Source organism: Coregonus lavaretus (genome assembly GCF_964263955.1).
Source record: "Coregonus lavaretus genome assembly, chromosome: 30".
In the NCBI taxonomy this organism is placed as follows: Eukaryota; Metazoa; Chordata; class Actinopteri; order Salmoniformes; family Salmonidae; genus Coregonus; species Coregonus lavaretus.
In genome coordinates, this window is record NC_140017.1 from 4,372,905 (window position 1) to 4,517,083 (window position 144,179).

The window sequence follows — 144,179 nt, forward strand, 5'->3', positions numbered from 1 at the left end:
AATCCAATGAATAAAAATTACTGACCTTATTTTTGCAGCTCAATTTTGGTTGGATATCGTCACCGTTTCTGTCGTTTCCAGGTTGTCACCGGCCTGTATTTGAACCCCCAATTTCGGAGGGCAGGTCTTTGTCTATACGGATGTATCATCCGCCCGTGCATGGTTTTCAGTTTCACCCGGAACGACAGAGGACGGGTATTGATATCCGGCTCGAAGGACCAAGCTGTCACGAGAATTTTGTTCTCAATGGTTGAAGTCAACTACTTCTTAAATCTCGGAATAATTCCCAAAAGGTTGTAAATCTCTTCGTTTAAATAAATTAAACAAAGACTCAATCCTGCAATGGTCATCATATTTATTCATAGAGCGCTCTGAAACAAAATGGTCGTACAATATTTTTATACGCACACGTCAGAGGAAGAATCCCACCCCACTTTAGGCGGGCTGTAGTTTTCCACTGGAAAACTGCTCTCCTGACCATCAGGTCACACACACACACACGCACTCTTTAACAAGCCTAACGGTTTCTCTCCTCCCTAAATTGGGAGGCCTATTTCTTTATCTTGGTTTCTCAGTTGTCTGTAGACAGTTCTCCTTGTCCTTTGTTGTCTGGTCTAACTCCTACTCAAATTGCTAAATAGTAACACAATGTCATAATCTTTACTGGTCCTACGCACACATTATTATATTATAGTCTCAGGATTCTAACACATTTCATAAAGTGGAGTGTAATAATTAGTCATTACCAAATTATTCTATCAGGTAGTCATTCAAAAATCATGTTAAATAGTATTATTGCACACAGAGTGAGTCCATGCAATTTATTGTGACTTGTTAAGCACATTTTTAATCCTGAATTTATTTAGGCTTGCTATAAAAAAAAGAGGTTGAATACTTATTGACTCAAGACATTTCAGTTTTTCATTTTTAATTCATTTGTAAAACTTTTTTTTGAAAAACATCATTACACTTTGACATTGTGGTATTGTGTGTAGCCAGTGACAAAACATATCCGTTTTAAATTCAGACTGTAAACACAACAAAATGTGGAAAAAGTCAAGGGGTGTGAATACTGTTTCTAAATGAGCCTGAAAGTATATGTGGACTGGACAGTTTTCCCCTTCTCCTATGTCACCACAGTTGGAGAGTTGGTGGTAACTTTTCTCCATCTGCAAAGGGGGATAAACCGATTTTGGGTATAAGTCAACATAGCCAACTATAACATGGGATGTCAATGTACTGAACATTATTTGGCTGCAAGCACTCACCCTATTTCACATCCTCTATTTGGCTCGCTTTTGTGTCAGGAATTCTGAGTTAGTGTAAACTATGAAGTAAAAGAGAAAATTGTTTCTAAGATGTTTGTTGTCTAGTTACTGTTTAGATAACCCTTGTTTCCAATATTTATTAAGGTGCCACTTAAATTGCTTCATTACTGCCATGAATATTGCAGAAACACTAAAAAAGATTCTGATCTGTGGTCTAGTATTCTCAGTAGATCAGGTGATGCAACCGTGAGTAATGTGGTGAATGCCGCCATACAATGTAAGCGTAATGCAAGGAGGGTTACTAGTTACCCCAGCCTTCACTACCCACAGCAACTATGTGAGATAATTAAAAAGCAAACCTTTTGATGGAGTAAAATAAAATGGGTAGAGCGTAAAGAAAAACTCAAAAACCATGGCACAGTTTAGTCATGTTTCTTATAGCATGAATACAAAAAAGGTATTTTGTGCCAAGTTTGAGTACACTGAATTCAAAGTAATGCAAACTCTTGTCCATTTGTATATTGGTTAAGTGTTCATTTAAGACATCTCATTCATTGAAGACATCCTGAACCAACTGGTCAAATCCTCCACTGACACGGTCAGTAACCACAGTCAAAGCGAAAAAGCTGATAAGTGCTGACATTTCCATCATTTACCTGGATCCTGACAGATTGGGGTTGGGTGATCACGGGGTAAATTCGCATATATGCCTCCATCCATGTCTGTCGATAAGAAATAGGAAAACATTCCATGCATTGTGTTTGAAATTGAATAAAACCAATCCATGTAACAGCCCTGAATATAGGCATGGCATTTTCAAAAGTAGAGGAAAATCTTTGAAGGGAGGTCAAGCTTACCTTCTTCATCATCCATCATTGACGGAAACCCCCTGGAATAGACAACAATACATGCATTTTATAGGCCTATGAAAGCCACTGTTATTCAACAGAGAACAGATCAGTTCCTAAAATATTTGACATGTCGTTGTATCTTTCTTGGGTGAATATTAGTTTGGGTGAGCTGATGCCTGTATAATGTTCACCCTGTAGTTGAGGGCAGTGCACTGATGATTCCACGAAGTCCAGACACTGTGGGAAGAAGAGTGTGGGTTAGAACCCTTGCTCACCAGTTACGGAGATTAGTATCTAACAGTATTAGCAGCCTACTGGTACCTGTATTATGACACCATCAGAAGTAGTAGAAAAACATTAAACATTTTACTTACCCACACTGGATGGCACTACAGAACCTGTTCTTTCATTGGTGCTGAAAAAGCAAAAGCAAATCTGGTTTTGTTTGTAATTACAGTAATGCCATTCATCTAATCCCAACACTGATGAGAGCACAACACCAAATACATTAGGATGAGTATTCAAAGAAACAGACTCAACTGCCAGTGGCACCTCTCAATGACAATAATACATATTTAGGGATACATATTTTAAACAAATTTATCAGGCTCTCCTTTAAGTGCAGAATAGAATACCTAGCCTGGTCCATAGTGCATGTGCTCTGTAACCAACTTTTCTATTGTATCTATGTTTGTCATGCCAGACATTTGGCATGCGAACACAGAGGAGTTGGCTAAAGCACACACAGAGTGGACCACAAGGCTACAGAATACCTGCTACCGTTAATACACTTACCACATTTGTGGATCAAAGATTTTATTCTCTTCATGTATTGTGTCTATAACAAATACAAGAGGTGACAATGATTTTCACTGATGTTTACTGCGTCATCAATGTATTCTAATTTTGCACCAAATGACCTGCAACCAAAGAGAAAAAGGGCCCCTAAATGTTCACTGAACGGACCCAGTAAGAGCAAAACTTTTAGTCATGGTACTTACCATTTTTTCTTTTGCAGCAAAGACACAAGGCAATTGCAATCGTAAGAGACATCAGTGATGTAACGGTGAGAATGACCACTGGCTGGTTGGGGAGTTCAGGCAGGAAGGTAACTGGGACAGGTAACACAAACATGTTCAATCAAAAGGTAAATTACAGTGATTGCATCCTGGTATGAAACATTAAGCACATTTTCTGAAGGAATGGACTGGACTTACTCAACATGTACTTTGAAACACCAACAGATTGTAAACTAGATTGAAATGAAGAACTGGAAATGTGTGGTTTTCAGAAGTCTGGCAGAAACATCTAGCCGCAGCTGATATGTCTTTGGTTCAGAATCAAGTATTTTGAATTATAATTTTTTTTTTGGGGGGGGAGAAATGTAATTAATTAATACCGATTCCATAATTGTGGTGCACCAGATGTGCAACCTCTTCAATTAGTTACTAAAATGAATGTCAACTGTATGCAATTTGCAGATCATTGGAAAACAACCAGTACAGTTCCTACATGGTCCATGTTAATCCCTCATAAATCATAAGGTGTATATTGTCTAAACATGAGTCGGCTTCCCTGGCCCAGATCAACCCTAGTCCTGGGCTAAAAAAGACTGCTAAATAGAGAATTTCTATTGAAAGTGCTATATCCAGGATTATTTACTCTAAGTATGGGAAACCATGCATCAAAACCTTCGGGTTAAAATAAAGTGTTATGTGGTCAGATGGTCTTTCTTACCTCTGTTTGCGCTGGCTGCGTCTGGGTCCACCTCGGTATCCATGCCTGCCTGATCAAAGTGACAACCAAAGGAGCCGAACACACATCCTCTTTAAACACGGAACTCCACATTACATCCGCCGACCACTACACAGCAGTCTCTCTCAGGTACTTCATCAACTGTATGTGTACCTGCCTACTTTGATTACCAAAGGACCTGCAAGTTCATCACTGCACCAGTAGGCTATATAACTCTCCCTGCACTTCTATTCAAACACACTATTGTGGGGTTTACCTAGAGCAGGGTTGCCCAACCCTGTTCCTGGAGAGCTACCCTCCTGTAGGTTTTCGCTCCAACCCCAGGTGTTACTAACCTGATTTATCTTATCAACCTGCTAATTATTAGAATCAGGTGTGCTAGATTAGGGTTGGAGCAAAAACCTACAGGACGGTAGCTCTCCAGGACCTAGAGGTTGCAGTGCATCTCCACACATCTCATTAGAAGTGTAGTGTGGGATCTGCCTTTTATGACATTTTCAATTCCAGTCTGTCCACCATACCCTTTTTGTAGTTGTCCAGATGATTACCGGGTTGTGTTCAGCAGGACACGTTGTGCGACGTTCAGATGGAAATACAGCATGTAGAACAAACATTGCGTCGGTATTGCGCATACAAGTGTGTAGTTGGTAAGCGCTTCACATGGGGTAGGCCTATATTCACCATAGGTTTATTCAAAGGGTTGAAACTAGCAGAACATGATTGACTTCTCATGCAGAATATAAATGTCAAACATGTCAGCTGGTAGCTCAGCTGGTAGAGCACGCTGCTTGTAACGCCGTGCTCCACGGCGCTTGTAACGCCAAGGTAGTGGGTTCGATCCCCGGGACCACCCATACACAAAAAAAAATATGTATGCACGCATGACTGTAAGTTGCTTTGGATAAAAGCGTCTGCTAAATGGCATATTATATTATTATTATATATTATATGTCCATCTAACCTGGTCCCAGATTTGTTTGTGCTCATGCAACTGTCATTGGCATGACAATGAGTTAACATAATGGCACTCAGGCTAATTTCTGAAAATTTACACTAAGTAAGCATTAGGGATGCATCTTTCAGAACATTGTAGACAGGGAAAAATATATATACACTGCTCAAAACAATAAAGGGAACACTTAAACAACACAATGTAGCTCCAAGTCAATCACACTTCTGTGAAATCAAACTGTCCACTTAGGAAGCAACACTGATTGACAATACATTTCACATGCTGTTGTGCAAATGGAATAGACAACAGGTGGAAATTATAGGCAATTAGCAAGACACCCCCAATAAAGGACTGGTTTTGCAGGTGGTGACCACAGACCACTTCTCAGTTCCTATGCTTCCTGGCTGATGTTTTGGTCACTTTTGAATGCTGGCGGTGCTTTCACTCTAGTGGTAGCATGAGACGGAGTCTACAACCCACACAAGTGGCTCAGGTAGTGCAGCTCATCTAGGATGGCACATCAATGCGAGCTGTGGCAAGAAGGTTTGCTGTGTCTGTCAGCGTAGTGTCCAGAGCATGGAGGCACTACCAGGAGACAGGCCAGTACATCAGGAGACGTGGAGGAGGCCGTAGGAGGGTGTCGTGTATTGGGATTATGCCTTTGTTAAATGTTTTTCTTGAAGAAATGGAATGTTGTTTATGTTAGGTCAAATGTGGCGTTTGTGGGGTGACGCCCCAGGGGAGACTGGTGATTGGCCAGAAGAGGGAGCCACCCATCTTTTTGCATTGTTTATAAGTAGGGGCTAAACGAAGAAGAAGTCAGAACGGCCATTGCAATCTGGGACGCCGTTCTCCGGATGTCATGACATCTGTCACTTATGCTGAAGCTTGTGATATGAATAAACCTTATGATCCAAGTTCACTCGCTTTGAAGCCATGGCCAGACAAGGGTGAGTTTTTCTTACCGCTTTGGAGCTTGTTAGGTTGGATACTGCTTGTGTACACTGGAGAAATGTACCATACGACCGTGCCTCGTGTGGCGTTATTGCTGATAACTGGGGGTCTGGCTAATCATTATCAATTGTTGCACTGGTAGACAGGGCAAAAGGGGGGAGAGTAGGCTTGGAATGTTAGAGCAATCGATGGTAGAGATTAAGGCAGATATTGGCAGAATAAAGTCAGGAATACGTATGCAATTAGAGCATTGTGAATCTGTTAAATAATAATAATAATAATAATATGCCATTTAGCAGACGCTTTTATCCAAAGCGACTTACAGTCATGCGTGCATACATTTTTTTTGTGTATGGGTGGTCCCGGGGATCGAACCCACTACCTTGGCGTTACAAGCGCCGTGCTCTACCAGCTGAGCTACAGAGGACCACGAAGACCTCGAAAGACCTCGAAACGAGGCGACTCCTTAGGAGTGGGCCATAAATCCTTGCAACGCGCTAGGGTGGTGTCAGGTTGGTTCTAGGAACCATGAGGTGGATGGGTTATATTGTATGTTATGCTCATCTTATAGTCGACGGGTTATTTGTTTGGGGTAACCGCTCATATGATTATCCAGAACTTACGGCAGCATAAAGTTAGCAGGGGATAAATGGACAATGATTTAGGCACAATGCAGGTTACTTAGGGCGTGGTAGGCCGCAGTTAGCTAAAGGCTAAGGCTAATGCTAATGCTAAATGCTGGATTGTGTTTCATGCTACAGGGTACATAGCGGCTAATGCTAATGCTAATTGTGTTGTGTGCTACATACTAACGTGTCCTTAGAGGTCCTATTGCGATAGGATAAGCCTCTTAAAATATGTATGTGTGTGTAGAATTCAGAGTTCTACGCAAATGTGAGCTCTGTTATGTGTAATTGTGTGAGTATAAGGTATAAAATAGTGAAGCTGTAGCGTAATGCTATCGTTCTATTGTCTGGGAATCGTATCATTGAATGCATTTGCGCATGCGTTTAATTTTGCGACACTACACTACAGAAAGGGGGAGTTTATGGTACGAGATTAGGACACGTTTTGTTTTACGGCACTAAACTGCAACACGAGGGTATAGTAAAACTACAACACGGGATTGTGGGTAACGTGTCATAGTTCTGTGGGGCTGCGTGCTCAGGGGGAGACAGAGAAATAGCCACAAAGAGGAGATATTTGGACACAAATCTTCTAAATCGTTAAAGTGACTGTTGTTCGAACATGAAACTATTTGTTGAGATGTAGTGAATTTATAAATTAGATATATGAGGACGAATTATAATAAATTAAATTAAATGACGATTAAAATAAATAAAAATTAAATAAAAATGTTATTGATCTATTTAGTCCTGAGTTGATTCTTAGAGCGAATGTGAATGAAGGAATATTGAATATGGTTGAGAACTCAGTATTGCATTAACTACTAAAATATTTTCCTGTGTCTCTGTTCTTTTGTCATATGAGAGCAAAGGAGAGAGAGAGGAGGGGCTAACGTGTGCGTGACGTGACAAGGCGTGACGCGACAGAGGATCGAGTGAAGGGTTTGAGATTGGTCTGGTTACAAAATCTTCCCCTACAGGATATTTGATGTAATGACAATTTCACATAGGCTTGGCAAAGACTGATCATTCATTAAAAATTGCATTTTGGAGGCTATGTGCATCACTGGGGTTAATTACAGTTGTGTTGGGAATCGAGGACTGACATTATTCTGTAAATTTAAGATAATTAGGTGCTTATAGAGCAAGGGGTTATGGGAATTGTAGTGTTGTAGGGTTACAGGGTTTGTTTATGGGTATTGTAGTCTGAAGTTGACTACTTGCATTTGATGGGTTGTGGTAAGATAGCCACCACTAATTGATAAATTGGTAAGATAAGATACAGAAATTAAAATTGGTTTTAATTATTCATAATTTTTAATTGATTTTTTAATTGTTTTTTTATTTTAATTAGAAATGGTTTTTGAATAGAAATTTTAATTGAATTATTTCATAGTCATATTTTTATTGATTTATTTTAAAAAAAGAAGAAAAAAAGATTTTATTTTTATTTTTTTGGGGTTGTTAGGTTATATTAATAATTAAAGGGGGGAAGCCATAGGCTATATAGTCTAAAATAAAATAATTCACGATAAAGGAATATAAAAGGGTTGTTACAATGGGGAGAAAGGACAGCAAGGCTATGAAGGTGATTACACCGGTTGATATAGGGAAAAAATAGTAATCCTTTAACTAAAGTGGTGTTAGGTTATCCGGCAAATGAAATGAAAGTTGCCCTTCATTCTCAAACAAAAACTGATAAAAGATTCCAGCGATAAGATAAACAAAGGTATAGAGAAGGTGACAGGAAAACTAATGGCAGAAGTTAGTACACCTTTCTCACATACGGATTCAGCAGAAAGACACCCACCTTTACGAGAAGGAAGTAGAGCTTAGGGATGTTTATCCTCAGCTTTCAGGGATCATCCAGGAGGGTGATTGTTGCATCAGAGATGAAGATGAATAATAGATAGAGGACAAGCAGAAACGACAATGAAGATGAATCCAGAACTCCAGAAGGAAGAAAATGAGATGTCTGAAAGAGAAGAGTGAGGTTAAGGAAGATGGAACTTGAAGAAGATGATGAAGATAAAGATCAGAGTGATTGAGAAGAGATCATGGGTGGATATGACTCTGTGATCAGAAGGAAGTTGGCAAGAGAGGAAAGAAGGATACTAGAGATTTGATCTCTGATGGAAGTTGAAGGAAGAAGGATACAAGAGATTCGAGTTCAGATGAAGACAGCGATAAAGAGGAGACTAAAGGTGCTGTGTATTCAAAAGGAGTTTTTCCTACAAGGACTGGCACAGAAGAAATAGAAGAAGATGATGGAAGATGATATTTCGAGGACAGAACTTAGAATATAAGCTTTTGAAGAATCCTGATATGTCAACAGCAAGAACGAACAGGATCAAGAAACTCTCAGAAAACTCAATCATACAACTGGTGGAGAAGAGAAGCTTTGGTTATGAAGAATCAGAGTGAACCAAATCAACAATCACTGTTACAGCTTCAACTGAACAATATCAAATGCAATTGTACCAGCCAAGGGGGGTACCAGGTGTTCCATATCCACAGCCAGTTTCTGGACAGACAAAGAATTGGAGGAGAAGAGGACGAGAAGGCTTAGAAGGAGGAGGAAGATTTCAGCTACACTTCCAGCAATCTCCAGAAGACGGTTATAATTGTGGACAGATTGGTCACTTTACCTGTGACTGCAACCAGTCAGGAGGAAACAACAGAGAACATTTTTAAGGAAGATACAGGGGCCAGTCAAGATCACCTGTTCTCCAGGTGAATCCTAAGGATTCTAGAGTGCCTAGAAGATCCGAAAGGGGGGTGTCAGCTGATAGCATCGATTAGAGAAGAAGAGAAAATATCTAACAATTGAAGTAAAAACAGAGGACTATGAGAAGAATGGTGAATAGTGGAAAAACTTATGTGTTGAGCCTAAAGAGGTTAAACATCTCACTATGTAAAATTAACTAATTAGGATAGGGATTTGAGGTAGTAAAACAGTTAATTACTCTTAGGGAACCAATTGAGCTATGCTATAAAAAATCAAGGAGAAATTAAAATAGACATACTAATATTATAACATATACCTATTGCAGTGTTGGGAAGAGATGCATGGTGTAAATTGAACTGTACAATAGGATGTACACTAAACGGCTGTCTGGTAGAAGATGTAAAAAAAGTAGGGTTTTTGGGAATCATATTGGCTTAAAAAGATAATATCATAGGAAGGATGATAATCTATTAGACTGCCTATTAGACAATCTGTCTGGAAAATAAAGTTAAAAGGGGTGACTGTTATTCTGGGTTACATTCTTACACCAAGGGATTTCAGGCTAGGCTAAAAGGTGTTTAGTCGTTTGCCAAGTCTGTGTGTAAAGAAGTCAGAAGCAGGTGGGGACTTTCCCAATCACATATCCTAAAAATTGTGTGGTAAAGGGATTTTGTGAATAAATCAGTGGAAAAGGTTTTTAAAGGTTAGGAGAAAAGATTAGATTAAAATAAGTTAGGAGAACTAGGTTGAAGGAACTCTAAGACAGTAAGCTAAGTTTCAAAGTTAGTAGTAAGAGAGAGAGAACAGTGGTGAAGGACATTTTAGAGTTTAGTGGGAAGATATGGTAGGAGTTTAGATCTGTTAGAAGCATGAGAAAGTATGTGTTGCTGAATGATAAGAGAAGATTGAGGGTGATTGAGTATCTATATTTACACTTTAGAGTAGGGAGATCAAGGTAATTATAGGTGTATTTTTATAATCAAAAGTTTGAAAGTTAGGGTTTAGAGTAGGAAGAGAGAGTGAATGTAAGTTACATTTACGTCATTTGACACTAGTGGTGATAGATGGAAGTACAAGCAAAGAGTTCAAAGCTTTGGGGAAAATGGATGAAGTAACTAAGGACATTAACACTTCAGTCTATTAAAACAACAGTGAGAAGCAATTTAACTCTTTCAACATTGATAGTTATTAAAGCCATAAATATATCGCATTTGATTATAAGGGAGCCAATGGCTCCAGCACCAATTTTAGAGGAAAAATACTTATTAGGGTTAGGATGGGGACGTTCCTCCCACATGGAGAGATAATTATGGAGAAGAAGTATTGTTATCAGGACCAGATGTAGAAGCTGGTGTCCGCTAGTCAAAGGAGGTATAGTTTGTACAACAATATGAAGTGGAAGAGGGTTATGAGTGACTGTTCACTTATTTTGCGTAATGATAAGAGAAGATTAGGGAGAATATGTGTACTTATCTAGTGCAAGCATTAAAATTTGTTCCGGTTAAGAATTATTGGTTAAAAGGCTATGTAATTCATAAAGTAACGCTTATAATGGAAGAGTTGAGGTCTGTTGTAGCCTCCACAGTCATTGAGGGAGTTCAGGAGGAGTAGATTACAGTAGCCACTCCAACAGTAGATAATACACAGAGGATATCGGGAACTTTCGCACTAGAAGTAGTTAAGAGTGTTAATACATCAACTAAGTCAACTACTTTAATGGTAACTGTGGAAAGGGATTAATGATACGATGGCAATAGCAAATCTTAGGAAGTATGACACCGACAACAACTTTTCTGAAATTAAAGGGGGTAGCAAGAAGGACTCAGGGGTTTATGTTACGGATGGAGAGTGCTGTCAATGATAGTACGAATAGGGTTAAAATAGGAGAGCAGATAGTAGTAGAGAACAATATAGATTCATCTGAAATAGTGAAGGATACTATCATGGTGGTACAGGATGAGGTCTTTGATTTTAATGACAGACAAGGAGAGGTATCTGATCAGTACCGCTCGTTAGGGAAGAGATAAACTAAATGGAGTGGTTTGATTCTTCTGTTGTGAAAATTAGAGATAGATGGGCAGGTTCCAGCAGCTCATTCTGTAAGATCAGTGAGGAATCTTGAGGGTCCATGTCTGTTGAGAATTCCAGACAAACATGTTAGAGACGGTCGCTCGACCTCTATCAAGTATGTGTCAATCTTATGCTTTGTCATAGCTGTTGTATCAGCAACAACAATCAGTAACAGATAAAATAATGTCGTTGTCAAAACATTTGTTTAAGCCTAGGTTTAGGTGTTATTGGGTTAAGTGAATTAACTTGGGTGCATTTGTTAGATGGGAAGTAAAATCAGGTAACAGCAAACCCTGAAGCATTGGAGGTGTAACCATTGAGGGCTAAAAGTTGTTTTTGTTCTAATAAAACATATGATGGAAAGGGTATGTTTATGGGAATATCAGATTGTGATGATTATATGATGACTTTGGATAAGCACGAACATAAGGTTAGAGAGGACAAATATAATGTAACTTTTTATGTACCAGGTAGTAGGAACAGCAGGACTTTGATGGTTAAAAGATCAGCTTTTGCCTGTCAATGTAACTATTGGGAATTTTAGAGATATTTGGTGGGTTTGGGGTGATAAAGCGTATATATTCTTACCCTATGGATGGACAGGATGTTGTTACATGTCAACGTTGAAGCTTCCATATGAGGTTTCTACCATTAAAAGAGGGGTAGCACCGAACACAGATCAATCTGAAGCTAGGGTTGGAAATTGGATGGAAAGAGACATGGCTACATGTCATAGTCTTCAAGCCTATCATTGAAGGATGAATCTAAGGGAGAAGGGGGGACTTTTTCCATGGTATGGTGTAACATTTGGGAAGATCATATTGATAATATTAGTTATACTTTGAGTCCAGATAGTTCAGATATTATCACTAGGGTTATATATGCATTGAAGAATATAAGGGATGCATTTGGTAGATCTGAAGGAGCGGAAGTCAGCGAAGACTTGGTTGCAAGATCAGGTAGGCCCAGTAGGGGCAGTGATGGTTCAGATTTTAGTTGCAGCTTTGATAGCACTGTGTGTGATGTTTGTAATTTGTTACTGACCTTTGAGAAAGCTATGATATTGAGATAGGTTGGAGAGTGATGCCTGGAGACAACACTCAGATGCCGGTGTTGACTGTTCCTGATCTGGATGAAGATGGACAAGTAGAACTGAATAGATAAATATCCTTTTTGATTATTTGATCATTTAAAAAAAAAAAAAAAAAATCAATATTGGGGTGATTTTGGTATGATTTTATGAATCAAAGGGGGGAAGTGTATGAATGAATAATTATCCTAGTTCATTATTCTATCATTAATGTGATTCATGCATCATTTATATATCATTTTTATATTCTTAGTTGATATTGATGTTTAATTTGAAAGTGTTGTTTTGCAAAAGATACTGTTTGGTCTTTCCTTTTCTTCCAGAAGCATTTGGGGGACATGTGGAGATTGAAATACTCAAACAAGGACAATATGAAGGGACAATATGACTGGAGGAGATGAAACAAGGAGGGTGTGGCCGATTCCATCATCAACAATCCATTGGAAGTCGAGACTACGGGGAGATGAAGTGTAGTGGACTACATTCCAGTGTCTGCAATGAAATATAGACATATTTGATGTGTAATACATAATTGTGTCATATTCTTAGGTATTAATTTTTGTAGAATGATGTTTGATGTTATTGAATACATGTGGGGATCTTAGATGTTTTTGTTTATTTCGTGAATGCTTAGGGACAGGGAGTCTAGGCAGGGAGAGGTCCACTATAGGGTCCAATGGTTTGACCAGCCTTAGAGTGGATATTTTTTGGATAGGATTTTGTTTGCAGGGGCTTACATGTGTATTTAATTGCATCATAGTTTCAAATGCAGTTACATTGTTTATGAGTTTATCGGGAGTACCGAGGTGGTTGCCTGGGGCAGAGGGACCGTGAGAGAAATTTACTGTCTTGATTGATGGATGGATTTGGAACGAAGGTTACCGGACAGTTTTTCGCTCTTACACTCCATAAAGATTTGTTCATATTTCATAGTAATGTATTCACACTTCATAAACAGTTATTCATATTTCATAGAAAGGTATATACACTCTAGAGGAGAATGTTTTTGGTTTAATGTTAAAGATACTCAATAAGATAAATTGTCACTTGTCATAATCCTATTCTGTTTGTTTTCGAGACTGTTTAGTCTCGAAGGGGGGAAATGTCGTGTATTGGGATTATGCCTTTGTTAAATGTTTTTCTTGAAGAAATGGAATGTTGTTTATGTTAGGTCAAATGTGGCGTTTGTGGGGTGACGCCCCAGGGGAGACTGGTGATTGGCCAGAAGAGGGAGCCACCCATCTTTTTGCATTGTTTATAAGTAGGGGCTAAACGAAGAAGAAGTCAGAACGGCCATTGCAATCTGGGACGCCGTTCTCCGGATGTCATGACATCTGTCACTTATGCTGAAGCTTGTGATATGAATAAACCTTATGATCCAAGTTCAGTATGAGCAGACTCCTTTGTTCATCAGCAATAATTGCCAGCACTTACGCGATACGACAAGGGCAACAACCCAGCAGCAGGACTGCTACCTCCGCCTTTGTGCAAGGAGGAGCAGGAGGAGCACTGCCAGAGCCCTGCAAAATGACCTCCAGCAGGCCACAAATGTGCATGTGTCTGCTCAAACGGTCAGAAACAGACTCCATGAGGGTGGTATGAGGGCCCGACGTCCACAGGTGGGGGACGTTTGGCATTTGCCAAACCGTGCAGAACGTTTGGCATTTGCCAGAGAACACCAAGATTGGCAAATTCGCCACTGGCGCCCTGTGCTCTTCACAGATGAAAGCAGGTTCACACTGAGCACATGTGACAGACGTGACAGAGTCTGGAGACGTTCTGCTGCCTGCAACAGCCCTGGGTTCCTCCTAATGCAAGACAATGCTAGACCTCATGTGGCTGGAGTGTGTCAGCAGTTCCTGCAAGAGGAAGGCATTGATGCTATGGACTGGCCCGCCCGTTCCCCAGACCTGAATCCAATTGAGCACATCTGGGACATCATGTCTCGCTCCATCCACCAACGCCACGTTGCACCACAGACTGTCCAGGAGTTGGTGGATGCTTTAGTCCAGGTCTGGGAGGAGATCCCTCAGGAGACCATCGCCACCTCATCAGGAGCATGCCCAGGCGTTGTAGGGAGGTCATACAGGCACATGGAGGCCACACACACTACTGAGCCTCATTTTGACTTGTTTTAAGGACATTACATCAAAGTTGGATCAGCCTGTAGTGTGGTTTTCCACTTTAATTTTGAGGGTGACTCCAAATCCAGACCTCCATGGGTTGATTAATTTGATTTCCATTGATCATTTTTGTGTGATTTTGTTGTCAGCACATTCAACTATGTAAAGAAAAGTATTTAATAAGATTTCATTCATTCAGATCTAGGATGTGTTATTTTATTGTTTCCTTTATTTTTTTGAGCAGTATATATATATATATATATATAGTAAGACAAGGTAATTTTTTGATACTACCTTCTGGACATCCATGGGATCCTCTTTAGGCCAGCCATTCGTCAGAGGTTTGACAGAATATATTAATTCTTAACATGAGAATCTCAGGATGGTCCTCATTCAGACATTACCACGAACACAATTACATTATGCATGACAAGCCATGTGGGTTCTTGGACAGTCAGTTGACAATGATGAAATATGCTGTACTTGACACACAAATGTGTTTAGTGAATATTTATTGACAAATGTGGTCAACACAGTGGCCTAATACCTTGAACTTCCTTCTTTCACAAGATTGTTCCCCAACGGACTAAATGTGAAATTAATGTTCTTCATGCTAGAACATTTGATACGGGTACTTCCTTCAGAAAAAGAAATGTATACACTTTTCATGTAAGCAGTGACAGACAATTCAATTGTTTTATTTAAGATAGTTCAAAATACCAAAACCTGTTATATTTTCAGCCCTATCTACGCTCTGCCAAACAAATAGCCAATTTAAAACTAATATTGGGTGCTTCAATCAAAACAAAATAAAGCAAAAAGTCTTGCTCAGGGGCATATTCATTACACCGATTCTGTTGCAAAACATTTCTTAAACGGAAGCAAACAAAATGGGACCTACCTGAAATTTGTCCAATAGAAACAATCGTTTTGCGCCGTTTGGTTTTTAAACAGTTGTCATAATGAATACGCCCCCTGTTCTCAAAGTCCAACTAACCATAAATTCAGAACAAGGATTCTGTCTGGCATTCAGACACTCACACTGAAAAGGATCCAGTCCCTGCACCTCGAGCTACTGTATGGTGATAACAGGCCTCAAAATTGTATTCTACATATCCTCTGCATTATATTGTAATCCTGTGGGGAAAGTGTTGAGGATGAGGAACCTAGTTATTTCTAACGTGTGCAGAAAGACACTTGCGAACATAGAAAACTTTAAGGAATAATCAACAATAACTTAAATGGACTGAAACTGGATATGCATGCATGTTCTTTACAGTGTTCACTTTTTCAAAACAATGTCTGCCCCGTTCCATTAAATTAAAATATGTTTTTATTCCATGTTCACATTGCTTCATATGTGTTCTCGGAGAACTACTTCACTGCCTTGACTCATTCACCCATCCCATTTAAAACACATTCTTAATAAAAAATTAATGTAAGATTATACATTTTATTGCCATAAACAGTGTAGGAAAATGAACAAAAAATTGAATTAAAACAGCAGATCTTTCTATAGTACAGTAAGAACAAGGTATCACTTACTACATTTCATAACCAGTAAAATGTAAATAAAAATGGTTGCGCAACACAAATTCTCAAAAGCATCCTACACACCATCTACTGGTAGGCAGACTAGATTTAGACTAGTCTCCATAGGACAAATGAGAGCAGTTGATTTTTTTTTTTTCAGTTCAGTTTGTACATTTTGCAGTGTTTAGGTGATAAAATGCATATAACTATCAAGCTGGGGAAGTAGAAAGTTGCCAGACAAAGACCGTTGCAATAACCCATGTTTTTGATTTAATCTAGTGCGCGCTTCAGCCGCTCCTCTAAACAAACACTTTCGGCATTGCTCCATTATTGCAGGAAGCCATTTTGCCTGGATTGAACAGACTAAGATCAAAAATCTTTCAAAAATCAGGTTCCAGAATTACACATTGAGAGACAACAATAAGGATTCAGTTCTCTTGGCAATGTTATCATTTAATATTTAAGACAGTGGAAATTTGAAGCTGAAATGATATTCATTTCACAAATAAGAGCAGAAATTTAGGAGGAAAATATATAAAAGACACCAAAGGAACAGCCTTTTGACTGCTGTATGTCTAAAACTGCAAATCATTTGGTGAACACAAAGGATGCCTTGGGAAAGGTAAGAGAAAACTACACAGCAAAGTCCTTACCCAAAGGCAACAGAACCAAACTGAAGCCACTGTCCCGAGTTCCTTTTGATGTGTGTGGGGTATGGGTCAGGTTGACAGGCCTGGCCCCTGCCCCTCACAGCAGCCTTGGGTCCAACTGCTCTTTTACCAATTAGATGAAGGCCTGCTTTGTGTTAGCGAGCAGAAAGAGGAACCGAGCTCCTGACTCCCCAGCGAGCTTTCTTTGGGAGAAGTCTTTGAAAGATTTTTGGTAAACAAAGTCAGTAGATCCAGAGTAGACTTCCAGAATAATGCAGCCTCGTGGATATATCTATTCCTTTTCTGCCTCTTTTTCAAGCTTTGAGAATGGGAAACAAAAACAAAAACATTATGGTTAGACAGGTTCAATTCCGGAGGAAATGTTAAATCATGTAATAATAGGAGAAATTATAAAATAGTCTAAGAACTCCCACACTACAACTGGATAGTTAAGCAGATACAATGACCTTAAAATCTCCACTAATAAAAATAGTTTACTTTTTGCACTGTTCCCAAACTGAACAGACCATACGGCTGAACAATGCCAATTTACATTTGGAAGTCATATGGGCTAAACGGAAACAAAAGCAGCACATTTCTGACCAAGCTTTCTTGTTGGTGTGTGTGTGTGTATATATATATATATATATATATGTGTGTGGGGGAGGGGAGCAGATTATCTTAAGACAATGAAGGTGTCGTGTTGACCAACTGTGATAACAAAACCTTCATGACCCCCTACAGAAGCTCAGCCACAACTGCCATGAACCAAACCATCAGAGCAAACCGTTCTATTCTAACAATTCATGTTATATTGGTTTTATAAACGGGGGCAGAATTCTTGTAGGGATCAATGCCTACCCACATGGAAGCATAGCGACCACTTCAGAGTTGGGGTCGAGAGACACTTAAATTCCAACACACAGAGGGTCGAATATAGTTGTTAATTATACGACTATATCAACATTGAAAAGTTGGGTTACTTTTCAGCTCAATTGTATTAATATTTTACTGCAATCAACATGTGAATGGACCTTCTGCCAACAGAACTACAGACAAAGCAGGCACTAATCACAGGGAAGCAGAGGTGAACGTAAAAACCATGTTAACAGTTTGACATGCATTCACAAGCTGCTCTTTGGGTGTTGGTGTGCAGGTGTGTTGTATTCTTTTTCCAAGAGTGTGTGTGTGTGTTCTCGTCTTGTATTTAATCTGTCTCGATTAAATATTTCACTCAAACTGAACTCAGAGAATGAGGGTTTTGTTCAGTTCGTCATCTCCAAAAGAGAGGGATGCTAACAGGAGGCGTTAACGTATCCCATTGGCATGGTTTCATTTTTCGACACCGTCCCTGCCCTCCCAGACTGAGGCCTGGTCAACCTCTTAAGGTTTATCTTTGGGAATTACCTCCTCCCTGGGCTTGGCTCCACCAAATATGGCGGAGTTGGGGTTGGCGACTTGGTTTAGTGGGGCAGCCACCGTGCGTGGCTTCAGCTGAAGCCGTGGTCTCTGCGCCCTCTCCTCTGCGTAAAGAGAAGAGAAAAAAAGGACAAACATGATTAACTGGTCAAGTCAAATGTTATCAGGTCAAATAGGTGGTCACTTGGTTCAGGGTTTTTCGTTATATATTAAATGATAGGTCAATATTGACACCTTCACATTATCTTTACAAAAGCTATACTGTAACAATACACAAAGCCATCAGATATCCATCTAAACTGATCTGTTCTTCCATGACTAAACATTGCCTAGAGTGCTTTTTCCTCAAACGCGGACCTCGATGCAAGAAGTACTGCTGATTTTCGTATTCTCCTCTAATCAGGGACTAATTCAGGCGTGGGACACCAGCTGAGTGGAGTCTCTGACCAATCAGTGAAATCTATCAATCAATTAACCAACTATGGTGGAGAAAACAAAACCAGCATTACTTCAGACCTCCACACTTTAATGGGAGTACCTCTGATCTAGTGTTTTATATGAGATAAGAGAGATTGTGACACCGTCAGAGGGTTCTCTGAAGTCTTCCGCTCCGGCGCGCGGTGGTGGTCCGCCGTCCCTGTAGCGTCCCCCCATGCCTGCTCCTCCGCCGCCTCCCCGTCGGTCACCGCCGCGGCCGCCTCCTCGACCCCGTCCGAAGTCGTCGTCTCCTCTGTAGCCTACACGAGGAGATGCAGAGGGAAGAGACAGGTTACAGTCTTGGGTTCATTCAGGAGTGCAATGTTCTAGAACGTTCAGATAAAGTATTGTGTAGAACAGACATGATTCTCTCATGTGGAATAAAGATAAGAAATCTTGTCAGCTCTAAACACCACATTCCTATCAGTAACATTCTAAACATTGCAGATCTGACTAAATCTCTGTTCTTTCCCAGCACCTGGAGCAGCCCTGTAAGGTGACGAATGAATGAGGTGAACCTCCTGTATGAGTGATGACGGAGGGATAACAAACAAAATGCACCAAGGGACAGAAAAACCTGTGCAAATCGCAAAATAAAAATCTCTAGGAGAACCTATGAGAATTCCTATGGGGGGAGGAAATCACATACTGCTTGTATCACACTATTCTGCAGATTCACGCCTCAAATAAATGTGAGCAATTGCTTTGCTTCCTTAGCTTGGTGCTCACGCTACCAACTCCACTGTACTGCAATGCTTGGATCTTAAACTGCAGCGGTCAAACTGGGTATGCTCTAATGACCGGTTGGGAACCGGCTAAACCAGCGGAACGCTCATCCCACCTCCTTCGTAGTCGTCTCTGGAACCTCCTCTGGCACCACCACCTCGAGAGCCCCCTCGGCCTGCGGGGGACAGGGCTCAGTTTTAACAACAGGGGTGATTGGTGCTTAGGGCTGAGGCAGGGGTGAGGAACCCACTTGCTGGTTAGCCAAGGGCCTAGTGCTGGTTAGCCAAGGGCCTAGGTAAGTAGTACTACTTCTAGAGACAGCTAGTTGAAGTATTTGGTTGGGAAAGTAGAGACAAAGTAGAAAATATTTGGTTTAGCTGCTCAAAGTTTGTAGTAACAGATCAAGCACCATTTACTACAGAAAAGGAACCAGGAGAGAAAGGAGTAAGATGTTGAATGGATACATTATGAAAAGTGGCAGGTATTCTGAAATCCCAGTATGTAGTGAAATACACTGCTCAAAAAAAATTAAGGGAACACTAAAATAACACATCCTAGATCTGAATGAATGAAATAATCGTATTAAATACTTTTTCTTTACATAGTTGAATGTGCTGACAACAAAATCACACAAAAATTATCAATGGAAATCAAATTGATCAACCCATGGAGGTCTGGATTTGGAGTCACCCTCAAAATTAAAAGTGGAAAACCACACTACAGGCAGATCCAACTTTGATGTAATGTCCTTAAAACAAGTCAAAATGAGGCTCAGTAGTGTGTGTGGCCTCCACGTGCCTGTATGACCTCCCTACAACGCCTGGGCATGCTCCTGATGAGGTGGCGGATGGTCTCCTGAGGGATCTCCTCCCAGACCTGGACTAAAGCATCCGCCAACTCCTGGACAGTCTGTGGTGCAACGTGGCGTTGGTGGATGGAGCGAGACATGATGTCCCAGATGTGCTCAATTGGATTCAGGTATGGGGAACGGGCGGGCCAATCCATAGCATCAATGCCTTCCTCTTGCAGGAACTGCTGACACACTCCAGCCACATGAGGTCTAGCATTGTCTTGCATTAGGAGGAACCCAGGGCCAACCGCACCAGCATATGGTCTCACAAGGGGTCTGAGGATCTCATCTCGGTACCTAATGGCAGTCAGGCTAGCTCTGGCGAGCACATGGAGGGCTGTGCGGCCCCCCAAAGAAATGCCACCCCACACCATGACTGACCCACCGCCAAACCGGTCATGCTGGAGGATGTTGCAGGCAGCAGAACGTTCTCCATGGCGTCTCCAGACTCTGTCACGTCTGTCACGTGCTCAGTGTGAACCTGCTTTCATCTGTGAAGAGCACAGGGCGCCAGTGGCGAATTTGCCAATCTTGGTGTTCTCTGGCAAATGCCAAACGTTCTGCACGGTTTGGCAAATGCCAAACGTCCCCCACCTGTGGACGTCGGGCCCTCATACCACCCTCATGGAGTCTGTTTCTGACCATTTGAGCAGACACATGCACATTTGTGGCCTGCTGGAGGTAATTTTGCAGGGCTCTGGCAGTGCTCCTCCTGCTCCTCCTTGCACAAAGGCGGAGGTAGCAGTCCTGCTGCTGGGTTGTTGCCCTCCTACGGCCTCCTCCACGTCTCCTGATGTACTGGCCTGTCTCCTGGTAGCGCCTCCATGTTCTGGACACTACGCTGACAGACACAGCAAACCTTCTTGCCACAGCTCGCATTGATGTGCCATCCTGGATGAGCTGCACTACCTGAGCCACTTGCGTGGGTTGTAGACTCCGTCTCATGCTACCACTAGAGTGAAAGCACCGCCAGCATTCAAAAGTGACCAAAACATCAGCCAGGAAGCATAGGAACGGAGAAGTGGTCTGTGGTCACCACCTGCAAAACCAGTCCTTTATTGGGGGTGTCTTGCTAATTGCCTATAATTTCTACCTGTTGTCTATTCCATTTGCACAACAGCATGTGAAATGTATTGTCAATCAGTGTTGCTTCCTAAGTGGACAGTTTGATTTCACAGAAGTGTGATTGACTTGGAGTTACATTGTGTTGTTTAAGTGTTCCCTTAATTTTTTTGAGCAGTGTACAACAAGAATAAGGCCACAGAGGCAACAATTGTAGTGGTACTTGTGCAATGCACTCCTCTTATAAGGACTGATACTTTTGATTATAGCGGATTACATAATCCGTTGATCTATAAAAGGGAAGTACAAGCATCGTCACATTTTTATGACCACACAATAAATGATTGATTATTCCATTATTCTTATAAGTGGAATGTACTGTATGCTTAGATGGTAGCAAACTCAAACAGAACAGCAAAGCTTTTGACAATTGATAGATTTTAAGACAGCCTCGATTTGAGTATGAAGGTGAAAGATGATAGTCTCAGGTCAATGTTAAAGATGCGTAATTATTCAAATCTAGGCCAAGAGGTATTGCTACTTCATATTAATATTTACAATTAAGACAATCCACAAATCAATTTCTCGACTCATTAGAGAATGTAAAAGATCAACACTGAATCAGTTGATGTAAGTCATTGACATTTCTTTGTAGTTTTAATAATAAGTAAGAAATATACTAAGCAGTAGTCGTAAGAGGAACAAACAAGTTAGCACAAGGTACCTCCTCTGTCGTTCCCCCGGAAGCCGAATCCTCCGGCGCCCCTCTCTTGTTTTCGGCCCTCTGCTATGTCAACCCTGAGTGACCGGTCTCCAAGGAGCTAGAGAAGGGGGTGAGGGGCAAAAGTAAGCACTAGGAAAAAATGAAACAATGTGGTCCCCTTGTCTGATAATGCTTCCAACAGTGTTTGTCCTACAAATATATCACTGTTGGACCTGTCACTGTATTCAATTGTCCCTTTTATAAAATGACAGTCGGTTGTCACCACAAATTTTTTAAGCACTTTGGACTGCAATCGATTTTATGAAAGGTGATAAACAAACTACATTTATAATATCAGTGTTGGGGACAGTTTTATTTGTTTTATGCAAAAACAGCATAGATTTATTTGTTTGTCACGATACCCATATCACAATACTCCGATTTTCCATACGAAGCAGACTGAACTCTATGGTCCTTTAAAAGGTATACTCAGTGATGCAAGAATAAACAGGATCGGGCCGACTTCCAAAACAACAAGAACAACACCAGCGGCTGTTCTCCTCCGCAGTTGTCACGCAGCCATCACGTTGTATGAGAGTGAAGTGAACTCTTATGCACATGCGCAGATGCTCTGTGTGAATGCTCACAAGAGCAGCCCCTTGCATCAGCGTCACTCTACAATATATTTGGTTCACATTGCTGCTCGTGGCTACGTCATAACGCAGAGTCTCAGTTTAAGAACCTGTTTTATGTTAAATAGTGTGTGCTATAGCTTTAAAAAATAAAATAAAAATGTGACTGAGTAACATACAGCTGTTTGTTTCCATAATTTTGACACTAAACCACAGTATCCCTTTGTTTTACATTTATGAAGCAGATACAAATGAGGACCTGAGAACTAATTGCAGGTACTCACAGCACCATCATACGTCAAAGCTTCTTTAAGGGATTCCAAGTCATCAAACTCCACATAACAAAAACCTGAAAAGGAGAAAATGAATTTGGTTAAGAAAAAGAACAAAACTGTGTCGCTGTGGCTTGTGATGTTTGAGGTTATGCTATACTAAGACAATGGATGCTCGCTCACCTTTAAACTTGTCCGTTTCTTTGTCTCTGACTAGTCGAACACTCCTGACGTTGAGGTCTTTGAAAATGGTGTCTATGTCTCCTTGTACTGTGTTGAAGGGCAGGTTGCCCACGTAGGCTGTGTATGGGGGCTCTGTGGGTAGATCCTTCTGCTTGCGGGGTCCACCAGGTCCACTGCCACCTCTGGGTCTACCAGAAACGAACACCTCCATGAGAGAACAGACTACAACAGATAGCCACTCCCCGTACAGAACCCTGAGTTTTCCTGGTCAAGAATGACTCAGGACTACTGGTAGCAATGGCTGAGAGTCTGAGCAGGAGATTATGGTTGATAATTGGGACATTAACTGAGTCACAAGCAAAACCTGATGTCCCAGGAAAAACCGTGGGACAGAGATAGTGCAGTCATACTTTCAGCTGACTTTTGCTGAACCTTCAATAAATGATGTACACTTGGACAGATCCATTACCAATCAATAGACCAAAGATCTACAGCTCAGATCCCATAGGAAAATACATAATGTTGCACATACAATACAGGAAATCGGACTAGGCTGTCTGGAAACTGGAGAAAGAAAAATAATCTGTTCCATTTCAATGCCAACAGTGTTAGCAGCACACAGCAAAAGATGGCAGCCCTGTTGAGCTAAATACTGTTAAACAATAACAGAGATGCCATTTGTTTCATTTTTCTCAATGAACAGCAGAAGTTCCTGTACACTGAACTGCCATTTCGAAGGGTTAACTTGCAGTGACTGTGCTATGTATTTGATTTTCCCCTAATGAACTTAGATGAATGCACTGGATATAAGAGCGTCTGCTAAAATGATTTAAATGCAAAAAATGTATGCTCCTCATGAGGGGTTATGGGTCTTTGCCAAAACTGCAAGGAACCTATTCCCTTGCTGGTAACAGCACTCCAATCTGACGGGCGGAGAGAAATGCAGATGGGGTCCTGCATGCCTGCAGCATTCCTCGGGTGTCAAAGCAAACTGGGCGACCAGGCAGAACCAAGAGGTACAGCAACCTAGCTTTAGGCCCCAACAAGGGAAAGGGGATATCTATTCAGTTGCACAACTGAATGCATTCAACTGAAATTTGTCTTCCAAGGAAGGGAGGTTGGGCATATGGATCTTTCCCACAATTAGCAAGGAGAGCAATTGTAATATAACCAAGTTGGCTGTTGTGATCTTACATAGCATTTGATAAGACAAGGTGATCATCTGTAGTTATTTGGCCATGGTGTCAAATTAATTTATGACAGATAGCCCAATAGAATAGACTAGTTTAGGTATTTCATGATGAGGGGCTCCAACTCCTTTCCTGTGTGAATAAAGCGAAGCAAAATATGATTACAACAATTAATGTTATGACAGTCACTGACAAGGGGTGGCTCCCAGATCTTGGATATGATCATAGTTACGTTAATCCTATCCAAGGGAGCACATTTTAACTGTAGTTATGCCGTTAGATCGCTAGTTAAATGTATAGTGTTTTCGTTGATTAGGCTATTTTGATGTTCTGGCTAGTTAGCTACCTAACTAGGACTGAGTTTCAGAATACATTTCAGAATCGCCGCAACATCTTTAGCACGTAACGTTTACAATTTCCTGGTATTGATTGTCTGGCCTCAGTGGCAATGCACGGGTTAGCCCACGTTATGTTAGTTAAATGCATTGCAAACCTAGCTAACTACCTGAGCAAAGCGCAAATCAGCAATTATAGCTACTATAGTTAACGTTAGCTAACATTCTACAAATCATAAAAACATAGCTAGTTAGCTGACATGTGTGCATGCATCAAACTAGCTAGTAACGGATGCAGGGTGCACTGGGCCCAAACTAGACTAGCTAGCAGAGTTAGCATACTAGTTAGCTAGTCCTCCGCATAACTCTTCATGCAATTAGCACAAGCTAGTCTAGCTAGCTGTCTATCGTTACCACGAACAAGGCATCAAATGGCTTGTGCATTGAATAATGATTAATAGTTAACTAAACATGCCATGTATTGATAATGATTTTGGGGAATGGTGCGTGTTGACATCTCGAGCTGTTATTACCCGATTTGGCCAATCGACGCAGTACCCGACTTGCTAGCACAACATGCAGCCCATGTGGGCTGTTTTTTAACAAGATGCTGGCGCCAAGTGCCATGCTGGCAGTCTGTGAGAAAGATAAAATGACTTGCAATCATAACCATGTCATAATATGTATTGTCAAACCGACATGAATAAGTCGCTAACATTCTGTAATGGAAAATCTAACACGCACATCTGGAAGTAGTTAGCTATGGTCAATCCACGACTTTTCCCCGCCCTCAATACCGGCTTCCCATTCATCAAAAGCGGCCGTGAGAGGCTAACCACTGGCACTGTCTGGCCCGAGTTCTGAACCCAGGCCTGTCTTTCAGACGAATTTCGAACAAGTCCCTGCATAACCTGAGGCATTAGTGCGTTTTCTCGCATCACCATACAGTAATACTGATACATTCTATTCGTCCAGGTATTTTCTTACCCTCTGCCTCCACCAAAACTACCGTAAGCCCGATCCCGGTCATCGTAGTTATCGTAATCCGCCATTGCCGAGATTGCTGTCGGAGAAAGCAGTTTGGTGTCGAAGGACCTTCAATATAGGGGTAGCTCAATTTTAGTTGTCCTCTCAGTGCCTGAACCATAACGAACAGTTTTTGCACAGTCAGGTAGATACTATAGATTAGCTACCCTCAAATCCCCTAACTAAATTAATTATCAGTAAACTAACAAGATCCAACCCCAGTCTCATCTGGATATTGGTATTTATCCTGGCTGGGCAATTACAACAACTGTAAGAAAAAGGTGCAATTCATAAAGAAGTACAGTCCTTTAGCCAACACTATCTCCGTACTATTATCCACAGGAATAACAATGTAGCTCATTTCATCAAGTTGCCTACCTCCTCCACCCCAGCTGGAGTTACACCATGCCAACCTGGTCTCAGAGCATTTCGTATTATTATGTACATAAAGCCAAGACACTCCATTTAGTTTGATGATATGTTACGTTTCGTATGGTATGTATTAATTTGTGGATGTCCATCACCCATTTTGTATGATAGAATACGAATTGTAATTCGTAACATATTGTATGTTTTTCAAATTCTTAACATAGTGTACATTTGCAAATTCATAACATAGAATACGAATTGTAATTAGTAACATATGTTACGAATTTGTATATGTACACTATGTTAGGAATTTGAAAACGTACAATATGTTACGATTTTGCAGAATGTATGATCACCACATGACGAAAACGATGTGGACACCTGCTCGTCAAACATCTCATTCCAAAATTATGGCCATTAAAATGGAGTTGGTCCACCCTTTGCTGCTATAACAGCCTCCACTCTCCTGGACAGGCTTTCCACTAGATGTTGGAACATTGCTGCGGGGACTTGCTTCCATTCAGCCACAAGAGCATTAGAGGTCGGGCACTGATGTTGGGCGATTATAACTGGCTCCCAGTCGGCTTTCGCATTTCATCCCAAAGTTGTTCGATGGCAAGCAAGACAAAATTAAACAGGCCTATTTATATAATGAATATGAATTCGGAGGACAGAAATTATGAAATATTAAAGCATTAGACCTATCACTAAAAGCTTCAGTCATACAAAAGTTATACTTAAATCCGAACTGGTTCTCTAGCAAATTAGTAAGATTGTCTCACCCAATGTTCAATAATGGCCTTTTTCCCTTTATTCAGATTACAACCTCTCTCTTTCAGTTATTTGAAAAGGAAATCATCTCCCAAATATCACTATTTCTAAAACAAGCCATAGAAAGTTGGTTGCAATTTCAATTGAATCCTCCAGAAACGATAGTTACAAATAATGCAACAAATATTGTGGTTAAACTCAAAATCTTTAAAAAATGTATAATCTTCGTAAATGATATCATAGGTAGGACTGGTGGAGTTATGTCGCACATGCAGCTAACCAGAACATATGGAAATGTCTGCTCTACCCAAAATTACAACCAAATAATTGCAGCCTTACCGCAAAAATGGAAGAGGAAAGTGGAAGGGGGAGAAAGTAAGGAACTTGTCTGTCGGCCTTGCATTAAAGAACATAATTGGTTAAGGAAAACTGTGATAAATAAAAAAGTATATCAGTTTCATTTAAGGACCAAAGGATTGACAGCCGTCCCATATAGATTGCAAAATAGTTGGGAAGAGATTTTTGACGTACCGATCCCATGGCATAGTGTTTATGAACTGATACGCAAAACGACACCGGATTCAAAAATTACAATCTTTCAATTTAAATTATTATATAAAATTCTTGCTGCCAATAGAATGTTATTTACATGGGGGATACAATATTCCCAGCTCTGCAGATTTTGCTGCGAAGAGATAGAATCATTAGATCATTTGTTTTGGTACTGTCCATTTGTAGCTTGTTTTTGGACACAGGTCCAGGAATGGATAAAGGATTGCAATATTTACCTGGAGCTAACCTTGCAGATAGCATTACTGGGTGATTTGAAAAGTCATAGTCAATCGATCAATAATATAATAATACTTTTAGCAAAAATGTTTATTTTCAATTTACAATCTGTAGAAACAATGAGAATAGAAAGGTTCAGAATTTTTGTAAAACATCACAGTACAATTGAAAAATATATGGCAAATAGAAATCCTATATGGATGGTGTTAAGAGATAGATGGGTGGTGTTGAATGGAGTTGAAGGATGGGACTAATAACAACTAACAACAACTAATAACAAGATAACTAATAAAGTAAGCATACTGTGTCCATAATAAGTATATAGGTTGTAGGTTGGGAGCTTTTGTGAAAGAGCACAGATAGAAAGATATGGCATATAGAAGCAAACCGGATGGACATCATGAAAATGATCGGAGAGGTTGAGAGTAGAAGAAGTTCAGGAGAAAAAGCAAACAAAATAGAATTATTGTAAAATTGACTGTGTCCATAAAATGTATATAGTAAGTATAATCTGGAAGTAGAGGCCTAAGCATTGTTGTTCACTAGTTTACTCCAATTAGGGAAAGGGTGGTGGGGTTGGAAAGTAATAAAGGGGAATATATTTTTTTTAAAGGATATGTATGTGTATGTATGTATGTAAGTGTATGTATACATTTACATTGACATTTTAGTCATTTAGCAGACGCTCTTATCCAGAGCGACTTACAGGAGCAATTAGGGTTAAGTGCCTTGCTCAAGGGCACATCGACAGATTTTTCACCTAGTCACAGAGAACGCGTTTCCACTGCTCCAGAGTCCAATAGCGGCAAGCTTTACACCACTCCAGCCGACGCTTGGCATTGCGCATGGTGATCTTAGGCTTGTGTGCGGCTGCTCGGCCATGGAAACCCATTTCAGGAAGCGCTGGACTAACAGTTATTGTGCTGACGTTGCGTCCAGAGGCAGTTTGGAACTCGGTAGTGAGTGTTGCAACCGAGGACAGACAATTTTTACGTGCAACGCGCTTCAGTACTCGGCGGTCCTGTTCTGTGAGCTTGTGTGGCCTACCACTTTGCGCCGGAGCCGTTGTTGCTCCTAGACGTTTCCACTTCACAATAACAGTACTTACAGTTGACCGGGGCAGCTCTATTAGGACAGAAATTTGACGAACTGACTTGTTGGTGCCACGTTTTAAATTCACTGAGCTCTCTTCAGTAAAGCCATTCTACTGCAAATATTTGTCTATGGAGATTGCATGGCTGTGTGCTCGATTTTATACACCTGTCAGCAACGGGTGTGGCTGAAATAGCCGAATCCACTAATTTGAAGGGTGTCCACATACTTTTGTATATATAGTGTAGCTAGAACAACATCAACTAGCTAGCTATACTGAACAAAAATATAAACGCAACGTGCAAGAATTTATAGTGCATGTTACAAATTACAATTTGTACTATATGTTACAAATTTGCAAAATGTAAATTTTTTAAAACGTATGATATGTTACGAATTCTAGCTAGGAGGCTAGGTGGCTAACGTTAGCTAGCTGGCTAACGTTAGCTAGGCTAGGAGTTAGGGTTAAGGTTAAGGTTACGGTTAAGTTTAGGAGTTAGATCAAAGGGTTAAGGTTTATTTTATTCATATGCTACCAGCCTGAGGAGGGAAAAGGAGGGTCAGATCCGGTAGTTGGTGGGGAGTTTTAGATGTTAGGTTACATCATTGACCCTCCGGAGGACCTTGAAGGGCCCCACAAACCGGGGGCTCAGCTTCCGGCAGGGCAGTCGGAGCGGAAGATTCCTGGTGGAGAGTCAGACGCGATCGCCAGGATGGAACACGGGAGCCTCAATGCGGTGGCGGTCCACCTGATCCTTCTGATGGCGGACGGAGCGCTGGAGCCTCACGTGGGCGGCGTTCCACACCTCCTCTGCACGCGGGAACCACTCGTCCACTGCAGGGGCCTCGGTCTGGCTTGGAGTCCACTTCCCCTGCCTGTCCTGGCAGTGACTCCTTAGGAACCTCCCCTGCTCCTGGTTGGTCCTCTCCACCTGCCCGTTAGACTGAGGCCGGTACCCAGATGTGAGGCTGACCGTGGCCTCCAGCTTCTCCATAAAGGCTTTCCAGACCTGCGACGTGAATTGGGGACCATGGTCGGAAATGATGGCGGAAGACCTGCTGGAATAGTGCCTCAGTGACCTGGAGAGCGCTAGGTAGACCAGAGAGAGGGATAAAACGGCAGGATTTAGAGAATCTGTCAACAACAACCATAATAGTGGTAAAACCATCAGAAAGGGCGGGGATCAGTTACAGATTATATGGACAGATGTGACCAAGGCCGCTGAGGCACGGGAAGGAGAAGTAGTTTCCTTGCTGGAAATTCCCTGCGGCACCAGAGTCTACCACAGCTGTAGAGACAACACCTGAGGGACAGCCAGCCAGTGAAATGGGAACCAGAAAGGGTTTGGCGGAAAACAATGATAATAGAATACTCACGCCTACCTGGGGAATACTTATGCCTATCACGGGGCTGCCCCTCTGCTCTAGTGGACCCCTGGTTAGGATGCACCGGACAAGGCTGAAGCTGGAGCACCTCCTGGCCACAATAGGGACAGAGCACCAGCTGTCTCCGGCGACGCCGCTCTGCCGTGGAGAGGTGTGTGGCCTCTACCTGTACGGGTTCAGGCTCTGCCTCAGGACAGCCAAAGGAGGGAGGCGAGTGGCGAGGTGGGCACCGGCGCTCCCGAAGGAGGTTATCCAGATGAATGGCCATCGCGTCCAAGGATAGGTTGTCATCCCGACACACCAACACCGTCTGGACCTCTTCTCGCAGTCCTCTCCAGAATAGAGTGTGGCGCGCCGGCTCATTCCATCCACTGGAGACTGCCACAGTCCAAAAGGTGAGGGCGTACTCTGCAGCGGTCTGGGCACCCTGCTGGAGTTGGAAAAGTCACTCACCTCCCTCTCTGCACGGTTGAAGACCGCCCTGAACAAAGCCATGAACCTCTCATAGGTACCCAGCTCCTCCACTCCTCCCTCCCAGACGGCTGTAGCCCACTCCAACGCTCGCCCGGTCAGCAGGGAAATGACTGTGGCAACCTTGGACCTCTCGGTGGTGGGGGCTCCTGTCTGATAGGTGAAATAGAGGGAGCACTGGAGTAGGAAGCCACGGCATTTCGATGGGAGTACCGTCATACTTCTCCGGAAGGGACAGTCGGGCATCGCTGACCTGGGCGGACAGCTGGGTAGGCTGTGGGACAACCTGTGGTAGGAGGCCCTCAGTTACGGGTATGGAGAGCCTCGCTGGTGGTGTCAAGGCAGTGGAGAACGCAGAGGACCTCCTCCATGGCCATACCCAGTTGCGCCAGCTAGTCATGGTGTTGGTGGAGTAGATGACCCTGTTCCTTGACTGTCTGGAAAATTGTGTTATCATCTGAGGTAGTATTCTGTAGCGTATATGCTGGGAGTCAGGAAACAGGTGCAGAAGATGAGTTTAATAATGGAACGATACAGATGAACAAACATGAGAAGCGTACAGAACGTGAGAGAAAACAATGATACCTAATGACTGATGTCTACTGATGGCTAAATAAAGGGGGAGTAATGACGGAGAAAATGATGACCAGGTTTGCGTAATGATGGGGAGCAGGTGTGCATAATCATAGTTGCCAGGGCCGGTGCTTAGTAGACCGGCTACATCGAGCGCCGGAGGGAGGGAGCTGGAGTAGGCATGACAGGAACCACCAAGACGCTTCCTAGAGCTGGCCGCCCGGCCAAACTGAGCAATCGGGGGAGAAGGGTCTTGGTCAGGGATGTGACCGAGAACCCAATGGTCACAACTGACAGAGCTCCATCTTTGGAGATAGGACAACCTTCCAGAACAACAACCATCTCTGCAGCACTCCACCAATCAGGCCTTTATGGTAGAGTGGCCAGACGGAAGCCACTCCTCAGTAAAAGGCACATGACAGCCCGCTTGGAGTTTGCCAAAAGGCACCTAAAGGACTCTCAGACCATGAGAAACAAGATTCTCTGGTCTGATGAAACTAAGATTGAACTCTTTGGCCTGAATGCCAAGCGTCACGTCTGGAGGACATTTGGCACCATCCCTATGGTGAAACATGGTGGTGGCAGCATCATGCTGTGGGGATGTTTTTCAGCGGCAGGGACTGAGAGACTAGTCAGAATCGAGGGAAAGATGAATGGAGCAAAGTACAGAGAGATCCTTGATGAAAACCTGCTCCAGCACTCAGGACCTCAGACTGGGGCGAAGGTTCACCTTCCAACAGGACAACGACCCTAAGCACACAGACAAGACAACGCAGGAGTGGCTTCAGGACAAGTCTCTGAATGGCCTTGAGTGGCCCAGCCAGAGTCCGGACTTGAACCCGATCGAACATCTCTTGAGAGACCTGAAAATAGCTGTGCAGCGACGCTCCCCATCCAACCTGACAGAGCTTGAGAGGATCTGTAGAGAAGAATGGGAGAAACTCCCCAAATACAGGTGTGCCAAGCTTGTAGCGTCATACCCAAGAAGACTTGAGGCTGTAATCGCTGCCAAAGGTGCTTCAACAAAGTACTGAGTACAGGGTCTGAATACTTATGTAAACGTAATATTTCATTTTTGTATTATTAATACATTTGCTAAAATTTCTAAAAACCTGTTTTTGCTTTGTCATTATGGGGTATTGTGTGTAGATTGATGAGGGGAAAAACTATTTAATAAATTTTGGTATAAGGCTGTAACGTAACAAAATGTGGAAAAAGTAAAGGGGTCTGAATACTCTCAGAATGCACGGCTAAGGGCTGTTCTTAAGCATGACGCAACGCGAAGTGCCTGGATACAGCCATTAGCCGTGGTATATTGGCCTTATACCACAAATCCCAGGGGTGCCTTATTGCTATTATAAACTGGTTACCAACGTAACAGTAAAAAGTAATGTTTTGTCATACCCGTGGTATATGATCTGATATACCACGGCTTTCAGCCAATCAGCATTCAGGGCTTAATTTTTATAATTGTAATTTATAATTGTAAATAAATTGCCTTTGCTCATGTGCATAACTATGGATAAATCCGACAGGAGAGTTTGAGTGATGAAAGTTGGATAGAGGATCTCGAAATCTCTGAGCAAGAAACACTTGGACGAACATAAAACAACGAATGTTAGGCAATTGTCCTGTTATTATGTGCCAGAACTACAAATCGTTATAAATGGCCCATTTGCGAGATTGACTTGTCATTTCAATAGGCATAGGCTACAGACTAAAATCTGGGTTTATGATTGTAATTCAATTTTGCCATGGTTTGCTTCAATAAAGGCTGGTAGCCTATATCCCCGATAGGCCTACATCTAATTTCAGACAGTCTACAGTAGCCTAGACAAGATGTAGGCAAGTGTAAACTGAACGATTTAGCATCTTGCTTAGATCAAATTAACAGACTAATTTATTCAACATGAATAGCGAGGCGATTTCGAGGTAAGAAATGCTTGTGTTTCCCATTAGCCTGCTGGAATAGGATGAGGTCATGATTTCAATCATTGAATTAAATATGAATAATATGTATATGAACTGAACATGCTTGTCTACAACAGCCAGTGTTTATTTTTTAGAATTTGTTTTAACTGTAGCCTAATCTGACTACTGTTACTGTCAATCTAATGCGTTCTAACAACTGATCGGCAATTACGATAGAGCTTTGATCATTTCCAATTTAATTAACTAAACATGTCCATTAATAATTGCATAATCACACAGGGCTACAACAACAATAAACTGAAGTTATAGGCTATTTATTAAATTGGTTTGCCAGCTCCAGGTAGGCTACACAAGTGGAACAAATTGATTTGCAATGACTCCAGTGATATCGTCATTTCAACATATTTATTGTATCAAGTGGTAGCCTACAATGGCATATACAGTGGGGAAAAAAAGTATTTAGTCAGCCACCAATTGTGCAAGTTCTCCCACTTAAAAAGATGAGAGAGGCCTGTAACTTTCATCATAGGTACACGTCAACTATGACAGACAAAATGAGAAAGAAAATCCAGAAAATCACATTGTAGGATTTTTAATGAATTTATTTGCAAATTATGGTGGAAAATAAGTATTTGGTCAATAACAAAAGTTTCTCAATACTTTGTTATATACCCTTTGTTGGCAATGACACAGGTCAAACGTTTTCTGTAAGTCTTCACAAGGTTTTCACACACTGTTGCTGGTATTTTGGCCCATTCCTCCATGCAGAACATGGACTTTCAACTCCCTCCAAAGATTTTCTATGGGGTTGAGATCTGGAGACTGGCTAGGCCACTCCAGGACCTTGAAATGCTTCTTACGAAGCCACTCCTTCATTGCCTGGGCGGTGTGTTTGGGATCATTGTCATGCTGAAAGACCCAGCCACGTTTCATCTTCAATGCCCTTGCTGATGGAAGGAGATTTTCACTCAAAATCTCACGATACATGGCCCCATTCATTCTTTCCTTTACACGGATCAGTCGTCCTGGTCCCTTTGCAGAAAAACAGCCCCAAAGCATGATGTTTCCACCCCATGCTTCACAGTAGGTATGGTGTTCTTTGGATGCAACTCAGCATTCTTTGTCCTCCAAACATGACGAGTTGAGTTTTTACCAAAAAGTTCTATTTTGGTTTCATCTGACCATATGACATTCTCCCAATCCTCTTCTGGATCATGCAAATGCACTCTAGCAAACTTCAGACGGGCCTGGACATGTACTGGCTTAAGCAGGGGGACACGTCTCGCACTGCAGGATTTGAGTCCCTGGCGGCGTAGTGTGTTACTAATAATAATAATAATAATATGCCATTTAGCAGACGCTTTTATCCAAAGCGACTTACAGTCATTACTGATGGTAGGCTTTGTTACTTTGGTCCCAGCTCTCTGCAGGTCATTCACTAGGTCCCCCCGTGTGGTTCTGGGATTTTTGCTCACCGTTCTTGTGATCATTTTGACCCCACGGGGTGAGATCTTGCGTGGAGCCCCAGATCGAGGGAGATTATCAGTGGTCTTGTATGTCTTCCATTTCCTAATAATTGCTCCCACAGTTGATTTCTTCAAACCAAGCTGCTTACCTATTGCAGATTCAGTCTTCCCAGCCTGGTGCAGGTCTACAATTTTGTTTATGGTGTCCTTTGACAGCTCTTTGGTCTTGGCCATAGTGGAGTTTGGAGTGTGACTGTTTGAGGTTGTGGACAGGTGTCTTTTATACTGATAACAAGTTCAAACAGGTGCAATTAATTCAGGTAACGAGTGGAGGACAGAGGAGCCTCTTAAAGAAGAAGTTACAGGTCTGTGAGAGCCAGAAATCTTGCTTGTTTGTAGGTGACCAAATACTTATTTTCCACCATAATTTGCAAATAAATTCATTAAAAATCCTACAATGTGATTCTCAGGATTTTTTTTTCTCAATTTGTCTGTCATAGTTGACGTGTACCTATGATGAAAATTACAGGCCTCTCTCATCTTTTTAAGTGGGAGAACTTGCACAATTGGTGGCTGACTAAATACTTTTTTCCCCCACTGTACATGGAACAAAAATATAAACGCAACATTTAGTGATGGTCTCATGTTTCCATACGCTCAAAAAACGTATTTCCCTCAAATTTTGTGCACAAATCTGTTTACATCCCTGTTAGTGAGCATTTCTCCTTTGCCAAGATAATCCATCCACCTGACAGGTGTGGCATATCAAGAAGCTGATTAAACAGAATGATCATTACACAGATGCACTTTGTGCTGTGGAAAATAAAAGGACACTTTAAAATGTGCAGTTTTGTCACACGACAATTCTCTGGGTAGGTGTGTCTCAAGTTATGAGGGAGTGTGCAATTGGCATTCTGACTGCAGGAAAGCACAGCTAATCATTCGGATTGGCTGGGCCTGGCTCCCCAGTCGGTGGGCCTATGCCCTCTAAGGCCCACTCATGGCTGCACCCCTGCCCAGTCATGTGAAATCCATAGATTAGGGCCTAATACATTTATTTAAATTGACTGATTTCCTTATATGAACTGTAAAATCTTTGAAATTGTTGCATGTTGCGTTCATATTTTTGTTCAGTATACATTAAAAGCTACTTGATGGCCAACAGAGGCAAATGTATCATTCTCCACATTTAGCCTAATATCAGTTTCATTGAGGACTTTTCCACATAAAAATAACCACGTGATATGATGTTTTTTATGCTGTAATGGTGTCATGTCATAGTATTGTGAGGACAGAGGTAGAGTTACGAGATAATTGGTTTGGGGCCATGAAGTCTACATTCCTTATGTCAAAGTAGATTAGTGATGTTTAGGGTAGTATGATTGATGGACGGAATGTAATGACCTGTGGCAAAGGGTAATAATAACAGAGAAAGGGAGTGCCATGATGGTTTCCAGATGTATGTGAAAGGAAGGAGACCAAGGGTATATAATGGAGAGTGAATCTTTGTTCGATAGTTGGAAACAGCAAACGGCAAATTTTCTGTCCATTGTTGTCTCTAACCCGGTACCGATTAATAAAACATTTACATGAACTCCTCATCAAAAGTGTCTAAGTACATCCTTACATTCGTAATCACTTGATACCCCAGAAACTCATCATAACAGATTGGCGTCTTCACGAACAGGATGCAGTTCACAGCCAGACTAACAGGTAAGCAGACTTTCATTTTTTTTATTATGTCAAATTCTGCTTATCTGTGGTAAGGCTTAGCTGTAACGGACCTTTAAAATTCAATATTTTTAAAGGGGGACGATGAGTGGTATTGAGTTATTTAGTGGGATGTAAGGAGGAATATATAATTTGACTATTACATGGTGCTATGATTCAAATTAGGGTGTGGTCGAAGTAAGGAGTAAATGCAACAGAATAGTGAGAGATAAGGCGCAGGGCACCTTTAATGATGATTCATTATGAAGAGAGATTAGGTGCAGAGCACCTATAATATGATATTAAAAGATGATATTATAAAGAGAGTGGATGATTCCATTAATGTAAAACAGTACATTATAAAATGAATGGGCTCAGGTAAACCCTTGATGTTAGAGACATCATAAAGAGAGTGGGCGGAAGACACCCCTAATGTACGGTACATTATAAAGGTTTTTAGGTTATGGACCTTTGACGTAATAAATCGTCATAAAATGAAGCTTGTAATACTCAAAATGACCAGGAGATGGAGCCAATGACATGTAACATATTGAATCATAGCACCAAAACGACAAAATAGGAACTACATTTTAATACAGCATGGGTATTTAATGTAAAGTGTTACTAATAAATGCATGAACTAATAGTGATTAATGACCAGCTTAGTAGAGCGATATCTGGAAAAACAGTCACCATTAAAAGTAAAGCAGAGCTTCATTTAACTTGAAGAGAGAGACAGGAAGTGATGAAATTATTAGAGGCAAATCCGCAGTTAGAATAAGTATTTTGTAAAAGTAAAGTAAAGTTAAGTAATTGAATGGGACAAAATGGGCTATATTATGAACAAAGAGCAGAAGGTAATTTGAATCAGAAGGGGCAAAATTAGTTTTAAAAAATTGGTATAATAATTTGATATAAGTTTGGATAAGAAGTTACGATACATAACTTAATTAATTCATAGAATAATCAAGGAGTGGTATGGAGATTGATGTTATTTTAGAGAGCAATTTTGGATATATTTTCTGTACAGGCAGGGCAGTGTCCCGGAAATTACAGTCTATTTTTTGGTTCCGTTGGGGAAATGTTTGAAGAGATTTGTGTCGATTAAGAATGGTTATAAACACTACGAAGTGATTATTTGATGTGAGTATATAGAACTTTCTAACGTTCTATAAGGAGTTGTGACGATTTGGAAATGGTAATGACAAAATCATTATTAGTGCCATGTCTGTATTAAACTTGCTCACCCAAATGTAGACGTATGTAATGGGTGGGAAAGTAATTAATATGGGTTCTAAGTTTGTACCGTTGTTGGATCATGTGATAAGGTTTAATGAATAATCGGACCATAAGTAATGTGGTTGTAGACGTAATGTATAATATTGTACAAAGCCAATTTAGGGTTTCCATCAAAATAAAACTCATTATGGAGCGAATATGATGTAATAAAGGAATTTCATTATGTCACAAGGGAAACATAATCTGTTTTATTAAAATCGCCAGATCTATTTCCAAATCAATGAATGTGGATTTGACTCGTTGACTGCTAATTTATTCATTTTGAGCACGTGTGAGATCTTTGCAAAGAAACACTTGAAATATCTTTTTTAAGGCTATTTCCTTGTAATTGTGTCGTTATTATGTACCAGAGGTTAAGACTACAAACCATTGTAGTTGGGCTATTTGGGGGACTTATTGTCTTTTCAAAAGGCATCGGTTGCATGTTACTGACTAAAATCTGTATTTATGAGTGTAATTCATATGATTGTATGTGTTGCTTGAATAGATACTACAACGTATTTGGTTTGGTCTTACTTGTAGCCTACGTAGAAAGGATAGTTACCTACATCTGCTATATTCTGAGTGTTGTTTTAAGATGAGCTGTGGCTATAATCTTAGTTGATTGCAGGGGAAATAGGATATAGTTTACAACGCATGGAGAAGTGAATGTCTTATATCGTAATAGATAAACTGAACCAAACATGACGTTACTACGGCAATTTAGGATGTTTAATGTTGTTACGTTAGTTTTTAAACCCTATGATAGAGGTAAATGCAGAACGCTGTTTGAAAATGTGTTATTTGGTCTGCTAGTAAACATTTTTAGAATTTCAATGTTTTTGTCTGCGGGTATTAATCATTGGGGCTCGCTGAAACGTGAGAAAGCTGTAAGGGACATTATGGGTTAAATTAGGAGTACAGGGATCTGTGGTTGCTGTGGAGAAGGAAGTCATAGGGGATTGAATGTTATCGATGTGAAATGGCTAGCTAGTTAGCGGTGAGAGCTAGTGTGGTTTTCATTTGATGACGTCACTTGCTCTATGAATTGGAAGTAGTTGCTTTGCAAGAATCGCAGATTTTGTGGAGTGACTGGTAATGGTGTTTCGATGGTAAATGTTGTCGATATGTGTAGAGGGTCCTTGGTTCGAGCTCAGGAAGGGACAGAAAGCAAATCTTTTACATTGATGCTATGGACCTAGATTACTAGATGAATTGATAAGATTACGTGAAAGGAATTGTCTTACCAGCACATAGCGAATAGTATAACATAGTAATTAAAGTTGAGCGTTCAGCTATAACTATAACTTTACAATAATTTGTCATTTGTTGAGGTAACGTTATATGGAAAGTTAGCGATAGAGAATAATATATATTGTAGAGGGTTTACAAAGTAAGTAAGTTCATTGGGTGATGAGACATGTTGAATTAATGTTGAATTGAATTGTTTGAAGAAGGTTAAGTAGGTTTATTGGGATGATATGAAGAACATGTCTAGATAGTTGAATATGGAACGTTATTGGATTATTGGTAATTATTATTATTACATTATATAGTTTGTTTAAACAACATTGACTTATGCAGACAGTTCATTCAACAACAAAAAAAGATAATCTGTTTATGGTACGTTGAACAATGGGATATCGTTTTTAATATTAGGATGATGGATTAAATAAACATTTTTTGTGAGTTATGAAGTTATTAAACAATAGGTGTATATTTTATGACATCAATACAACAGGTTGCAAGGATTAAATTAATAGAAAGGGGTTATAGGTTTATATTAGAAGGTGTGGTGTACTTCAGGAAATGTGTTATTATCTAGTGTCTTCTAAGTGAGTTTTTTTTCCAGGATTGATGGAAGTCTCCTATAGTATTATGTTAGGGGTAAAGTAGGAGATAACGTATCAAACAATTTTTAAATCGATGCTGGGTCAGAGGAGTACGTGATTGTATTGGATAATGTATGACATTTTACATTTAGAGGGAAGTTAGGAACAATAAAAGGGGAAACTGTCACGTCTGTTGTATAAAGGATTGGACCAAGGTGCAGCGTGGTATGCGTACATAGTCGTTTATTCTAATAAACACCGACAAAATAACAAAATCCAACAGAACGTAAAGTTCAAGAGGCTAAACATAAAACAAGCCAAACAAAACAGAAACAGAATCAGAAACAAGATCCCACAACATAGGTAGGCAAAATGGCTACCTAGGTATGATCCCCAATCAGAGACAACGATCGACAGCTGCCTCTGATTAGGAACCACACCCGGCCAACATAGAAATATATAACATAGAATGTCAACATTCACACCCTGACCAAACTAACTAGAGAATAACAGGGTTCTCAAGGTCAGGGCGTGACAGTAACCCCCCCCCCCCCCCCCCAAATGCGCGGACTCCGGCCGCAAAAACCTGACTCAATAGGGGAGGGTCCGGGTGGGCATCCTGCCTCGGTGGCTGCTCCTTTGCACACCCGGTCCGGTCTGGACCCCGGCGTGATGCTTCCCCTCTCAGTCCTCCCACGATGCACCAAGCCCTGTCTGGACCCTGGTGTGGAAGCCCTCGACCCTGGAGAGGCGTTGACGTCTGGTTCCGGCTCGGCAGTCCTCCCGCGATGCACCAAGTCCTGTCTGGACCCTGGTGTGGGAGGCCCCGATCCTGGAGAGGGATTGACGTCTGGTTCCGGCTCGGACCCCGGTGGAGCAGATGGCTCCGGCATGGAGGAAGAGTAGACGACCGGACCCGGACAAGGCACCGGTGGAGCCGGACTGCTCTGGCTCCGGACTGGAGTTTACAATGATTCTTTTAAATTGATTACCCTTCAGACTTCATCCTCTGTAATTCTCACAATGATTATTCAACCCCTAAATCTGCTCCTTTTGATCCCATATCAAATTATCTATTATCGTTTACTGTATCAACAACCTAGGAAATATCAGTTTCTGTCACGCCCTGACCTTGAGAACCCTGTTATTCTCTAGTTAGTTTGGTCAGGGTGTGAATGTTGACATTCTATGTTATATATTTCTATAATATATATAATAAATTATCAACCCTGCAAGCAATTCAAGACAATATTATTATGGTGGGGGATTATAATACTGTTTTAAATAGCTCAATGGACCGTAAAGGAAATCACACCACAAACAATCACCCACATGCCCTTAAGGAAATCGTGAATGTCATGGATACATTAGAACCAGTAGATATATGGAGGCTTAAATATCCTGATCTAGTGAGATATACATGGCGGAGACTCAATCAAACTAGTCGTCTTGACTTCTTTCTTATCTCATTCTCGTTGGCACCAAAAGTTTAAAAAGTGTTGATAGGGGACAGAATGCGGTCGGACCATCATACCATCATACCACCATTGTTCTCCCGAGTGGCGCAGTGTTCTAAGGCACTGCATCGCAGTGCTAGCTGTGCCACTAGCGATCCTGGTTCGAATCCAGGCTCTGTCGTAGCCGGCCGCGACCGGGAGACCCATGGGGCGGCGCACAATTGGCCCAGCGTCGTCCAGGGTAGGGGAGGGAATGGCCGGCAGGGATGTAGCTCAGTTGGTAGAGCATGGCATTTGCAACGCCAGGGTTGTGGGTTCGATTCCAGTATAAAAATAAAAATTTATGCACTCACTAACTGTAAGTCGCTCTGGATAAGAGCGTCTGCTAAATGACTAAAATGTAAAAATGTAAAATAATTGGCATATACATTACTCTTACTGAATTTCCATGTGGGCGAGGATATTGGAAATTTAATCAAAGCCTATTGGATGATAATTAATTTTTAACTAGGACAAAGGAATTTATAACTGACTTTTTCCGACATAACATAGGAACAGCAAATCCCCTTATTGTATGGGACACCTTTAAATGTGCCTTTAGAGGCCATGCAATTCAGTACTCATCTCGAAAACAAAAGCAATTTAGGTCAAAATAGATTATACTAACAAAGGAAATAGAAAGTCTAACAGAACAGATAGATGGCAATAAAAACTGTAACATAGAGGCTCAGAATAAATTAGAGGAAAAATAAAAAGAAATTGAGAAACTTATTCAAGAAAGATCAAGTGTAATATATTATAAAAAATAAAGCAAACTGGATGGAATATGGGGAAAATGCACCCAGTTCTTTTTTAATCTTCAACATAGGAATGCTACCAAAAATAATTTTATGAAACTGGTTACTATTGACGGAGTAACCCATGATTCACCAAATGACATGAGATTTTTTTTCTATTGATATTGTAAAATTAACAGCCATACAGAAAGACTCATGTGAAGGTGAAATTACAGAGGAGGAACTTCTGAATGCAATTAAAGACTTTATGTCCGGGAAAACTCCAGGGTTGGATGGCATACCAGTCGAGGTATACCAAACCTTTTTTGATATACTAAGAGGACCGTTATTAGCATGTTTTAACCACTCCTATGTAAATGGTAGATTATCTGACACTCAAGAAGAAAGTCTGATCTCATTATTGATAATTTAATCAGATTGAAATAGCGACTGGGGATGAAAAAGCGTGAACAGGCTGGTTCTACTGTTTTCTACTGAAACAGGATACAAGTGGAAAATATAAAGATCCAGTCCATTAAAAAAATTGGAGGCCCCTTACACTTCAGTGTTGTGATGCAATGATTCTAGCTAAATGTATAGCGCATAGAATTAAAAAGGTATTGTCGGATATTATTCATTCTAATCAGACTGGTTTTTTACATGGAAGATACATTGGAGATAATATAAGGCAAGTATTGGAAACAATATAACACTATGGAAAATCTGGGAAACCAGGCCTGCTATTCATTGCAGACCACGAAAAGGCATTTGATAAAGTACGACTGGGGTTTATATATAAATGCCTGGAGCATTTAGATTTTGGAGAATCTCTTATAAAATGGGTCAAAATCATGTATAGTAACCCTGGGTGTAAAATAGTAAATAATGGCTATTTCTCCGAAAGTTTTAAACTGTCAAGAGGAGTGAAACAAGGTTGTCCACTATCGGCATATCTATTTATTGTGGCCATCGAGATGTTAGCTATTAAAATCAGATCCAACAATAATATCAGGGGATTAGAAATCCAGGGCTTAAAAACAAATGTGTCATTGTATGCTGATGATTCATGTTTTCTTTTAAATCCACAAGTAGAATCCCTCCACAGCCTCATAGAGGATCTAGATACATTTTCTAACCTCTCTGGATTACAACCAAATTATGACAAATGTACTATATTACGTATTGGATCACTAAAAAATACTATTTTAACATTACCATGTAGTTTACCAATAAAATGGTCTGATGGTGATGTGGATATACTCGGAATGCATATCCCAAAGGAAATACATTATCTCACTTCAATACATTTTTATAGAAAGTTAGCAAAAATAGATAAGATCTTGCTACCATGGAAAGGTAAATACCTGTCTCTTTAGTATTATCCCAGTTTACCTATTTGCTTATGGCCTTGCCTACGCCTAGCGAACAGTTTTTTAAATTATGTGAGAAAAAAATATTCCATTTTATTTGGAACGGCAAGCCAGACAAAATTAAACGGTCCTATTTATATAATGAATATGAATTCGGAGGAAATAAATTATTAAATATTAAAGCATTAGACCTATCACTAAAAGCTTCAGTCATACAAAAGTTATACTTAAATCCGAACTGGTTCTCTAGCAAATTAGGAAGATTTTCTCACCCAATGTTCAGAAAGGGCTTTTTCCCCTTTATTCAGATTACAACAACTCATTTGCAGTTATTTGAAAAGGAAATCATCTCCCAAATATCACTATTTCTAAAACAAGCCACAGAAAGTTGGTTGCAATTTCAATTTAATCCTCCAGAAACGACAGAACAAATAATGCAACAAATATTGTGGTTAAATTCAAATATACTAATTGACAAAAAAAAATAAAAAATTGACAAAATGTTTAAAAAAGGTATAATCTTCGTAAATGATATCATCGGTAGGACTGGTGGAGTTATGTCGCACATGCAGCTAACAAAAACATATGGAAATGTCTGCTCTACCCAAAATTACAACCAAATAATTGCAGCCTTACCGCAAAAGTGGAAGAGGAAAGTGGAAGGGGGAGAAAGTAAGGAACTTGTCTGTCGGCCTTGCATTAAAGAACAAAATTGGTCAAGGAAAACTGTGATAAATAAAAAAGTATATCAGTTTCACTTGAGGACCAAAGGATTGACAGCCGTCCCATATAGATTGCAAAATAGTTGGGAAGAGATCTTTGACGTACCGATCCCATGGCATAGTGTTTATGAACTGACACGCAAAACGACACCGGATTCAAAAATTTGAATCTTTCAATTTAAATTATTATATAAAATTCTTGCTACCAATAGAATGTTATTAATATGGGGGATACAATCTTCCCAGCTCTGCAGATTTTGCTGTGAAGAGACAGAATCATTAGATCATTTGTTTTGGTTCTGTCCATTTGTAGCATGTTTTTGGACACAGGTCCAGGAATGGCTAAAGGATATTTACCTGGAGCTAACCTTGCAGATAGCATTACTGGGTGATCTGAAAAGTCATAGTCAATCAATCAATAATATAATAATACTTTTAGCAAATATGTTTATTTTTAATTCACAATCTGTAGAAGCAATGAGAATAGAAAGGTTCAGAACTTTTGTAAAACATCACAGTACGGTTGAAATATATATGGCACATAGAAATCCTATATGGATGGTGTTAAGAGATAGATGGGAGGTATTGAATAGAGTTGAAGGATGGGACTAATAACAAATAACAACAAATAATAACAAAGATAGCTAATAATGTAAGCATACTGTGTCCATAATAAGTATATAGGTTGTATGTTGGGAGCTTTTGGGAAAGAGCACAGTTAGAAAGATATGGCATATAGAAGCAAACCGGATGGGCATCATGAAAATGATCGGAGAGGTTGAGTGTAGAAGAAGTTCAGGAGCAAAAAAAAAAATGTGTGTATATATATATATATATATATATATATATATATATATATATATATATATATATATATATATATATATATATATATATATTATAATTATTGTAAAATTAACTTTGTCCATAAGGTGTAGATAGTAAGTATAGACCGGAAGTAGAGGCCTGGGCATTGTTGTTCACTAATTTACTCCAAGTAGGGAAAGGATGACGGGGTTGAAAAGTAATAAAGGGGAGTATATATATAAAAAAAACATGGGGGATTGGAAGTGATGCAGACAATTACATTGATAGAAGATACAATATATCTGCAATATTAAGCTGATCCACCCCCCCCCCCAAAAAAATAAATAAAATAAAAATAAAAATAAAAAATTAATAAAAAACAAAACAAAAATAACAACTAACAACAAATAATAACAAGATAACTAATAATGTAAGCATACTGTGTCCATAATAAGTATATAGGTTATAGGTTGGGAGCTTTTGTGAAAGAGCACAGTTAGAAAGATATGGCATATAGAAGCAAACCAGATGGAAATCATGAAAATGATCGGAGAGGTTGAGAGTAGAGGAAGATCAGGAGAAAAAACAAACAAAATATAATTATTGTAAAATTGACTGTGTCCATAAAATGTAGATAGTAGGTATAAGCTGGAAGTAGAGGCCTAAGCATTGTTGTTCACTAGTTTACTCCAAGTAGGGAAAGGGTGGTGGGGTTGGAAAGTAATAAAGGGGAATATATATATATATTTTAAGGATATGTATGTGTATGTATATACGTATGTGTGTATGTATGTGTGTGTATGTGTGTATATGTGTATATATATGTGTATATATATATATATATATATATGTATATGTATGTGTATGTATATGTATGTATATACAGTGGGGAAAAAAAGTATTTAGTCAGCCACCAATTGTGCAAGTTCTCCCACTTAAAAAGATGAGAGAGGCCTGTAATTTTCATCATAGGTACACGTCAACTATGACAGACAAATTGAGAATTTTTTTCTCCAGAAAATCACATTGTAGGATTTTTAATGAATTTATTTGCAAATTATGGTGGAAAATAAGTATTTGGTCACCTACAAGAAAGATTTCTGGCTCTCACAGACCTGTAACTTCTTCTTTAAGAGGCTCCTCTGTCCTCCACTCGTTACCTGTATTAATGGCACCTGTTTGAACTTGTTATCAGTATAAAAGACACCTGTCCACAACCTCAAACAGTCACACTCCAAACTCCACTATGGCCAAGACCAAAGAGCTGTCAAAGGACACCAGAAACAAAATTGTAGACCTGCACCAGGCTGGAAGACTGAATCTGCAATAGGTAAGCAGCTTGGTTTGAAGAAATCAACTGTGGGAGCAATTATTAGGAAATGGAAGACATACAAGACCACTGATAATCTCCCTCGATCTGGGGCTCCACGCAAGACCTCACCCCGTGGGGTCAAAATGATCACAAGAACGGTGAGCAAAAATCCCAGAACCACACGGGGGGACCTAGTGAATGACCTGCAGAGAGCTGGGACCAAAGTAACAAAGCCTACCATCAGTAACACACTACGCCGCCAGGGACTCAAATCCTGCAGTGCCAGACGTGTCTCCCTGCTTAAGCCAGTACATGTCCAGGCCCGTCTGAAGTTTGCTAGAGTGCATTTGGATGATCCAGAAGAGGATTGGGAGAATGTCATATGGTCAGATGAAACCAAAATATAACTTTTTGGTAAAAAATCAACTCGTCGTGTTTGGAGGACAAAGAATGCTGAGTTGCATCCAAAGAACACCATACCTACTGTGAAGCATGGGGGTGGAAACATCATGCTTTGGGGCTGTTTTTCTGCAAAGGGACCAGGACGACTGATCCGTGTAAAGGAAAGAATGAATGGGGCCATGTATCGTGAGATTTTGAGTGAAAACCTCCTTCCATCAGCAAGGGCATTGAAGATGAAACGTGGCTGGGTCTTTCAGCATGACAATGAAGCAACGGGCAACGAAGGAGTGGCTTCGTAAAAAGATTTCAAGGTCCTGGAGTGGCCTAGCCAGTCTCCAGATCTCAGCCCCATAGAACATCTTTGGAGGGAGTTGAAAGTCCGTGTTGCCCAGCGACAGCCCCAAAACATCACTGCTCTAGAGGAGATCTGCATGGAGGAATGGGCCAAAATACCAGCAACAGTGTGTGAAAACCTTGTGAAGACTTACAGAAAACATTTGACCTGTGTCATTGCCAACAAAGGGTATATAACAAAGTATTGAGAAACTTTTGTTATTGACCAAATACTTATTTTCCACCATAATTTGCAAATAAATTCATTAAAAATCCTACAATGTGATTTTCTGGATTTTTTTTTCTCATTTTGTCTGTCATAGTTGACGTGTACCTATGATGGAAATTACAGGCCTCTCTCATCTTTTTAAGTGGGAGAACTTGCACAATTGGTGGCTGACTAAATACTTTTTTTCCCCACTGTATGTATGTACAGTGGGGAGAACAAGTATTTGATACACTGCCGATTTTGCAGGTTTTCCTACTTACAAAGCATGTAGAGGTCTGTAATTTTGATCACTTCAACTGTGAGAGACAGAATCTAAAACAAAAATCCAGAAAATCACATTGTATGATTTTTAAGTAATTAATTTGCATTCTATTGCATGACATAAGTATTTGATCACCTACCAACCAGTAAGAATTCCAGCTCTCACAGACCCATTAGTTTTTCTTTAAGAAGCCCTCCTGTTCTCCACTCAATACCTGTATTAACTGCACCTGTTTGAACTCGTTAACTGTATAAAAGACACCTGTCCACACACTCAATCAAACAGACTCCAACCTCTCCACAATGGCCAAGACCAGAGAGCTGTGTAAGGACATCAGGGATAAAATTGTAGACCTGCACAAGGCTGGGATGGGCTACAGGACAATAGGCAAGCAGCTTGGTGAGAAGGCAACAACTGTTGGCGCAATTATTAGAAAATGGAAAAAGTTCAAGATGACGGTCAATCACCCTCGGTCTGGGGCTCCATGCAAGATCTCACCTCGTGGGGCATCAATGATCATGAGGAAGGTGAGGGATCAGCCCAGAACTACACGGCAGGACCTGGTCAATAACCTGAAGAGAGCTGGGACCACAGTCTCAAAGAAAACCATTAGTAACACGCTACACCGTCATGGATTAAAATCCTGCAGCGCACGCAAGGTCCCCCTGCTCAAGCCAGCGCATGTCCAGGCCCATCTGAAGTTTGCCAATGACCATCTGGATGATCCAGAGGAGGAATGGGAGAAGGTCATGTGGTCTGATGAGACAAAAATAGAGCTTTTTGGTCTAAACTCCACTCGCCGTGTTTGGAGGAAGAAGAAGGATGCGTACAACCCCAAGAACACCATCCCAACCGTGAAGCATGGAGGTGGAAACATCATTCTTTGGGGATGCTTTTCTGCAAAGGGGACAGGACTACTGCACCGTATTGAGGGGAGGATGGATGGGGCCATGTATCGCGAGATCTTGGCCAACAATCTCCTACCCTCAGTAAGAGCATTGAAGATGGGTCGTGGCTGGTCTTCCAGCATGACAACGACCCGAAACACACAGCCAGGGCAACTAAGGAGTGGCTCCGTAAGACACATCTAAAGGTCCTGGAGTGGCCTAGCCAGTCTCCAGACCTGAACCCATTAGACAATCTTTGGAGGGAGCTGAAAGTACGTATTGCCCAGCGACAGCCCCGAAACCTGAAGGATCTGGAGAAGGTCTGTATGGAGGAGTGGGCCAAAATCCCTGCTGCAGTGTGTGCAAACCTGGTCAAGACCTACAGGAAACGTATGATCACTGTAATTGCAAACAAAGGTTTCTGTACCAAATATTAAGTTCTGCTTTTCTGATGTATCAAATACTTATGTCATGCAATAAAATGCAAATTAATTACTTAAAAATCATACAATGTGATTTTCTGGATTTTTGTTTTAGATTCCGTCTCTCACAGTTGAAGTGTACCTATGATCAAAATTACACACCTCTACATGCTTTGTAAGTAGGAAAACCTGCAAAATCGGCAGTGTATCAAATACTTGTTCTCCCCACTGTATATATACAAATATACGTTTTTTTGTTGTTGCTTTTAATTCAGTTGCATAAGAGGCAATTCTACTGACCAAAAACAAAGCGAATGGAGACGGCAAAGCTGTGGTTGGCTAGCTAGCTAGATCATTGAGGCTGGGCTTGTGGTGCACCTCATATACCGGGGATTTCTATATCTTTGATATAAGACAATATGGGAGAGGTTTCATCTGTTAGAATTTATAGGTATATAGCTATGATTTAATTAAACTTCAGCTATAAATTCCCAAAGTTTCCATACAGTTAATTACCATAGTATACTTGACAGCTGTGTGTCAGCTTTGGAGGATCAGTCAAAAGCGAACGGGGGAAACCTGCACATTGGTAGAATTGTATTCCCTATATGAAAACAATCTACATTGACTTGTGGTAGAGATTTACACAATGCAACCTTTGTTCATACTACAGGAAGAAAGTGCCAAATACAAGTGCAACAGCTAAACTGACAGTATGCAGGTTTTTACCTTTTTGATTGAGTAACCCTGAAGTACTTTTATAAAACAGTAAGCTACGCACAATTTTCAATTACAGTTTATTTGTTCTATCAATATATATCCATTTACATTTAAATACATATAATGGCCACTTTGCACATATCTTGGTCTTTTGATTAAACATAATACACGAGATCCAAAATCATTTACTTCTTTCATGAAACAGCCACTGTTGTACATAGATGTCAGTAGGATGGATTATGTGACCCCAACTCTGAGCACTAGACTCGATTCAACATTATTCAATTCAAGAAAGGTTATTTATCTCTGATGGGCAGTTACTTTGGGGGCACGTGAGTCAGCAACATAACAAATGACATACCACACACAGCGACGTGGACTCGAATGTGCACACTTTAATGAACACCCACTGTGACGTATAGCCCCGCCCACCAGGCCAAATGCAGTGTAAGAGAGTCCCGGCTGCAAAGAGCTGTCCCATATCCACTTGTCACAGAGTGTAGGATAAATGATGACAACTAAACCAACCTCAGACTCTCTAATATAAAGGATGCTACACATTGGTAGTGGAACAGGTGTGTTCCCCAATGTGAAGACATTCAAGTGCTAGGTAAGCGCTACGTAAATGCAGTCCATCAATTGTAAAGGTAGTAGCACTGAAAACTCTCCCTGGTTGCGAAGTAGCTCTTGATAGCGTTGATCATGTCAATGGAAGTCTGGGTTTCAAGGCTTCTTGCTGTGGAGACGAAACAGTCATAATTAGGCATATTTTATTGCATAAGTATGGTGGTTGGATGAATGGATGGATAGATGCCCATATGGAAAGGATTTATACAATTACCTATTTTATAAGTCAAATCTTATATGATTAGGATCTACTTCTTATTTAAAAAAAACATGCACAGATGTGGTCAAATATTTTGGGACCATTGTACTTTACTATAGAGTGCAATGGAGCAGAATGTTCAGTTTTTTCTTTTCAAAACTCTCTGAAGGCTGTTTTTACCTATAGGCACCTGCAACTTACCACAGGTGAGATAAATTATACAATAAATGAGAATCATTGCCCCCAATCAAATTAATTTGAATTTGAAACAAGGCAACAGTAAACATGTCATATGTCGATTTCATCGTAGGGGACAATAATTTAGTCTAGGCCGTTTTCTGAATTTGAAGTGAAAAATCTAAATTTCAGTTTAGATTTTTTTGTGTGTGTCCTGTGCAGTTTTAAATCAAACAAATATACCTGTAAATACCAAAAGGTTTTCAATTTCAACTTATTTTAGAAGAAATAGTAAATCATGCAAGGGTGCCAATATATTTGAACACATCTATATTTATGATTTTTATATCATTCCTGTGGTTCTCACATATGTGAAAACATATCAATAAAACATATGGTTATTGTATTATGCCTGCGTATGATTGTGGCCTACTTCATATACCACTTATATGTTACCTACAGTTGCGGCCAAATATATTGGCACCCTTTCACCTTTCTTAAATAATTCCCTATTTCTTCTAAAATAAGTTGAAATTGAAAAAAAACTTTTGGTCTCCACACCTTGTTACTGGATCATTTCACTCCAAAACACCTTGATAATCTGATGATTTCATGATGTCTTGCACACATTCAAGGCTCTCAGTACTGAGACAGCAAAGCAACCCCACAGCATTATTGAACCCTCCCTATAAGTGATTGTAGGGAAGGTGCTCTTTTCTTTGAATGCTTCATTTGGTTGTTGGTGAACATAGGAAGACTCCACTGCTGAAGGAGGCACAAGAAAGCCTGAATGAACTTCTCAAAAACCCACTTAAACAAGCCTAAATCCTGGGGAAAATGTTCTGTGGACCAGTTCAACAAAATTAGAGCTCTTTGGCGATACTTTACTGAAGAGAAAATGAAGTGTTCAATGAAAAAAACACCCACTCTACAATCAAAGATGGGGGAGGTTTGATAATGCTGTGGGGTTGCTTTGCTGCCTCTGGTAAAGGGGGCATTGAATGTGCACAAGGCATCATGAAATCAACGTATTATCAGGTGTTTTAAATAATAAATAAAAATAGTAGTCCAATTTGTAGTCCAATGTTCAAGCCAGTGTCTCCATTAAAGGTTGTGGGTCTTCCAGCTGGAGAACGACCCCAAACACACATCAAAAAGCACCCAGCAATGGTTAAGAAGCGATGCTGGACTGTTCTGGAGTGGACAGCGAAGAGTCCAGATCTGAATCACATCCATAACCTATGGCGAGATCTAAACAGCAGTTGGTGGAGGGCACCAATGTTCCCTCTAATGTTTTTCGGCACTGAGCAAAATTCAGGTCTGCTGAGCGCAAACTTAAACTTTGTGAAAAAACTTCCAGCGCGCATTTACTGTGAACACTGAGGCTATACCCGCTTTAAGTTACAGTTTTAACAGTGGCCAGGTAGGCTACTGTGGCTATTTGATAATAATGTAGGCATACCAGAGTGGCCTACCATAAAAAAAACAATGGAGAAAATGCATCCCATAACATTTTAACATGGAAATAGCTGTTCTATCATTCAGCCTACAGTAGCAGCCAATGTGTGGTGTTCAATGTAGGCCTACATTCCATGACACGTTTGAAAAAAACATGCAGGGCTTGACATTAACCTGTTTATCCACTTGTCCATCAGACAAGGAGGTGACTGAAAATGCTGTTGTGTTGTTTGATGCAAGAAACCACTTTACAAAATAAAATGCATTATTATTCTCATACCATTTTTACAGAGAATCAGACAAATTATGCTACCCTCTGCCTATTGGCTACTTAGCTTATTCAAGCCTGTCTCAAAATACAACACTGCCCCTTTAAGGCAAAAAAAAGCTCTTTACCTGACTCACTTTTCAAAGATGTCTATAAAAATGTACACATTTTGTGCTCTTGTAAGAAGCAATCACTCCCCTATTGCTGACTACCAATGATCTATAACTGGGCTAATAACTCACTAACTAGCAAAGGATATGAACAACATGTGCACACGTGGCTACATGCAGCTCTCGCTTTGATCTCAAAAGAAGCGCATCTACTCACGACCGCTAATGCTGTGAACACAGTCCAGTTCAAAGTACTGACCAAGGCCCTTCTCCCTCGATTGCTCAGTTTGGCCCGGCACCCAGCTCTAGGAAGAGTCTTGGTGGTTACAAACTTCTTCCATTTAAGATGGAGGCCACTGTGTTCTTGGGGACCTTCAATGCTGCAGACATTTTTTAATACCCTTCTCCAGATCTGTGTCTCGACACAATCCTGTATCGGAGCTCCACAGACAATTCCTTGAACCTCATGGCTTGGTTTTTGCTCTGACATGCACTGTCAACTGTGGGACCTTATATAGACAGGTGTGTGCCTTTCCAAATCATGTCCAATCAATTGAATTTACCACAGGTGGACTCCAATCAAGTTGTAGAAACATCTCAAGGATGATCAATGGAAACAGGATGTACCTGTGCTCAATTTCGAGTCTCATAGCAAAGGGTCTGTAAATAAGGTATTTCTGTTTTTAGTTTTAAATAAATTTGCAAAATTTTACTAAACATATTGTTGCTTAGTCATTATGGGGTATTGTGTATAGATTGATGAGGAATTGTTTTTATTTAATAAATTCCAGAATAAGGCTGTAACGTAACAAAATGTGGAAAAAGTCAAGGGCTCTGAGTACTTTCCGAATGCACTGTATTGCGTTGATTCGATCACAATTGCCACAGTAAAGGGAAACGTTGACAGTGTTAACTGGGAAAACTCTAGAGCAGTGGTCACCAACCTTTTCTGAGTGAAGATCACTTTCTGAGTCAAAATGCAAGCCGAGATCTACCGGTCAGATTTTTTATTTTAATGATTTAAAAAAACGTAAGCCTATGCAACATTAACCAATTAAAAACAGTACTGTCGAAATGTTGTATTTGTATTTATCATATATCCCCATTAGCTGCTGCCAAGGCAGCAACTACTCTTCCTGGGGTCCAGCAAAATTAAGGTAGTTATACATTTTAAAAAACCTGACAATATATTCATAACAGATTTCACAGCACACTAACTCAGGCCCCTACTCCACCACCACATATCTACCACACAAAATCCATGTGTACGTGTGTGTATAGAGCGTATGTTATCATGTGTGTGCATGCATGTCTGTGCCTATGTTTGTAATGCTTCACATTCCCCGGTGTTCCATAAGGCGTATTTTTATCTTTTAAAAAAAAAATCTGATTCTACTGCTTGCATCAGTTACCTGATGTGGAATAGAGTTCCATGTAGTCATGGCTCTTTGTAGTACTATGCGCCTCCCATAGTCTGTTCTGGACTTGGGGACTGTGAAGAGACCTCTGGTGGCATGTCTTGTGGGGTATGCATGGGTGTCTGAGCTGTGTGCCAGTCGTTCAAACAGACAGCTCGGTGCTTTCAACATGTCAACACCTCTCACAGAAATGAGGTTTGTGCAGTAAGCTATAGGCCCAATACATTATCACTGCATATTGGCTTTGCTTGAATTGCCCTGCCAAACAGCAGCTTTTTGCTGTATTCGTTGACAGTCTCTCTCTAGTCATGGTTTTAAATGTTTTTAAATCTCACAGTATCCATTTTGTTGTAGCTTTATTTTATGCCTGCTACTTTACTGCTGACACGGTAATCTGAGCCATCTGATTGGCCAGCGGTAGGCCTATTGTGCACTTGATTTGCTCTCCGGGCCCCCCGGGAAGGCAGAGTTTGTACCTTCAGACACATGAAATGGTACAAAATGGCAACAGTTCGCCTACCCGGCGCGCAGGGCAGCTGAATTGTGTGCACCTACCGCCAACAGCCCGAGACGAATAAAAATGTATAGGAACACAAGGCTTTATCGTTGGTTTTTTTACAGACATTTTTGGCGATTGACTAGGAAAGCCTTGGAGATCGACCAGTCGATAGTGATCGACCGGTTGGTGACCACTGCTCTAGAAAGTTGAGTGAAATTCAATCTCCCGCTTCTCTCCATGGGCTGATATTTCTTCTCTGCAGCAGTCCCAGGGAGCTGTGCAGCAGTCTCGGGCTACTGAGCGCCCGCACACGCACGCAGCTTAGAGGGAACATTGGAGGGCACCCCTAAAATATTTAAGAATTAGAGCAGTTTGGCCTCCCGAGTGGCGCAGCGGTCTAAGGCAGTGTTGCGGCGTCACTACAGCCTGGGGTTCGATCCCAGGCTGTGTCACAACCGGCTGTGACCGGGAGTCCCATATGGCGGCGCACAATTGGCCCAGCGTCGTCCGGGTTAGGGGAGGGTTTGGCCTGGGGGGCTTTACTTGGATCATCGCGCTCTTGCGACTCCTTGTGGTGGGCCAGGCGCCTGCAGGCTGACTTTGGACGTCAGTAGAACGGTGTTTCCTCCGACACATTGGTGCAGCTGGCTTCCGGGTTAAGCGAGCAGGTGTTAAGAAGCGCGGCTTGGTGGGTCATGTTTCGGAGGACGCATGACTACCTTCACCTCTCCCGAGCCCGTTGGGGAGTTGCAGCGATGAGACAAGATCGTAATGACAAGATTGGGGAAAAAAAGTGGGTAAAAAAACAAAAAAAGTGCTGAAAAGTGGGCCAAATTGTCAGTAGAATGGTGCAACATGCTCATTGATGGCTACAAGAAGCATTTGTCTGCAGTTATCTTGGCCAAAGGCTGTGCAACCAAGTACTAGTTCCGGGGTGCCAATAATTTTGTCCATGCCATTTGTCTTTATTTTCTAAATTAAAATTGTAAACTTAAGTTTACAAAAATAAAATTGGTTCTTCTATAATGAAAATCCAATAACAAGGTGTGGTGACCCAATTTTCAACTTATTTTAGAAGAAATATGGAATTGATGTTATCCGGATATGATTCATATAGATCCTTTTCCAAATGGGTGGATAAGGTAGAGAGACAAACATTTGGTTGTTTTACCCAGTCAGTTTATACCAGGTCTTTAGGCTGTATGAGTGTATCTTGTACTTACTTGGCCAGCATCTTCTCAATGAACTTCTTGATCCAGGGAGCGCTGATGTCCAAACAAATCTCCTTACTGCTCCCCTTCAGAGTGGCTCTGCAAGACAGGCACACAGCACAGTCAGAAACAGAACTAACATTACCACAACCTGGAACTAACATTGTCACAACCTAGAGCTAAATCAGCTTTTGTAAATGAAATAGGAGGTAGTAAGCAAGGACTCACATAGAATAATTTAAGATAAATATCTGAATGTGAACATCGTATAATAACCATATTTTAGAGTCAGTGTTAGTGTTATAACTCAACTAACTAATAATCATTTAAGATAGTCAACATTACATGTTAGCCATACTTTAGTCAGCACTAACTTAATTAAATAAGATTAATATAAAATGGCCATAGCCGACATCAACATGATTTAAAAGCCATATCAATATCAACTTATATACCATTGGAGTCAACATTAGGAACACCTTCCTAATATTGAGTTGTGCATTCCACAGGTATGCTGGCCCATGTCGACTCCAATGCTTCCCACAGTTGTGTCAAGTTGGCTGAATGTCCTTTGGGTGGTGGACCATTGTTGATACACACGGGAAACTGTTGAGCGTGAAAAACCCAGCAGCGTTGCAGTTCTTGACACAAACCGGTGCACCTGGCACCTACTACCATACCCCGTATAAAAGGCACTTCAATCTTTTGTCTTGCCCATTCACCCTCTGAATGGAACACATACACAATCCATGTCTCAATTGTATCAAGGCTTCAAAATCCTTATTTAACCCATGGCCTACAATGGTCGCACCCCTGTGGAAATCTAATTAACATAATAAAATATCCCCATCAAAATCCATCTGTTTAGACGAGAGATATGTGTTTTTTTTGCATGGGCTGCGTCTCAATCCACCGCATCCGCCGATCACGCCCTTCCCTATCTGTGGTGAAAGGTGGCAGAGTTAGAGAGGTGTTTGTCAGAACATGAGACATCGCGATAATCGGTCTTCTCACAAAAACGTCTAACGGTTTGGCCTACAAACTATTATGACCCCTCTATTGAAAGCTGAGACTCTCACGAATATGATGGTTTTACTCTAGGACGCCCACAAGCCTCAAGTTTTGCTCTAGGACGCCCACAAGTCTGAAGTCGGTACAGCCTCTTCTGCCAACTTCTGTCTGTAGCGTCCGTACGGTTTGGACTACACACTAATATGAGCCCTCTGTGGAAAGGTGAGACTCTCATGAATAAGCTGGTTTTCTCCACAAGCCTCACAAGACTCATCTGAAGGTCCCTGTTACCAGTTTAAATGGAAGTATATATGGAGATAATTTATTGCCTAAAATAAGGGGATGAATAAATGTGAAAAAAGAGTTTCCTGATCTTTCTTATATCTTTTAGATATAGGACAGACACTTCAGAACAAACTTCCTTTTGATTTTCTTTTGGACTATATGTTGTTCCATGTAGTGAATCTGTTACTCAATGTGTTTCTGTTGGCTAATAACAGAAATGCCAAATTCAATGTTTCATCCAATATTTTGTTAAAATATTTTTTTAAGGGGTCTTAAAAGGGTTAACCTGTCTCCTCCCCTTTATCTACACTGATTGAAGTGGATTTAACAAGTGACATCAATAAGGGATCATAGCTTTCACCTGGATTCACCTGGCCAGTCTATGTCATGGAAAGAACAAGTGTTTTTAATGTTTTGTATGCTCAGTGTATAATAGTCATATTTTACGGTCAGCGTGTTAGCTAGTGAGATGGGTCGGTAGTCTGAACTCACATGATCTCAGTGTCTTTGCAGTGCGAGCTGGGAGGGAATATCCCCACCTTCTCGATGAGTTTACCAATCCGACGTCCCTCCGTCTGGATACAGCGACAACGTGAGTCTGACCCCAAGTTGCCTAGGCTCATCCCTGTAAAAGGTCAGAGGTCAGTTTTAGACTACATTATATTGGGTATGGGGGGTGGAAGTCACAAAAATGTTAATGAAAGAAGCAAGCTTTTATTTGTTAAAGACTCCAGCCACCCAAGCCATAGACTGTTCTCTCTGCTTTCGCACGGCAAGCGGTACCAGAGCAACAAGTCTGACAACAAAATGGCTTCACAGACTATCTGCATTTACCCTTCTATTACATGTATTTTTATTTTTGCACTGACCGTATGCACACACTCAGTTACTGACACTCCAACACACACTCACACACACACTTCATTTGCTCACACGCACATAACACGTACACAGATTCATACTGACTCTACACACATGCACACACACTCACATACAGTACAATCATTATATACGCTGCTGCTACTCTGTTTATCATATATCCTGATGCCTAGTCACCTTACCCCTATACATACTGTATCTAACCCTCCCACTCCAGTGTCCATGCACATTCTAAATATGTTATTGGCACTGACTCTGGAACTGACCTTGTATATAGCTTACTTACTTTCTTGTGTTCTTCTGATTTCTGTTTCTCTTGTGTTTTTGTTCTACTTGACTTTGTTATAGTACTACAGATACTGATGGCTGCGTTGTTGAGAAAGAGCAAGAATGGCATTTCCCTTTTCTTGTGCACGTGACATAAAACATTTGAAACTTGAAAAGCCTTCAAATCAAACTACACACTGTAGTCCAGTCCCTTTAATGAACAAATTAATCTTTCAAATAAAACCATTAACAGTTAGATCATATGACCATGATTCAACTCATGAAAAGCAGTCGAATGAAATGCACACCTCTCATGTAATGTAATTGGAGTGTAAGTCTAATCAAAGGTAATACTGTCTGTTTATTCAGCTCTTTAAGCTTTGATTCAAGCGATGTCTGTTTCATTCGAATGGTGGGACTTTCATTTTAAAGCTGTCGCTCCCCTATAACATGTCAATCATATTGCTCCGCCAATGATGTCACAGTCTAGGGGTGCATTCTTTTTAGTTTAGCTTGCCCGGTGCCCTGGGCTGCTAAATATACTGAATTCAATTATCAGAAGTTTTACACTTTTTTGTCTTTGCCACATGAGTTTTGTTGTCGTTTTGTTTTCAAATAGCCAAATAGCCAGTATCGCCATAGGTTCTGAGTGGTGCATTCAGAGTTCCCCACCGGTCCCCTACATTTGAAATCGAGTGCTAACTCTGCCCACCTGGCAAGGACTGGGCATCCCAGCTTGCAAAACGACTGCGCCGATGCATGGGCTGGGCAATTGGATTGACAGGTTAGGAAGCGACAGCTTTCAAAGGATCGTCCCACCATTCAAATGAAACAGACAAGGCTTGAATCAAATCCTAAAGAGCTGAATAAACAGTCAGAGTATTACCTTTGATTTGAATTACACTTCAATTACATAACATGCATTTCATTCGACTGTTAGGCTTTTCATTATTTAAATCGTGATTATATGATATCTGATGCATGTTTGAAAGGTGAGCGTTACTCATTCAAGAGACTGGAATACACTTAGGAATTTGATCTAATGCTTGTTTGTTTCATTCTTTGCTTGTTACTGTAATTCAAAAACAATTGTGAGTTACAACACTCATAATTGGGAGCCATGATCGGCTTGATAGAAATTAGAGTTACATTTAAATAGGCAGATGTAGTTGTTTCTCATATACTCACATACTGTACTGTCAGAAATACAAATTATCTCTAAAATGTATTTATTTACTTATTATTGCTATTGTCTACCCTTGACTCTTACACTGAGGATGATGCATTTAAGTCCCGATGCCCCTTAAATGCAGAGATGTATTTCCCATGTTGCATCCTGGGAGAAACCATACGCGTGCCCCGCTATTGCACTGGAGAACTTTGAGTGTTTTTACATTCGACATAAGAGAAACCGCACGCTTGCATTTGCATGTCTGGATTGTGCTTTCGGTATTTACCCATGTCTCTGGACTGTACGCACTGGACTGTATACAATATGGTTCTAGTACTGTCTGTGAATCCAAATGTTGTAAAAATCCGATCTAGACTTGCCATAATTTTGCTGCTGATACTGTCAGGAAATGTGCAATCTAACCCAGGTCCTTAAATTTCAACCCAATTTGAATTAAAAAGTCAGAATGGTCTGAAGTTCTGCACATACATGTAAGAAGTCTTCTTCCGAAACTTGATTTTGTGAATATTAGGATAAAAAATGTAGACCTACTGTATATGTATGTATGCTTTCTGAAACCTGACTCAAAAAAATCTATCACTGATAAAGACATTGGCATTGATGGTTACAATGTTTTTCAGTCAGATCGCAAATCTAAGGGTGGTGGTGTTGCTATATACATAAAAGGCATATTTTCAGCGACCATTCTGACTTCTGTTACAAACCCAAGCAATTTGAATATCTGGCTTTGAATATAAATCTCTGCGCATCCTTAAATCTTGTTTTATCCTGTTGTTGTAGACGGGGATCTGCTATTGCTGGCTCTCTGGATTGTATTTTTGAATTATTATCACAGAATGTCATATCTGAATTTGTGCTTATGGGTGACCTGAACCTAGACTGGTTGACATCCAACTCTGATCAACTCAAGAATCTATGTAATACCTATGATCTTACTCAGATTGTTAACAATGTAACCAGGTTGAATGCAAAGTGTCCTCTAAAACGTTTTTCACGCTCAAGTTTCCCATGTGTATAAAGATTGGTCCACCACCCAAAAGATATCCAGCAAACTTGACACAACTGTAAGAAGCATTGGAGTCAACATGGGCCAGCATCCCTGTGGAACACTTTCGACACCTTGTAGAGTCCATGCCCCAACGAATTGAGGCTGTTCTGAGAGCAAAAGGGGGTGCAACTCAATATTAGGAAGGTGTTCCTAATGTTTTGTACACTCATGTAAGTACACATGAATTAGAGTGCCATTCACGGATAGGTAATTAGAGCCTATTGAGACTCCAACCTTTGTAATCTTGGACACCCAGCTTATCTTACCAAGAGATTACAACCTTGTGACAGTTATTACTAAATCTGATGCAGCTGAGACGAAACAAAACACTAAATTGGCGAATTTAGTGGAAACTTACCCATTAGTAATAAGCATGTTAACAAGCATTTGTTGTAACACCTCTGTAATTAGACTGCAATTACCACCAGTTACATGTTGTTATTACAGTGTAACTATGAGTTATTACAATGAACTACAATACTTGTTACAGTGTAATTACACATTTAATTACACTGTAATATAATAAGGACCCCTTAAAATGAAGTGTTACCATTTGTTCTTAATTGACTAGCCTAGTTAACGGTTAAATAAACAAAAATGTATAATAAGTACATTATATATTGATAACTTGACTTATTGTCCATAGGGTGTCAATGCATTGAGTCAGAGTGATAACAGAGTAGGTCATAATATACTCACCCTCAGTGATGGTCAGGAGGGCCAGGAGTACAACGACAGAGCTGGCTGACATTCTGATGCTCATCTTCATCTTAGCGACAAACTGGAGTTCCAGTAACTAGACAATAAGGTAGTATGATTCTAAGACAAGCTGGAGTTACGGTAACTATGGTCCTGCTGGAAGCCTAAGCTCGAATAACAAAATAAACCATGTTAATAGTTTATTAGATATTAATCTGTTTATCGTTGTGAGATTGCTGGTCCTGAGTTAAGTACTTAATTGTTGTATTAAAACCACGTTTAGATAAAGTTTCCTATTGCTGATCCCCTGTCATGCAATTTGATCCACTGTGTGCATGTATTCTATATGTCAACTTGCTGGTTTTAAATGTTTTATGATTTAGTATGATTTAGTCTCATTATCTGTCTCTCTCTCTCTCTCTCTGTGTGGAGAGGCACCAGTCCTTTATATACAGACAGTGAGTCACTAGTCAGATCAGGGTTGGTTTTGACATAGTGGGAATCACCATTGTGGGAATCAACTCTTATTTAAACCAGTTGTCCGATTATGTAAACAAAGTAATACCACAGAAATGTCTTGGCCTTTAGAGTCTATGGCCTTTAGAGATTTAATCAGACTGGCTGAACGCCAAGAAAACCAAACCACGCAATCTGGGAAAGTTGTAGATGCCCTGGGGGGGGGGGGTTTATTTTGTTTATTTTGTTGTTCGAGCTTAGGCTTCCAGCAGGACCATAGTTACCGTAACTCCAGCTTGTCTTAGAATCATACTGGTTCAGGGATCACTTTTACAGCCCACTGAACTGCATTTCTCTTGCAAAATGCACTAACACTATTAACATTTAAAATACTTTTTTTTTAAATAACTATCAAACCAGTATAATTTGTCATCTAATGAGATTTTTTTTGCAAAATGAACTAACACCGTCTCAACTTAAAATACATGTTACAAAAGCCGCAAACTCAATAAATAAGTATCCTTAGTCATAAAATGAGATCATCTCACCATTGATTACATAATGTCTCAACAAATATTAACTATAACCATCAAAATAACCAGCAAATACTACGAGATGGTAATCAAACATTTGGTAACACTTTATTTGATAAAAAGTGAGCTGTATTCTTGCTCTCTTAATTGGGATGAAATAATGAAATAGGAAGAATTTCACGAAAGGTGTAAAAAACTAAATGAGATACTGTTTAGAATTGCAAAGTGTTCCATCCTGTATATTGTAATGCTGAAATTGTTAACAATACAGTAGGCTAAACATAAATCAAATCCATCAAAAGTACTCAGAACCAAGCAAGTAGTTCAGGTACTACAAACCAAATATGTTACTGTGAGGTAGTTAGGCCTACTGTATATGCTGTAAAGCTAAACTTGCCTGACAAAGCCCTCCTACGTAAAATATGATTGGGCCTCTGCAAAAGCAACATGGAATACAGTCATAGTGAAAGTAATTCCAGTTACTGTACTGTAAAACAGAGTGACTGAAATAGCAGTTCAATTCCATTCTCTGGGGGACCATGAAAGAGACCAACTGTTGAAATTAAAACTAGCTTTTCAGTTGCTTTTGATACCACTTTGTCTGCACAAGAATGTATACACTTACAATATTCACACTTACAATATTCACACTTACAATATTCACACTTAAGACACAAATGAGTTAGAAAGTGAAGTTAGAAATGACCTTTTAGCCTAAAACCTTAAACGTATTCTGATACTGATAACCAGCTGTTTCATGTGGGCTAGTCTGAAGCCTTTGCAGTGCGTTCATAGTGATAAGCTTGCTGTGTGTGTCAAAAATGGGTGGGTGTATCACGTACAGCATTTTAGCTAATTAGCAACTTTTCAACTACTTGCTACTTTTAGGCTACTTTGCAACTACTTAGGATGTTAGCTAACCGTTCCTCTAACCCTAACCCTTTAACCTAACTCCTAAAATTAACCCTAACCTTAACCCCTAACCCTAATCCCTAGCCTAGTTAACGTTACTGAGCTAGCTAACGTGAGCCATCTAGATACAAATTGTAATTCGTAACATATCATACGAAATACTCTGGGTCTTCCATTCCTGTGGCGGTCCTCATGAGAGCCAGTTTAATCATAGCGCTTGATGGTTTTTGCGACTGCACTTGAAGAAACTTTCAAAGTTCTGACTGACCTTCATGTCTTAACATTTACATTTACATTTACGTCATTTAGCAGACGCTCTTATCTTAAAGTAATGATGGACTGTCGTTTCTCTTTGCTTATTTGAGATGTTCTTGCCATAATATGGACTAGGTCTTTTACCAAATAGGGCTATCCTCTGTATACCCCCCATACCTTGTCACAACACAACTAATTGTCTCAAACACATTAAGAAGGAATGAAATTCCACAAATTAACTTTTAAGAAGGCACACCTGTTAATTGAAATGCGTTCCAGGTGACTACCTCATGAAGCTGGTTGACAGAATGCCAAGAGTGTGCAAAGCTGTCATCAAGGCAAAGGGTGGCTATTTGAAGAATCTCAAATTTGTTTAACACTTTTTTGGTTACTGTATGATTCCATATGTGTTATTTCATAGTTTTGATGTCTTCACTATTATTCTACAATGTAAAAAATTGTAAAAAATAAAGAAAAACCCTTGAATGAGTAGGTGTGTCCAAACTTTTGACTGGTACTGTATACTCCAGCATTTCGGATTTGAGATTAAATGTTTCATATGAGGCGACAGTACAGAATGTCACCTTTTATTTGAAGGTATTTTTGTACATATCTGTTTCACGTTTAGAAATTAAAGCACTTTATGTATTTAGTCCCCCCCCCCCCCCATTTGAAGGTGTCATAAGTATTTGGAAAATTCAGTTATAGTGTATTAAAGTAGTCAAAAGTTTAGTATTTGGTCCCATATTCCTAGGAAGCAATGACTACATCAAGCTTGTGACTCTACAAAGTTGTTGGATGCATTTGCAGTTTGTTTTGGTTGTGTTTCGGATTATGTTTTGCCCAATAGAAATGAATGGTAAATAATGTATTGTGTCATTTTGGAGTCATTTAATTTTTTGGGTTGGTTGGGGGCCCCCTTATTTTGCTTATGCCTAGAAACGGCACTGGTGGCAGACATAGGGAAGTGAAGTTGCTATAAATTACACAGAGGCTGATCAATAACGGGCAGAGTTAATTTACTGTATAGATGTGGGGGAGGGAGAATTACCCTTCTAAGAACGAGGAAGTGAATGTATATTTCATTAACAATAATAGGTGAATGATTCATATACAATTTCCCTCCCTATCTCTCTTTTTCACACACCTACTCATTCCTCAGAAGGCTGCCAGAGAGGTGTCACTGTCACACTCTGGTTCTAGGACTTTTTGTGTTTAGTCAGGGTGTGTAGATTTCCGTGTGTTGTGTACTGTGGGTAGTGTCTAGGTGTTCGCGTTCTATGTTTGGTCAGTGACTCCCAATCGGAGGTAACGAGTGTCAGCTGTCGGCTCGTTATCTCTGATTGGGAGCCATATTTAAATGTCTGTGTTCACCTTGTGGTTGTGGGTTTTTGTTCTTTATTCAGTCGGTGTAACTGAGGACGTCACGGATCGTGTTTTGTTTTGTCGTGTGTTTCAAAATTAAAATCATCATGTTCACTCCCAACGCTGCGCTTTGGTCATACTTCATTGGCGATCGTGACAGAAAAACCCACCACAACGAGACCAAGCAGCAGTGTGATAACGGGTGGTGGAGCCAGAAGAGCGAAGGTTGGGAGAGGACTATGGAGGCCTGGTCCACCGAGAGGAGAGACCCCCAGAAAATTTTTAGGGGGGGGGCTCACGACGTCGGGGCAGAAGGTGTACGGCCCGGAGGAGTGCAAGAGGTTGGCAGATATGGCCGCCAGTTTAAGGGGGCCACTGGTTACGAAGGGGATGGAAAGTGTGGAGGCACGGCGAGAGGTACTGGGGGGTGTTTCCAGTCCGGTCCGGCCCGTTCCTGATCCCCGTGTAGGGCCAGGGGTGTGTGTCCCCAGTGCGGTTCTGCCTGTCCCTGCTCAACGCACCGAGCCTACGGGGTGCGTCGTCAGCCCTGTCCAGCCAGAGCCGTCCGCCAGACAGGATCAGCCAGAGCCTTCCGCCAGCCATGAGCAGCCAGATCCTTCCGCCAGCCATGAGCAGCCAGATCCGTCAGCCAGCCATGAGCAGCCAGATCCGTCAGCCATCCATGAGCAGCCAGATCCGTCAGCCAGCCATGAGCAGCCAGATCCGTCAGCCAGCCATGAGCCGTCCAGCCAGGATCCGCCAGAGCCGTCCAGCCAGGATCCGCCAGAGCCGTCCAGCCAGGATCCGCCAGAGCCGTCCAGCCGGGATCCGCCAGAGCCGTCCAGCCGGGATCCGCCAGAGCCTTCCAGCCGGGATCCGCCAGAGCCTTCCAGCCGGGATCCGCCAGAGCCGTCCAGCCGGGATCCGCCAGAGCCGTCCAGCCGGGATCCGCCAGAGCCGTCCAGCCGGGATCCGCCAGAGCCGTCCAGCCGGGATCCGCCAGAGCCGTCCAGCCGGGATCCGCCAGAGCCGTCCAGCCGGGATCCGCCAGAGCCGTCCAGCCAGGATCCACGCACCAAGCCAGGGGCGCGTGTCGTCAGTCCGGTTCCGGCCAGCGGGGCTAGGCAGGACCAGGGGTACTTTGGGGGGTTGGAGAGGAAGTGGGGAGGAAGCCCGGAGCCGGAGCCGCCGCCGAGGAGGAATGCCCACCCAGCCCTCCCCTGTTTGCTTGTAGTTAGGCGCGGTCGCAGTCCGCACCTTTGGGGGGGGGTACTGTCACACTCTGGTTCTAGGACTTTTTGTGTTTAGTCAGGGTGTGTAGATTTCCGTGTGTTGTGTACTGTGGGTAGTGTCTAGGTGTTCGCGTTCTATGTTTGGTCAGTGACTCCCAATCGGAGGTAACGAGTGTCAGCTGTCGGCTCGTTATCTCTGATTGGGAGCCATATTTAAATGTCTGTGTTCACCTTGTGGTTGTGGGTTTTTGTTCTTTATTCAGTCGGTGTAACTGAGGACGTCACGGATCGTGTTTTGTTTTGTCGTGTGTTTCAAAATTAAAATCATCATGTTCACTCCCAACGCTGCGCTTTGGTCATACTTCATTGGCGATCGTGACAGTCACACTAGTAGACAATGTAGATCACTCACGTTTACTCATATCCTTCAGACAGCCTGGGTGCCAACAACATGTTGTTCTCACACTGTTTGGTTAAAGCCACAATCTGTAATTAAACAGCAGTACCTATTACAGATTGTACCTTTAATGAATGGGTCTTTGAAAGACCTCTACCTCTCCTCCACTGTTACAACAGAAGAGTGTTTTTTTGGGGGGGGCGGGGTGGGAAGATTAGCGTTAATATTAAGGGGTAGAGCTTTAATATTGCAATTATCAATGTAATTGTCTGCATCATTTCCAATCCCCCATATATTTTCTTACTTATTTTTTAAATATATTTTACTACTTTATTATTTTCCCCTACCACCCCTCCCCTAATTGGAGTGAACTAAAGGACAACAATACTTAGGCTTCTACTTCCATCTTATACATACTATATAAATTTTACGGACACGGTACATTTTACATTAGTTATCAATTGTATTTTATTTTAGTCCCACCCTTCAGCTACCCTCAACCCCTCCCATCTACCTCTGAAAACCATCCAGTTTTGATTTCTACTTGCATATATTTTTCAACTGTGCTGTGATGTTTCGCAAAAGTTCCGAACCTTTCTATTCTCATAGTTTCTACAGATTGAAAATGAAAGATGCCTTTTTTAAATTTAGAGTATTATTACATTATTGATCGATTGACTATGGCTTTTTAAGTCACCCAGCAGTGCTATTTCCAGTTAGCTTTAGGTAAATGTTGTGATTTTACGATTTCCTGAACCTGTGACCAAAACGAGTGATCTAATTAAATCTGCATAGCTGGGATGGTTGTATCCCCCATATACATAACATTATATTGGTTGCAAGAATTTTGTATATTTTTTTCAGTTGAAAATCTCTACATTTTGAATCGGTGTTGTTTTGTATATCAGTTCATAGACCATGTGCCATGGAATCGGTACATCGAACATTTCTTCACAACTATTTTGCAACCTGTATGGCGCAGCTGTACCATTTTTGGTCCTTAAATTGAACTGGTACTACTTTGACTGGTACTGTGTGTGTATATATATATATATATATATATATATACACTGCTCAAAAAAATAAAGGGACCACTAAAATATTGCACATCCTAGATCTGAATGAATGAAATAATCTTATTAAATACTTTTTTCTTTACATAGTTGAATGTGCTGACAACAAAATCACACAAAAATGATCAATGGAAATCAAATTTATCAACCCATGGAAGTCTGGATTTGGAGTCACCCTCAAAATTAAAGTGGAAAACCACACTACAGGCTGATCCAACTTTGATGTAATGTCCTTAAAACAAGTCAAAATGAGGCTCAGTAGTGTGTGTGGCCTCCACGTGCCTGTATGACCTCCCTACAACGCCTGGGCATGCTCCTGATGAGGTGGACTAAAGCATCCGCCAACTCCTGGACAGTCTGTGGTGCAACGTGGCGTTGGTGGATGGAGCGAGACATGATGTCCCAGATGTGCTCAATTGGATTCAGGTCTGGGGAACGGGCGGGCCAGTCCATAGCATCAATGCCTTCCTCTTGCAGGAACTGCTGACACACTCCAGCCACATGAGGTCTAGCATTGTCTTGCATTAGGAGGAACCCAGGGCCAACCGCACCAGCATATGGTCTCACAAGGGGTCTGAAGATCTCATCTCGGTACCTAATGGCAGTCAGGCTACCTCTTGCGAGCACATGGAGGCCTGTGCGGCCCCCCAAAGAAATGCCACCCCACACCATGACTGACCCACCACCAAACCGGTTGTTGCAGGCAGCAGAACGTTCTCCACGGCGTCTCCAGACTCTGTCACGTCTGTCACATGTGCTCAGTGTGAACCTGCTTTCATCTGTGAAGAGCACAGGGCGCCAGTGGCGAATTTGCCAATCTTGGTGTTCTCTGGCAAATGCCAAACGTCCTGCACGGTGTTGGGCTGTAAGCACAACCCCCACCTGTGGACGTCGGGCCCTCATACCACCCTCATGGAGTCTGTTTCTGACCGTTTGAGCAGACACATGCACATTTGTGGCCTGCTGGAGGTCATTTTGCAGGGCTCTGGCAGTGCTCCTCCTGCTCCTCCTTGCACAAAGGTGGAGCTATAATTTCCACCTGTTGTCTATTCCATTTGCACAACAGCATGTGAAATGTATTGTCAATCAGTGTTGCTTCCTAAGTGGACAGTTTGATTTCACAGAAGTGTGACTGACTTGGAGTTACATTGTGTTGTTTAAGTGTTCCCTTTATTTTTTGAGCAGTGTATATTTCTTGGGCCAAGAAACACGAGCAATGGACATTAGACCGGTGGAATCTGTCCTTTGGTCTGATGAGTCCAAATTTGAGATATTTGGTTCCAACCGCCGTGTCTAAGGTTTTGAGGCTGACGTTTGGCAACTCGAACCTTCAGCTCCCTCCACAGATTTTCTATGGGATTAAGGTCTGGAAATTGGCTAGACCACTCCAGGACCTTAATGTGCTTCTTCTTGAGCCAATCCTTTGTTGCCTTGGCCGTGTGTTTTGGGTCATTGTCATGCTGGAATACCCATCCACGACCCATTTTCAATGCCCTGGCTGAGGGAAGGAGGTTCTCACCCAAGATTTGACGGTACATGGCCCCGTCCACCGTCCCTTTGATGCGGTGAAGTTGTCCTGTCCCCTTAGCAGAAAAACACCCCCAAAGCATAATGTTTCCACCTCCATGTTTGACGGTGGGGATGGTGTTCTTGGGGTCATAGGCAGCATTCCTCCTCCTCCAAACACGGCGAGTTGAGTTGATGCCAAAGAGCTCCATTTTGGTCTCATCTGACCACAACACTTTCACCCAGTTCTCCTCTGAATCATTCAGATGTTCATTGGCAAACTTCAGACGGGCATGTATATGTGCTTTCTTGAGCAGGGGGACCTTGCGGGCGCTGCAGGATTTCAGTCCTTCACAGCGTAGTGTGTTACCAATTGTTTTCTTGGTGACTATGGTCCCAGCTGCCTTGAGATCATTGACAAGATCCTCCCGTGTAGTTCTGGGATGATTCCCCACCGTTCTCATGATCATTGCAACTCCACGAGGTGAGATCTTGCATGGAGACCCAGGCCGAGGGAGATTGACAGTTATTTTGTGTATCTTCCAGTTGCGAATAATCGCACCAACTGTTGTCACCTTCTCACCAAGCTGCTTGGCGATGGTCTTGTAGCCCATTCCAGCCTTGTGTAGGTCTACAATCTTGTCCCTGACATCCTTGGAGAGCTCTTTGGTCTTGGCCATGGTGGAGAGTTTGGAATCTGATTGATTGATTGCGTCTGTGGACAGGTGTCTTTTATACAGGTAACAAACTGAGATTAGGAGCACTCCCTTTAAGAGTGTTCTCCTAATCTCAGCTTGTTACCTGTATAAAAGACACCTGGGAGCCAGAAATCTTTCTGATTGAGAGGGGGTCAAATACTTATTTCCCTCATTAAAATGCAAATTAATTTATAACATTTTTTACATGCGTTTTTCTGCATTTTTTTGTTGTTATTCTGTCTCTCACGGTTCAAATAAACCTACCATTAAAATTATAGACTGATCATTTCTTTGTCAGTGGGCAAACGTACAAAATCAGCAGGGGATCAAATACTTTTTTCCCTCACTGTATATACATACATATATATATATATATATATATATATATATATATATATATATATATATATATATATATATATATACACACACAAAAGTAAGTGGACACCCCTTCAAATTAGTGGATTCGGCTAGTTCAGCCACACCGTTGTTGACAGGTGTATAAAATCGAGCACTCAGCCATGCAATCTCCATAGACAAACATTGGCAGTAGAATGGTCTTACTGAAGAGCACAGTGACTTTCAACGTGGCACCTTCATAGGATGACACCTTTCCAACAAGTCAGTTCGTCAAATTTATGCCCTGCTAGAGCTGCCCCAGTCAACTGTAAGTGCTGGTATTTTGAAGTGGAAACGTCTAGGAGCAACAACGGCTCAGCCGCGAAGTGGTAGGCCACACAAGCTCACAGAACGGGATCACCGAGTGCTGAAGCGCATAGCACATAAAAATTGTTTGTCCTCGGTAGCAACACTACCAAGTTCCAAATGGCCTCTGGAAGCAACGTCAGCACAAGACCTGTTCGTCAGGAGCTTCATGAAATGGGTTTCCATGGCCGAGCAGCTGCACACAAGCCAAAGCTTGCTGCCATCGGAGCAGTGGAAATGCATTCATCAGGAGCTTCATGAATCTGGGTTTGGTGGATGCCAGGAAAACGATACTTGCCCCAATGCATAGTGCCAACTTTAACACATTCTGGACATAACTTTGTAAGGACTGTGTTTGTACAAAATGTTTCTGTGAAAAAAACAGTGTGGCCAGCTCAAATGCTGATCGTTGCGTCAATCGAAACTGGACGTTCTAAATAAGCGTTCTAATCATACCAGTTTGTGCGTACGCTGCAGGGACCACTGTAGAATGATCACACCCGTTTGTTGGTACCCGTGAAAAGGTTAAAACCGTATTATAATCTCCCACCATAACAATAGAGTCGAGTATTGCTTGTAAACGCGATCAATTATTACATATATTTTTGAAGAAGCGTGGATTACCATTTGGACGGTATAGATTAATGAGCCAAATCTGTTTATGATCCAATAGCATATTTAAAAGGATCCACCTTCCTTTCGGATCTGTTTGGACAGTTCGAAATTATTGTTAATAATATCATCACCCCTTTTGAATTTCTTTGCCCATGGGAGAAGTATATTCCAGTCCTTTTCCCACACAACCTCATCTAAAGATGTTAGAACTAGACTTTTAGGATCCTAGGGCCTTTGAGAGTTTGGGACACATCCCTTGAAAAGAACACAAAGTGCCACCTACAGAACATAACCAGATTAGCAGCCAACAGCATTTCTAACACTTTCGCCCAGGTTGTACTGTATATAGTTAGATATGGCTTGTTGGATGTTTAGCCTTTTGAACTTCACGTTCTGTTGGAATTTGTTATTTTGTTGGTGTTTATATAATTAACGACTATGTACGCATACCACGCTGCACCTTGGTCCAATCCTTTATACAACGAACGTGACAGAAGATCCCACCACCAACGGACCAAGCAGCGTGAACAGGAAGAGCAGACAACATGGACATGGGAGGATATTTTGGACGGTAAGGGATCCTGGACTTGGGAAGAGATCCAGGCAGGTATGGATCGCCTTCCTTGGGAGCAGACGGAGACAGCGAGGGAGAAAAAACGGCGACTCAAAAGGTCCCGATCACTAAGGAAGCCAGAGAGGTAGCCCCAATAATTTTTTTTGGGGGGGGCACACAGTGGGCGAAGCAGCAGGAGGCCCTGAAAGACCTGCAGCTCAGCACTCTGAGAGAGGAGACCACCACCTTAAGAGGGCTGATAGAGAAGAGGGAGCAGGAGCTCTCCCTTCAGAAGGAGGCACTGCAGGAGGCCCACAGGGAGAAGGAATTAGTGGATGCACGGAGAGAGGAGCTGGCTAGGCAACAGGAGGAGCTGAGAGAGGAATTAACCCTAGAGAAAAGGAGAACGCAGTCCTTAGAGCAGAGGCTGGCGGAGCCAGGTTTCAGAGTAGAGCCAACTCCCTGCACTCCTGTTAAGGAGCGTGGGACCATACAGGCACCCTGTTATGCTGTGATACGCACTGTATCTCCAGTGCGCATTCACAGCCCGGTGCGCTTGGTGCCCGCGTCCCGCTCTTGCCGTGCTAAAATGAGCATTCAGCCAGGACGGGTTGTTCCTGCTCCTCGCACCAAACCAGTGGTACGTGTCTCCAGCCTGGAAAGGCCCGTGCCTGCTCCTCGCACCAAACCAGTGGTGCGTGTCTCCAGCCCGGTGCGCCCCATTCCTGCTCCTCGCACCAAACCAGTGTTGCGTGTCTCCAGTCCTGTACGCCCCGTTCCTGCTCCCCGCACCAAACCAGTGGTGCGTGTCTCCAGTCCTGTACGGCCCGTACCTGCTCCTCGCACCAAACCAGTGGTGCATGTCGCCAGCCCGGTGCGCCCTGTACCTGCTCCTCGCACCAAACCAGTGGTGCGTGTCCCCAGCCCGGTATGGTCCAGTCCAGGGTCAGAGCAGTCCGCTCCACTGGTGCCTAGTCCAGCTCCGGTCAGCTGCTCCACTCCAGTGCCAGAGCAGTCCGCTCCACCGGTGCCTAGTCCAGCTCCGGTCAGCTGCTCCACTCCAGTGCCAGAGCAGTCCACTCCACCGGTGCCTAGTCTAGCTCCGGTCAGCTGCTCCAGTCCAATGCCAGAGCAGTCCACTCCACCGGTGCCTAGTCCAGCCCCGGTCAGCTGCTCCAGTCCAGAGCCAGAGCAGTCCGCTCCACCGGGATCCAGTTCAGCTCCAGTCAACGGCTCCACTCCAGTGCCAAAGCAGTCCGCTCCACCGGTGCTGAGTCCGGGTCCGGTCGTCTACTCTCCCACACCAGGGTCCAGACAGGACTTGGTGCATCGCGGGAGGACTGCAGAGCCAGAACCAGACGTCAACCCCTCTCCAGGGTCGGGGCCTCCCACACCAGGGTCCAGACAGGGCTTGGTGCATCGTGGGAGGACTGAGAGGGGAAGCATTGCGTCGGGGTCCAGACCGGACCAGGTGTGCAACGGGGAACCAGAAAAGGAGAGGACAGTAAGGTTGACGTCGCGCCCGGAGCCGGAGCCGCCACTGAGGCTAAATGCCCACCCGGACCCTCCCCTAATGAGTCAGTTTTGCGGCCGGAGTCCGCACCTTTGGGGTGGGGTACTGTCACGCCCTGACATAGAGATATCTAGTTGGTTTGGTCAGGGTGTGAATATCTATGTGTAGATCTATGTTATCTATGTCTATGTTGGCCGGGTGTGGTTCCCAATCAGAGGCAACTGTCGATCGTTGTCTCTGATTGGGGATCACACTTAGGTAGCCATTTTGCCTACCTATGTTGTGGGATCTTGTTTCAGTTTGGCTTGTTGGATGTTTTGCCTTTTGAACTTCACGTTCTGTTGGATTTTGTTATTTTGTCAGTGTTTATATCATAAACGACTATGTACGCATATCACGCTGCACCTTGGTCCAATCCTTTATACAACGAACGTGACAAGTTCAAGTACGCCCAATTTGTTATTTATCGATTTTAGCAGTTCGGTTTCTACGTTTACCGCACCGGGTGATGAAAAGCATAGGTCATCCGGGTCTGTTGAGTCTTATAGGTTTCTTTTGGAGTTTGGTTTTCCATGCTTTCCATGGTTACTCTCCGACATGATTTGGCGTTGACTGTGTTGGTAGTATTTGTCAACAAAATAATTCCATGCTTTCCATGGTTACTCTCTAGTTGTCAATAAAAAGCTGTCATCAAGGCAAAGGTTGGCTATTTGAAGAATCTCAAAAAACACTTTTTTGGTTACTACATGATTCCATATGTGTTATTTCATAGTTTTGATGTCTTCAGTATTATTCTAAAATGTAAAAATAAAGAAAAACCCTTGAATGAGTAGGTGTGTCCAAACTATTGACTGGTAGCGTATATTTTTTTGGGGGGTAACTTTGCTCCATCTTTAATAGAATATGTTGGTTTGACCACAAGGAAATCAGTGTCTTTGTCTCCTCTATGGACTAGACATTTTCAATATTGATGATAAAACGATGATCTTGTGTGCAAATAGCAAGCGTGAATGCAAAGATTTTGGTATTCCTCTCTAGTGAATATTTGTTTATAAATGTTGATGGATACATCCTTTGACCTCTAACACTGCAATGCTCAGAGGGGGATAAGCGAAGGCAGGTTAGCGTTTTACGTCATGAATCTTGTTCTGGTGGCATCTCTGCAGTGGTCACTAAATGGCACAGCCACAAAGTCATAAAAAAGTTTTAACTTCATCCTAACCTTAACCCTAACCACATTGGTAACCCTAATGCCTAACCCTTACCTTCAATTTTGACTTTGAAGATGGCCTATCTCAGGGGAAATCGGTCAGTTCTGCCTCAAGGACAAGACTCATGACATTAAACGTCAACCTGCGAATCGAAGTGTTGTACACTACCGACGGAGATAACGTGGAGGTTGAAAGGTCCGATTTGAATTGAGATTTGCGTCTTTACACTACTGAAATATGTGTATGCCAAAACTCTTGAGTAAAAAGCCCCTTAATCAACATACAGTTCAACGGAACCTGCCGAAACAAAGTTTACACAGTCTTTGTTTACATACTATTTACATACTATTACAAACAAATGTTTTATTCTGAAAATTATAAGCATATTCCTAGTAGTACTGTAGTTGTCTGAAATGCTTATAACCATAAAAAGAAAGGAAAATAGTTTCTGGACCAGCTTGAACATGATGCAGCAACTTCTGGGGAAAAGTGTCAGAACTACAGACTGTAGCCTTTATTGTCATGTAGACACGCAAGGAGTGGAAGTGGTCATCCAAAACATTGGTACTTTCCTCTCAGGGTTGGTTTCACAGACACAAATTAAACCTACTCCTGGACTAAATAGCATTTTCAATGGAGATACTTCACTGAAAGCGCTTTTTAGTCCAGAACTTGGCTTAATGTGTCTGGGAAACTGTCCCCTGGAGTATCAGCCTTCAATTCGTGTTTGAGTTGAGGCTTTAGGGTGCATTCACACGGTGTTAAAGGATGGAGTTCAATGGGGAACGTGTGTCTGAGTGGCGGAGGGTTAAAGCACATCAGTTGCATGAAGTTGCACTAAACAACAGACTACCAACACTGATGATGATGGTGATAATGATGGTGGTGGTGATGATGATGATCGTGATCATATGTCCTGCCAGTCATGTCATACTCCACGACACTCCCACATTTCCACAGCTCACTAACAGCATCACAATAAAACACACAGAGGCGTTTGTTGAAGTAAATACTTCCTTTCCCTCACACTATTGGTTCCTCAATGTTGTCCAATCCCGCCTCCTCCACTGTCCACTTCCCCCCCTTTTGCCCGTCGTACATACCCATCTCACAAATTCAACGCAGGCCCTGGTGTGGTATCAACTTTGTGACATCATGATTTTGCCCCATATTAGAACATCCGATGAGGGAAGAACCTGAAACACACATTTTCTATTGACGTTTTTCCTGATCATATGACCTTGCCAGCAAAAAACTCTGCTATCAGTTACTGACTATAACCAGAGTTTTCCCAGTAAGATCACTTTAAGCTCAGGAAAAACTCCTGTCCCTACTTATAGCACATGCATTGCAGCACAATCTGTGATCTATACAAAATCACCCATCAATCTTATTACAATTACTATTTTCAAAAATGACACACTTCCTCTCAAAGATCGGGGCTGCATGGCCATACATGGTGTTGGTTCATGTTGAAGTTTCTAAATGTGGTTTTGGGAACCCTCTTTTCCCGCAACACATCCAAAGCAAGTGTTTTTTCCCTACCGTTTTTAATGCTGTATTGTGAGAGCACTAGTGAGTAAGATTTCCAAAGTAAATCAAATCAAATTTTATTGGTCACATACACGTGTTTAGCAGATGTTATTGTGGGTGTAGTAATATCTAACAAGTAATATCTAACAATTTCACAACATTCAGGGCTGGAATGTGTGGAAGTGGTTTCAGTATAAATCTGGAGTAAACATACTTAATATGATCTAAGAGAATAAACAGACATTGAGTTGAGTAAGCAATAAAGAGCTGTGTACTAACATTTTACATTTTAGACATTTAGCAGACGCTCTTATCCAGAGCGACTTACAGTTAGTGAGTGCATAACATTTTTTTTCATACTGGCCTCCCGTGGGAATCGAGTTTCCTGCCTCACTCAACCTGTCAGTCAGCCAAATCCCAGTTTTCGCATTCCTCCATGTCACAATGACTTACAGTGGGGGAAAAAAGTATTTAGTCAGCCACCAATTGTGCAAGTTCTCCCACTTAAAAAGATGAGAGAGGCCTGTAATTTTCATCATAGGTACACGTCAACTATGACAGACAAATTGAGGAAATAAAATCCAGAAAATCACATTGTAGGATTTTTTATGAATTTATTTGCAAATTATGGTGGAAAATAAGTATTTGGTCACCTACAAACAAGCAAGATTTCTGGCTCTCACAGACCTGTAACTTCTTCTTTAAGAGGCTGCTCTGTCCTCCACTCGTTACCTGTATTAATGGCACCTGTTTGAACTTGTTATCAGTATAAAAGACACCTGTCCACAACCTCAAACAGTCACACTCCAAACTCCACTATGGCCAAGACCAAAGAGCTGTCAAAGGACACCAGAAACAAAATTGTAGACCTGCACCAGGCTGGGAAGACTGAATCTGCAATAGGTAAGCAGCTTGGTTTGAAGAAATCAACTGTGGGAGCAATTATTAGGAAATGGAAGACATACAAGACCACTGATAATCTCCCTCGATCTGGGGCTCCACCCAAGATCTCACCCCGTGGGGTCAAAATGATCACAAGAACGGTGAGCAAAAATTCCAGAACCACACGGGGGGACCTAGTAAATGACCTGCAGAGAGCTGGGACCAAAGTAACAAAGCCTACCATCAGTAACACACTACGCCGCCAGGGACTCAAATCCTGCAGTGCCACACGTGTCCCCCTGCTTAAGCCAGTACATGTCCAGGCCCGTCTGAAGTTTGCTAGAGTGCATTTGGATGATCCAGAAGAGGATTGGGAGAATGTCATATGGTCAGATGAAACCAAAATATAACGTTTTGGTAAAAACACAACTCGTCGTGTTTGGAGGACAAAGAATGCTGAGTTACATCCAAAGAACACCATACCTACTGTGAAGCATGGGGGTGGAAACATCATGCTTTGGGGCTGTTTTTCTGCAAAGGGACCAGGACGACTGATCCGTGTAAAGGAAAGAACGAATAGGGCCATGTATCGTGAGATTTTGAGTGAAAACCTCCTTCCATCAGCAAGGGCATTGAAGATTAAACGTGGCTGGGTCTTTCAGCATGACAATGATCCCAAACACACCGCCCGGGCAACGAAGGAGTGGCTTCGTAAGAAGCATTTCAAGGTCCTGGAGTGGCCTAGCCAGTCTCCAGATCTCAACCCCATAGAAAATCTTTGGAGGGAGTTGAAAGTCCGTGTTGCCCAGCGACAGCCCCAAAACATCACTGCTCTAGAGGAGATCTGCATGGAGGAATGGGCCAAAATACCAGCAACAGTGTGTGAAAACCTTGTGAAGACTTACAGAAAACGTTTGACCTGTGTCATTGCCAACAAAGGGTATATAACAAAGTATTGAGAAACTTTTGTTATTGACCAAATACTTATTTTCCACCATAATTTGCAAATCAATTCATTACAAATCCTACAATGTGATTTTCTTGATTTTTTTTTCTCATTTTGTCTGTCATAGTTGACGTGTACCTATAATGAAAATTACAGGCCTCTCTCATCTTTTTAAGTGGGAGAACATGCACAATTGGTGGCTGAATAAATACTTTTTTCCCCCACTGTACTTCCCGAACTCATCTTTAAAACGTCTCTCTCCTCACAGCAGCAGATTCAAACTTACCACAGACAGAGAAAGAAAGAAAGAAAGAAAGAGAACTCACAAACAGACTGACAAAGAGAGACAGATATAACGATACAATACTTCACTAAACTTGCTACCAACGAGATAACACCATTAGACTATATTAGAGGATTAATGTCATACTGTATCTCCAAGATGAAGATTTGAATGTCAGCCAGCCTCGCTGTGCTCTTGGCCTTCCTGGCCATCACTGAGGGTGAGTTTCTATTATTATCTACATCACTCTGACTCAATGCATTGATACCTATGGACATGAATATAATGGTTACGAGCAGTAGGATTACTATTTACCTTTTCTATACTGTACTGTATCTTATTATATACTGTATACAAATCAATCTGTCTATCTGCATCTCTCTCTCTAACTAATCAAGTGTTTGTCATCACGGTGGATGTCACCTGTGTATTCTTTCTACCCCTGACTGATAACCTCTTACCTCTAACAAGGATGAGTCTGAGAGGCGTGGGGGTTGACCTACGATGTCGCTGCATGCAGTGCGAGTTGGGTGGGAACATCTTCACCTTTTTGATTAGTTTACCGATCCGACAGCTCTCCGTCTGGATGAGACACTAAGATCATGTGAGTCCTGCTGCTTTCTAATTATAGTCCTATTACAAAGGCAAACACAGACTAAAATATGGCTATTATATGAAGTTGACATTAAATATGGTTACTATAAAACTTTAAAATAATTTAACTTAAATGAATCAGTCCTACTCCCTGACTACCATCCCATTTCACTAGCTATTGTTGACTCTAAAATGTAGTTATTACCAGGTTTCATGATTTTCTGACTGTGCTGTGTGTCTGTCCTGCAGAGCCACTAGAAAGGGGAGTGGTAAGGAGATTTGTCTGAGGTACATTGAGAAGATGCCGGAAAAGTAAGTACAAGATAAATTCATACAGCCCAAGGATGTAAAGCGACCAGATTGAAAAAACACAGATAGGATGACTATAATAAACAGAGAGTTTAATTGTACAGAATTATGGATATTTACCTGTCATAAATACAGCAGAGTGTGACTTAGCTTCTCCTGAGATAAATATGGCTAAAATTCAAGTTCAATTTTCCTTAATCTTTTATTATCCTAAGCTTGGGGGATTTTCCTGTCTAGCTTTACAAAAAGGTCTAAATCCAATTCACATTGTCAATTCTATTGTAGTAATATCATCTATTATTTTCATCAACAGCAATAAATGAAGGGGGAAATCATGACATGAGTACTCTGGGATACTGAACTGTTACAAGATACAAACCATTTTCTTTCCAGGTTGAAAAACAATACTTGATTTAAAATGGGATGTAGAACTAAAATTAGACTTTTTCAAAATGAAGAGACAGTTTCTTATACAGTGGCTTGTGAAAGTATTCACCCCCCTTGGCATTTTTCCTATTTTGTTTTCCTTACAACCTGGAATTAAAATGGATTTTGGGGGGTTTGTGTCATTTGATTTACCCAACATGCCTACCACTTTGGAGATGCAAAATAATTTTTTGGGTGAAACAAACAAGAAATAAGACCAAAAAAAAGAAAACTTGAGCGTGCATAACTATTCCCCCCCACCAAAGTCAATACTTTGTAGAGCCACCATTTTGCAGCAATTACAGCTGCAAGTCTCTTGGGTTATGTCTCTATAAGCTTGGCACATCTAGCCACTGGAATTTTTGCCCATTCTTCAAGGCAAAACTGCTCCAGCTCCTTCAAGTTGGATGTGTTCCGCTGGTGTACAGCAATATAAATTGGATTGAGGTCTGGGCTTTGACTAGGCCATTCCAATACATTTAAATGTTTCCCCTTAAACCACTCAAGTGTTGCTTTAGCAGTATGCTTAGGGTCATTGTCCTGCTGGAAGGTGAACCTCCGTCCCAGTCTCAAATCTCTGGAAGACTGAAACAGGTTTCCCTCAAGAATTTCCCTGTATTTAGTGCCATCCACCATTCCTTCAATTCTGACCAGTTTCCCAGTCCCTGCAGATGAAAAACATCACCACAGCATGATGCTGCCACCACCATGCTTCACCATAGGGATGGTGCCAGGTTTCCTCCAGACGTGATGCTTGGCATTCAGGCCAAAAAGTTCAATCTTGGTTTCATCAGACCAGAGAACCTTGTTTCTCATGGTCTGAGAGTCCTTTAGGTGCCTTTTGGCAAACTCCAAGCGGGCTGTCATGTGCCTTTTACTGAGGAGTTGCTTCCGTCTGGTCACTCTACCATAAAGACCTGATTGGTGGAGTGCTGCAGAGATGGTTGTCCTTCTGGAAGGTTCTCCCATCTCCACAGAGGAACTCTGGAGCTCTGTCAGAGAGACCATCGGGTTCTTGGTCATCTCTCTGCTCAATTTGGCCGGGCGGCCAGCTCTGGGAAGAGTCTAGGTGGTTCCAAACTTCTTCCATTTAAGAATGATAGAGGCCACTGTGTTCTTGGGGACTTTCAATGCAGCAGAAATGTTTTGGTACCCTTCCCCAGATCTGTGCCTTGACACAATCCTGTCTTGGAACTCTACTGACAATTCCTTCGACCTCATGGCTTGGTTTTTGTTCTGACATGCACTGTCAACTGTGGGACCTTATACAGACATGTGTGTGCCTTTCCAAATCATGTTCAATCAATTGAATTTACCACAGGTGTACTCCAATCAAGTTGTAGAAACATCTCAAGGATGAAAATGGAAAGTCTCATAGCAAAGGGTCTGAATACTTATGTAAATAAGGTTTTCTTTTTTAATAAATTTGCTAAAATTTCTAAAAACCTGTTTTCGCTTTGTAATTATGGGGTATTGTGTGAAGATTGATGAGGAAAAATGTATTTAATCAATTTTAGACTAAGGCTGTAACGTAACAAATTGTGGAAAAAGGGAAGTGGTCTGAATACTTTCCGAATGCACTGTATGTACTAAGCTAATATTTTCTTTATATTTATTAAGTTAGTTTTTCTGTCACTGTTATAATCTTATTATGAGATGTACATGCATTACTGTTGTAATGGAATTATTTCCTAATGAATGTCACATCCTTCTTGACCCTCAAATTAATGTTTTTATGCAAACCTCAGTATGTTTATTTATTTATTTATTTAATTGCCTATTTATTCATATTCAACTGTTTTATCATGTTGAAACTTATAATCTAATTCTATGACAACCTCAAAATAAATGTGTGGGGAAAAAAACACTGAAATCTGTCTCTCTATTTCCCTCCCTCTCTAAACCTCATTAACTTGTGTACAACTACTAAAATCTGATTCACAACCTGTGGAACCTACATCTTTGCGCAACATGGGCCTCGGAGGCCCATAACATGATGTATATATATTCTGTATAACAAATGTGTATACAAATGCTGACCAAAAGTTTAAATGAGATCAATTTGACTCATTTTATTAAACAGCACACTTTTTTTCTTCATATTTTTCATCATATAAAAGCGTTTGAAAATATGTTAACCTCTTAAGGATCAGACCCTTTTTTTAAATTTTCGCCTAAAATTACATACCCAAATCTAACCACCTGTAGCTCAGGACCTGAAGCAAGGATATGCATATTCTTGATACCATTTGAAAGGAAACACTTTGAAGTGGAAATGTGAAATTAATGTAGGAGAATATAACACATTAGATCTGGTAAACAATAATACAAACCAAAAAAACATGCGTTTTTTTGTGGTTTTTTTTCATAATCTTTGAAATGCAAGAGAAAGGCCACAATATAATATTGCAGTTTAGACGCAATTTAGATTTTGGCCACTAGATTTCAGCAGTGTGTGTGCAAAGTTTCAGATTGATCCATTGAAGCACTGCAATACTAGACTATTTTGTATCAAGTCTGCCCAAATGTGCCAAATTGATACATAGGACACATGTACATATTACCTCAATTTCCTCGACTAACCGGTGCCCCTGCACATTGACTCTGTACCGGTACCCCCTGTATATAGCCTCCCTACTGATATTATATTTTACTGCTGCTCTTGAATTATTTGCTATTTCTTATTTTTTACTTATCTGTTTTTTACTTAACACTTTTTATTTTTTAAATAAAAAACTGCATTGTTGGTTAAGGGCTTGTAAGTAAGCATTTCACTGTAATGTCTACACCTGTTGTATTCTGTGCATGTGACAAATAACATTTTATTTTATTTAGAAGAAAATTGCTTAAGCCTGGCCAAACATGATTCTCATTGTCTAAATTTGCAACACAACTGCCTTGTATAACACTTTTTCACTCAATTCAGTGTAAACACCTAACTGGGTCATTCCATGAAGAGAGTACATTATGGGTAGTGTAACTTGGTAAAAACAACAAGAAAAACAATGTAATTTCACCTATTCTTAACATTCTGTCATAAAGAGCACATGTTCAACTTAATAAAAAACATGTTGTCCCAACTTAAAAATAAAAATAAGACTATAGTAGGTGACAATAAAGTGCCATTAACAGTTCATCTTAACCTTTTCACACGTACCAACACACGGGTGTGATCATTCTACAGTGGTCCCTGCAGCATACGATCAAACCGGTGTGATAAAAACACTTATTTAGAACGTCCAGTTTATTAGTTGTTATTGACTATTGACTATTTACTAGTATATTAATTGTCCAAACGCAAGACCGCTTTCCCACTCTATATTGCTATAGAATTTTCAGAAATCCCTTACTATGAATTTATGAAAACGTGAAATTGACCATATCTCAGTGCTTGCTTGTCAGAAATAAATAATTAAGTGTCATATTGTTCCTGGGGGTGTATTTGAACAGATTTGAATAAGATTTATTGTTGCTAAAAGGCTGTCAGTTCCACGTTAAACTTAAACCCCAAAAAAATGTCTGCATTTTTATCAATTCCTGCACTAATTTGGGATCATTTACACACTGCCACATAGGGCTGCACAATATTGGCAAAAAATCTTGACCTTATTTTTAACCAAATGTTGCAATTTCGATTTGACTCGCGATTTAGATCACAACACTTGGGTGAACAGTTGGAATCATGGAAATAGAATGATTATTATAATTCTTTAGTTAGAATATAAGTTAGTTAGAATGTCTCTCATTATGACTAAACCATGCTGTTAAGGCAAAATACAATTTGCTCTTAACGACTTTTATAGCTACGTATAAAACAGAATCTGGCTGTAAAACGCCGCTAGCTAGCTAACCAACTCTAATTTATCAGTTGTAGCCAAACTAGCTAGCTTGACACTCACTCAGTAGCGTTAGCTTACTTTGTTATTTGTGTGTGTTTTTAATGGTGTGTGTGCTGCACAGCAGCAAATAATCTATTTTATCAAAAATTACCAATGTCGAATATAAAAAAAAGTGACATACTGTATCATATTGATACATATATGCACTACACATTATTGTTTGGGGGGTGCTAATGTGAAACGTTGAACACTTGTCGTACTGAACGCACCCCAGGCAAATGCAATAGAGCAATGCGCCGTGGCATTGATCAATCAATTGTGTGTTAGATACCACCCACATACGTTTGCTTGACACCCACTCATTATCATATTGGTGGAAGAATACAGAAATAAATAAATTAAGAAATAATAAAACTGAATGAAAGTGGGATTCATTATTTGTTATAATTATGTATCTATTTATGTGTGCATGCATGCATTCATCCATTTATTTAGGTCTGCATTTATTTATTCATGTATTTATCTATTCACGTGTGCTTTCTTTCTTTCTTTATTTCTAATTATGGCAGTTTTGGTCCTCCATAAATCTTGGACCCCAATATAGATTTGTCTTGCTCTTGGATATAGTAACTTGAAATTAAATGTACACTACATTTCATATACTGACTAGGAGGGTTCCATGTAATAATGTGCTGCATGTATGGTTAGTTTCTATATTGACAAAAAATTACGAGTAATTAATACAACAGGGCTAAGGAGCTCTGATAAGGGAACATGGGCACACATAGTCCAACTGTACTTCACCTGGAAGAGCAACTATAATAGCTATCAAGAGCATACAGAAATCATAGTTTATATGCCTTTTGGTTCACGATACTGTATCTTACACGGACCCCAAACTGGCCGCGTTGGTTGTGCAAGCGTTGCAAAATAATTTAACTAGTACATGTTAATCAGCATTGCTGAGCAGATGCTTGAAGCTTCGGTTTACATTGCAAACTGCACGAAGCCAAACTCCATAGGATAGGGTTACGTCTGGCGGCCAGTTTGGGTTCCGTATTATGGGCAATCTGATTAGTTAGGTAATTCTGCCATCCTGTGGTATGTTGTGGTACATGCATGGGTGTCCTACACATCACTGAGCGATCATTGAGTTTGATGATTGTACAAAGTGGGACCAACTACAGATGTCTTATCCTAATTTGAACACTCTGTTGTTGCAGGGAATATCCCTGTGCTGCAGGAAAATCAAATGAGCCTTGTGATTTACATAAATTCACTGAAAACCCAGAATTATCTTTCTTTCTAAAGCACCAGACAGAAAACATATCCTACTACTTGTCCTCTGTAGCTCAATTGGTAGAGCACGGCGCTTGTAATGCCAGGGTAGTGAGTTCGATCCCCAGGACCACCCATATGTGAAAATGTATGCACGCATGACTGTAAGTCGCTTTGGATAAAAGCGTCTGCAAAATGGCATATTATTTACTGTCGGTCCTACTACTGCAACAATCAAATGTAAAAAAATGTATCTGAAATGCAGCCATACACATCAACAACCGTCATTTTATATAGCTTAACAACACAAGATAGATATTTGTCTGGACTACGACATACTGTACAAGTGAATCCAAAATCCAGCCGTAGCCTACACCTAAACTATAGCCTACTGTAGTCTATCAAAACAAATTTCCCATTAGAAATTATTACATTTTTTGAGAATAATCAAATCCCCGATACCTGATTATTTTACTCCTGCGACGAGACTGGTCAAATTAAGATCTGACATCTGTATCATTGTCAGTATTCAGTCATACTGTACTACTATTCCCTGCCATAAAGACTTTACCATCTGTACTGTTATCTGTCCCGTGCTACTTTGAACCCATACAATCATCTATCAAAAGACCCCAAACAGAATCGTATGTTTGTACTTCAATTTGCTTTTCTGTTATAGTTCTCTTTGCCCAACCGAATTAGAATCAAGCAGACACAGGTAGCGCCCTGTTTAGACAGTGGTTGTATTATATTTACTGATGAATAACAAGGACCCCATTGGGGCATAAAAAAACGGAGATATTGTTCACCCTTTGAATTACTACTAATGAGCGAGGTAGATAGACATCATCTTCCTGTTGAAAAAAACCGCCTGCTCACATCAATGAGAATTTGAAGCCCTGAGAGAAAGACAAGTGCAAGCATGCTTCAAGGGTACTGAAAAAAAAAGAATGAATTGAAATGGTTGACATTTAATGAACTTCAAAATATAAAACCATGAGGGTGGTTACTGTATCATTGTTTAGATGTCATCATCAGAGAAATGTGTGCCTGTCAGGTTGAGTTTGTTCTGGATGTTATTTGTCTGGCATTTTGATCTGGCATGTTTGTGGTTGAGTGTGTGAAACCTATAAACCACCCCTGGTACCCAATAGAATTATGTGGGGATAAAAATAGACTAATCAAGACAAGCCATGTGAAAAATATTGCAACTTTATTCATTTCATTCATCTACAATGTCAGTACGTAACAGTATTCACTTTACAGAAAATATAAATTAGCTATGAATTGAATCTCAACACTTGAAAATAAAACATTATTAAAATACAGCTTTAGTTTGATGCAAGAATCAACCTATAGACTGAGTGTACAAAACATTATGAACACCTGCTCTTTCCATGACATAGACTGACCAGGTGAATCCAGGTGAAAGCTATGATCCCTTATTTGATGTCACTTGTTATATCCAATTCAAGCAGTATAGATGAAGGGGAAGAGACAGGTTAAATAAGGATTTTTAAGCTTTGAGACAATTAAGACATGGATTGTGTATGTATGCCATTCAGAGTGTGAATGGGCAAGACAAAAAATGTAAGTGCCTTTGAATGGGGTATGGTAGTAGGTGCCAGGCACACCGGCTTGTGTCAAGAACTGCAATGCTGCTAGGTTTTTCACGCTCAACAGCTTCCTGTGTGTATCAAGAATGGTCCATCACCCAAAGGACATCCAGCCAAGTTGACACAACTGTGGGAAGCATTGGAGTCAACATGGGCCAGCATCCCTGTGGAACGCTTTCGACACCTTGTAGAGTCCATGGCCCGACGAATTGAGGCTGTTCTGAGGGCAAAAGGGGAGAGGTGCAACTCAATATTAGGAAGGTGTTCTTAATGTTTTGTACACTCAGTGTATACTTCTAGTGATAAAGAGGATTCAAAGGAGGAAAGACTAAACTATAGGCAAAACAAACCAATGGACAAAGAGAATGTGGTAATGCCCCACATTCTTGATAAAAAGCTTTTCCAATGAGTTCAGAACGTCAGAGTGAGGTTTGCCTAAACATTACAAACTTTAAAATACTCTGTATCCCCAGCAAGCTTAATTAACATATTTAATAATAATATTCTATGTACTAAAAACTATTATGTTCAATAATACTGCCATTAAAACATATCTTTGAAATAATGTAACATGCAACATTTCCTCTACAGTGTTTTATTATAGTTTCAACCTCTGTGTGTGAAATATTGAAATCTGAAACACAAAATAAAGTAATGACAAAAACATACCAATCTACAATAGCATATTCTCATGTTTAACAAAAGTTTTGCATTGACATTTGCAGTATCAAATTATGTAAAGTATTTAAAGTCATTTTAAAGTTTAAACAAATCTTCATACTATGTAGGCCAAGACTTTTCTGAAAATGTACATGATTCTTGATGTGAAGTAATTATGGAATTGAATAATGGATTGATAATCAATATTGAAGTGCAATTGATCAATGACAGGTTCTCAATTAAATCAACGTCATTAGTTCCAATGTGCAGCTGGTTCCATATGTTTTAATGATATTGGATGTTGTGTTGTAACCATGACTACGTCCTGCTGAGTGCTTGTCTGTCGGGGTTGGGGTCAATTCGAATTGAAGTCAGTCAATTCGGGAAATAAACAGAAATTCAAATGTAATAATAAATTGACCGACTTCAATTCGAAATGACCCCAAACTGGTTGTCTGTAGATCCTTACAGATTATGAGAATATAATCTTAGGTAGTCAAAGGCAGTATGAAATAGTCTGATGTTTAATAAAAAATATATACAAGTATATTTTTCAGGAATTACAAGTAAACCACAAAAGAGATTGAGCAGTTGAATTCGTTTCAAGCAGTTCTGCTGTCATATTATGCAACCTGTTCATCGTTTTAATGCCTGGTTCACAACTTAAAGGGATAGTTCACCCTAATGACATATTGGATTTGTGCCACAAATGCTAGAAAGTTAGCATTTGGAGACAGCGGCCAGGTAAACAAAACCAAAGCATGGATTGCTGTCTTAACTTGTCCATAGACTACTTACAGGGTAGGAAAACCAATGTAATTTTGTAATTTGGGTTAACTATCCCTTTAATGCATTCACTTTGCTTTTCATTCCAATACTCTTGAGGTTTACACATGTGGCCAGTGCATGTTCCTCTCACTATGGTAAACCAATAAAATCCATCTATATGGACACGCTGCCATGAGGTCATATCATTTCATTTTCACAGGGAGCAGAACAATTACAAGAGAAGAAGCTCAGGGCTCTATTTTCGGCAGGAGCTACAGAGGCATAAGTGCCAAACGCACAATTTCAGCAAGTAAAAACTGGCACTCTGGCGTTTTCCACCCCATGCGCCAGGTTCAGCAATTTACCAGTCTAATATCAGCTCGTTTGCGCTGTGACAATATTTGAGGTGTGCCCTTGAAAACAAGCACAAAAGTGACAATTTCATTTCGGGAGGTTTAATACCATCGAAAAACAGGTCATAGCGGTAACGTAGTTGGTAATGGCATGGATTTTGTGAGCGGAAACGCAACCTATCCAGCCGTGACACACAGTGCCCTTATCCTCATGGAACAAAAGATGAGATGTGCTTTTTGTGCAGGTAATTGTATTAATAAAAATAAAAAAAAACATGTATATATTTTTTTCATTTGATTAAAAATCGTGCATATAGTCTCCCCTCAGTGAAGGATGTTTTTTTGTCCTGCCCAATGCGTTCGCCAAGTAGCTAAGCCTATCAATAAAGGGTTTGGCTCGTGAGACTGCTTTGAAATCCATCTTAAATCATCAAAGCTCTATTAAAAATTCAAGTTTGGGAGCTGCAAAACAGTGGGCAGACTTCCCCTTTTTACCTATGTATTGTGCAGGCCTACATTATTTTAACCAGCTCCCGTTTTGGATGTGCGTAAAACCCCTCCATGTAGGCTACATGTGTCCATATGCCCATCATGAAAGGAGAGATGAGATGATGCTGGTGACCCTTTAGAACTTATTTTCCTTTAACAATTGCTTGTTTTCCGTTTTATACAGTATGATTAAAAACCAAGCCCTCCTGTAGGCTACCATTTTCAACTTCATATTAATCATCTCCAGCACCACCCCAACATCAACATATGTGAAAATGGTGCGTTTCTATGTTTTTTGGTTAAAAAAAGATAGAGGAAGATAAGCGTTTCCAATGACATCATCGGTGTGCATCATGTGATTTTGTCCAATTGTGAGTAGGCATTGCCTACTAATTGGTTAATGATAACATTGGAAACACTTATCTTTATATTTTTTTTACTACAAAACATAGAAACGCACCATTTTCACATACTGTATGTTGATGTTGGGATGGTGCTGGAGTTGATGAATATAAAGTTGGAAAAAAATTGAAATGTCCCTTTAACCTAGGCCTATAAAGCTATAACGAAGGCTGGTTCAACAGCAATCCGTAGTATCTTTTTTATCCTGTCGATTTTATTATATCATGCTATTTAGAAATATAGTTGATAAAAAAAACAGATTGCTTGTTTTGACGTTTAATTTAATTAAAAAACTAACTCATTAGAATTATTCATTGACCTGGCTTTATGATGAGAAGGTTCAGCTTGCATGCAATGAAATGTAGGAGCCGTCTGCTTTTTCTGGAGAAAAGTGAATGCGATATGTAAGATGGTTCCATTATGTTTATAAAACATATTTGGAAGCAGTATAACGGTGAGTGGACATTACCTTTATATTGGATCTTTGTCCAGCTTCTGTGCCTTAATATTATATGCACACGGGGAGCAATTATGGTGCCTAACTGTATTTGGACATAGCCTACTTAAAACAATATGTTTTGTTTTGAATATAATTATTCACTCTCTTTTTAGGCCTTATCAATAGTGAATGTAATCTTGCTTACTGACAATGTCTGGCATGTCCATGGCTCAGCCATAATTACATTTACATTAGGCGTAGCCCCTATATCAGTGTGAATGCTATGTTTAACAATATATTTCCATATTGAAGCAATGCAATTACTTAGAGCAATATGGACTGCAAACATGTTCAACGTATTTAGCAAAGATGGGATAGGCCTACATTTAGTTATTTTGTTTCTGTAGGCTATTTAACAAACGGACTAACATTTACATTTGCGTTGATGACAACTTAAAACATAAAATACCATAAATACACAACTTGAAGCAACCACATGTTTAGCCATGGACCATGTTCTGATTGGCCAGTGAGGGCTCAAGCCTCCAACTTATTTATTCATAAAAATCCATCCCTTTAACGCCCCTGCCAGCTACTGCGCCCATAATTTCTGCAGTGAAAATAGCACAAATATTTCTGACACACCCCTGGACCTAGCGCTACCACCAGCACTAAGACTTACCCTTGCATTAAGTTTGTTGAAATAGAGCCCCCAGTCACTTACAGAAATCTGGGAGCACTATATCCCTTTGGTATGGTTGACAGATAAAACAAGCCACAACCTAGGCTGCCATGTCTCTTATGATTTGATTGTGTGACAGAAGATTAACTAGTGTAAAATGCTCTTCACTCTCAATTCTCTTTTACATGACTGACTGTGAGTGATTAAAAGAGTATTGTATCTATCCTCCATGCCATGCAAACTAAGCTGTGTTGGTAATGCTTGAGATAATGTAATGCTTAACTTGGTGTTCTCGTTACGTGCTCAGATCTCAGGTTAGGATTCTGGCCTGTAATACTAAGCCAGCCACAGTCACATCAGAATTAATATCACCCATATATCTTCCTGCAACTATTGAAGCCCTATAATCACAACCAGAGGCCTCTTACAAAGGGTGCTAACGTGGTACTTTATTTCTTTCAAAAACCCCATGCCACTCGTAGAACGTGCTTCATTTGATTAATTTGTTTGTTCAAGCACAGATGTTACTCTCTTGCGCCTGAGAGGCTGGGTTGTCGAGCGCCACATGCCACATCCGCTTTCGGGGAAACTCACCCCAGATAAACTACAGTATATATCGGTACTGTACAGTCTCTCACATGCTTGGAATGTACGTGATTGCTTTATCCCATATTAGCAACAAGCAATATTGTACCCTTCCCTTTATTTACCAAGGGTCCTGGATTAGAGCCCCATTTGATCTGGCAGTCCTATATAATAAACACACATTGGAGGAAACCAGCTCCTGTTTAAGTGTGGCCCTGCCTTCCCATTGTCCTTCCACCAAGCTATTTCATTTAATTGGTTTCACACAGTGGTCATACAAACCAGTCTGGAAACTACAGACTAGACAAGAGCCTATCAACAACAAACTCTTACATTACTTACAGTTGGTTCTCTTGCACAAAGAAATACTGCGATTACATCTAGATTCCTACTGTGACAGGAGCCTTGCCTTCAATACGCCAATGGTTTTGGTTTTTAAACAAGAATGTTCTTGTAATATTGGGAATCATCTATGGCCTTAGGCACTGAGCTCCTCTCTGCCATATTTGTCCGTCTAAACAAAGTAGATTCATACTGCATGCACAGTTTCACACAACAGGCGTCTATATTCTGTAGTCTTTGGCCAAAAGTTTGGTGTGCATGGTGTATTTCTGGGCCACTGCCTGGAGGTTTCTAGAAGCGGTATTCCAGCTTGCAATCGATCTGGGCCTTCTTCCTCCTACCCCCACTCCCCAGTCTACCTCTCTGCACTGATCTTATAGCGCAGCACAAAGTACGCAAGGAGGCGGAGGGTCACAAAGAACATGCCGAGCACTATGAAGTCAAGGTAAAGTTTGGCATCTTCCACGTCAAGCTCTTTCAAGATGGCCTCCGACTTCTGGAAGTGGCATGTTTCATCCATGTCGCAGTGGAGGTCCTCCCGGTCCAGCCCATAGATGGAGAGGATGACACCTTCAAAGCCATACCTACAAAATAATAAGAACTGCTTTATGGTGCTGCTAAAGAGGATGAACAGTAGGGGAGAGCGGGGTAAGTTGAGCCATTTATTACATTCAGCATCCCTACATCAATGGAAATATATAATTCTTTCTAAGAAAGATATCTACATATATTTCAGGATGTTGTGTGTCCCTGTAAATAATCAGAATTCATGTAAACATAACAGTTTTGAAAACATTGTTTGTCCAGAAAAATGTGGTCTCTTGGCACAACTCACCCCGGGTACGGGGTATGTTGAACATAGGGTCAGGGTAAGTTGAGCCACCTTGTGGTAAGTGGGTGATGGTGTCCTGTGACAGTGGGTGCTGGTAGGTCAAAGTTGAATTCATGGAATGGGGGTGTGGTTTATTGTATATCTTAAATGTATGCCTACATTCAGATATAGATCTCTCTGTTCCATTCTATACCCTTCCATTTCTTAACCAGTTGTCTGAGACAGGGATGTTGTGTCGATGTGCCAATTCGTAGGCAAGTTCTCTGCATTTGAGGCTATTAAGCCCATGAAACTGGTCCATGAGATTCTTGATACGTTTAGCAAGCTCAGACTCCATGCAATCAGATAAGACCTTCTGTGCCTCTGCTCCTCTATCATAGCCTCTCTTTCGCACAGATGCATGTTCATTTTATTTTCTGTCAATGTACCTCTTCAGTGTCATTCAGTCAATTTTTTCATCCCTTGCTGCTGCTCAAATGGACTTCTTCACTTCTCTCACTTCCTTGGCTGCTCTCTCAAGAACCTCAACGGGGACAAGACCCCTGCTTATTTTACATTTGTATACACGGGCATGATGATGTCTGCTCTGTAACAATACAAATCTTGAATTCATATGCATGACACATTGCAAAAATACTATGCATATTATGCATAAAACTGATTTTTTTAATATAATGATTTGTATGGGGTATGGTGGCCATTGGCTCAATGTACCCCATGGCTATTGGCTCAACCTACCCCAAGGCAAACATTTGGACTATATTAGCCCACACAGTTACAAGGATGCACTTTCATGCTAGGTTTAGGACCTCATATTGTAGCTTATAGAGACCCCAGCTGATGTATAAAACCATCTTAAAACTATCTAATTTGGTTTAGATACAAACAATACATTCATTTGACTATGTGAAAATCGTTATTTTGGACCTAACTTGCTTACCACTTATTCCATATGGTTTCTTCTTTCACAGACTCCATGAAATGATGACCTATTCCTAAATATTTGGTCACATTATTAATTTTGTGTATGGTTTCCTAGAAACAAGGGGTGGCTCAATTAACCCTTTGGCTCAACATACCCCACTTTCCCCTACTGTTCAAGTGCCAAACACATGGTACTTTCTCAGTATTAGGGGCAGGTCACATGGTCAGGTAAAAGTCAGGGCCCTTGTAAGTCTGAAAAGTATCTGAAAAACGAGTTACCTGACATATGAAATGTATGACATCCACTGAAGATACCACGGAATTGTGTCAAAACTGACAAAGAAGCCAGAGAAAAGCAGTACGGGTATGGCAGTCACCGGACCTACAAACGTGGCAACCTGAGATATGGACAAGCGCAAAATCAGAGGTAGGACATGACTCACTTAACCATGTTACATGTACATACTGCATTTAATCATCTGCTTAGAATAAAATTGGGTACCACTCTGAGAAACATATAATTATATGCATATACTATAGGTTGGTACTGTGTAAATACAATGTGGTTGGTGTGATTGTGCCAGGAAATATAGTTTAAAATATATAAATATTTGTTTAATTAATTTTAAAAAGTTGTATTTACAGATACAAATCAGAAATGTAGATGGGGGGACAGGTGAGAGGGATACAGCAGAGAGAGTGAGTGGTGGAACAGGGGATCGAAACACTGCCTCCAGGGGCATACAGTATGTGGTACGGGGGCGGCACTACGCTTAGACCAGCCCCACGCTTAGACCAGCCCCACGCTTAGACCAGCCCCACGCTTAGACCAGCCCCATGCTTAGACCAGCCCCACGCTTAGACCAGCCCCAAGGACAAACTATATTTTTTATGAGCAAATAATATCAATACACAGACAGAATTTGCTAATAATATCAATCCTCAGCCTGAATGGTCACAATAGAGTTTCATTTACAAATCTCAAGCTGCAAACAACAGGCGTAGCAGTTGTTATCGTGTGTTAGTATTGAGAGAATGGAGGACGTACCTGTAGCGAGGTGGAAGCCGCTCCTATCAGCAGGCCCAGAGACTGGGCCACAAGAGAGGTGAGGACTCCCAGGGCCAAGAAAAGGATGAAACGCACAGCGTCAGGCGGCTGGGACGTCATCCAATAGACGATGCTGCAGTAGGCGACTGGGAACACTATCTGTGAAGCAAAATAAGAAAAATAGTTGATTGTTAATTTGTGGACACAGAAATTGTCCTGTCAGCTTTTTTCTCTCGACCCCCAACGCACGCACAGTTGCACACACGCCCAACCACACATTGACAGATTGGAAGGTCAGTGTCAGTGCAGCACCCCAAGGGTCGTGTAGGGGGTTAAGTCCCTTGCTGAAGGGCACAACAGCATGAGAAGCTGTTGTTATCAAGGATTGTGATACGGCCACCTCATATTCCTCATGTTCAGCCAACAGTACCTCACCGTGGAAAACACATTGAGTATCATTGAAACATCAAACTAAAACACTTTTATTCATGTGGAAAATCAAAGTCGAGCTGTATGCGCTTTGAAATAATAATTTTGAATTGTTGAAAAAAGCCTAATTAGATGTGAGTAATTCAATACAATAATTGAAAACATGCAGTAAACCTTTCTGTCAGTTTTAATTTAGAGCACAAGGGGATGTCTGGTGAAGCGTAAAGCCTCCTTATGTAATGTTATTGTGGGATTTGTCTAAATCTGACAAACAGAATGGCTTTTTGACCTTGATGCTAAAGCCCCATAACAGGTTTCTTCAGTTACAATACCGTTGCTCTTTTCAGGGAATGATAGAATCGACATGTTTTTATAATTTTTTTGCATTTTGATGAAATACCAACTTACAGATTTTCTGGGACACAACACACTACTAAAAATGACCCTCCAGAGTTCTATGTGACATTGTAATTACCTGGAAGGGGAGGTCCGCCATAGTCTTGGCCAGATAGTAAGCCTTCAGGCTGTACCAGTAGTTCAAGTGCTCTCTTAGGAACACTCCCATCTCCAAAGGGACTGCATTAGAGAGATGGAGAAAACAGGGTCATAGTAATCTCATTTAGGTAATCAGAAAACAACGCCAAGATAAATCTCAGCACAGTCTACTCCTAACATACTGTATGCAATAGCTTACGACTGTTGTGAATTCATGCACTAAATCAATGCATGCAGATGTCTGTCAGTAAGAAGAGCTGAGAATACTCACACGTCAGAACAGTAGGCATGAGAGCAGCAAACATGAGGAAGAGCATGGAGAAGAAGAGGAAGCCGGAGTTGCTGAGCACTTTCTTGGCGTCGTTGCCGATGCCCAGGTAGAGCAGGCCAATCAGAATCCCAATCCCAATGTGAGAGATGATTCTTAGGTGAGTCAGCACCTGTAGGGCCAGAACAGGAGGAGAAAAAACATTTTGTTTATATATTTTCCTATCCATTGTGTTTCTGCATCTGCATTGCTTGCTCTTTGGGGTTTTATGCTGGGTATCTGCAAAGTCCTTTGTGACAACTGCTGATGTAAAAAGGGCTAGATAAAATAAATTTGATTGAATATGATTGAGAGGAAGAGGAAGGAGGAGGGTGGAGAAGAGGAGATGAGAAGGGAAAATGTAGTGGTTGTGAGAGTATGGTATGAATAGATGTATTTTTTGTTTGTGTTATGACGTTCTCATCACAATTTGTTGAATTTCGTTTTTTCCTCTGTTATTCTTTTCATATGCTTTTCAATTTTATTAAAGTGTTTGGGGTTCATTATGCAACATTTTGTTATTTTAAAGGGGGCTGGAAGCTGTTGCAGTACAAAAACAAACCAGTAGGTGACAGTATGTCTTACCGTATCTCTAATGATGCATTGAAACGTCCTTTTGAACAGGATGCAGAACTGAGTCAGACAACTGGCAGAGAAACTGTGGCAGCCCTCACCGGAAGAGGAGTCCTGAGAGGATTTTGAGAGAGAGAGAGAGTGAGAGAGAGAGAGAGCGAGAGAGCGAGAGAGAGAGAGAGAAAGAGAGAGAGAAAGAAAAAACCGTGACTGAACAACCTGAAGTGCTAATGCCTCTCAACCGCTCTTTCCTGAAACATTTCAATGAAATGCTTTGACTCTGAAAATGTCACTTCAGTGAGATTCTTCATTTCAACCCATTGAGAGCTGTAGTAATACACTAATCCCCCTTTTACCTCCTCAGAAGATTTGTGCCACAGGAAAGGGTTGAGGGGTCCATCGTTCATGTCTGTCTTGTAGACCTGCTCACATTTCCCCTCCTGCACGGCCTTCACCAGATGAGCCGTCTGATCTCCGTACTCCCCAGACGCCACCTCCATCACTGGGATAAAATGGAGAGAGAGGTACGCATGTCACAGAAACCCCAGTGAATACTGCATGAGGAACCATCTTTAAAGTTATTCTGAGATAATTCATTTTCGGTTGAACTAATAGATAGAATAGTTTCTAGAACGCTTTATACCAAAGTATGTTAAAATAACTTTCTGGGACAGTTATTCTAAGAAAATAAGACAGATTCCTGAATACACTGATATGCATGTGTAAATAAGGTGATTATAACAATGATGACAACACATTTGACTTGTTTCTCATTAAACTGGTAAGAGTTTCTCACCAAAGTCTGCAGGGTTGTGATACGTTGGGCAGTTGAGCCCCAGCTCTCTAAGGTAGGGGACCAGGTTAGGCACTTTCCCTCTGTAGATACACTGACCCTGGCTAAGGACATACAGCTAGGGAGGGAAACACAGGGGCACGAAGCAATCAGAATACAGTACATTCATTTAGCAGACCATTCATTTAGTATTGCGCCACATGTCTAGCTAGCTCCATACAGTTTCTCATTTCCAACTGTGATCCTGTGGTATCATTGTGCCTTTCATAGATTCCCATGCAGGATGGCTAGCCTGAATCCCAGATCTGTTTATGTTGTCACGCCAATGACGTAGGAGTTGGTAAGACAACACAAACAGATCTGGGACTCAGGCTAGCAGTAGGCCCGGTTGGAGGCTGACCTTGTTGAAGAGCTCAAAGAGCTTGGCGCTGGGCTGGTGGATGGTGCAGATGACGGTGCGGCCACCATGCGCCAGGGCCTTCAGCAGAGACAACACCTGGAAGCAGGAGGAACTGTCCAGGCCACTGCAAAACAGAATATAGAGGCGAGGGTTAGCGTATAGGGGACAATGTCAAAGCAAAGAATAGATTGGCTTTTGCACACGTAAAGTAACATCTTAGATCATCAATTCGGAGGAGAAGCAAACAAGTGAAGTGAACTGGTAGAAGGACTCCAGCACATTCCATGAACTTGCACTATTTGGCACATGTTTATGACAAAGCAACAAACAATGAGTTGGTACGAATTCTGTACAGTCCTTTCCATGGCCAGTGTTTGGTTACCCCTCATCTTCTTCTCTACATCTGTTTCAAGCCTGCAATCAACAAGTGCTCAGAGTGGGAACGAAGGGGGCTTTTCACAATGACTAACGTTAGCTACTTAAGTTAACATGATGTTTTCTGCACACCTTCACACATGTTCTTGTATGTGATCTAATGGTCCTATCACTGGACACTGATATGAATCATGTCAGTAATTTTGAGCAGGTGAGAAGATTCTTTGGATTGGGAGTGTGTATCACAGTTCAGTTAAGCAGTCGGAGGTGGCTGAGAGAGAGGGTAAAGAGGCAGATGAAGTGTCAGTCTTAGAAGGCATCAGAGGATTGGGCATCAGGAGTAAATCCCCTTAAGAGACTGCACGTTGCTGCTCTCAGAAACTATGACATCATTCCAGTTTCAGACCAGGGTCAATTCGAATTTGAAGTCAGTCAATTCAGGAAGAAATTTGAACACTTAAATAAACCGTTTCTCCTTTTTGATTTATTGAGAAGTCATTGAAAATAAAATAAAATATTTTCCCAAATATTGAATTAGAATTTCAGTTTACTTCATGAATTCAAATTGACCCCAACCCTGTTTCAGACACATCCCTATCTCAATAGCAGCGTACAATGGACCCTAAAAATGACATTGAGTCTTAAACAACAAGAGCACTTCAGAACGTTTATGGTAAGGTTACCAAATGTGGTAGCTCTACAGTCCTCTACTGTTTATTGATTTTATTTGTCAGGGACTTTCCATCTGCCCTATCTCAGTCCCATATGTTGTCAGATTGACTTTTGAAGATACCGTTTCAGATGCTTGGAATATTTACAGTGCCTATAGAAAGTCTACAACCACCTTGGATTTTTTAAATTGTATTGTGTTACAAAGTGGGAATCAAATGGATTTAACCCCCTAATGTCAATGCCTGCGCCCCACCGAAACCTAATTAGCATAATAAAAAGATCCCTATAAAAATCTGTCAGTTTAAGCTAAAGTTCGCTATTTTTCCATTGGATGCGTCTCAATCCACCGCATCTGCCAATGTCACACTTCTGTATCTGCGGTGAAAGGTAACAGAGCAGTGTTTCTCAGACCATGAGACGATTTTACCATGTCAATCTTGATGGGGCAAAAAAAAATGTTTTGTTACAACTGGCTATCAGCAGAGCCTTGTCTGGCAGCGAAACAGTTCATTCAGCCTCATTTACTGCCTTTTAAAAAAACATAGCTGATAGGGCTGACTTGCTTAAACAAATTTGGTTTCTACTGACAATTGACATGTTCAAACTATGGCATAAGGGGACGACGAGCGGATAAGAGGCAATCCGTAATTTTGATTAAGACATTAATGAGCGAGGTAGGACAGACGTAGTCAATATAACTATTTGTTCAGCACTTTTGAGATGCACAGTGACAGATTTCAGAACATGGGCCGTTCTTACAGTATTCTCCCTGTACACCAAGTCAGAACCATAGCTTCTACCCCCAAGCCATAAGACTGCTGAACAAGCCATAAGACTGCTGAACAATTAATCAAAGGCCACCAGTTTTTACACTGCTGCTACCCACTGTCTATTATCTAAAGTTGAAGTCGGGTGTTTACATAGCCAAATACATTTAAACTCAGTTTTTCACAATTCCTGACATTTAATCCTAGTAAAAATTCCCTGTTTTAGGACAGTTAGGATCACCACTTTAATTTAAAAATGTGAAATGTCAGAATAATAGTAGAGAGAATGATTTATTTCAGCTTTTATTTCATTCATCACATTCCCAGTGGGTCAGAAGTTTACATACACTCAATTAGTATTTGGTAGCATTGCCTTTAAATTGTTTAACTTGGGTCAAATGTTTCGGGTAGCCTTCCACAAGCTTCCCACAATAAGTTGGGTGAATTTTGGACCTTTCCTCCTGACAGAGCTGGTGTAATTGAGTCAGGTTTGTAGGCCTCCTTGCTCACACACGCTTGTTCAGTTCTGCCCACAAATGTTCTATAGGATTGAGGTAAGGGCTTTGTGGTGGCCACTCCAATACCTTGGCTTTGTTGTCCTTAAGCCATTTTGCCACAACTTTGGAAGAATGCTTGGGGTCATTGTCCATTTGGAAGACCCATTTGCGACCAAGCTTTAACTTCCTGACTGATGTCTTGAGATGTTGCTTCAATATATCCACATAATTTTCCTTCCTCATGATGCCATCTATTTTGTGAAGTGCACCAGTCCCTCCTGCAGCAAAGCACCCCCACAGCATGATGCTGCCACCCCGTGCTTCACGGTTGGGATGGTGTTCTTCGGCTTGCAAGACACCCCCTTTTTCTTCCAAACATAACGATGGTCATTGTCTGTAAACAATTGTTGGAAAAATTACTTGTGTCATGCACAAAGTAGATGTCCTAACCGACTTGACAAAACTAGTTTGTTAAAAAGAAATGTGTGGAGTGGCTACAAAACTAGTTTTAATGACTCCAACCTAAGTGTATGTAAACTTCCGACTTCAACTGTATATATATAGTCACTTTACCCCTATCTACATGTACAAATTACCTCGACTAACCTGTACCCCCGCACATTGACTCGGTACCGGTACCCCCTGTATATAGCCTCGTTATTGTTATTGTGTAACTTTTTATTATTTTTTACTTTAGTTAATTTGGTCAACTCTTTCTTGAACTGCATTGTTGGTTAAAGGCTTGTAAGTAAGCATGTCACGGTAAGGTCTACACCTGTTGTATTTGGCGCATGTGACAATTAAAGTTTGATTTGATTTGATAGGATAAATAAAGGGGGCATATAAGCAGACAATGAAAGCTCTTTTTTATCCCCCCCCCCCAAAAAAATATATTTTTTTTTATTATTAATTTTTTTAGGAGGTAGATCAGCTTTAATATTGCAGATAGATTATAACTTCCATCAATGTATAATTGTCTGCATCACTTCCATTTACATTTTACATTTTAGTCATTTAGCAGACGCTCTTATCCAGAGCGACTTACAGTTAGTGAATACATATTTTTTTTTATACTGGCCCCCCGTGGGAATCGAACCCACAACCCTGGCATTGCAAACGCCATGCTCTATCAACTGAGCTACATCCCTGCCGGCCATTCCCTCCCCTACCCTGGACAACGCTGGGCCAATTGTGCGTCGCCCATGAGTCTCCCGGTCGCGGCCGGCTGCGACAGAGCCTGGATTCGAACCAGGATCTCTAGTGGCACAGTTAGCACTGCGATGCAGTGCCTTAGACCACTGCGCCACTCAGGAGCACTTCCAATCCCCCATGTTTTTTTCCCACAGATATATATGTAAATATACACATTTACCTACATACATACAAATACATATACACACACATATCCTTTTTTAAATATATTTTCCTTTATTACTTTCCAACACCACCTCCCCTCCCCTAATTGGAGTAAACTAGTGAACAACAACGCTTAGGCCTCTACTTCCAGCTTATACATACTATATAAATTTTATGGACAGAGTCAATTTTACAATAATTATATTTTGTTTGTTTTACTCAACCTCTCTGAACATTTTCATGATGTCCACCGGGTTTGCTTCTATATGCCATATCTTTCAAACTGTGCTCTTTCACAAAAGCTCTCAACCTATAACCTATATACTTATTATGGACACAGTATGTTTTACATTAGTTATTTTGTTGTTATTAGTTATTAGTCCCAACCTTCAGCTCCATTCAACCCCTCCCATCTATCTCTTAACACTATCCATATTGGATTTCTATTTGCCATATATTTTTCAACTGTACTGTGATGTTTCACAAAAGTTCTGAACCCTTCTATTCTCATTGTTTCTACAGATTGTACATTGAAAATAAACATTTTTGCTAAAAGTATTATATTATTGATCGATTGACTATGACTTTTCAGATCACCCGGTTGTGCTATCTGCAGGGTTAGCTCCAGGTAAATATTGCAATCCTTCAGCTCTTCTTGGACCTGTGACCAAAGACAAGCTACAAATGGACAGTACCAAAATAATTTTTTTTTTTTTTTTTTTTTTTTCACCTTTATTTAACCAGGTAAGCCAGTTGAGAACAGGTTCTCATTTACAACTGCGACCTGGCCAAGACAAAGCAAAGTAGTGCAACAAAAACAACACAGAGTTACATATGGGGTAAAAAAAACATAAAGTCAGAAATACAACAGAAAATATATATACAGTGTGTGCAAATGTAGCAAGTTATGGAGGTAAGGCAATAAATAGGCTATAGTGCAGAATAATTACAATAGTATTAACACTGGAATGCTAGATGTGCAAGAGATTATGTGCAAATAGAGATACTGGGGTGCAAAAGAGCAAATTAAATAACAATATAGGGATGAGGTTGTTGGGTGGGCTAATTTCAGATGGGCTGTGTACAGGTGCAGTGATCGGTAAGGTGCTCTGACAACTGATGCTTAAAGTTATTGAGGGAGATAAGAGTCTCCAGCTTCAGAGATTTTTGCAATTCGTTCCAGTCATTGGCAGCAGAGAACTGGAAGGAATGGCGGCCAAAGGAGGTGTTGGCTTTGGGAATGACCAGTGAGATATACCTGCTGGAGCGCAGACTACGGGTGGGTGCTGCTATGGTGACCAATGAGCTAAGATAAGGCGGGGATTTGCCTAGCAGTGATTTATAGATGGCCTGGAGCCAGTGGGTTTGACGACGAACATGTAGTGAGGACCAGCCAACAAGAGCGTACAGGTCACAGTGGTGGGTAGTGTATGGGGCTTTGGAGACAAAACGGATGGCACTGTGATAGACTACATCCAATTTGCTGAGTAGAGTGTTGGAGGCTATTTTATAAATGACATCGCCGAAGTCAAGGATCGGTAGGATAGTCAGTTTTACGAGGGCATGTTTGGCAGCATGAGTGAAGGAGGCTTTGTTGCGAAATAGGAAGCCGATTCTAGATTTAACTTTGGATTGGAGATTCTTTATGTGAGTCTGGAAGTTGAGTTTACAGTCTAACCAGACACCTAGATATTTGTAGTTGTCCACATACTCTAGGTCAGACCCGTCGAGAGTGGTGATTCTAGTCGGGTGGGCGGGTGCTAGCAGCGTTCGATTGAAAAGCATGCATTTAGTTTTACTAGTGTTTAAGAGCAGTTGAAGGCTACTGAAGGATTGTTGTATGGCATTGAAGCTCGTTTGGAGGTTTGTTAACACAGTGTCCAATGAAGGGCCAGATGTATACAAAATGGTGTCGTCTGCGTAGAGGTGGATCTGAGAGTCACCAGCAGCAAGAGCGACATCATTGATATACACGGAGAAAAGTGTCGGCCCAAGAATTGAACCCTGTGGCACCCCCATAGAGACTGCCATAGGTCCAGACAACAGGCCCTCCGATTTGACACACTGAACTCTATCTGAGAAGTAGTTGGTGAACCAGGCGAGGCAGTCATTTGAGAAACCAAGGCTATTTAGTCTGCCAATAAGAATGCGGTGGTTGACAGAGTCGAAAGCCTTGGCCAGGTCGATGAAGACGGCTGCACAGTACTGTCTATTATCAATCGCGGTTATAATATCGTTTAGGACCTTGAGCGTGGCTGAAGTGCACCCGTGACCAGCTCGGAAACCGGATTGCATAGCGGAGAAGGTACGGTGGTATTCGAAATGGTCGATGATCTGTTTATTAACTTGGCTTTCGAATACTTTCGAAAGGCAGGGCAGGATGGATATAGGTCTGTAGCAGTTTGGATCTAGAGTGTCACCCCCTTTGAAGAGGGGGATGACCGCGGCAGCTTTCCAATCTCTGGGGATCTCAGACGTTATGAAAGAGAGGTTGAACAGACTAGTAATAGGGGTTGCGACAATTTCGGCGGCTAGTTTTAGGAAGAAAGGGTCCAGATTGTCTAGCCCAGCTGATTTGTAGGGGTCCAGATTTTGCAGCGCTTTCAAAACATCAGCTGTCTGAATTTGTGTGAAGGAGAAGCGGGGGGGGCATGCGCAAGTTGCAGCAGAGGGTGCAGAGTTGGTGGCCGGGTTAGTGGTAGCCAGATGGAAAGCATGGCCAGCTGTAGCAAAATGCTTGTTGAAATTCTCGATTATTGTAGATTTATCGGTGGTGATAGTGTTTCCTAGCCTCAGTGCAGTGGGCAGCTGGGAGGAAGTGCTCTTATTCTCCATGGACTTTACAGTGTCCCAAAACTTTTTGGAGTTAGTGCTACAGGATGCACATTTCTGTTTGAAAAAGTTAGCCTTTGCTTTCCTGACTGCTTGTGTATATTGGTTCCTAACTTCCCTGAAAAGTTGCATATCGCGGGGGCTATTTGATGCTAATGCTGTACGCCACAGGATGTTTTTGTGCTGGTCAAGGGCAGTCAAGTCTGAGGAGAACCAGGGGCTATATCGGTTCTTAGTTCTGTATTTTTTGAATGGGGCATGTTTATTTAAGATTGAGAGGAAATTACTTTTAAGGAACAACCAGGCATCCTCTACTGACGGAATGAGATCTATATCCATCCAAGATACCTGGGCCAGGTCAATTAGGAAGGCCTCCTCGCTAAAGTGTTTTAGGGAGCGTTTGACAGTGATGAGGGGTGGTTGTTTGACCGCGGACCCGTTACGGACGCAGGCAATAAGGCAGTGATCGCTGAGATCCTGGTTGAAGACAGCTGAGGTGTATTTAGAGGGTATGTTAGTCAGGATGATATCTATGAGGGTACCCATGTTTAAGGATTTAGGGTTGTATCTGGTAGGTTCGTTGATAATTTGCGTGAGGTTGAGGGCATCTAGCTTGGATTGTAGGATGGCTGGGGTATTAAGCATATCCCAATTTAGGTCACCAAGCAGTACAAACTCAGAGGATAAATGGGGGGCAATCAATTCACATATGGTGTCCAGGGCACAGCTGGGGGCTGAGGGGGGTCTGTAGCAAGCGGCAACAGTGAGAGACTTATTTCTGGAAAGGTGGATTTTTAGAAGTAGAAGCTCAAACTGTTTGGGCACAGACCTGGATAGTATGATAGAGCTCTGCAGGCTATCTCTACAGTAGATTGCAACTCCACCCCCTTTGGCAGTTCTATCTAGACGGAAAATGTTATAGTTGGGGATGGAAATTTCAGAATTTTTGGTGGCCTTCCTGAGCCAGGATTCAGACACTGCTAGAACATCTGGGTTGGCAGAGTGTGCTAACGCAGTGAATAACTCAAACTTAGGAAGTAGACTTCTGATATTTATGTGCAAGAAACCAAGACTTTTGCGATTACAGAAGTCAACAAATGATAGCTCCTGGGGAGTAGGAGTGATACTGGGGGCTACAGGGCCTGGGTTAGCCTCTACATCACCAGAGGAACAGAGGAGGACTAGAATAAGGATACGGCTAAAGGCTTTAAGAACTGGTCTTCTAGTGCGTTGGGTACATAGAATAAAGGGGGCAGATTTCCGGGTGTTATAGAAAAGATTCAGGGCATTATGTACAGACAAGGATATGGAAGGATATGAGTAAAGTGGAGGTAAACCTAAGCGTTGGGTAACACTGAAAGAGATAGTATCTCTAGAGGCATCAATTGAATCGGTCTCTGAGTATATGGGTGGAGGGACAAAGGAGCTAACTAAGGCAGGTTTAGCTAGGCTGGGGGGTCTACAGTGATATAGTACAATTAGAAATAACCGAAACAACAATAAACTAACCATGTTTGGGCTGAGGCTAAACATAAACAGGATGTAGTACCGTAAAAAGGAACAGTCCAGCAGATATCAGCTGTATAGCTGAGTTATCATAAGGTCCGGTGGTGAAGTGCTAGTGAGTAAGAGGCCACGGCTAGCGTGTGCTACGTCCGTTTTGTTGTAGCCAGCTGGTAGCGAAGAATCCGGTCCAGTGATTCCGGCGGAAAAAACTGATATGTTCTGGGTCGATAACGCGCAGTGCTGACTGGCCGAATATCCGGTGATCAAAGTCCAGTGATTAAAATTAATCCCGCGGGAAAAAAAATCAAATGTTCTGGGTGAAACACTGCTAGCTGTGGCTAATAGCAAGTAGCTAGTCCAGTAGCTAGTTCAGTTTAGTGAGTAAGCGTGTGCTAACGGGCCAGGGCTAGCAGATGGATGGAATCTTCGTGGTTACGTCGTAACCACATCAGACGATTTCGTCGGCAGACCAGTCGTGTAGGATCGGCGGGGCTCCGTGTCAATACTATGTGGTCCCGTCCGGTTGATAGAGAGGTAGATAGCCGGGAGATGGGCCTAGCTCAGGTTGATTAGCCAGACCACAGCGTCCATTTTGTTGTAGCCAGCTGGTAGCAATGAATCCGGAGTTAAAGTTCCAGTGAATCAGTGATTCCGCGGAAAAACTGATATGTTCTGGGTCGATAACGCGCTGTGCAGACTGGCCGAATATCCGGTGATCAATGTCCAGTGATTAAAATTAATCCCGCGGAAAAAAATCCAATGTTCTGGGTGAGAACACCGCTAGCTGTGGCTAATAGCAAATAGCAAGTAGCTAGTTAGCTGGCTAGCTAGTTTCAACTGGAGATTCTAGATTCTAGATAAAGGTAAGTCAATAATAGAATCCGTTCCACATTGAGTGAGGCGGGTTGCAGGAAAGTATATCTTGTAGAAGGATGAAAAGTCTGATAGGGAAATATGTACGAAAAATGTACGAAAATAGGGTATTTACAGGCTATTTACAGACAGACGATAAAAACACAACTGCACTACTTCGCCATCTTGGAATATAGATGATGGAATATATAAATGATCTAATGATTCTGTCTCTTTGCAGAAATATCTGCAGAGCTGGGAAGATTGTATCCCCCATATAAATAACATTCTATTGGTAGCAAGAATTTGGTATAATAATTTAAATTGAAAAATTCAAAGTTTTGAATCCGGCGTCGTTTTGCGTATCAGTTCATAAACCATTTGCCATGGAATCGGTACGTAAAAAAATCTCTTCCCAACTATTTTGCAATCTATTTGACGGCTGTCAATCCTTTGGTCCTTAAATGAAACTGGAATAATTTTTTATTTATCACAATTTTCTTTAAACCAATTATGGTCTTTAATGCAATACCGACAGACAAGTTCCTTACTTTTTCCCCCTTCCACTTTCCTCTTCCATTTTCGCGGTAATGCTGCAATTATTTGGTTGTAATTTTGTGTAGAGCAGACATTTTGTCACGCTCGTTGATAGACGGATCAGACCAAGGTGCAGCGTGGTATGCGTACATATTCCTTTATTAACTGAATACAGATCAAAACAACAAAATACAAACAAACGTGAAGTTCAACAGGCTACACAAGCCAAAACAGAAACAAGATCCCACCACTAAGGTAGGCAAAATGGCTGCCTAAGTATGATCCCCAATCAGAGACAATGATAGACAGCTGCCTCTGATTGGGAACCACACCCAGCCAACATAGAAATAGAACATCTACAGTGGGGAGAACAAGTATTTGAAATCACATTGTATGATTTTTAAGTAATTAATTTGCATTTTATTGCATTTTATTGCATGACATAAGTATTTGATACATCAGAAAAGCAGAACTTAATATTTGGTACAGAAACCTTTGTTTGCAATTACAGAGATCATACGTTTCCTGTAGGTCTTGACCAGGTTTGCACACACTGCAGCAGGGATTTTGGCCCACTCCTCCATACAGACCTTCTCCAGATCCTTCAGGTTTCGGGGCTGTCGCTGGGCAATACGGACTTTCAGCTCCCTCCAAAGATTTTCTATTGGGTTCAGGTCTGGAGACTGGCTAGGCCACTCCAGGACCTTGAGATGCTTCTTACGGAGCCACTCCTTAGTTGCCCTGGCTGTGTGTTTCAGGTTGTTGTCATGCTGGAAGACCCAGCCACGACCCATCTTCAATGCTCTTACTGAGGGAAGGAGGTTGTTGGCCAAGATCTCGCGATACATGGCCCCATCCATCCTCCCCTCAATACGGTGCAGTCGTCCTGTCCCCTTTGCAGAAAAGCATCCCCAAAGAATGATGTTTCCACCTCCATGCTTCATGGTTGGGATGGTGTTCTTGGGGTTGTACTCATCCTTCTTCTTCCTCCAAACACGGCGAGTGGAGTTTAGGCCAAAAAGCTCTATTTTTGTCTCATCAGACCACATGACCTTCTCCCATTCCTCCTCTGGATCATCCAGATGGTCATTGGCAAACTTCAGACGGGCCTGGACATGCGCTGGCTTGAGCAGGGGGACCTTGCGTGCACTGCAGGATTTTAATCCATGACGGCGTAGTGTGTTACTAATGGTTTTCTTTGAGACTGTGGTACCAGCTCTCTTCAGGTCATTGACCAGGTCCTGCCGTGTAGTTCTGGGCTGATCCCTCACCTTCCTCATGATTATTGATGCCCCACGAGGTGAGATCTTGCATGGAGCCCCAGACCGAGGGTGATTGACCGTCATCTTGAACTTCTTCCATTTTCTAATAATTGCGCCAACAGTTGTTGCCTTCTCACCAAGCTGCTTGCCTATTGTCCTGTAGCCCATCCCAGCCTTGTGCAGGTCTACAATTTTATCGCTGATGTCCTTACACAGCTCTCTGGTCTTGGCCATTGTGGAGAGGTTGGAGTCTGTTTGATTGAGTGTGTGGACAGGTGTCTTTTATACAGGTAACGAGTTCAAACAGGTGCAGTTAATACAGGTAATAAGTGGAGAACAGGAGGGCTTCTTAAAGAACAACTAACAGGTATGTGACAGCCGGAATTCTTACTGGTTGGTAGGTGATCAAATACTTATGTCATGCAATAAAATGCAAATTAATTACTTAAAAATCATACGATGTGATTTTCTGGATTCCGTCTCTCACAGTTGAAGTGTACCTATGATAAAAATTACAGACCTCTACATGCTTTGTAAGTAGGAACACCTGCAAAATCGGCAGTGTATCAAATACTTGTTCTCCCCACTGTAGAATTCACACCCTGACCAAACCAACTACAGAAAAACAGGGCTTTCAAGGTCAGGGCGTGACAGTACACCCCCCCCAAAGGTGCGTACTCTGGCCGCAACAACCTGACTCATTAGGGGAGGGTCCGGGTGGGCATCTAGCCTCGGTGGCGGCTCCGGCTTCGGGCGCGACGTCGGTATTAACCTCTTCTCCCTTCCTGCCTCCCCGTTGCACACACGGTCCGGTCTGGACCCCGGTGCGATGCTTCCCCTCGCAGTCCTCCCACGATGCACCAAGCCCTGTCTGGACCCTGGTGTGGGAGCCCTCGACCCTGGAGAGGGGTTAACGTCTGGTTCCGGCCCGGCAGTCCTCCCGCGATGCATCAAGCCCTGTCTGGACCCTGATGTGGGAGACCCCGACCCTGGAGAGGGGTTGACGGCTGGTTCCGGCTCGGCAGTCCTCCCGCGATGCACCAAGCCCTGTCTGGACCCTGGTGTGGGAGGCCCCGACCCTGGAGAGGGGTTGACGGCTGGTTCTGGCTCGGCAGTCCTCCCGCGATGCACCAAGCCCTGTCTGGACCCTGGTGTGGGAGGCCCCGACCCTGGAGAGGGGTTGACGTCTGGCTCCGGCTCGGACCCCGGTGGAGCGGATGTTTCCGGCATGGGGGAAGAGCAGATAACCGGAGCTGGACTAGACACCGGTGGAGCGGACTGCTCCAGCACAGGAGTGGAGCAGATAACCGGAGCTGGACTTGGCACCGGTGGAGCGGACTGCTCCAGCACTGGAGTGGAGCAGCTAACCGGAGCTGGAAGAGACACCGGTGGAGCGGACTGCTCCAGCACAGGAGTGGAGCAGATAACCGGAGCTGGACTTGGCACCGGTGGAGCGGACTGCTCCAGCACTGGAGTGGAGCAGCTAACCGGAGCTGGACTAAGCACCGGTGGAGCGGACTGCTCTGGCACCGGAGTGGAGCAGAGGACCCTCGCTGGAGGTCGGGTGCGTGACGCTGGAACGGGCCGACAGGAGACACGCACCACTGGTCTGATGTGAGGAGTAGGCACGGGCCTTACCGGACTGGAAACACGCACCACTGGTCTGGTGCGAGGAGCAGGCACGGGCCGTACCGGACTGGAGACACGCACTACTGGTCTGGTGCGAGGAGCAGGAACGGGCCGTACTGGACTGGAGACACGCACCACTGGTCTGGTGCGAGGAGCAGGCACGGGCCTTACCGGACTGGAAACACGCACCACTGGTCTGGTGCGAGGAGCAGGCACGGGCCGTACCGTACTGGGGACACACACCACTGGTCTGGTGCGAGGAGCAGGCACGGGCCTTACCGGACTGGAAACACGCACCACTGGTTTGGTGTGAGGAGCAGGCACGGGCTTTACCGGGCTGGGGACACACACCACTGGTCTGGTGCGAGGAGCAGGCACGGGCCTTACCGGACTGGAGACACACACGCACCACTGGTTTGGTGCGAGGAGCAGGCACAACCCGTCCTGGCTGGACGCTCACTTTAGCCCGGCAAGTGCGGGGCGCAGGCACCAAGCGCACCGGGCTGTGAATGCACACTGGAGACACAGTGCGTATCACAGCATAACAGGGTGCCTGAACGGTCCCACGCTCCTTACAGCGAATGCAGGGAGTTGGCTCTACTCTGAAACCTGACTCCACCTGCCTCTGCTCTAAGGACTGAGCTCTCTGCTGCTGGTGGGTTAACTCCTCTCTCAGCTCCTCCTGTTGCCTGGCTAGCTCCTCTCTCAGTGCATCTACTGACTCCTTCTCCCTGTGGGCCTCCTGCAGTGCCTCCCTCTGAAGGGAGATCTCCTGCTCCCTCTCAGCTATCAGCCCACGTAAGGTGGTGGTCTCCTCTCTCAGAATGATGAGCTGCAGGTCTTGGAGGGCCTCTATCATAGCGGCCTCCTCCTCCACAGTCAGCCCTTTCAGGGCCTCCTGCTGCTTCGCCAACCACCTCGTGTGCCCCCCCCAAAAAAATGTCTTGGGGCTGCTTCTCGGGCTTCCTTCGCGGTCTTGAACTACGATGTCGCCATAGATCCTTTCCTGCCTGGGCTTCTTCCTTCACCCAGGGTCCCTTACCGGCCAATATCTCCTCCCATGTCCAGAATGTCTTCCCCACCTGTGTCCAGCATGCCTGCTCCTCCTGGCCACGCTGCTTGGTCCGTTGGTGGTGGGATCTTCTGTCACGCTCGTTGATAGACGGATCAGACCAAGGTGCAGCGTGGTATGCGTACATATTCCTTTATTAACTGAATAGAGAACTTTTAATCGATTTTCCTTGAAGATTGGGTACAGAACTTTGCGCCGTTCTGCAATCTCCCTCGGGAACTGATCATTCATGCCTATTTTCGTGCCAGCAAGTCTTTTACCTAGGCTTTTAACCATTACTTTATCCTTAAAGAAAGCAAATTTGGCAACGATTGTCGCTCATATCTCTGTCTTCTTTGTCCGAAACAGTGTACACATTCGAGATGGATTTTATCAACACCAACGAGTGGGATTTGAAGAGCTGTAAGAAAGAAGTCCTTCACTATTTTTTCGGGAACCTCTCCTTCTTTTTCTTGGATACCCTTAAGTACTAGATTTTCTCTCATAGATCTAGTCTGTATATCTAGTAAGGCTTCTCTCAGAAAGATGTTCTCATTTTTAAGTTCATTAACATCCGTTTCTATCTAAGTGAATGTCCCATTTAGCTTTTTAAAAATCTTTCTACATTATCGCAGCTCTTTCGTCACACATTTCAAGGCTCGCCTTCAACTCCTTTACATCCTTACTGACAAATTCTAGTATGCCCAGTTTGTCATTTATCGACTTCAACAGATCGCTTTCCACACTTACCAGTCCCAGTGGTGAAAAGCATAAATCATCTGTATCCGTCGAGGAGTCGCGTTTTCTCTTGGAGATTGATTCTCCTCGTTTATCCGCCATCATGTTTGAGTGTTGCTTGTTGTTGTAATATTTGTCGATACATTTCTCTAGCCTCATGATTTGTTTTGTGTTATTATCCAGATTGAATGTTATTACCCACGAGTATATGAAGTGCTAATATTTAGTCTAACTTACTGATATTGAATATTCAGTTTTTATCTTGAGGTGATTTGCACCGCTGTGTGTTCAATACGCCATCTTGTCACGTGACCTGCCTAACACTGGGACCAAATTATTAGGGTGGGGCACATGGGCTACTAACACAACATACACTTAGTATTACTTTCTTAGCTACAGTATACATATCTCCCTGGCATATGACATAATTTATGCAGCAGCATACAAGACATTTTTGGACTCACCTTGTTGTGCTGTGCTCACTTGAACAGGAAGGTGGCACGGCGGTCCTTCGTGGGCAAATTTTGTCATCAAACTTTGCCATCAAAATCTGTCATTCTCTGGATTTATGTTGTTTTCAACTGGGAACTTGGAAAAAACAAGGTCGAATCATGACGTTAGTGATCTTCAGGTCAGAGCTCTAGAAACTGGCCCGAGTTCCCGACTTGGAATTCCGAGTTGGATGACCGTTCAAAACGTATTTTCCCAGTCGGAACTCGTTCTTATACGAGACGTACAGATCAGGGTTGGGTTATAAAAAAATATCAGAAACTTTGAACATCCCACGGAGCACCATTAAATCAATTATTAAAAAATGGAAAGAATATGGCACCACAACAAACCTGCCAAGAGAGGGCCGCCCACCAAAACTCACAGACCAGGCAAGGAGGGCATTCATCAGAGAGGCAACAAAGAGACCAAAGATAACCCTGAAGGAGCTGCAAAGTTCCACAGCGGAGGTTGGAGTACCTGTCCATAGGACCACTTTAAGCCGAACACTCCACAGAGCAGGGCTTTACGGAAGAGTGGCCAGAAAAAAGCCATTGCTTTAAGAAAAAAATAAGTAAACACGTTTGGTGTTCGCCAAAAGCCATATGGGAGACTCCCCAAACATATGGAAGAAGGTACTCTGGTCAGATGAGACTAAAATTGAGCTTTTTGGCCATCATGGAAAACACTATGTCTGGCGCAAACCCAACACCTCTCATCACCCCGAGAACACCATCCCCACAGTGAAGCATGGTGGTGGCAGCATCATGCTGTGGGGATGTTTTTAATCGGCAGGGACTGGGAAATTGGTCAGAATTGAAGGAATGATGGATGGCGGTAAATACAGGGAAATTCTTGAGGGAAACCTGTTTCAGTCTTCCAGAGATTTGAGACTGGGACGGAGGTTCACCTTCCAGCAGGACAATGACCCTAAGCATACAGCTAAAGCAACACATGTGATTTAAGGGGAAACATTTAAATGTCTTGGAATGGCCTAGTCAAAGCCCAAACCTCAATCCAATTGAGAATCTGTGGTATCACTTATAGATTGTTGTACACAAGAAAAAATATTTTGCATCTTCAAAGTGGTAGGCATGTTGGGTAAATCAAATGATACAAACCCCCCAAAAATCAATTTTAATTCCAGGTTGTAAGGCAACAAAATAGGAAAAATGCCAAGCCACTGTATTCAGACCCCTTCATTTTCCACATTTTGTTACGTTACAGCCTTATTCTAAAATTGATCAAATAAAAAATTATCAATCTACACACAATACCCATAACGACAAATTGAAAACAGGTTGTTAGAATTTTTTGCTAAAAATAAAAAACAGAAATACCTTATTTACAAAAGTATTCAAGCCCTTTGACTCGGAATTGAGCTCAGGTTCATCCAGTTTCCATTGATCATCCTTGAGATGTTTCTACAACTTGATTGGAGTCCACCTGTGGTACATTCAATTGATTGGACATGATTTGGAAAGGCACCCACCTGTCTATATAACGTCCCACAGTTGACAGTGCAAAAACCAAGCCATGAGGTCGAAGGAATTGTCCCTAGAACTCAGAGACAGGATTGTGTATAGGCACAGATCTGTGAAAGGGTACAAAACATTTCTGCAGCATTGAAGGTCCCCAAGAACACAGTGGCCTCTATCAATCTTAAATGGACGAAGTTTGGAACCACCAAGACTCTTCCTAGAACTGGCTGCCCGGCCAAACTGAGCAATCGGGGGAGAAGGGCCTTGGTCATGGAGGTGATCAAGAACCCAATGGTTGATCTGACAGAGCTCCAGAGTCAGGTCTTTATGGTAGTGTGGCCAGATGGAAGCCACTCCTCAGTAAAAGGTACATGACAGCCCGCTTGGAGTTTGCCAAAAGGCACCTAAAGGACTCTCAGACCATGAGAAACAAGATTCTCTGGTCTGATGAAAACAAGATTGAACTCTTTGGCCTGAATGCCAAGCGTAACTTCTGGAGGAAACCTGGCACCATCCCAAAGACGAATGGAGCAAAGTACAGAGAGATCCTTGATGAAAACCTGACCCAGAGCTCTCAGGACCTCAGACTGGGGCCAAGGTTCACCTTCCAACAGGACAACAACCCTAAGCACACAGCCAAGAGAACGCAGGAGTGGCTTCAGGACAAGTCTTTGAATGTCCTTGAGTGGCCCAGCCAGAGCCCGGACTTGAACCCGATCAAACATCTCTGGAGACCTGAAAATAGCTGTGCAGCGACGCTCCCCATCCAACCTGACAGAGCTTGAGAGGATCTGCAGAGAAGATTGGGAGAAACTCCGCAAATACAGGTGTGCCAAGCTTGTAGCATCATACCCAAGAAGACTCAAGGCTGTAATAGCTGCCAAAGGTGCTTCAACAATGTACTGAGTAAAGGGTCTTTATACTTATGTAAATGTTATATTCCAGTTTTTTTTTTTTTTTGCTAAAATTTACAAAAACCCGTTTTTGCTTTGTCATTATGAGGTATTGTGTGTAGATTGATGAGGGGGGGAAACAATTTAATCCATTTTTGAATAAGGCTGTAACATAACAAAATATGGAAAAAGTCAAGGGGTCTGAATACTTTCTGAATGCACTGTAAATCGAACTTTACAAGATTGAGTTTGTTATTTTGTTGTAGGCAGAGGCAGAGCGCAACAGAGTATAATTATATTGGAGGGTTAGCCCACGAGCGGTCTTTCAATCACCCACGTGTGAATGCACTTTTCAGATCAGAGCACAGAGCTGCGCGTGTGCACATTTGTTGATATTTTTTGCTAGTTAGTGAGTTATTAGCCCAGTTATAGATAAATATACGTCAGCAATGGGGAGTTACTGCTTCCTACAAGAGCACAAAACGTGTAGGCTACATTTCAAGCTCTCTTTGAAAAGCCAGTAAGTTAAAAAGCTTATGTCTTAATTAAAGGGGCAGTGTTGTATTTTGAGACAGGCTTGAATATGCAAATAAGCCAATAGGCAGAGAGGTAGCCTACATTGTCTAATTCTCTGTATGGTAACAATAATCAATTTTATTTTGTAAAGTGGTTTCTTGCATCATACAACACAATACAATGCAATTTTCAGTCATCTATTTGGCCTATCGTGTTACAGACCAAGTAAAAAAATCATGAATTAATGTCAAGCCTTTCATAATGTAAAAACGTTTTTTAAAAGTCTCATGCAATGTAGGCCTGCATTGAACACCACATATAGGCCACTGTAGGCTATATCATAGAAATCAAAAGATATTTCCATGTGAAAATGTTATCCATTGGTTTTGTTGTTAGGCCTACATTATGCTCAAATAGCCACAATAGCCTATTGCCTACTGTCTAAAACTGTGAGGGTACAGCCTCAGTGTTCACTGTAAACGCACGCCGGAAGTTGCACAAAATTCTCACAATGTTCAAGTTTCCGCTCACAAGACCTAAAATTTGCTCAGTAGAGGGAACATTGATTATAACCCCTCTATGGAAAGATGAGACTCTCACAAACACAATGGTGTTCTCTGTTTGCTCTACGACTCCCACAAGCGTCAGGGGACTCATCTGAAGTCGGAACAGCCGTTCTGCCAACTTCTGTTTGTAGTGTCCGAACAGTTTGGGCTACACACTAATACTACCCCTCTGTGGAAAGGTGAGACTCTTACGAACACGTACATGTTGGTTGTTTTGCTCTAGGACGCTCACAGTCTCACAAGACTCGTCTGAAGGTCCCCTGGTACCAGTTGAAAACATTTATGGAAGTAAACTGCATATGGAGATTGTTTAGTTCCAAAAATAAGGGGTTAAATAAATGTAAAAAAAATAAAAAATAAATGATAATAATTATAATTTTCCTGATCTTTCTTATCTCTCTCAGATATAGGACAGACACTTCAGATGTAGTGTAGTGAAGATGTTATTCAATGAGTTTGTATGGGCTGTAAGGCCAAATTAAATGTTTAATCAAATCATTCTTTTATATATATTTTTGATACTTCAAGGGGTCTTAAAATTCAAAATCAAATAGCAAAATGATCCTTGGTATGATCTTCTTAAAACAATTCCATATAGCTTAGTAGAACCCACTTAGGAACATTCACTGTCTTCTTGGTAAGCAACTCCAGTGTAGATTTGGCTTTCCGTTGTAGGTTATTGTCCTGCTGAAAGGTGAAATCCTCTCCCAGTGTCTGGTGTAAAGCAGACTGAAGCAGGTTTTCTTCTAGGATTTTGCCTGTGCTTTGCTCCATCCCGTTTCTTTTCATCCTGAAAAACTCCCCAGTCTTTGCCAATGTCAAGCATCACCATACCATGTTTTAGCCACCACCATGCTTGAAAATAAAGAGGCAGTTACTCAGTGATGTGTTGTGTTTGCCCCAAACATAAGGCTTTGCATTCAGGCCAAAAAGTGTATTCCTTTGCAGTATTACTTCAGTGCCTTGTTGCATACATATGCATGTTTTGGAATATTTTTTATTCTGTATATTTGTATTCTTCTTTTCACTCTGTCATTTAGGTCATTATTGCGGAGTCACTACTATGTTGTTGATCCATCCTCAGTTTTCTCCCATCACAGCCATTGAACTCTGTAGCTGTTTTAAAATCACCAATGGCCTCATGGTTACATCCCTAAGCAGTTTCCTTCCTGCAGCTCAGTTCAGAAGGAGGACTGCATATTTTATGTGTCTGGGTGGTTTAATACACCATCCACAGCATATTTATTAACTTGACCATGCTTAAAGATATAGTCAAATGTCTGATTTGTTATTGTTACCCATCTACCAATCACTGCCCTTCTTTATGAGGCTTTTGAAAAGCTCCCTGGTCTTTGCAGTTGAATCTGTGCTTGAAATGCAATACTTGACTGAAGGACCTTACAGATGTTCTATGTATGGGGGACAGAGGAAGGGGTAGTCAATCAAAAATCACGTAAAATCATATGCCTAATCCCAGACAACAAAAACAACAACAAATGTACTTTACTGTAAGGTCATTTTCACCCTTCATTTATCACAGTGCCAAGAGACAAGTCAGTGTGAGCTTCAGCAGTGGGCAAATCCATACAGATTGTACAAATCTAAACCCAAAGGAGGACAAACTTTTTGGTCATTAAGGACTTTGGGACTCATCTGTGTCCCCTGGTGAGACTCAGTCGTTCCTAACCAGAAGCCAACTAGGAGAAACGATATTCAATTGCATCCTCTTTTCTAAAAGAGGATAGGTTACCTTGGAAGACACAAACGAAACAGAAAAAAAAAACACACAAAAAAGGAACACAACTAACACCTACACTCAACAACAACGTCGTATTGCCTGTACGTCTCATGAAAGAATAGCATTGACTCTAAATATGGACTGTACAGTGTGCTTAGACCATGGCACGTTATAATGCATTGTCACATCAGGACTTTCCATGCCACTGACACACATGCATGTGTATCTGAATAACATGTGTGAAATGCTTGATAATGTATGTGATATCAATAGAGGTATACTTTCTGGGTGATTTAAATATTGACTGGCTTTCATCAGGCTGCCCACTCAAGAGAAAGCTTCAAACTGTAACCAGTACCTGCAACCTGGTTCAGGTTATCAGTCAACCTACCAGGGTAGTTACAAACAGTACATGAATGAAATCATCAACATGTATTGATCATAGCTTTACTAATGCTGCAGAGATTTGTTTGAAAGCAGTATCCAAATCCATTGGATGTAGTGATCACAATGTAGTAGCCATATCTAGGAAAACCAAAGTTCCAAAGGCTGGGCCTAATATTGTGTATAAGAGGTCATACAATAAGTTTTGTAGTGATTCCTATGTTGTTGGTGTAAAGAATATATGTTGGTCCGTGGTGTGTAATGAGGGGCAAACAGACACTGCACTTTACACATTTATGAAATTGCTTATTCCAGTTACTAATAAGCATGCACCCACCCAAAATGACTGTAAAAACTGTTAAATCCCTGTGGATTGATGAGGAATTGAAAAATTGTATGGTTGAAAGGGATGAGGCAAAAGGAATGGCAAATAAGTCTGGCTGCACAACCGATTGGCAAATGTATTGCAAATTGAGAAATCATGTGACTAAACTGAATAAAAAGAAGAAGAAACTACACTATTAAACAAAGATAAATGACATAAAGAATTATAGTAAAAAGCTTTGGAGCGCCTTAAATGACATTTTGGGAAAAAAGGCAAACTCAGCTCCATCATTCATTGAATCAGATGGCTCATTCATCACAAAACCAACTGATCTTGCCAATGAAAAAATCATTGCCATATTTTCAATTTACTAGAATGGAATGTGTGTGCCCCCAGGCTTGGAGGGAATCAAAAGTCATTCCGCTACCTAAGAATAGTAAAGCCCCCTTTACTGGCTCAAATAGCCGACCAATTAGCCTGTTACCAACCCTTAGTAAACTATTGGAAAAAATAGTGTTTGACCAGATACAATGCTATTTTACAATAAACAAATTGACAACAAACTTTCAGCATGCTTATAGAAAAGGACATTCAACAAGCACAGCACTTACACCAATTACTGATGATTGGCTGAGAGAAATTGATGATAAAAAGATTGTGGGGGCTGTTTTGTTAGACTTCAGTGCGGCTTTTGACATTATCGATCATAGTCTGATGCTGGAAAAACATATGTGTTATGGCTTTACTCCCCCTGCTATATTGTGGATACAGAGTTGTCTGTCTAACAGAACACAGAGGGTGTTCTTTAATGGAAACCTCTCCAACATAATCCAGGTAGAATCAGGAATTCCCCAGGGCAGCTGTCTAGGCCCATTACTTTTTTCAATCTTTACTAATGACATGCTACTGGCTTTGAGTAAAGCCAGAGTGTCTATGTATGCGGATGACTCAACACTATACATGTCAGCTACTACAGCGACTGAAATGACTGCAACACTTAACAAAGAGTTGCAGTTAGTTTCAGAGTGGGTGGCAAGGAATAAGTTAGTCCTAGATATTTCTAAAACTAAAAGCATTGTATTTGGGACAAATCATTCACTAAACCCTAAACCTCAACTAAATCTTGTAATAAATCATGTGGAAATTGAGCAAGTCGAGGTGAATAAACTGCTTGGAGTAACCCTGGATTGTACACCGTCATGGTCAAAACATATTGATACAACAGTAGCTAAGCTGGGGAGAAGTATGTCCATAATAAAGCGCTGCTATACCTTCCTAACAGCACTATCAACAAGGCAGGTCCTACAGGCCCTAGTTTTGTCACACCTGGACTACTGTTCAGTCGTGTGGTCAGGTGCCACAAAAAAGGACTTAGGAAAATTGCAATTGGCTCAGAACAGGGTAGCACGGCTGGCCCTTGGATGTACACAGAGAGCTAATATTAATAATATGCATGTCAATCTCTCCTGGCTCAAAGTGGAGGAGAGATTGACTTAATCACTACTTGTATTTATGAGAGGTATTGACATGTTGAATGCAACGAGCTGTCTGTTTGAACTACTGGCGCACAGCTCGGTCACCCATGCATACCCCACAAGACGTGCCACCAGAGGTCTCTTCACAGTCCCCAAGTCCAGAACAGACTATGGAAGGCGCACAGTACTACATAGAGCCATGACTACATGGAACTCTATTCCACATCAAGTAACTGATGCAAGTAGTAAAAAATAGATTTTAAAAAACAGATTTTAAAAACCTTATGGAAGTGCGGGGACTGTGAAACAACACAAACATAGACACATACATACACACACACGATAACATACGCACTATACACACACGCACACATGGATTTTGTACTGTAGATATGTGGTAGTGGTGGAGTAGGGGCCTAAGGGTACACCGTGTGTTGTGAAATCTGTGAATGTATTGTAAAGTTTTTTTAATTGTATGAACTGCCTTAATTTTGCTGGACCCCAGGAAGAGCTAATGGGGATCCTAAATAAATACAAATACAAATGTGTTCTATACGATGTGCAATAGGAGCTTCTGACCTGGTGGGCTCGTCAAAGAACATGATGGGAGGGTTGTTGACAAGCTCCAGGGCGATGGCCAGCCTTTTTCTCTGCCCCCCTGAAAGATGTGACGTTCGGGTTTTCGCACACTCAAGGAGGCCCAGGGCCATCAGGATCTCCCTCACCTAAATACAACATAGGAGGGTTACAAACACCTACAGTGCATTCGGAAAGTATTCAGACCCCTTCCCTTTTTCCACATTTTGTTACGTTACAGCCTTATTCTAAAATTGATTAAATAATTGTTTCCCCTCATCAATCTACACACAATACCCCATAATGACAATGTGAAAACAGGTTTTTAGAAATGTTTGCAAACGTATTAAAAATAACAAACTGAAATACTTTATTTACATAAGTATTCAGACCCTTGCTAGGAGATTCGAAATTGAGCTCAGGTGCATCTTGTTTCCATTGATCATCATTGAGATTCTACATGGTCCTCTGTAGCTCAGCTGGTAGACCACGGCGCTTGTAACGCCAAGGTAGTGGGTTCGATCCCCGGGACCACCCATACACAAAAAAATGTATGCACGCGTGACTGTAAGTCGCTTTGGATAAAAGCGTCTGCTAAATGGCATATTATTATTATATTATTACAACTTGATTGGAGTCCACCTGTGGTAAATTAAATCATTAGACATGATTTGGAAAGGCACACACCTGTCTATATAAGGTCCCACAGTTGACAGTGCATGTCAGAGCAGAAACCAAGCCATGAGGTCAAAGGAATTGTCCGTAGCGCTCCGAGACAGGATTGTGTCGAGGAACAGATCTGGGGAAGGGTACAAAAAACTTTCTGCAGCATTGAAGGTCCCCAAGAACACAGTGGCCTCCATCATTCTTAAATGGAAGAAGTTTGGAACCACCAAGACTCTTCCTAGAGCTGGCCGCCCGGCCAAACTCAGCAATCAGGGGAGAAGGGCCTTGGTCAGGCATGTGACCAAGAACCCGATGGTCGCTCTAACAGAGCTCCAGAGTTCCTCTGTGGAGATGGGAGTACCTTCCAGAAGGACAATCATCTCTGCAGCACTCCACCAATCAGGTCTTTATGGTAGAGTGGCCAGACGGAAGCCACTCCTCAATAAAAAGGTACATGACAGCCCGCTTGGAGTTTTCCAAAAAAGCACCTAAAGGACTCTCAGACCATGAGAAACAAGACTCTCTGGTCTGATGAAACCAAGACTGAACTCTATGGCCTGAATGCCAAGCGTCATGTCTGGAGGAAACCTGGCACCATCCCTACGGTGAACCATGTTGGTGGCAGCATCATGCTGTGTTTTTCAGCGGCAGGGCCTGGGAGACTATTCAGGATCGAGGGAAACATGAACGGAGCAAAGTACAGAGGGATCCTTGATGAAAACCTGCTCCGGAGCGCTCAGGACCTCCGACTGGGGCGAATGTTCACCTTCCAACAGGACAGCAAACCTAAGCACACAGCCAAGACAACGCAGGAGTGGCTTCGGTACAAGTCTCAATGTCCTTGAGTGGCCCAGCCAGAGCCCGAACTTGAACCAAGTCGAACATCTCTGGAGAGACCTGAAAATAGCTGTGCAGTGACGCTCCCCATCCAACCTGACAGAGCTTGAGAGGATCTGCAGAGAATATTTGGAGAAACTCCCCAAATACAGGTGTGCAAAGCTTGTAGCTTAATCCATTTTAAAATAAGGCTGTAACATAACAAAATGTGGAAAAAGTCATGGGATCTGAATAATTCCAAATGCACTGTATAACCACATCCCTCCCTCTCAGAAACTTAACGTATACGCCTACATTAATCACAGATCTAGGGTCAGATACCCAACCCTTATTGCATGCTAGCTAGCAGATACCCATAGACTTCCAGTCATTGTGCTAATGCCAGTTAGCATTGGCTAGCGAAACTACCTCTAACTTCCTTCATACGTGACACAGAGACATACAAATAGTATCCACTAGTTCATCTGTCTCTGGGGAAGTAGATATAGGGCTTCATTGCCAAAATCCCAAAGAATCCCTTTAAGCATAAGGGGGAGGGAATAGTATCTGACCCTGTATCAGTGGTTAGTAGCAACATATATACTCCTTCCCAGCCACCCTCATCATATCACTTTACATCCATTCCAGCCTGTTTAAAGCCAGTACTGACTGCATTAGTGGCAACACTCCAGTGCTGAAATAGTAATGGGTCCTAGTTTCCAGTTCGTGGGTTTAGGGAACATTTTAGTCATTTAGCAGACGTTCTTATCCAGAGCGACTTACAGTTAGTGAGTGCATACATTATCATACTGGCCCCCCGTGGGAATCAAACCCACAACCCTGGCGTTGCAAACGCCATGCTCTACCAACTGAGCTACACGGGACTATGCTGGAGATTAAGGTGAGGGAGGATTCTGAAGCCGTTCCCATGCAACTCTCTTACCATGTCTCTCTTGCCCTCATCCTTTTCCTGGAGCTTCAGATTAGCAGACACCTAGGAGACAGAGAGGAAGATTTAGTTCACACTACGGCTGCGTCCCAAATAAGAGAAACAAAGCCTACGTGTGCAGGTACATAGAATCTTTCACGTCTCAGAAGCAACCATGTAGAGAGAAGAAGGTGTATCTTATCAATGTGAAGAAAGCCCCAGGTTAGGAGGGCACAATGTCACATAGAAATGCATTGTGTAGAACAGACATCATGTGGAATAATGAATTCTGACGGCTCTAATACATTGCATTTCTATCTGCAGCGTTATAAATGTTTCACCCATTTAACTTATTGTTTACTTCCGGAGCTTGAATTTCCATTGTGTATGCACTGTAATGTGTTTGATCTATTGACCTGCCCTCTTGGCCAGGTCTCCTTTGTAAAAGAGGCCTTATGACCTCAATGGGACTTCCTGGATAAATAAGGATTAAATACAATGTAAAACAATTACCATCATGGCCTCCTGTACTGTGAGGTGAGGCAGAAGCATGTCATCCTGCATGATGTAGCACGAGACCTTCCTGAAAGAGCGCAGGTCACGAGGCTTTCCATTGATCAAGATCTCCCCCTTCATCCCTGTCTCCCTACAGACAGAAGGCAAAGCCATACCTGGGTTATGCATTTGATCCATATGATAGACTTGATTTATTTCTGGGTTTAAAAGAGAAATGAAAAAGAGAAATAGAAACAATAGAGAACAGATAAGATATTAACGTAAACAACATGAATAACACTTATTTCCAAAGTGGTCATCGATTGGAAGAGGACTAACCAGTTCAAACATGAAAACATACACATACAATAAAAATGGAATATATACAAAACTACATACATTTACATTTACATTTACGTCATTTAGCTGACGCTCTTATCCAGAGCGACTTACAGATACACTAATCATTCTCAAAAATGTATTTCATGACATGGGTCATTGTTAAATGATTGCGAATGAACTTGGCGCTTGGCTTCACCCTGCGAGAGTCACAGCAAGGTAACAGCAAGTTGCAGCAAGGCATTTTGTAATGACAACTTTTTAATGCCCAGAACTGTAGGTGTGGCGTGATTCTTGTAAGTAGAAGTTACTCATCTATCAGTGACCTTGTACACCTATTGGGTGTTAAGTGTCGGGCCTGTGGCTCACCTGTAGCCGGCCAGAATATTCATCAGCGTAGATTTCCCAGCTCCTGAGGGACCCATGATGGCCACCAGGCCGCCGCTGGTAAATTTCCCAGAGATCCCTTTCAGCAGGGTCTTGTAACCTGAGAGCCGGGTACAAAAGAAAGCAGAACCATATAAAACCCTCCATCAGCCTCACAATGGCACTTCAGGCTTTCAGCTTCACACAGTACCTGCTTAAACCGGTCTCCAAACCATGCATTCCCTCCGCCTCGGATAAAACCCTCTGTGTTTCGGGTTGAAAGGCGTATTTGTATTTTGTGTTTTCTGAGTGAATGCACCCATCTGGTTGGGTGTCTATTACATTGTAATCTCCTCATGCTCACCTTTCAGACCTCAGAACATGCTTGTATTAGAAGGGTTCCAACATCAACATGCTCACCCACACTGCTTTTTGTGAAGCACTTTGAGCTGCATTTATAAAATATGCTTTATAAATAAAGTTATTGTTATACCTTTTAGAATTCAATCACATTTTACATGAGCTGTTTATCTATTCTGTTTGAACAACCCATTTGTGTCAACGGTGAACACACTGTTGTTCTATCCCAGCACTAGCACACCCAATTCACCCGGTGTGTTAGAGCTGGGCTAGAACAAAACTGTGCAACCCTGTGGCCAAGGTCTCAGTACTAGAGTTGAGAAACATTGTCTCACTCTAAATCGATCATATATGATAACACTGTAAATAAAAATGGAAATTAAATCATCCCCTAGCCATAAGCATGCAGAAGGGAGAGGAATGGCCTATAGTAACCTGCTGGACATTGGTAGCTGAACGCTAATCCAGTTGATTGCAGTGGCTGCCAGTTTAATTGGATTTTCTGTTATAATCCTTCAGAGCGATACACAAATACCTCTGACCTTATCTGTCCTCTTTTAATGGAACCTAGTGTTCCCTGCTAGGAGGAGAGGATGCACTTTAGTAACCTCTCCCTTGTGAGGACACAGTGTATAAACCATGCAGTGGGTGCATAGACAGTAATTGACTGGTTCAGGAAGGGCATAACTTCTTCATTTGACGGCTTAATTCCCATACGGGTACGTTTTTTTTTTTTGGGGGGGGGGGGTATGGGGGGGGTGAAGCACTGAGTGATGATGTAAATGCACTAGGATGTGGATAAACATTGTTTTTCCCTCAAAACACACAAAAAAAATAATTGCGCTTGGAGTATGTTATATGTCTAGTTGGTGTTGAATTCCACTACAATGGTAGCTACATCCTTCAACAGACAAGTGAAAAGATATGCAAACCCTGTGTCACTATACTCATGTGATGAGTAACCTTTTGTCTGAGACTAAAGCTAATGCCTAGTGGAACGTCACAGTTGTCGGTGTCCATATTTGCATGGTATCGGACAGAAATCGTCAAAAATGCTTTTCAAACAAACCTGGAAAAAACTAAGCAGGTAACCAAATTCTGCAAAGACTTGTATTACACCCAATGAGCACATGTAAACAATAGGATTAATCACAGTTCATTGGATTGGTTGCATTCACCGAAAGACCAATGTTCTTGCCCTTTGGCAAAATAATGACAGAGTAGGTCGAAACCACACACTCTGCATAAAATCTGAGCTTTGGAAGAAGATAACAAGTATTTATTATCCATTTAATATGAGTTGAACAATTTGGGTCAAAGGGTTTAAGAGTGGGCAGCTAAATAAGTGGGTTGGATTTATTTTAATAGATACTCCCCTGAAGTTCTACTAAGTAAATTATCCATAAACAAATAAATAAATGCAATAAAGTTGCATTAAGTGCTTTCCAACTGACCTGTATGGTCCAAATATATATTTCAGATGTGTGTGGGGGAAATTAAAGATGGTCTAAAAAGAGCTGAAATAATTCATATTTAATGCATGTCCATTTGCATCAGTGAGCAGCTGCAAGGAGAGAGGGGAGATAGTGAGGGAGCAAGAGAGGTGAGTGAGAGGGAAGGAATGAGAGGGAGGGAGGATAGAGAAAGCTGTGAAGGGGTTTAAAAGGGAAAACATGTGGCGGGCATAGCGACACCTGCTCTGGCTGTAGCTACTGCCGCAGTACTCCCAGTGTTTGTGTTTGTGTTTGTGTTGGGGATGCTGATGAAGGATGAGAGATTAGGGCCTCCCCTCCCCTTCTCTTCCTGAGAAAGACACTAATGCCGGGGCGGAGATGGAGAGCAGCCAAGGAGGATGAGCACCCGGTGTCTCCCTTTGCTGCTCAGCTTATAAAGGCACAAACACCCAGTGTTCACTCTGTGATTCTCGAAATTGGACTAGCCCGAGACGAGTCGTAACACTAAGAGTCATTCCACTAACTTAGAGCCATGATATTTCAAGAGCAAGAAACAGTCAGCCAGGATTTGATTAAAAGTCAATGAAACTTTTGAATTTATTTTAATTGACCTAAGTTAGGCCTACTCAATAAATACAATCTACAGTTCCTTTTTAGTCCTTTGCTTTCCGGTCTCATAACAGCACTCGGGAAGTGATCTTGACCTTCGAAAGTGTTGTTTGTTACCAAAAGTATGTGTTACTCATAACAAAACATTAAATGCGTACATGTAGTAGGAGATCAAGATAGTTAGGATAAAAGTCAAAGTGACAGTAGGATGTAGCAGTAGGTTAAAACAAAATCAAAAACAATGTGACAAATGAACAGAACCGATTCTGGTTTAGCGTGGGTGATCCTGTGTAGTGGGGTAATATTTATCATATGCATATTATATATCAGGGTTCCCCAACTGGCGGCCCACGGGCCAAATCTGGCCAGCAAAAATTAATTAGAAATATTTTGTTCCTTACAATAAATTATAATAATAATACAAACATCTCGGACACGAGATGCAAAAACTCCCAAATGCAATGTCCCAAGAAGGAAGTTACCCTACCTAAATAATGCAAAAGTTACATTTTAACTTCATTCATGTGGAGAGAGAAAGCAGGAGAAAATATAGCTAACTTGTTAAGCAAGTGTTGCACAGCAACAGTCGACTAATTCATTTCAACAATAACCTTCATTTTAATTTGACTTTACAAAACAACAAGAGGGCTTAATTGGAGTCTATTTCTTCAGAGCCTAGGCCTATATAAAATAACTTAACTGGCTAAGGTAGGCTATGAGGCTTAACAGCATCTTTCACAAGAAAAACAAATATAATAATAATAAATAATAATATGCCATTTAGCAGACGCTTTTATCCAAAGCGACTTACAGTCGTGCGTGCATACATTTTTGTGTATGGGTGGTCCCGGGGATCGAACCCACTACCTTGGCGTTACAAGCGCCGTGCTCTACCAGCTGAGCTACAGAGAAATATGGCCTAATAGAAGTAGGATTTTCTTTTATTAGGCCTACTTACAATTGCAACTGGCCAAAAATGTACAGTGCCCTGCAAAAGTATTCATCCCCCTTGGCGTTTTTCCTATTTTGTTGCATTACAACCTGTAATTTCAATTTATTTTTATTTGGATTTCATGTAATGGACATACACAAAACAGTCCAAATTGGTGAAGTGGAATGAAAAAAATAACTTGTTTCAAAAAATTCGAAAAAATAAATAACGGAAAAGTGGTGCGTGCATATGTATTCACCCCCTTTGCTATGAAGCCCCTAAATAAGATCTGGTGCAACCAATTACTTTCAGAAGTCACATAATTAGTTAAATAAAGTCCACCTGTGTGCAATCTAAGTGTCACATGATCTCAGTATATATACACCTGTTCTGAAAGGCCCCAGAGTCTGCAACACCACTAAGCAAGGGGCACCACCAAGCAATCAGCACCATGAAGACCAAGGAGCTCTCCAAACAGGTCAGGGACAAAGTTGTGGAGAAGTACAGATCAGGGTTGGGTTATAAAAAAATATCCGAAACTTTGAACATCCCACGGAGCACCATTAAATCCATTATTAAAAAATGTAAAGAATATGGCACCACAACAAACCTGGCAAGAGAGGGCCGCCCACCAAAACTCACGGACCAGGCAAGGAGGGCATTAATCAGAGAGGAAACAGAGAGACCAAAGATAACCCTGAAGGAGCTGCAAAGCTCCACAGCGGAGATTGGAGTATCTCTCTATATGACCACTTTAAGCTGTACACTCCACAGAGCTGGGCTTTACAGAAGAGTGGCCAGAAAAAAGCCATTGCTTAAAGAAAAAAATAAGCAAACACGTTTGGTGTTCGCCAGAAGGCATGTGGGAGACTCACCAAACATATGGAAGAAGGTACTCTGGTCAGATGAGACTAAAATGTAGCTTTTTGGCCATCAAGGAAAACACTATGTCTGGCGCAAACCCAACACCTCTCATCACCCCATCTCCACAGTGAAGCATGGTGGTGGCAGCATCATGCTGTGGGGATGTTTTTCCATCGGCAGGGACTGGGAAACTGGTCAGAATTAAATGATGGATGCCGCTAAATACAGGGAAATTATTGAGGGAAACCGGTTTCAGTCTTCCAGAGATTTGAGACTGGAATGGAGGTTCACCTTCCAGCAGGACAATGACCCTAAGCATACTGCTAAAGCAACACTCCAGTGGTTTAAGGGGAAACATTTAAATGTCTTGGAATGGCCTAGTCAAAGCCCAAACCTCAATCCAATTGAGAATCTGTGGTATGACTTAAAGATTGCTGTACACCAGCAGAACCCATCGAACTTGAAGGAGCTGGAGCAGTTTTGCCTTGAAGAATGGGCAGAAATCCCAGTGGCTAGATGTACCAAGCTTATAGAGACATACCCCAAGAGACTTGCAGCTGTAATTGCTGCAAAAGGTGGCTCTACAAAGTATTGACTTTTGGGGGGGTGAATAGTTATGCACGCTCAAGTTTTCAGTTTTTTTGTCTTATTTCTTGTTTGTTTCACACCAAAAAAGATTTTGCATCTTCAAAGTGGTAGGCATGTTGTGTAAATCAAATGATACAACCCCCCCAAAAAATCTATTTTAATTCCAGTTTGTGAGTCAAAACGAAATAGGAAAATTGCCAAGGGGGGTGAATACTTTCGCATGCCACTGTAGCATCCTACATAAAACAATAATTTAAAGAAAAAAAGGCGATGTCTGTGTCTGAATGTCTGTATCGGGATAGCCTGCTCTTGTAACGACAGAACAATTAGAAAATACTGTCAGCTTGAGACATAAATATCCCAGAATAAGCACTCACAATAATGTTAGTATTTACTAAATACAGTCATATAGGCCACTAAGTTACTTACTCAATGGGAAAAGTTGCATTTCCCCTCAGACACGATCTTGTGGGTGTCGCGTGAGATGGATGTGATTTTGATGCGCAGGCAGTCCTCGATTGACTTATGTGAAAGCCGGTTCCTGTCATGAATATATATTGCGTTCATAGAGGGAAATGAGGACTCGCAGACATAAGTCGATCCAAACATTGTTAGCACATACAATTCTTTATTGTATTCCTCTGAGCATGCCACCCAAAACGCACACAATGACTTGGCACTCCTGAGCGCATACCTGATTTGGCTCGATGTCTGGAATTCAATCAGCTCAGTTTGAATTGCGGCCTCATCCACCGAGGGTATCGTTTTCTTAGCAAGAGAGGAGAATTCTCCACCTGGGCAGACTGTTAGAGGATCACGTACAAACGAAATGATATACTTGGGCATGCTGTAGTCTCCAAATCTGGTGGAGAAGTTGTCCCTCAGTTGCTTGATGAAATCTTCCATCACCTCTGTGACAATGATGCGGCCTGGTCCCTCTGCCTGTCGTTTCTTCAGTGTGCTGAAGTGCAGTAGCCTTCCAGATGACAAGTTCAAATCGAACAACTCAAGCTTCCTAGTAAAAGTCTCAAGTTTTTCCGCTATGTCCGCAACTGTTTTCCCTCTTCCTTGTAACTGCAGATTTAACCCGTTTATGTGCCTGTTTTGCATGATATTTTGGCATTAATATCTGTCACATATCAGTTTGCAAACAATGTAAAAAAAATATTATAATAATTTAGTTAATAAAGCCGCATACAAACTTGGTCTCTTTTTTTGCTATCTTGAGTAAGGCAGCTCCAAAATGCAGGTGTTTCAGCCTAGCTCAGTGCTTTCTGTACTGGTGGGGCAGCCAGCGGAAATAATGGAGCGTAGGGGTTGGTAATGTTATCTAGTTGCACCGTGATTGGCTAAGTGTTCTGTCACTCATGGGGACACTACGTCACTGCAAGATCTACGGGTAGAGCTCGAAAATTCAAGCCTCTTGGGTGCTGCCATAGAGTTACATTAGAAGTGCCCATCCAAGAAGGCTCAAGGTCATTGGCCACAGATAAAATGACGTCAAATCACGTTTTATCTACAGTAGCTTTGATTGGACTGATCATGTAAACATCATACTTTCAAAATCTTAGCTAGCAAGCTAGCAGTCATCATCATGAATCAAATCGACAATCTACTGGCAAATCCTTTTCATATGAAGAGAAATAATGAGAAATTATAGATAAAATGTATCGGTGCTCATAGGCCATTGGACATAAACATTACACAACAAGCTGGAAATCTCAAATGCAACAATGAGTGGTTTGGATGGAATCAGTGGCTAACTGCAAGCGTTGCAAAGCAATCACTAGCCTGCTATTCAGTGGAGTGGGTGTGTGGTCCAAGTCTGGGTTTAAGGGTCTTTTTTCCAAGCTTAAAATGATAAACATTCAACATTGGCCATAATGTCAATCCAGCATGACTTCTGCCACGCTCAAAACAACTGGAAACTCTGAAATATCAGACTTCAGTGAGTTCAAGACAACTTGGAACTCTGAAAAAAACTAGCTCCAACTGGGAAAATACGTTTTGAACGGTCATCCAACTCAGAATTGCAAGTCGGGAACTCAGGCCTCTTTCTAGAGCTCCGACCTGAAGATTACTGATGTCATCATGATTCAACCTTTTTTTTCCCGAGTTCCCAGTTGTCTTGAAAACACCATAAATCCAGAGAATGACAGACTTTGATGACAAAGTTTGATGACAAAATTAGCCCACAAAGGACCGCCGTGCCACCTTCCTGTTCAAGTGAGCACAGCACAACAAGGTGAGTCCAAAAATGTATTGTATGCTGCTGCATAAATTATGTAATTATCCAAGGAGATATGTATACTGTAGCTAAGAAAGTAATACTAAGTGTATGTTGTGTAGTAAACTGTTAGTAGACCATGTGCCCCACCCAAATAATTTGGTCCCTTTTCCCCTCATAATTTAGCCAACTGTTCTGACTTGGTGGTGCACATGTAGCCTATAGCCTGTTTTAGAGAAATGTAATTATCAAATATTGTAAGAGCTTTCATTGTCTGCTTATATGCCCCCTTTATTTATCCTACGGTTCTGACATGTAAATTGTCAGTAGTAACCACATTTGTTTAAGCAAGTCAGCCATATCAGCTATGTTTTTTTTAAAGGCAATAAATGAGGCTGAATGATCTGTTTCGCTGCCAGACAAGGCTCTGCTGATAGCCAGGTGTAGCAGTGGTAAGGTTTTGCGACTGCTGTTGGGACTCTGCTGTTGGGACAGCTTTATGTTTGCCCCACCAAGGTTTACATGCTAAAATCGCCACTGCGTGTGTGTAGCTCGCAGTTAATGCTTCAATGTTTTTGCGTTGGGCCTCTGTCTGGGGCGCGAAGGCCACTTTGAAAGTTCCATGCTTAGATTCATAATGAAGTCTGAGATTGAATTATTTGCAAACAGCGACATTTTCATTGCAAATAAGACCCACTGGCTTGGCATTGTGTCACGCCCTGGCTCTGGGACTCTGTTATGTTGAGCCAGGGTGTGTTGTTTCTATGTGTTTTGTGTTCTAGGTTGATTATCTAGCTCATGTGTTTCTGTGTTGGCCCGGGGTGGTTCTCAATCAGAGGCAACGAGTATCAGCTGTTGCTTGTTGTCTCTGATTGGGAACCATACTTAGGCAGCCTGTTTTGTTTTGTGGGATCTTGTTCCGTGTATGGTTTGTGTCTGTTACCTAGGACTTCACGTATCATTTTGTTGTTTTGTTTCGTGTGGTGAATAAAATTAAAAGTATGTTCACTCATCACGCTGCGCATTGGTCCACTTCCTCCAACGATCGTGACAGAAGATCCCACCAAAACTGGACCAAGCAGCGTGTCCAGGAGCCAACGCCAGAGGTAACTCTAGCGGATATCCACCTCGACTGGGTCAAGCAGCGTGTCCAGGAGCCAACGCCAGAGGTAACTCTAGCGGATATCCACCTCGACTGGGTCAAGCAGCGTGTCCAGGAGCCAACGCCAGAGGTAACTCTAGCGGATATCCACCTCGACTGGGTCAAGCCGCGTGAGGAGGAGAGAGGTTGGACTTGGGAGCAGAGGATGGAGAGTCTGGCGAGAGCCATGGAGGCCATATCCACGGGGGAGAGACAAACCCCCCAAAAAATTAGGGGGGGGGGCTCACACCGTGGACGACGGGGCTGCTGGAGGCATATAAGGGGCGAGTTAGTGGACGAGGAGAGAAGGCCACCGGGTTACGGGAGCCATTGGCGAGTAGAGGGAAGGAAAATGTAGAGGCACGGCGAGAGGTACTGAGGTGTGTTGCCAGTCCGGTCCGGCCCGTTCCTGATCCCCGGGTAAGGCCAGTGGTGTGTTTTCCCAGTGCGGTCCGGCCTGTTCCTGTCCCTCGCACCAAGCCTGTGATGCGCGTCGCCAGCCCGGTCCGGCCTGTTCCTGCCTCTCGCACCAAGCCTATGGTGCGCGTCGCCAGCCCGGCCCGGCCTGTTCCTGCTCCCCGCACCAAGCCAATGGTGCGCGTCGCCAGCCCGGCCCGGCCTGTTCCTGCTCCCCGCACCAAGCCAATGGTGTGCGTCGCCAGCCCGGCCCGGCCTGTTCCTGCTCCCCGCACCAAGCCTATGGTGCGCGTCGCCAGCCCGGTCCGGCCTGTTCCTGCCTCTCGCACCAAGCCTATGGTGCGCGTCGCCAGCCCAGCCCGGCCTGTTCCTGCTCCCCGCACCAAGCCTGTGGTGTGCGTCGTCAGCCCGGTCCGGCCCATTCCTGCTCCCCGCACCAAGCCTGTGGTGCGCGTCGTCAGTCCAGCACAGCCCGTGCCTGGGTCACCGGTGCCTGGTCAGGCCTAGCCAGCCCGGCCCGGCCTGTTCCTGCTTCTCGTACCAAGCCAGTGGTGCGCGTCGCCAGCCCGGCCCGGCCTGTTCCTGCTCCTCGCACCAAGCCAGTGGTGCGCGTCGCCAGCCCGGCCCGGCCTGTTCCTGCTCCTCGCACCAAGCCAGTGGTGCGCGTCGCCAGCCCGGCCCGGCCTGTTCCCGCTCCTCGCACCAAACCAGTGGTGCGCGTCGCCAGTCCGGCCCGGCCCGTTCCTGCCCCTCGCACCAAGCCTGTGGTGCGTTTGTCCAGTCCGGCACGGCCCGTGCCCGTTCCACCGGTGCCTGGTCCGGCACCGGTCAGCTGCTCCACTCCGGAGACAGAGCAGTCCGCTCCACCGGTGCCTGATCTAGTTCCGGTCAGCTGTTCCACTCCGGAGCCAGAGCAGTCCGCTCCACCGGTGCCTGATCCAGCTCCGGTCAGCTGCTCCACTCCGGAGCCAGAGCAGTCCGCTCCACCAGTGTCTGATCCAGCTCCGGTCAGCGGCTCCACTCCGGAGCCAGAGCAGTCCGCTCCACCGGTGCCAAGTCCAGCTCCGGTCAGCGGCTCCAGTCCAGACCATGACGTCAGCCCCTCTCCAGGTTCGGAGTCTCCCACACCAGGGTCGAGACAGGGCCTGGCGTATCGTGGGAGGAAGGAGAGGGGAAGTTGCGCGCCGAGGTCCAGACCGGACCAGGGGCGCAACAGGGAGGCGGAGAGTGAGAGGTTGTCACGCCCCGAGCCGGATCCGCCTCCGAGGCGGAATGCCCACCCGGTCCCTACCCTGTTATGTTTATGTTGTGCGGTCGGAGTCCGCACCTTGTGGGGGGGGGGGGGGGGGGGGTACTGTCACGCCCTGACTCAGGGGACTCTTATACAGTGGGGAAAAAAAGTATTTAGTCAGCCACCAATTGTGCAAGTTCTCCCACTTAAAAAGATGAGAGAGGCCTGTAATTTTCATCATAGGTACACGTCAACTACAACGTTTTCTGTAAGTCTTCACAAGGTTTTCACACACTGTTGCTGGTATTTTGGCCCATTCCTCCATGCAGATCTCCTCTAGAGCAGTGATGTTTTGGGGCTGTCGCTGGGCAACACGGACTTTCAACTCCCTCCAAAGATTTTCTATGGGGTTGAGATCTGGAGACTGGCTAGGCCACTCCAGGACCTTGAAATGCTTCTTACGAAGCCACTCCTTCGTTGCCCGGGCGGTGTGTTTGGGATCATTGTCATGCTGAAAGACCCAACCACGTTTCATCTTCAATGCCCTTGCTGATGGCAGGAGGTTTTCACTCAAAATCTCACGATACATGGCCCCATTCATTCTTTCCTTTACAGTCGTCCTGGTCCCTTTGCAGAAAAACACCCCCAAAGCATGATGTTTCCACCCCCATGCTTCACAGTAGGTATGGTGTTCTTTGGATGCAACTCAGCATTCTTTGTCCTCCAAACACGACGAGTTGAGTTTTTACCAAAAAGTTCTATTTTGGTTTCATCTGACCATATGACATTCTCCCAATCCTCTTCTGGATCATCCAAATGCACTCTAGCAAACTTCAGACGGGCCTGGACATGTACTGGCTTAAGCAGGGGGACAGGTCTGGCACTGCAGGATTTGAGTACCTGGCGGCGTAGTGTGTTACTGATGGTAGGCTTTGTTACTTTGGTCCCAGCTCTCTGCAGGTCATTCACTAGGTCCCCCCGTGTGGTTCTGGGATTTTTGCTCACCGTTCTTGTGATCATTTTGACCCCACAGGGTGAGATCTTGCGTGGAGCCCCAGATCGAGGGAGATTATCAGTGGTCTTGTATGTCTTCCATTTCCTAATAATTGCTCCCACAGTTGATTTCTTCAAACCAAGCTGCTTACCTATTGCAGATTCAGTCTTCCCAGCCTGGTGCAGGTCTACAATTTTGTTTCTGGTGTCCTTTGACAGCTCTTTGGTCTTGGCCATAGTGGAGTTTGGAGTGTGACTGTTTGAGGTTGTGGACAGGTGTCTTTTATACTGATAACAAGTTCAAACAGGTGCCATTAATACAGGTAACGAGTGGAGGACAGAGGAGCCTCTTAAAGAAGAAGTTACAGGTCTGTGAGAGCCAGAAATCTTGCTTGTTTGTAGGTGACCAAATACTTATTTTCCAACATCATTTGCAAATAAATTCATTAAAAATCCTACAATGTGATTTTTCTCAATTTGTCTGTCATAGTTGACGTGTACCTATGATGAAAATTACAGGCCTCTCTCATCTTTTTAAGTGGGAGAACTTGCGCAATTGGTGGCTGACTAAATACTTTTTTTCCCCACTGTATGTTGAGTCAGGGTGTGTATATTCTTTGTTATATATATTCTATGTTGTAGTTCTATTATGTGTAGATCTATGTTGGCCGGTGTGGTTCCCAATCAGAGGCAGCTGTAGCTCGTTGTCTCTGATTGGGGACCATACTTAGGCAGCCTATTGGCACTAGTGGGTGGTGGGATCTTGTTCCGTGTAAGGTATGTTGTTTGTGTCTACCTTGGACTTCACGTTTCGTTTAGTTTGTTGTTTTGTCGTTGTGTTTATTCGTTATAATAAACATGTATGCATATCACGCTGCGCCTTGGTCCGTCCCGTCCTTCAACGAACGTGACATATTCTTTCAAATATATGTGATATATTTCACTATTTGAAATTACAGAAAAAAATGACAGTGTGGCTTTAAATAACTTATATGCTTACATCCTCATGGCGGTGCCAAATAATGGTTACATAGTTACATAAGTTAATAATTCAAAAAATATATATACTAATTGTATATACAGTAATATAACTTAATAATATGAATAGGTCGATAATATCTGTCTGATGTTTTGTTTTCTAGATGACGTGTCCCTGGGGGCCTGCTGGGATGTTTCTGCTCCTGGACAGAGGGCACTACAGCAGCTCTCTCATGGACTCACTATGTCCCAATGTGATTTGGGCCTTTATTTATAAAGTATCTCATAGTAGGAGTTCTGATCTAGGATCATGTCCCACCCTTTCCTATTCATTGTGATCTGAAAGGCAAAACTGAATCTAGATCAGTAGGCTACTCCTACTCTGAGAGACTTTGAGAATATGGGACATCAAGGGGAGGCTGCTGCACTGCCTAAGTCACAGGACACCATGGTCAGGGTGATGTGTCTACGGGGTCTGTCGCCTCCAGTCATGGATGATAGAATACCCTGGAAGAAGAGCATCTCAGCACAGCAGCCAAAAACCTCCTTCAGAAAATCTACAAAATCAGTACTAGTTAGAAAAGACAAGTGTGAGCTTAAAGACAAGTGTGACTCTCTCACTCACCATCTCTCTCTTTCTCTCACTGCCTGAGTGCAATAATGAGGTATTAATTTAACACTCATCTAAATGCAGATCTGAACACATTGCTAAAGTCGCCAGGATATCCCAGGGATCATCAGTGGCACAAATCTGAGAGTAATCCAACCCAGCCTACCCAGTGCAGGTGGCCATGCTCTGACAGACATATTGTAGATGCTGACATCCCTTAGTGACAGTGACTCAGTTGTACTACCCTGTTATAAATATTTCCCATGATCCTGTAGGATCCTGAAAGATAGTTGAAAATCCTATAGAGATTGTAACCAGGGCAGAGCTCTTTTTCTTTTCAATCAAAGCTGACATAAAAAGAGTCTGACTCAGTTGTGTGAATTCTATAAAAATAAATCAGGGATCAGACTCCTTACAAACATTTCTAAAAAAGCTATATAGAGCCATGCCAACAAACAACAGCTTACAGTGGCCTAAGTCCTTGGATATTAGTCCTCTGATGTGCTTTAAAAACGGGGAGCAAAACATTTTGTCATGCTCGATCGCACACACACACACACACAGACGCACACAAGCAAGCATGCACACTTTCTCATCACCACCAATACTATTTGGTGTAAACGGCAGAGTAATGGCATGTCTGTATGTCTAGAGGGTTCAGCCTAGGTGAAATACATCAAGGTCTTTTAAGCGCAAACTGACACATCAGCTAATGGATTTCAAGGGTGATAGCCATACCTCGTCATCCTCTCAGTAAGACAGATGGTCAGTCAGCAAAGACAGGTCACAGCCATGCACTACACTGTAGGCCTGAGTCTAGTTAAAAGGACATTTCAAAATGTCTATGTTTTGTGTTCAAAAATGGTGTGCATCATCTGATTTTAACAATTTAGTAGGCAATGCCTACTCATAATTGGTTGAAATCACATGATGCACACTAGATGATGCCTTTTTTGACTACAAACATAGAAACGCGCCATTTTCACATACTGTATGTTGATGTTGGGGTAGTGCTGGAGATGAATATTAAGGTTGAAAAATTGTGTAATGTCCCTTTAAACCATCATCACAACTAGCTATGCAAATAAATGCAGGTTCTAAATTAAGTGGCATAATGAATTGAAATGTGGTTGAGGACGATTTGACATCTAAAATTAACGTTATAGGTGTATTATTATTAGTGAATTGTATGATGCACACAGCTCCATCGGTCAATTAAGAATTGAAGCATTAGACATTTGTTACTGTAAAAAACCCACTAGCCATTGCTCTTTTAAGAGATGAAAGGCAGCTCACGCAGCATCCGTTTTAGTTTCTATCTTGGCGAGTGCAAAGCCCATGGCATCCCACTGTGTTATCATCAGCCCCACCCCCACTGCATCTGGGTTACTGCAGTTTGCTGACCGATAGTAACCGGCTGAGAGCAGCTCAGGCTCTCTTAGCTGCAGTTGCAGATGACTTGCTACAGAGTGTTCTCAGTTTCCTTTTCGGATGCATTACAAAGATTTGCTGGATAGCTCGACGGCCCAGTTTCGATTTCAGTCAATCAGGAACAATACCGGCTGGGACAATTAAGTCAGGTCAAGTCTATGACGTCAGACAGAAGTCCCCATTCAATTTAGATTCCCTACATTTCCTTCGTGCTCATTGGTTTGATGAAGAATAGATACATGTGCTCCACTGCATGTTTTCTACCTATGATGCTTTGCTAATCATTCCTAATCCTATCACTGCATTTTACTGTAGGCTGCCTTGTAATGATAATGACATGTTTGTATTCTCTGCACTTCTATATGTTAATGTTGTCTGTATGTACTTTGACTTGATGCCCTTTGGCGATAATAAACGTCCTAAAATTTAGCCTAGTCTAGGGTTCTCCATAAGTAATAAAAAGTGGCAGCCTTGGGTTGGGCCAGATTGCCTTTGACCCCCCAAATATTCAATTGAAGAGTTTATTTCCAAAACGCTATATCAACCGCTTTTTCAATTATTATTATTTTTCATCAGAAATGATTGCTTATGGGTACCTTCATGTGTGTGTGTAAAATATTACTGTTCTCAGATTTCTTATTCATAGATTTTAGATGTGTATGAATTTTTTTTTTTTTGCTAAACATTATATATCCATTGTTTAGCTGGAATGGAATGTTTGTATCATGTATACACAGAGTGTACAAAACATTAGGAACACCTTCCTAATATTGAGTTGCACTCCATTTGAACTTAGAACAGACACAATTCGTCGGGGCATGGACTACAAGGTGTCAAAAGCGTTCCACAGGGATACTGGCCAATGTGACTCCAATGTTTTCCGCAGTTGTGTCAAGTTGGCTGGATGTCCTTTGGGTGGTGGACCATTCTTGATACACACAGGAAACTGTTGAGCGTGAAAAACCCAGCAGCGTTGCAGTTCTTGACACACTCAAACCTACTACCATACCCCATTCAAAGGCACTTAAATATATATTTTTGCCATTCACCCTCTGAATGGCACACATAAACAAAACTGTCACGCCTGCTCCCGTTCCCCCTCCCTGGCTCTCGAGGGCGCCAGGCTGCCCATCATTACGCACACCTGTCACCATCGTTACACACATCAGCGCTTCAATGGACTCACCTGGACTTCATCACTGCTTTATTACCTCCCCTATATCTGTCTGTTCCTCAGTTTGATCCCTGTGTCTGCAATGATGTTGTTTTGTTTCTTTCGTCCAGATGCTGTTCTTGCTTTGTTTCATGTATATTTATTATTAAATCCTCACCCTGCACTTGCTTCCTGTCTCCCAGCATCTGTCGTTACACAATACATGTCTCAATTGTCTCAAGGCTTAAAAATCCTTCTTTAACCTGTCTTCTCCCCTTCATCTACACTGATTGAAGTGGATTTAACAGGTGACCTCAATAAGGGATCATAGTTTTCACCTGGATTCACCTGGTCAGTCTATGTCATGAAAAGAGCAGGTGTTCCTACTGTTTGATACAGTCAGTGTATTTGACTGTGATATGTGGTAGTCTCACCTAGCTTTCTTAAGATGAGTGCACTTACTGTAAGTCGCTCTGGATAAGAGCATCTGCTAAATGACAAAAATGTCAGATCTAAATGTTTTACACAGTTCTCATATTACTGTATTTAATTATATATTTTTTACATTTAAATATTGATGTCACAAATGTATCATTTGTACATTTCTTGTGTAAAACCTAGCAGTACTACTTCTTTATCTGAGAGTGAGGCAGATATATAGCATTTTGCATAAAAAACATGATTATTTGTCTCTCTAAAATGAAACCATCAAGTGATATATTTTAAACAAATACATGTATGTCATTGAACAGCCCCATGCCATGATTAGATAGTGAAAAACACACCAATTTCTTTCATAATTTCTTCAAACAATTAAAGCTAATTAACCAAATTTCTGAAAATGGATATATAGCGTTTTGGAATGAAACTATTCAATTGTCATTTCACTCTCAATATGAAAATACACTCTTTCGTACCAAAGGATTCAAAAGTAGTGAATAGCCATTTGTTAAACCATCAAAGCTATTTTTTTGTGAGAGGAGGTCCTCATCCATGTCCTCTGACAGCAGGTTTATTCTTCATATAACTTTCATGTAGAACGAGATCTGGGCCCGTATTCACAAAGAATCTCAGAGTAGGAGTGCTGATTTAGGGTCAGTTTAGCCTTTTAAATCATAATTAATGAGAGGGAGAACCTGATCCTTGATCAGCACACCTACTCTGAGCTGCTTTGTGAATGCGGGCCCTGACCCCGTTTTTGAGAAACAAACTATTCTAATGCGAATGCCTTTTGGATGAGAGGCACAGACCACAGATTATCCTACAGAGTCTTGAATCCCTCCAGGGTTCAACAAAATCAAACTTAATGCCACAGGTCAGGCAATGATTTCCGAGCTGCTCACCAGCTTTAGAAGGGATACTGTATTTCTCAGTGACATAAACTGCAGTCTGGAATCTTAAACATAACGCTATAATGTGCAAGTGTGCATAACAATTGTAAGAGAGAGAGAGAGAAAGAGGAAAAAATGCCAGACATGATGCTACAGCACACAGACTAGTCAAAGAAACTAGACCATACTACTCTGATACTATATATTTGTCCAATCTGATTTTGCCACTACCACTTTGAGCTTTGAGCAGGAGATGGAGACAGAAAGACAGTCAGTTTCCTTTTCATATTGATTACAAAGGTTTGCAGGACAGCTTGATGGCCCAGTTTCCATTTCAGTCAAGCAGGAACAATACAGGCTGTAATGTTGCCGAGACGGCGTCCGGTCAATTCCATGAGGTCAGACAGAAGTTCCCATCATCTAAATCAAACGTCCATTCACTTTAGATGACCTACATTTCGTTCATGCTCATTGTTGATGTGTTTTTTGTTTATTGTAGAATACATGTGCGTCACTGCATCTTACTGTAGGCTGCCTTTTAATAATTAGGTTACGTTAGATTAGATTACATGTTTGTATTCTCTGCACTTCTATATCTTAATGTTGTCTGTATGTTTCTCTGATCTAGACAGATGGACAGATGCACAGACAGACAGAAGGTGCAGGTCTGTATGCCAATGAACACCCATGGAGAGTGCTAATGAAGACCACAGTGCTTTGCTGCGATGTGATGGGAGGAGGGCCCCCTCCAGTAAAGACGTGCCAGAGTAACTAGCCAGCTGTGCAGTTGCGTCAACACAGATTCACAGAAACACTACCACCAGCACCCAATCCCAAATGTAAAGCAACCTCGCTAACGACTCTCTCTCTCTCTCTCTCTCGGCTCTTGTGGGAGAGCAATCACTTACCCGGAGGGAGTAAGGATGTGCCTATTCAAAGGCTAACAAGTAATAGCTTACTTTGTTTACAGTAATTTGTATGATGGCACGTCTTTGAAGCAATAGCCTTCCGTCCCGCTCAACATCAAATCAACTTTTATAATGGTTGGTGATTCTTAAAATGCTCAGTGGGATGGAGTGATGTCGGGCAGCTGATTCCTCTAAAAGGTGATTTGAGGTCCCTAACTGGAGCTGATACTTGTTATGTGAACACTAGATGGTACAAGCTTGATTGAACCACAAAATACGATCCCTGCAAAATCAATCCTATCTAGCGGCTATTTCTGCCTACAAATATGCAAATCCTCATTTATATATGATAATCCACCAGACATAACAATCATTGCGTAACATCATGCAGCTCAGCGAATCCATGTGATTAACATTTCTGAAGCTATACAGTCGCTAGTAAAAGTCTACACACCTCTTGCACAATCTTCATATTTTTCAACCTTAAAATTACATCTACAAATGCAATATATTTAATTTTTTTAGCAAAGCCCAGATAAAAAGTTAGAGGAAACCCTGCTTCAGTCTTCTGAATGCCGAACCTTGGGATGAAATAAAAATTTTCAGTGGGCCAATTACACACATTTTAATGCCAATGACACCAGAATGGATTTCCAATAGATGTTGAGTGTTGCTGAATGGTCACGTCTCAGTCCTGACTTAAATCTGCTTCAAAATCAGAGATAAGGTTTGAATATTGCTGTCCATCAATGACTCCCAACTAAATGTCCTGGGCTTGAGCAATTTTGACAAAAACAATGAATAAATGTTGCCCTAAGAGTTGTGCAAAGTTGGTAGAATCTTATTCAAAATTATTCACATCTTAATGGCTGCCAAAGGTCCTTCCACCAAGTATTAACTCTGGGGTGTAAACGCAATCAAGACATCTTGTTTTTTAGGGGTTCAGCAGCAAAGTTGGTGAAACCTATTGTATTTGTTGGCCTTCATTATTATTATTATTCCTCTTCTTCTGTAAGGCAAAATTATAATTCCTGTGAGGTGAGGCCTAAGAAGGTGCAACCTTGCATGATAGTAAAAGCCATGGGCCACACCCTCACACGTAATGGCAAGCCAATTGGCCACATGGTAGCGCTATAACACTTGATTTAACATGCACATTTTGCAAGGTCACGCCCCTCACCCAGTGTGAGCTAGAGTCCAAAAAATGGGTACGTAGGTCCCTCTCCTCAGAAGGAACAAATTTGCCTCATGATCCCCTAAGGTCCGCCATGATGGATTTTCCGCAATTTTAAAATGTAAAAACACTCAAAAACGCTACTCCTCTGGCACCGAATGACCGATCTGGTCGAAACGTTATATATAGCATATATAGACCAAGGTCTCTCAACTCAACATTTTCCAGACCAGTACCTAAAACAACATGGACGCTATTGACCAATAAACATTTAGATGGGAGTGACCTTGTACATAAATGCATATAAATCAGATACGGATATTCGTATTGTACCAAAACTTGGTACACATGTTCCAAACGCCGTCAAGACTAAATCTATGCAAGCATATTCAGATCGACCACATGGTGGTGCTATAAATGGCAGATGTTTACATCTCTTGATCTTTTTGACTCAGAGTGATGACATTTGGCACACATGCTCAGGAATATGAGTCTAGCTAACCAGTAAAGTATGGTTCAGTTTGGCCACACGGTGGCGCTGTTGGACAGGAAATAACATTCATACAAGCTCATTGGCTCACAGCAGTCATATTGTTAGAAATAGAGTCCTGCAAAAGGTTGCATTTAAAAACATGTGTACATAGATGCTATGTACCAAATTTGGTGCCGATCGGTCCAGCGGTCTTGGAGAAGAAGACGTTTAAAGTAGTCAACATCATTGAAAATGGTCCACAAAACCTGAAAAGCATATTATATTGCATGATCAGTTTGATTTTGAGTTCTGATATTTGGCAAGCATGGTAAACAGTACAGAAGTAACTCGTCCTAGGGCAATGTCTCAAGCAATGTCCCCGGCAATGCTGCTTGTAGCTTAACATTTGTTGTTGTTTTTCTGAGAATTTTCTATAATTGTTCTTTCACTTTGAAAATCTGGAGTAGGAAAAAAACAATTAATTAAATAAATAAAAAATATTAGGCAGCAATATGTGAAGACTGTGCAAGAGGTGTGTAGACTTTCACTAGGCACTGTATGTTGCAGTTTTCTCTAGTGCACTATGTACAGACAACATTCATTACTCTTTCAGATGGAAAGGTAAGTACAGAATTGTAACAATTGACCTACTATTGATTGACTTAATATTCAATGAAACTGGTTCTTTAGAAGGGCAATCTGCTGTTGAAATAATAGCAAAGTATCACCCCACCACTGCTTTGACAAAACGCTGAGGGATGGGCTGGAGAAATGTAACCACTCTCAAATTCATAGACAGAGCTATGGATGCACGGACTGACCATCCATGATTTCAAAATTATAGTTTTAATCATATTTTAAGGGTTTACAGTGTTTGTTTACAAACATTGGACTAAAACAAGCTTATATTTTGGGTTCTGAACGGGTAGGACAGTTGAACTAAGCTGATGAGGCATTTAGAAGTTATATTCTTCAAGAATCTAAGGGTATATTTCATTAATTTATAAGTCCAAAAATGTATGTAGCAACTGCAGATTTCCCCTTTGAGATGCAGGTTGACATTTATTAGAATATGACTTGTTCTTGAGGCAGAACTGAGTGATAGGAATAATTTCTCCAAACTATATAAATATTTTCTCCAAACGATTTGAGGGAGTGCGCACATGCGGCTATTCTGTGTTGAGTGGTTAACAAAGAAATAGGTACTCCTATATGCTTAATTTAGAGTTATTCATGTAACTTTAGTTGTTCTACAAACGTTGGGCTATATGTTTTGATTTTTAATACATTGTAAGGCTGCATGATGCGACTCTAATGATGATTTGAAAAAAGTCGCTTGAAAGGCAGGTTGTACACACTCAAATAGTCTCTCATTCACAATTTGACAAGCACTTGATAATGCCTCGAACTTCACGGCAGCATCCCCTTTGTGTGGCCGAAATGCACCCTAAAATAATCCATGCCTTTTGCAGCCCGTGGTGCTGTGTTGTGCCCTTCTCCCTGTGTGTGCTGCGCAATCCGAAGCGTCTCTCAATCACACGGCTCTCTGTCACGTGATCGGGTCTTTCTCACAGGCTACAAGTTAAGACCGAAGCATCGGGGACGCAACTGCGCGCGTAGTTATCCAATTCCGAGGTGCATATTGAAGATATTGGAAGAACTGTCCACATTTACTTTTCGTCAGCCAACAAGATGAGTAGGCCTAACGAACAGCAAAAGCACTAGCCTATGTCAATCTACTATCCCCCATAGTACAAAAGTCGACCTATTCTATTCTGTGCGAGAAATAAATATTCCAAACATCGTCTGGGACATTTGTGGGATGCGATAGATCCCAAATTAATACAGCCACTAGCATAAAAACGCAACAGATCAGAACGTTTAGCTTAAAATGTTGATAAACTATTAGGCTATTTCTTCACACTTGGTAGTAGGCTATAAGTGTGAATGTTCCATTAAAGGGAAAACACCATTATCAAAAGTGACCGCAAATGCAATTATGCATGTAATGCTTTTATTATAAAGATGCATTTTTATGGTGAAAATTATCTTCCCCAAACTTGAAACTCACACGATGCTTATATATGCCAGTTAGGCTCTACACCCCTTGTAGAGCTGATTCATGTGCTTAATTTTAAGAAGTTATTTGGCCACTTAAGTTGTGATACAAACTTTATTAAAACATATAGGCCTATGGGCTAGGCTACAGGAGATGTGCGACTATGATTCCATCAGACTATTCTTGATTTAATCTTGTCTTTCATACACTAAATAATATATGTGTGACATTTATTTTGATTCAGAATGGACCATTATCATGCACCTGTATCGAAACAGGAGCAGCGGACAAAATTAGGGTTGCACGACATTGGAAATAACTGACATTGCGATATTTTGTTTTTCTGCTATATATATTGCGATATGAAAAAATACAGGATGTATGTATGATCTTCTGGGAAAAATGCAGTTTGCAAACAGCGACTTTTCAGGTGGAAGTCCTCATTTATAAAGTGTAGGGTCAGACTTATGTAGGCTGGACCACAAGTCCATTGTTGCTGTATAATATTCCACTTGTGACAGCTCTGTTTCAACTTGTGCCTTGCATTTCTCGTACAACTCTGGGATGGCAACTTGAGAAAAATAGTTGCGTGATGGCATTACATAACGCTTGTCAAGCGACCGGATCATGTTTTTAAAACCCTCTTTGGTAACCGTGTTAATTGGTACCATGTCTTTGGCGACGTGAAATGTTATTGATTCTGTGATTTCTCTCTGCCGTTTGGAACCTTTCTCGTATGGTGTAATACTGGCAAAGGCATCCATTTACATTTTACATTTTAGCATCCTAAATAGATTTTTGCTTTGGAGGGCATTGAGATGCTTTGCACTCGTCATACGAAGATTTGTGGTGCCGCCTTAAATGATCGAACAAATTGGTCGTGTTGTGGCAACAATTGCAAGGCACTCTCGACAAAGTACCTGTTTTTGGTCAACATCATCCTGTCTGTAGCCAAAATATTTCCATATTATTGACGATGCATTTCTTTTTGCAACCAAATTTTCCATTTCGTTTTTTTTTTGCCTGTTCCTCGCTCATCATTTCGTCACGCGCAAGCAGAGCCTGCATGTCAACCACGTGCAGCAACGAACTCCGTGTTTAAAATAATAATAATAATAATAAACTGTGTATCCAATAACCCATAAATCAGAGTAATTTACGTTATATCAGACAGATATAATGCTAGTATAACATTTTAAAAATACATATATTGTAGACTGATATATGTTTACCTTACTAAATCGCACGTTCTGCGATGTGACTATTGCGGATGCATACATCGCAATGTCGATGCTGAAACGATATATCTTGCAGCCCTAGACAAAATACATGTAATATATGCACTTAAATAGCGAATAGAGGACGCTTTTCCCCATGGTTTATTTTCATGCCAGCAAGGTAGGCTATACTCCTGTAATAAATATAAGCAATGTGCTTAATTTTAGGAAAGTTGAGAAATAAATATATAGTAGGCCTTATGGGATCCTCCGCTTTTTATTAGTGGCCATCACTCTGTTTTCTCCTGCAATTGCCATAGCCTACAGAAATGTTGCGCAACATGAGCTCATGGGCTCTCATGAAGTGTTTGATTAGATTTTCGAATACATTTGCATTGATGTCAGAGTGATTAGAGGGACAATAGAGTGCTGAGTACCAGGCAGTTAGCAAGTTTGGTAAGC

The 144,179-nt window shown here is 41.8% G+C and overlaps 4 protein-coding genes across 7 annotated transcripts in view; all 4 read right to left on the reverse strand.

The window, feature by feature from the left end:
* Positions 1-1,096: 1,096 nt before the first annotated feature.
* On the reverse strand, positions 1,097-3,899 carry LOC311105717 (uncharacterized protein; the record flags this gene model as incomplete). The annotated part of the gene is made up of 9 exons (XM_084147930.1): positions 1,097-1,169; positions 1,269-1,327; positions 1,925-1,990; positions 2,126-2,157; positions 2,311-2,356; positions 2,494-2,534; positions 2,915-2,957; positions 3,121-3,231; positions 3,857-3,899. The coding sequence occupies 8 exons, from the start codon at positions 3,897-3,899 to the stop codon at positions 1,284-1,286; spliced, it is 426 nt and encodes a 141-aa protein (XP_084004056.1). The 3' UTR covers positions 1,097-1,169; positions 1,269-1,283.
* Positions 3,900-15,099: 11,200 nt separating this feature from the next.
* LOC311105861 (eukaryotic translation initiation factor 4H-like) lies at positions 15,100-25,821 on the reverse strand. Of its 4 annotated transcripts, none has more exons than XM_084148077.1 (8): positions 25,437-25,821; positions 22,925-23,106; positions 22,754-22,818; positions 21,859-21,955; positions 19,338-19,397; positions 18,601-18,756; positions 18,008-18,123; positions 15,100-16,919 (listed from the first exon to the last, which is right to left on the reverse strand). In XM_084148077.1, the coding sequence occupies exons 1-8, from the start codon at positions 25,499-25,501 to the stop codon at positions 16,893-16,895; spliced, it is 768 nt and encodes a 255-aa protein (XP_084004203.1). In that variant the 5' UTR covers positions 25,502-25,821; the 3' UTR covers positions 15,100-16,892. The 4 variants fall into 4 exon arrangements, with proteins under 4 accessions (XP_084004203.1, XP_084004202.1, XP_084004205.1 ...); XM_084148076.1 differs by having other exon boundaries at positions 22,925-23,112; positions 25,437-25,537; XM_084148079.1 differs by lacking the exon at positions 19,338-19,397 and having other exon boundaries at positions 25,437-25,543.
* A 22,570-nt stretch (positions 25,822-48,391) lies between these two features.
* LOC311106269 (permeability factor 2-like) lies at positions 48,392-60,612 on the reverse strand. Its single transcript, XM_084148557.1, has 4 exons — positions 60,192-60,612; positions 56,599-56,731; positions 54,823-54,909; positions 48,392-49,579 (listed from the first exon to the last, which is right to left on the reverse strand). The coding sequence occupies exons 1-4, from the start codon at positions 60,259-60,261 to the stop codon at positions 49,567-49,569; spliced, it is 303 nt and encodes a 100-aa protein (XP_084004683.1). The 5' UTR covers positions 60,262-60,612; the 3' UTR covers positions 48,392-49,566.
* Positions 60,613-89,996: 29,384 nt separating this feature from the next.
* The window catches only part of LOC311105882 (ATP-binding cassette sub-family G member 1-like), a gene marked incomplete at both ends in the record, with an annotated part of 57,644 nt that continues 3,461 nt past the window's right edge, over positions 89,997-144,179 (reverse strand). The window contains 13 exons of the mRNA XM_084148106.1: positions 89,997-90,225; positions 91,677-91,795; positions 92,446-92,604; positions 93,350-93,450; positions 93,641-93,809; positions 94,262-94,363; positions 94,606-94,751; positions 95,046-95,160; positions 95,443-95,566; positions 117,963-118,108; positions 120,385-120,435; positions 120,883-121,015; positions 121,573-121,690. Coding sequence (XP_084004232.1) covers positions 89,997-90,225; positions 91,677-91,795; positions 92,446-92,604; positions 93,350-93,450; positions 93,641-93,809; positions 94,262-94,363; positions 94,606-94,751; positions 95,046-95,160; positions 95,443-95,566; positions 117,963-118,108; positions 120,385-120,435; positions 120,883-121,015; positions 121,573-121,690 — 1,712 coding nt within the window. The remainder of the gene's footprint in view (positions 90,226-91,676; positions 91,796-92,445; positions 92,605-93,349; positions 93,451-93,640; positions 93,810-94,261; positions 94,364-94,605; positions 94,752-95,045; positions 95,161-95,442; positions 95,567-117,962; positions 118,109-120,384; positions 120,436-120,882; positions 121,016-121,572; positions 121,691-144,179) is intronic.

Bases quoted from the DNA above. Each gene is read 5' to 3' on its own strand.
- LOC311106269 (XM_084148557.1), bottom strand. From the start codon at position 60,261: ATGAAGATGAGCATCAGAATGTCAGCCAGCTCTGTCGTTGTACTCCTG. The intron at 56,732-60,191 runs GTGAGTATATTA...GACCTTTTACAG, and splicing joins CCTCCTGACCATCACTGAGG to GGATGAGCCTAGGCAACTTG. The intron at 54,910-56,598 runs GTGAGTTCAGAC...CCTGTCTTGCAG, and splicing joins TGCAAAGACACTGAGATCAT to AGCCACTCTGAAGGGGAGCA.
- LOC311105861 (XM_084148076.1), bottom strand. From the start codon at position 25,501: ATGGCGGATTACGATAACTACGATGACCGGGATCGGGCTTACGGTAGT. The intron at 21,956-22,753 runs GTGAGTACCTGC...CCCCTTCTCTAG, and splicing joins CTTTGACGTATGATGGTGCT to CTCCTTGGAGACCGGTCACT. The intron at 19,398-21,858 runs GTACCTTGTGCT...TGTCCCCCGCAG, and splicing joins CCGGGGGAACGACAGAGGAG to GCCGAGGGGGCTCTCGAGGT.